Source organism: Erithacus rubecula (genome assembly GCF_903797595.1).
Source record: "Erithacus rubecula genome assembly, chromosome: 28".
In the NCBI taxonomy this organism is placed as follows: Eukaryota; Metazoa; Chordata; class Aves; order Passeriformes; family Muscicapidae; genus Erithacus; species Erithacus rubecula.
The window spans coordinates 3900197-4030403 of record NC_136680.1 but is presented as its reverse complement, the minus strand read 5'-3'; the positions used below and the strand labels follow the sequence as shown (position 1 = coordinate 4030403).

Below are 130207 nucleotides of genomic sequence, written 5' to 3'. Positions count from 1 at the left end.
TTTCCCGTTCCCGCTCCCATTCCCATTCCCGCTCCCGTTCCCGCTCCCATTCCCTTTCCCGCTCCCGCTCCCATTCCCGTTCCCGCTCCCATTCCCTTTCCCGTTCCCGCTCCCATTCCCGTTCCCGCTCCCGTTCCCGCTCCCATTCCCGTTCCCGCTCCCATTCCCGTTCCCGCTCCCATTCCTTTTCCCGTTCCCGCTCCCATTCCCATTCCCGCTCCCGTTCCCGCTCCCATTCCCTTTCCCGCTCCCGCTCCCATTCCGTTTCCCGTTCCCGCTCCCTTTCCCGTTCCCGCTCCCGTTCCCGCTCCCATTCCCTTTCCCGTTCCCGCTCCCATTCCCGTTCTCGCTCCCGCTCCCGTTCCCGTTCCCGCTCCCGTTCCCGCTCCCATTCCCTTTCCCGTTCCCGCTCCCATTCCCGTTCTCGCTCCCGCTCCCGTTCCCGTTCCCGCTCCCGTTCCCATTCCTTCTCCCGTTCCCGCTCCCATTCCCGTTCTCGCTCCTGTTCCCGTTCCCGCTCCCGTTCCCGCTCCCGTTCCAGTTCCCGCTCCCGTTGCCGCTCCCGTTCTCACTCCCGCTCCCGTTCCCGCTCCGTTTCCCATTCCCATTCCTGCTCCTGTTCCCCTTCCCGCTCCCGTTCCGTTCCCGCTCCCTCGGGGCACGGCTGGCTGCAGGAGCCGCCATCCAGAGCCGCCGCTCTCAGGGATGCTCAGGGTGGGATTTTTGGGGTGTCTGCAGGGCCGGGAGTTCCCTACGGGTCCCTGCCAGCTCAGGATGTTTATTCCGGGGTTCTGTAATCCAAGCTCGGCCGGGTTTGGCCCATCCCCACAGCGAGGGTAGAAACGGGCTGGGGCTGCAGGGCTGGACCCACCTCATCCTCCTGCCGAGCACCCCCAGAACTGGCTGTGGGCAGCGATGGGCACGGGATCTGTGGCACATCAGCCACAGACCATGGTGAGCACCATGGACACAGCAGCAGAACCTGCAGATCCCAGCATGGAGCACTGGCCCTGCTTGGAGAGCTGCCCCAGCATGGAGAACTAGCCCAGCATAGAGAACTAGCCCAGCATGGAGCACTGCCCCAGCATGGATCATCCCCAGCATGGAGCACTGGTCCTGCTTGGAGAACTGCCCCAGCATGGAGAACTGCCCAGCATAGAGAACTAGCCCAGCATGGAGCACTGCCCCAGCATGGAGAACTGCCCCAGCATGGATCATCCCCAGCATGGAGAACTGCCCAGCATAGAGAACTAGCCCAGCATGGATCATCCCCAGCATGGAGCACTGCCCCAGCATGGAGAACTAGCCCAGCATAGAGAACTAGCCCAGCATGGAGCACTGCTCCAGCATGGAGAACTGCCCCAGCATGGAGAACTGCCCCAGCATGGAGCACTGCCCCAGCATGGAGAACTGCCCCAGCATGGAGAACTGCCCAGCATGGAGCACTGCCCCAGCATGGAGAACTAGCCCAGCATGGAGCACTGCCCCAGCATGGAGAACTGCCCCAGCATGGATCATCCCTAGCATGGAGAACTGCCCCAGCATGGAGCACTGCCCCAGCATGGAGAACTGCCCCAGCATGGAGCACTGCCCCAGTATGGAGCACTGCCCCAGCATGGATCATCCCTAGCATGGAGCACTGCCCCAGCATGGAGAACTGCCCCAGCATGGATCATCCCTAGCATGGAGCACTGCCCCAGTATGGAGCACTGCCCCAGCATGGATCATCCCTAGCATGGAGCACTGCCCCAGCATGGAGAACTGCCCAGCACATTCCAGTATTCCCAGCCTGGATCACCATGGACCACAGGCCCCACAGTAGGTACTGCCATCAGTACCTACAATACAATAGATAATATTTCATAGGGTTTTTATGCAATGCTAAGTGTTGCTATAAGTGATACATGAGAAAAGTTATCAAATCTTTATTTATTGCCTATAAATGTTCAGAGAGAAAAATGACATCTTTGGTAATTTTTTTACTGCAGATCTAATTTTGCACAGTGCTAAAAATGTTCAGTTGGAAATTAATTAATTTATTTATACTTGCACAATTTTATTATATATAGCATGCATTATTTGCAATGCACTGTTTGGCACAATCATGGGTCATGCCTAGCATGGACCACCACACACCACTGCCCCAGCATGGACCACTGGCCCAGCACATTCCAGTATTCCCAGTATGGATCAGCATGGACCACTGCCCCAGCATGGACCACTGGCCCAGCACATTCCAGTATTCCCAGTATGGATCAGCATGGACCACTGCCCCAGCATGGACCACTGGCCCAGCACATTCCAGTATTCCCAGTATGGATCACCATGGACCACTGCCCCAGCATGGATCACTAGCCCAGCACATTCCAGTATTCCCAGCATGGACCACCATGGACCACTGGCCCCAGCAAGGACCACTGCCTCAGCATGGATCACTAGCCCAGCACATTCCAGTATTCCCAGCATGGACTACCAGCCCCAGCATGAACCACTGGCCCCAGAATGGATCATCCCTAGCATGGACCACCATGGACCACTGGCCCCAGCATGGACCAGTGCCTCCAGCATGGATCATCCCTAGCATGGACCACCAAGGACCACCTCAGCCCATCCACCCCAGCATGGATCACCTCAAACCAGCTCCCTGAGCCCCAGCACAGCTTGGAGAGCAGCAGGACACTGGGCAGGTTTGGGCCCTGGTTCCACATCCCTCCCTGCCCCAGGGATCACCACGCCTGCATTTTCCAGTGGGGAAACTGAGGCATGCAGTGACAGCACTTTGGCTGAGCTGAGCCTGTGCCCCAGCAGGGACCTGGAGCCAGCCCTGGGGGATCAGCCAGGTGAGGGCACCCACAGCTCCTGGGAATCACCTGGCTCCTGCCTTGGCTGTTCAGGGCAGGGAGGCTCCACCTCCTTCTCAGGCCGGCAAGGACCAAGCCCTGGGAGGAGAAATGCCATGGAGTGGAACCAGACAACCAGCCTGGAGAGACAGGATGATCCAGGAGCTTCACCACTTGTGCAAGGAGAGATGGGAAGCTCAAGGGCAATGCCAGGAGCAATTGGGTGATGCAGAGAAAGGTGCACAAGGAGGGGTTGACCTTGGCCAAAGGGAGGGACAAGGGAAAGATTGCAGAAGTTGTGTTTTGTAATAGTTTTAAGTGCGAAAAAAACCCACTGTGTTTTCCAAATTTGGCACATGCTGCTGCCTCCCCCCTGCCTGTTGTTCCCACAGCATCCCAGCAGAGTTCAGGAGAAGAGGATACCAAGAGAGGAACCCAACACTGAGCAGAACCAGCAGCTGCTGACCCTGGGGAACCTGAGTAATCCATAAGAAGCAGGAAACCCCAGGAGATAACTTGCCTTCCCTCCAGCAGAAACCTGGCCCTGGCACAGGCTGTACTGGGGAGGGCTGTGCTGATCCCCAGCCACACCTCCCCAGCCAGTTCCCCTCTCCCACCAGGCCTGGGAGGGCAAACTCATCTTTCCCCCACAAAGACAGAGTGGTTTTATTTTTATGGTATCATTAAATCTATTTTATAAAACTTCAGCTGTAACAGAGAAGCTTCAAGAAACACACACACATCTAAACAAAAGCTCAGACACGGGGTATTTTCCTGCTTTATAATTCTCATCCTGTGCTTCCTCAACTCACAAACCAGCAAAATTAAATTAAATAAAATAAGTAATAAAATAAAATACTTGTTTCTGCCCAGACCTGGAGGACCCCACATGGAAAACCTTCAATGCTGGTCTTGCTTTTGCCTCCCCACCTAAGCTCAGTTAACTGGGATGCGCACTCAGCTCCCAGTGAACACACTGGGAAAGTCCCCAGGGTCCCTGTGCACACTGAGGCAGCTCCTCTGGAAGCAGCAACCCCCAAATTCCCCCACCCTGCTCAGCACTCCACAGGAACCCCTCAGCACCTAAACCCCCTCCTTGGCTGATCATGGGACCCCCAAAACTCCCTCAGCACCTCAAAGCTCCTGACCCTCTGCAGGGAAGTGAGGGGTCCCCAACCCTCTGCCCCCATGTCCCACAGCCAGAGCACCTGATTTCAGTAAGGAGGGGCAGTCACTGGCCTCAGTCCCTGCAGGGACAAGGGGGACAGGGGTTTGGCCCAGGAGAGCCAGGCAGAGGGATGTCACTGCACAGGGGCCAGAGACACCCCTGCCACAGCCCTTCCTGCTGCTGGGGGACACAGGGACCTGTCCCCAGTGACAGGGGACACCCCACTGTGCTGGGGGACACAGAGTGACACAGGGGCCTGTCCCCAGTGACAGGGGACACCACACTGTGCTGGGGGACACAGGGACCTGTCCCCAGTGACAGGGGACACTGTGCTGGGGGACACAGGGACTGCCCTGGTGCCAGGGTGACCTCCCTGGGTGTCCCCCACATGAAGTGTGACCCAGGAACTGCTCCAGGGCTGCCTCAGGGGATGCTCCTGGTTCACTCCCCAGAGCAGAGCTCAGATTCAGCCCTGGGGCTTGGGGGTCTCCCTGGAATCTCACTCCCACCCTACAGCCCTTCCCCCCATGAACCCCCAGCTGGGTGAATGGGGTTGAGTTTTGGAAGAATAGCCCCAAAATAATGGAAACCATCTGGGGATGCTGGTGTGACCAGAGCCTCCCCCCACTCTGCTCCTTGCTCTGCATCACCCCATCTGAACACCCCAGGATGAGTTTCTGCTCCCCAAGGGGGAGATTTTCTCTGCATCCACATGGGAACTTGTCCATTGTCCCGGCCCAGCCTCAGTGTGAGGTGCCAGGTGGGGTTTGTGAAGCTGGAGACTGGAACAGATTTGGGAGAACTCCTTCCCTGGAGTTGCCAGAACATCCTCACATGAGTCACATCTTTGTAGGGTTGGGCTGACCAGCATGGTGACACTGCTCCCAGTACTCCCAGTACTCCCAGTACCACCCTACAGACAAAGCCCCATGGTCCATGGCCCCCATGGAAGGTCCTTCCCAGACAGGATTTCTCCATGACACCCCATAATCCCACCCACATCCTGGGGCTGCTGCAGCCCACCCTGCCCAGCCCCTGCCCACAGCCCACCCAGGGGGATGTTCCAGCTCCCCACGGTTCTCCTGGCAGCCCAAAGAGATGTTTTGCCCCAAGGGGATGCTCCAGGTCCCCACAGATGCTCCTGGTACATGATGCATCCCAGCCCCTCTCCAGGGTGTTCTGGTCCCTCTACAGGATTTTCATCTCCCCAGGATGTTCCTGGAGTTCTGAAGGGATGCTCTGGCCCCTACAAGACACTGCTTTTGTCACGAAGGGGCTGCTCCCAGCCCCCCACGGGGACATTTCATCCTGCAGGGTGTCCCAGCCCCCGAACCGTGTCCCACGGGTGCTGTCCCGGCGCTGTCACCGCGGGGCTGTGGCAGCCCGTGAGCCTCCCTTGGCCGTCCCAGCCTCCAGGCATCGCTCAGGCATAGGATGACAAAGGGAAGCTCACAGGGGGCAGCGGGCCCGGCCCCGCATCCTCCGAGCTCCTGCGGACAGAGGAGAGATGGGAGGGGAGAGCAGGGAGCCTGGGGAGCCGAGGGGTTTGGGGAGTTGGGAAATCCCGGGGATCTGGGGCAATCCCGGGAAGATGTGGGATCCTGTGATAGCTGGGGATCCTGGGGAATCCCATGGAGACAGGGGAGCTGGGGGATCAGAGGGAGCTGGAGATTGTCAGCCTGCCCCACACCGCCAGGAGGTGAGATCAGCCCGTGGGTCTCCCTGTGCCGGGCACAGCCCGGGCAGCGCTGCAGTCCCTGGGGTGGGCTGGGATGGGGGGGGTGCGAGGTGTCAGTGGGGCCAGGGGAACCTGAGGGTGAGGAGAGGGGCCAGAGGGGCTGTGGGGCTGCTCAGGGGGGTGTGCACATCTGTATGAGTGTGTGTGTGTGTACATCTGTATGTGTATGAGTGTACATCTGTATGTGAGTGAATGTGTGTGTGTGTGTGTGTGTGAGTGTGACTGCACATCTGTCTGTGTCTGTGCACACCTGTCTGTGTGTGCAGGTCTGTGTGTGTCTGTGCACATCTGTGTGTGTGTGTGCAGGTCTGTGTGTGTCTGTGCACACCTGTGTGTGTGTCTGTGCACACATCTGTGTGTGTGCAGGTCTGTGTGTCTGTGCAGGTCTGTGCACACCTGTGTGTGTGTGCGCAGGTCTGTGTGTGTCTGTGCACACCTGTGTGTGTGTGTGCAGGTCTGTGTGTCTGTGCACACCTGTGTGTGTTTGTGCAGGTCTGTGTGTGTGTGTGTGTGTGCAGGTCTGAGTGTGTCTGTGCACACCTGTATGTGTGTGTGTGTGTGTGTGTGTGTGTGCAGAGGTGCCTGTGTGCAGGGTACAGGTGCTCACCCATGTGTGCACACGTGTCTGCATGTACATGTATGTGCTGTGTGCACAGGCAGAGCAGGGTGGGGCCATCCCATAGTTTCCCACCCAGGCTCAGGGTACCAACCCAGCTTAGGGACCCTCAGGGAATGCCACCTGCCACCCCTGTCCCCAGCCCCAGCCACCAGTGCAGGGCTAGGTGTCCCCCTTGGTTCTGGGTGTCCCCCTTGGTTCTGGGTGTCCCCAAGGCTTTAGGAGTCCCCAGAGCTGTGGGTGTCCCCAGGGCTGTGGGTGTCCCCAGGGTTCTGGGTGTCCCCAGGGTTCTGGGTGTCCCAGGGCTCTGGGTGTCCCCAGGGTTCAGGGTGTCCCCAGGGCTGTGAGTGTCCCCAAGGCTCTGGGTTCCCCCAGGGCTCTGGTTGTCCCCCCAGGGCTGTGGTTGTCCCCCCAGGGTTGTGGGTGTCCCCCCAGGGCTCTGGTTGTTCCCCCAGGGCTCTGGTTGCCCCCCAGGGCTCTGGTTGTCCCCCCAGGGCTGTGGGTGCCCCTGCCCCCTGCCCCCTTTGCCGTGTCTCACCAGGGAGGTGTTGCAGATGTCACGGTGCGGCCGCGGGCGCGTCGGGCTCTCACAGCTCTGCACTGCTGGGGGAGTGGGGACACAGGCTCTGCTCCCCACACCTGTGCCATTCCTGTCCCCACTGTCCCTCTGCCTCACTCACCAGCCAGGGCAGAGCCGGTGCCTCCTCCCCTGTCCTGCTCCTTTCCCTGCCCTCACCCTGGCATCCATTCCCAGCGCCGTCCCCTCTCCCAGCCCGAGCACCGCTGGATGTTCCCCCTCTGCCCTTTTATACCGTCTTTGTTCATATGACCAGCACGTGGAAAACCAGAGCAGAGCTCGGAAAAAAGCTCCTTAAGATGCTTTAATTCAGTTTCCTGGATCCCATGACTGAGCTCGGCCTCTGAACCAGGTCTCATGACTGTGGCACGCAGGGCCCAGCCATCAAAAGCCTCATTTATGTCCCAAATGAGACTTAAATCCCTCTTGGCCCATCACCCCAGGTCCCCCATGCCCAGTCTGGGCCCATGTGCCCCCCTGGCTGGGGGCTTCAAACCAGCTGGAGGGACATCTGCCCTGACCCTGCTCTGCTCCAGCTGCAGGAGGGACTTTGGGGACACTCAAGGCCTTGACTCTGCCTGTCCCCTGGAGGGAAAGGACACTGCAGTCCTCCCCAGGTACCAAAACCATCCAGCCCTGTCCCCCACCCAGTGCCCCTCCTTCACCCCAAACCACAGCACCAGTGGAGGGAGGGGACAGAAGTGCCATCCTGAAGGGGACAGAAGAGCTGTCCCAGTGGCTCATGGCCCAGTCTGGTCCCAGGTGGGGGTTCTGTGCCCAGGACCCCCAGCCCACGCCCTCTGAGACCCCTGCAGCTCTTGTAGGGGTGAGTGCTCCTCTCCTCCTCATTCCAGCTGCTGAGCCTCCATCCTGGGCAGCCACAGATCCAGACCAAAGCCCTGATCCCAATCAGGGCCTCAGACCCAAAGCTCTGATCCCTGATCCCAGTCAGGACTCCCCACCATGGAAGTGGCACCCAGCAATGTCCATCTCCATGGACTTCCATATTCCTGACCTGCCTCTAGACTTTGGGGATCAGGCTGAACTTCACGGACCTTTTGCCTTTGTTTCAAACTGAGACACAGGAAACATAACCTTGAGCCACCTCAACATCCCCCCAAACCCAGCTCTGAGCCATCCTGCTGGAAAGGCAGAGCTGCCTGGAAGCTCAACAGGAAACAGGCAGCAGTAAGAGGATAAAAATACCCTGGGTGCACACAGAATGTCTCTGTGCCAGGATTAGGGAGCCCTGGGACAGTGGGGCCAGAGAAAACCAGGCTGGGCAGCTTTGGCTTCCCTCACTCATGTGAGCCCAAGGCTCCCAAACCACCTGGTCACTGCTGGCAGAGGAATGAGGAAGGAGGTACTGGGAGGATGTGCAGGGAGAAGCCAGACATCCCAGCTCCTGGACCCCAAAATCCCCTGGAAATGAATGAGCCTCCCTCCAGAGCCATCCACATCCTCCTCCAGCTCCTGCACAGCCCCAGCACCAAGGAAGGTTCATCCCTCCTCCTCTGGAGCACCCTGCTCTGTCCTGTGGGGACCAGGGGTCCTGTGCCCCCCTCCCTCAGCTCCCAGCCCCAAACAATAGGAGCATTGGAGTGCTCAGAGCATGGGGGTGCAGAGCCCCCCCGCCTGGCTCCTGAGCCCCTAAGGAGATTAAATCCCTCCTCACATGAGCCTGGCGGCCCCAGGGAGGGGAGGGGACACCGGGAGGACAGGGACAGGGAGGGGAAGGGCACAGCAGTGTTTTGCTGTTTGGGCTGGGGCCAGGGATGTCCCAGGGGCAGGAAAACACACAATGAGCTCTTCCCAGTGGTGTAAGAGCAGGCACTGTCCCAAAAATCACCAACCTGAGCCTCTGCCTTTCCCTGGGGCAAATTTCCCACGTGCTGGTGGGGAGGACTCTGTGGGCCACCCCTGCACCTGCCCCCACAGCCAGTGCACCCCCAGAATCACTGAGTTCTCCACACAGTTCTGCTCAGAACTGGACATGGAGCAAGTCAAAAGGTTTGCTCTTCCCAAGAACATCCCATGTACTCCAGGACTACTCTATGTCCCTCACTGTGCTGGCCCTGGCATAGAGCAGGCCATGGGGATGTCCCCCCTCCCCTGTGGCACACGTGGCCCCCCCACAACTCCTGGAAGGCTGAGGCCATCCTCCACCTCTGCACCCGTGATCCCATGGGATCCCCTAACAGGGGATAGAGGAATGGGTTCCTATAGTCCCCAGGTCCCACTGGACACACAGACCTTTGCTGCCTGGTGCCAGGGGCATCTTCCCCACTCCTGCTGGCACCTTGAGGAGGGTGACAAGCACAGGGGAACTGGCCAAGGGCAACCCAGGGAAGGTGCTGAACAGAGGGGGAAGGTTGAGGGGCCAGACACCCTGGAGCTGGGTGATGGGCAGGAGCCCCCAGGGGCACCCAGGGAAAGGGCACACACGGGTGAAACGTTAAACCTCTGCTCTTTATTTGCTGCCTGGTTTCCTCGCTCTGTTCCCCGGGCAAGTGGTCCAGAGGAGGTTTTCCAAGGGTGACCTGAACACCAGCAGTGCTCTGGGAAGGCTGAGCAGCGCCAGACTGGAGGAGGTGTGGGGCAGGAGGGCACCTCCTCCATGCATCCCCATAGTCCCCGTGGGGACACGGCCCTGCCCCAGCCGCAGGGTGAACACCCGGGAAAGCTCCATGGAGAGCGGGAGCTGTCACCTCCTCTGCCCCACCCACAGGGAGGAGCCGGGCCCAGCCCCTCTCAACTGCCTTATTGCTATGGGCAGAGCAGCAGAGCGGCCGGAAGGGACTCGGGGCGTTGCCGGTTTGGGAGAGGAGACGAGGACATGTCTGAAGCCAAGGATCCACCATGGAGGGTGGGCTCATGTCTCTGGGCAGGGGGAAGGAGGGAGCTGCCGTCTCTGGCCAGCCAGGCTGGTGATGCCAGCAGCGCCGGGGCTGGCACCAGCAGGGAGGAGAGCTGTGCCTGTGTCCAAGAGCAAACACTGTCCATTGCAGGGCCTCCCTCCCTCTCCTGAGCCTGCAGCTGACGCTGAACCAACTTGTCACAGCTCCAGCAGCAGGGACGAGGGAGAGCTACCGGGAGAACTGGAGAAACAAGCAGAACCCCCTGCCTGTCCCCCTGGCTAGTTGCGTTGGCTGGCCAGCTCCTGGGAGATGAATTTCCGAAGGCGCTCGAGGTACTGGCTGTAGAGTTCAATGTCATTGTGCCCGGCCCCGTCCACCCACAGCGGCTCCACGGCCTTGGGGCAGCGCTCAAACAGCGCCAGGCCGTGAGAGAAGTCGATGACTTCATCCTCCGTACCGTGGATGATGAGGACAGGAGAGGTGATTTTGGAGATCTTCTCAATGCTGCCAAGAGAGTGGATGGGGAAAAGAGGAGAGAGAGGGGTAAGCACAGGGAATGAGACATTTCCACCCCTCCTGCCCCCAAAACATCCCCCTGGGAGAGGGACCAGGAAATGCTCTTTGATCATGGCAGAGCACAGGGACAGGGAGGGACGCAGAGTTTCTGCCAAGGAAAAGATCTGCCCCGGTGTGACAGACAAGGAGCAGACAGCAGTGACAACATCCCCATGGGACCTCGGCAGGGCTGATGGGAACTGCTGCAGAACAGCCCTTCCCTATTGGGAACAGCCCTGCTGGGCTCTGAGGAAGGGAAGCATGGCTGGTCCCAGCCCAGTCCCAAAGGCCACGTGAGGCCAGCAGGATGCAGAGTGTGGGCTGCTGGCTCCCAGCCACAGCTTCCAGCTTGGGGACTGTCCCCAGGGCCCCACTGGCCTGGGGGAGAGGCAAAGGAAGAGCTTGTCCTCTCAGCACCACTCCTGCCATCAGAAGAGCAGGAAAATCCTCAAGGAATCACTCTTGGGGGACAAAGGGGTCCCAGGGACACCTGGCAAGGGGCCAGCAGCACAACCCTAAAGCTGGCAGACAAAGTCACTGGACAGGGTGGCCAGGAGGTGATGCCACAGGGGACTGGGGTACACACATGGCACAGCCCTCAGGAGGGGCAAAGGGACCCCAGGGAGGGCTGCAACTCCCAGAGGGCACCAAATACAGACGCCGAAGGGGACGTTTAAACCTATCACGGAAAACAGCCCACATGGCACATGTCCCCTGGCTGTGACCAGAGCTGCTGTGGGCACTGCCCCTCCACACTCCCATGCCCTCTGCCCAGGGCACTCACTTGGGGAAGGCATCGAACCAGTAGGTCTTCTTGGTGTCGGGGAAGGCGACGCGCATGCCGGAGGTGAGCGGGGAGTGCAGCACGATGGCCGCGCACTCGTAGCGGGAGGCCAGGTCAACCGTGGGCACCGTGCCGATGCTCTGTCCGTACAAAATGATGTTCTCCGGGCTGATCCCGTACCTGCAGAGGACAGGGCGGGTCAGGGTCCAGGCACATCAGGGGTTACTCTGCTCTGGTCACTGCACCCACAGGGCTCCCGGCAGGGTGTGGGGTCTGTCCCCCTGACCTGCCCCCACCCCCTCATGGCTGGGCCCAGGGCAGTTCCCTGCACTCCCAAAGGACCAGGGAACAGCTAAGGTGAGTTCTGGGTGGTGTCAAGGTTTTCCCATACCAGGTCACAGACCTTGGACTGCAGTTATGTAGGGAAGCCCCAGCTCTGGGTTACACTGTGAGTCAGGCCCAAGGAAGAGAAGGGGCTGCACCCCAAACCCAGCAGGGGAACCAGAGCTGAGCCTGGCAGTGAAACAAGAAGCACAGCTTGTGCCAAGGCCATGCCCCGCAGCATCCCTGTCCCTTAGATCCCCAGCTGCTCCCTCTACAGCTTTCCAACCACCCCTTCCTGTCTCAAGTGGTTCCCCTCCTGGGAGCTTTCCTGTTTGGCAGGCTGCTGGAGTGCAGGGTTTCCCAGGGCTGCAGCTCACCGTGTGCGCAGCGCCTGCCACGCAGCGTCGATGTCGGAGTAGAGGTTGCGCTCCGAGGGCTTGCCCGTGCTCACGCCGTAGCCCGAGTAGTCGTAGGAGAAGATGTTGCAGTTGATGCGGGTGCCCAGCCCGATGTAGAAGCTGCTCATCTGCCCCAGGTCCACGGCGTTGCCATGAGAGAAGAGCACCGTGTACCTGGGACACGGGTACAGAACATTAACCCCGGGCACAGACATCCCTGGATGTCTGCTCGGAGGCCAACAACCAAACTGTGGGACACTAAGGGCCAACACCCCTCTGGCCACCAAGGAAGGTCCTCATGACACCCTCAGGGACACCCAGACCCCTCTGCTGCTGGAGCCAGGGGCTCGCTCCCAACGGGAACAGGCAGCTTGAAGGCAGGATGATGATTCTGTTCAAGTTTTTGAGTCTATTTTTGGTAAAAAGCTCAGGATTTGGGGCCGTTTGCCCAATGGGGATTTCAAGTAAGAATTCTGACAGCATGTTTTTTCTCTCCTGAGCCTGGCAAGACACCAGATGCTGAGAGAGAAGTGAATTGTGGGAGTGACAAGGCACAAGAAATTTCCACCATAAGGGGAAAAACAATGCTAATCATAAAAATTAACACTAATAGCAGATTGATGGGAGCTTAGCTTCCTTCTGCCAGAGGGAGGGAGCAGGACTCACTCCCTGCTGAGCCCCTGCACCTGGTCCAAGGGGTCTGTGGCCAGGGTGAGCCTCCAGTCCTGGCCTGGATGCACAAGGAGCCCCAGCTGGAAGTCAGTGACAGGATGAGCTGTGGAAGGTCAGACAGCCAGCAACACCTGACAGTGTTTGGGAGGTCTGGTTCCCCCCAGCCCATGTTCTCCCCTCCAGCCCTGAAGCCTGGGATGCTGATCTTTGAGGACCTGTTGTTCCTGGGAGGATACAGGAAAGGGGTCAGCTGGGGTGACCTGGCCTCCCTCTGCACCTGAACCCCCCAAACTGTGCCACTGCTCAGGGAGCAGCTGCCAAGTCCCCTCTTGTCTCCTCCTGCCCAGGCACTGGCAGCAGGAAGGGTGCTCCACCTCACACTCCTGGGTGCCTCTTTCCAGCTTCCTAGTTCACAGACTCATGGGAGTGACCAAACCCCTCCTGGCTTTCAGTTCCATCATCCTTTTCCTTGAGGAATCAAATGTCCCTATGAATTTGACAAAACCAGGCTCTCCTGGTTGGCATGGGCAGTTGTCCATCCCCATGGTCACCACAGGGCTGGGGACAGGGACAAGCAGCTGCTGCAGGCACCCTGGTGCTCCCTGAAAACCAAGCTCTGTGCAAACAACCGGAGTGTTGCGTCACTGCCATGACTCTGGGGGATTGTGAGACAGCCTGGGGAATCCCCACATCCCTGCAGCCTCTGGCTTTGCCTCTGCTCCTGCCTTAACCCCACGCCCAGCATGGCCACAAGCCAGACCGGTCCTGGGAGCCCAGCTGGCCCATCCCACCAGATGCCTCCAGAGCCCTGCGGCAGGGCCAGCCCCTCCAGCCGGGCTCAGCCGAGGGACAGGAGGGGACAGGAGCCCCCAGCGCGGCCCCAGGCCGGCAGAGCCCCGGCTGGCACACCCACGGCTGACTCACCTGGCGCCGGGCACGCAGCGGACGTACATGCAGCCGACGCGGTTCCCCCGGCTGCTCTTGGTGACGAACACCTCGATGTTGTCCAGCTCCCGCTGGGAGTACTGGAAATCCGCCCGGTCCTTCAAGTGCAGCTTCCAGCGGCCCGCGGCGCCTCGCAGGGAGCCCGTGCTGCCCACGGGGTCCGGCTCGGGCACCATGGCGTAGGTGGGCTCCGGGGGCAGGAAGGCGAGCTTGGCCGCGATGCGGCTGGGGCAGGGCGGGCAGCAGAAGAGGCAGCAGAGTTGGCTGATCGACAGCCCGTTCATGACGGCGGCGAGGCGGGAGGGGCAGCGCCCGGAGCGAGGGAGGATCCCAACCGGACAGAGGCCGGGAAGGACGCCGGCCCGCAGACGGCCCGTCCTCAGCTGGCCCTGGGCACGGCTGGCGCCGGCCGTGCAGCGCGGGCCGGGGCGTGCGGCGGGGCTGCCGTGTCCATCTGTCCGTCCGGCGGCTGCGGGGGCCTGCGGGCAGGGCGGGGACTGAGGGCTCTGTCCCCTCTGTGACAAACGTGCTCCCTGCAGCGTTCCCCCCGCTCCCCGAGCACCTCTGCAGCCCCCCCCAAATCAAACCTCCTGCCACATTCGGCAGCCCCCGCGGGCAGCCCACGCGAAGGGGCGAGGACAAGCGCAGGATCTCACACACACCACCCCCACAGCAGCCACACGGCTGACGGGACAAAGGACACGGCTCCCCCGGGGCCACCTAGGTGCCGGCACAGGCGTGCGGGAGTGCAGAGCTCCCGAGGAAAAGGGAGAAAGGGGAGAGGAGGGAAAAAAAAAATAAAAAGGAAAAAAAAAAAAAGGCAACTATTTTCTGCAAGTTTGGGCACAGGCTTGAGCTGAGGAATGTCAAACCAGCCCACACCCCGAGGAATTCACTCCATCTGCTTCCGAAGGGCTGGGAAAGGGGAGGAAAGGGTGGAAGAGGAATATGGCACTGAAGCTGGGATATAGCACTGAAATATGCCGAAATACTGGGAGGGAAGGCACGCCCCGTACCCCGGTGGGAGCCAGGCTCCCTCAGGCCGGTGACCATTCAGGGTCAGGGCCGGTGTCACACCTGGCACGTGGCAGCCCGGTTCCTCCCAGGATTGGCACACCGCGTGCCACCGGGACGAGCCAGCGGATCCCCCGAGTGCCACCGGGACCAGCACTCCCGGGGCCGATCGGTGAGTCCAGCGGCCGCACACCCGCACGGCGAACACGCGGGGAGGTGACACTACTGGCCACTGCCATCGTGTGCCACACTCGTGTCCCATGTCTTGCACACGCTGGGACAAAGCCAGGCACCAGCTGGGGACACCCCGCCGTGGGCAGGCAGCCGCGCCCGGCCCCTGCCCTCGCCCCACGCCTGCTGTGGGGCACGACACACCGCACACCCACCCGACCGCACACCCACCCACATCCACAGAGGGGGATCCATGCTGGACCCGGACACTGACCTCTGTGGGGGCCCCCCACCACTGACTGCTGGGGCTGTGGGACCCCCACCCCGCACACACTGACTGCTGGGGCTGTGGGACCCCCACCCCACACACACTGACTGGGGTGGGGCTGTGGGACCCCCCACCCCGCACACACTGACTGGGGTGGGGCTGTGGGACCCTCACCCCGCACACACTGACTGCTGGGGCTGTGGGACCCCCACCCCACACACACTGACTGGGGTGGGGCTGTGGGACCCCCCACCCCGCACACACTGACTGCTGGGGCTGTGGGACCCCTGCTGGCCTCCCTCCCTCCACTGACTCTTCCCCGCAACTTACCCCTGTGGCACCCCCACTACTGAGCAGAGTTTGCCCCCTCTCTCTCCACTGTGGCCCTCTCACCTTGCTGACAAGCACGGAGACCACCCCCAACTCACTGCTCGCTGGGGGATCCTCCAAAACACACACTGAAGAGTGGGACCCCTCCCCGATCACCGTGTGCGTGTTCCCCACAGTTCCACAGAACCCCTGTAAGCCCCCTACCCCCCCACAGAGCTCCTGGAGACCCTCCCCCGACTATTGAGAGACCCCCATGAGCGCACACCGGCCCGCGCGGGTCTCCCTCTGTCCGCACCGCCTGCTGTGGGGCCGTGAGCCTCTGCCGCCTGCTGGAGCGGGGCCTCACACACACTGACCGCTCTCCCCCCTCCACTGACCGGCGTGAACCTCTCTCTGGGAGGGTCCCACACCCTCAGTGACCTGCGCGGGGCCCCTCACACACATCCCTGACCCCCGTGTCCCCACCGCACCGACCAGCGGGGCCTCCCCTCCCTCTGTGGGACCCCCCACCAACACACACTGACCGCCCCCCCGCCCGCCGCACCCCGATCCCTGCCGGCTCCCCCCGCCGCGGCGGTGTCCCTACACGCTCCCCGGTGCGTGTGCCGGTCCCTGCCCGGTACCTGCACATTCTCCCGGCCCCCGGCCCCGCTCGCCGCTGCCCGAGGCCCCGCGGCCGTTGCGGCCTCCCAAGCGGGGGCGGCGTTGGCCCCGCCTCGGCAGGAAGTGACGCAATCGCCCAGCGCCCGTTGCCATGGGAACAGCGCGGCCGCTCATGGCGGGGACGCGGCGCGGCCTGTCCCTCTTCAGGCCCCGGATCCCGAATGGAGCTGGAAGGGATCTCTGCAGATCACCCTGGGCAGGGTCACCTGCAGCAGGCGGGCTTGGGATGTCTCCAGAGAGGGAGACTCCACCGCCTTCTGGGCAGCTGCGCAGTGCTCTGCTACCCTCAGTATAAAAAAGTTACTCCTCATGTTGAGCTGCGACTTCTTGTGGTTCAGTTTATGGCCATTGCACCACTTAAAGGAGTCCAACAAGATACCCTGTGGTTGGAAAACATACCAAGTTTAAAATTCTTATTTTGTGACTTCAGTCACGTTTGTTCGGCTTTGCCCCGGGGGAAGGGAACCGAAGTTTCTCCCCAAAGCATTGTTCAGCATCCCGGCAGGCTGAGAGCAGCACGGGAGATAACGAGAGATAAGGGCCATCAAGGGCCATTGGCGAACCATCCGCGAACATCAGCGACCATCCCCTGCCCCCCGGCACGGCCGGAGACACCGGGAAAAGGCGGAGAAGAAATGAGTGAAGACCTCATTAACATCAGAAATGAGGAAATCCGTATCCAGCAGGGAAACAAGTACTGAGAGCTGCGCAACTCGTGACCAATAAATATTAAACCGCTGAATTTCTATGGGACTATATAAAATTTGAGAAAAATCTAGTGATTTGAGAAAAATCATGGAGCGTGGTTCCCTGCGGCCGAAGGGCAGCAGGGGGAAAAAGAAGGCGGCGAAAGACAAGGAACAGATCGTGAGCAGCGAGAAACAGGAGGAGAAGAAGCGCGGGCTGGACAAGAGCATCCCAGAGCATCCCGAGAAGATGCAGGAGAAGCGACAAGTTGAGTGGGTCCTGAAAAAAGCGCTGAAAACCCACAAGCAGTGAGTGGTGGAGATTAACAGGCACTTGGAAGCTCTGAGCATCCAACTGCTGCCTGAAGAAGCTGACATTCCCTACGGCATTCCCAAAGTCGGCTGGGCTAAATGACCGGGCTGCTTGTCACAGCGCTGGAGCCGGAGCTGTGTTTTGTTTGTGTGAAGCAGGGCTGCCATGTATGTCTGTCTATTCTGCATATTGTTGAATAGTCCTTCTGAGCTTTTATGACTTTATATTGTCTTGTTTTACAGTCTTTTTCTAAAAAAACAAATACCCAACACTCTGTCTTCTCTGGATTAACCAAGCCCAGCTCCCGTGGTCTCCTCATCCGGGAGATGCTCCAGACCCCAAATCATCTTTTGAACTCTGCTGGACCCTCTCCAGTGGCTCCTTGTCCTTGTCCCAGACCTGGACACAGCTGGACACAGCTGTGCCTCACTGTGGCTGAGTGAGGGGCAGGATCCTCCCTGCCCTGCTGGCCACACTGCCCAATGCCCCCAGGGTCCCATTGTCCCCCCAGCCCCAGGACACTCTGCTGCTCAGGGACAGTTTGTCATCCACCAGTCCTTCTCTGCAGAGCTGCTCTCAGGGTCACTCCCAGCCTGTGCTGGGATTGCTCCTCCCTGGGTACCTGACCCTGCCCTTGCCCCTGCTGAACCTCCTTAGGTTTAACCCCCCCAGCCCCTCAAGGTCGCTCTGAACGGCAGCCCAGCCTTCAGGTGAAGTAGTCACTGCCCCCAGTCTGAATCATCGTGAAACCTGATCAGGATCGTTGCTACTGAACAAGGCTGGACGATCCCTGGGGACAGTGCTGACCACAGCTGACCACCTCTGCTGTGCTTCTCAGGCCCCTCTGAGCTCTGCATTCAGCCAGCCCCCCCCACATTTCCTGTGTCTACCTACGAAGATGTCATGACAGACAGTGTCCAAAGCCTTGCTGCAGTCAATCCTGGTGCCAAACACTGCCAGAATGCCCCTACATGGATGTGGGGAAGAGGCTTTGGGGGCCTGTCCCAAAATCCCTTTCCTGCTCCAGCCCCATGGAGGTGACAGCAGACAAGAAGGAATGCTGGAGAATCTCAGAGCCCCTCAAACTCCAGCCAGAGCTTCTTACTCAGCCAGAAGGTAGAATTCCAGACTTGTCAGGGTTGAAGTGACTCTGGAGATCATCCAGCCCAACCCCTGGTGGATTTGAGATCCAGAGGGTGCAGGTCCAGGCTGCTTTCATCCCCAGCCAGCACCAGGTACTGTGAATGACCACCCACAGGGAAACTGAGGCACAGAGCCCCACAGCCACCCCAAAAAAGCCCAGAGCCAAGTGGTACCCCCACAGCCACCCCTGCCTGAAACAGAGCACTCACAGCATCCAAGCAAACTAGACTGTGTTGTATTTACACTCATGGACAGGGAGGAAGGAACAGGGAAAAGGGCAGTGCTGGAGAAGCAGGTGGCTCTGGGCTTTCCCAACGGATCCATGGGAGCTGCTGCACTTCCTCAGGGCTGGTGGCTGCAATTCCTGCTTCCCCTGAGAGTGAGGGATCATCCTCAGCCAAAAGCTCCATGGCAAACCCAGCCTGGCCCTGTACCAGCTCTGCACCTGGCCCAGGTGTGTCCAGGGGTAACACGTGCATGCTACAGCCAGAATGTCAATGTTATCCAGAAGGAAAAACCTGAGGAAAAGGCTGGCAGGAGGCAGCCTCCCTCCTCTCTGTGGTGAAGTGGGGATTTGCATCAGTTTGGGATGTTCAGATGCTACCAGTACCACCACAGGATGGCAGCTTGCACAGAGCACACACTGCTTTGGCTGGAGCAGACTGCAAAAATCAAACACTCAGAAGGATCTCCCTACCAGAACCTGGGCAGAACTGCCACAAGCAGGGCAGGAAAACAGCCCTTGGAAGGAAGGAGCTGCTGTGATTTCCCCAGCTGGGCCCTGCAGCTCTGCTCTCCAACAGCAAGGGAAACGCTTCCAAAGCGTGGGATGGCCAGCAGTGGGACAGAGGCTGCTGCTTGTCCCCTGGGACACATCTGGGTTTCTCTGCTTGTGAGAGCCAGAGCCCCATGGTCACAGCCCTGCTCTGGGTGTTCCCAGGAATCCCCCAGGCATGGAAGTGCCTGTGGCTGTGCCCCAGGAGCCTCTGCCTGCTTTGTCTGCATCCCTGAGCCCCAGGTCCTCCCAAGAGAGCCCTCTGGGTTCTGGAGTGGTACTGAGATGGCATTTGGCTTTTCCTACACCTCCTTTCCTGTGTGAGTGTGTGCACCCCCAGAGCCTTCCAAGGCCTTTTGGGGTGCTTGAGGCCTCTGAGCATGTTCACTGTACCCCAAAGTTCTCCTTCTGCCTTCCCTCGTGCCCCGGAGCCCTCCCTGGGCCTTCCAGCACCTCAGGGAATTCTGAGTCTCTCAGTGACCCCAGAGGCCTCCAAGCACCTCTCCCTGCTCCCTGGTATCTCCATGGGTGCTTCTGAGGCCCCACCTGGACTTCTGGGCACCCTGGGACCCTCCATGTGACTTTCCCTGTGCCCCAGTTCCTTCTGTCTGGCAGAGGAGTGCAGCTGGGTGGGCTCCCCGAGCTCTCACCAATACCAGCATGACCCACACAGGAGGAAGGGACCCCACTGTCACCTTGATGCAGGGACAGGGCCAGAAGCAGAGGTGTGGGGACCTGAGCTTTGTGCACAACCCTGATGAGAGTGACTCGTGTAAGGCAGAAGGCAGGGAAAGAGGAGAGAAGGGAGAGGAGAAAGGGGAGAGGAAAGACAGGAGAGAGGAGAGCAGGCACAGGCAGCGCTGAGGGACACACACCTTGCTGGGAAAGCAGCTGGGGTTACCAGGGGTGCTGAAGCAGGAGGCTGGAGCAGGGCTCCCTCCCTGCACAGAGAGGCACAAGGCAGTGAGCAGAACCTCCTGGAAGGTCCTGCCCAGCCCACATCACTTCAAGCCATAAAATAACTTCCCTGTGCCAGCATCACTGCTCAACCCCCTTGGTGCTTCTCCAACAGCATCAACAGAGGGTGGGGAGAGGGGACTGGGGTGTTGGAACTACAGAATCAACTTTTCTGCATGTGAGAGCAAACACCTCCCAGGGAGCAGACGGCAGCCTGGCTGCCAGGATCCCCCAGCTCCCGGGATTACAGGCAGAGGGAACAGAGTCCAGCAGCTGCTCAGGGACTGCAGCCACCAGTCCTGGGTGGTTTGCAGGACTCAGAGCTGCCGGGAAGGGAAAGGCTGCCCGGCAGAGCCCGGCCGCTCACACCTGCAAACCGCCCGGCAAGAGGCAAGTCTGAAGGTCTTAGTGCTGGAGCAGCGGGGCAGGACGGTCCCTTTCCTTTGGGAAGCTGGTTGAGAACACATCAGCTGAGCTGTGGCTGTCAGACAGGCAGGAGGGGAGAGGAGGAAACACCAACTGACTGCCAGAGGTGCGAGGAGTCCCCATGTCCAGGTGCCGGGTTGGTGTGCGCTGCTGGAGTCACCCTCGCACCGCCGCGGGGGCTGGGAGGAGGAGGAGGAAGGCTGGGAGGAAGGGGAGGAGCACCAGGCAGCCTGGCTGCAGTTCGATCTGCTCAGACCCCTTCACAACTTCTGGATCTTCTCGGCGATAACGATGGGGTTTTCCTTGCGGATCTTCTCGGCAGCTTCTGCCTTGTAGTCGTAGGGGCAGGCGTGCATGTCAGAGTACCGGTGAATGGCACAGAACAGGTTCCCACAGCGGCAGTCGAAGCCTGAGGGGAGGAAGAACAGGGACAAAGCCACATCAGACCTGGCTCCTTCCTGCCATGCCAGGAAATGCCACCAAGGCACAGAGGGAGGGGAGCTTGCTGTCCCCCACAGGCCAAAGGGACTCTTCATTTGGGGAAGCCCGTGGGTGGCTCTTTGCTTTCCTCTGGCTCAGGAGCCCTGCATGCTTTGGGCAGCCCCAGCTGTCACATGGTGGGAAATGCTCGCAGAGCAGCTGCTGTCCATGTTCCCTGGGGACAAGGGATGTGCCAGGCACTGCAGAGTGCCAGATTGCTAATCCAGACCAGGCTCCCCAGGCAGCCCGAGCTGGGGCTGAGCCCTCTGAGCCAGTCCAGCTCCCCAGGGTCACACAGCAGCAGCTGGACAGACCAGCAGCAAGCAGCAGAGCTGTCACCACGTTAGGATTATGTTTGAGCTACTTAGGCTTCAAAATTCCCAGTGTAGTCACTTCACTCAGGGGCAATGCTCAAGAGTGTTACCATTAACAAAGCACACTGGGAAAGCAAAGCAGGGAGCAAGCAGGACATGTCCTGCAGGAAATTTCACTGCTAGGGAATCAAGCTCTGTCCCTTCACGTTTTTCCAATTACAGGCAGTAAAGCCCACAAACATCTTGCTCCAAGGTGCCAGTTTACTCCTTGTTGAGAAAACTCATTTTATCCTAAATGCTCTGAATTCAAAGGAGTTCTCTGTAAGCTGAATCCTAGAGAGAACAGAGAACTTCTCATAGTTTAAAGCTCTTAAGGAAATACTCTTCCAGGAAAACAATTCTCTCTGCAACCTGAAGGATGGGCACACAGTACCCAGCCCAGCCCCAGCTTTATAAGCCCATCCCACATTCTAGGACAGTGCCTGCAGATTTCCAGGCAAGCTCAGGTTCAAACTTCCCAGTCTAGACTTTGCCAAAGTTTCTTATATGAAAACAGCCAGTCCCTGGCTCCTGGATGCACCAAGCAAGCTACAGAAGCAAGTGCTCTGCCAGAACAGCATAACCTGCACAGCTTCAGAGTTAACTTTTTTCCAGGGAAGCACTAAATGCCAGAGATAATTTAGGGAAATGATATTTTTATTAACAAACCACAGCCAACTTAATTGTTTCACTTTCCAGGAGCCATTTTCCCATTGATAGCAGTGCCCTGACACCATCCCAGCACTTCTCTCTCCAGCTTTACAGGCTGCATGCTGAGAGCCCTCCTGCTCTCAGGAAGCTAACAGTAGAAATCAGGCAGCATTAACAAATGGGATGAGTCTTGCAGAGGGATTTTCCATTTGGGTCTGGCTCAGTTCATGTCACTGTTACGAAAGCTTTACCACAGACCTGACCGGGAGCGGATTCTGATCCACAGTGAGCTCTGCCTTCCTCTACAGCAGCTTCTGCCAAGAAGCAGAAACTACCAAGAGGTGCTGCTGCATCCAATCCTGCTCCCAAGGGCTGCCAGGATGCTGGCAGTGAGTGGGATGTTTCCCAGGCTGCTGCCTCAGCCAGTGCTGTTGCAGGTCGGAGCTCTCCTCCCTCCTCTCCTGCAGCACCATGGCTCCAGGAGGGATTTGGGGAGAACCTCCAGCCTCTGGCCCTCCAAACCCAGCAGCACACCAGCACTGTGCTCACAGGGCTCTCACTCTGGACTGCTTAGGGCACAGGGAAGTTTTCCCAGAGCCAGGCACTCACCAGTCAGCCCAATCTTCTTCCGGCAGGTGAAGCAGCGATTCTTCTTCGGTTTCGGTTTTTCCGAAGCCGTCTTGCCCTCAGCCGTGTTCTGGGAGATCTCAAGCAGGGTACCTGACACAGAGGCAAGAGTTTTGCTGCCCTTCTGGATAAACCAAATGTTCATTTTATTACAGGAGCTACTTGAGGCTCTAGTGACTCTCCATGTGCACACTACCCTGGCTGATATACCCCAAACTGTGAGATCTGCCTTGTTCCTCGGAGATCTCCACGTCACAGCTTTCTCTCTGTTCCAAATGCCTTAAATCCAAAGCTGGAGTGGCCACTGGACAGTTACTGGATAGTCACTACAGCTCAGCTGCTGTACAGCAACACAGCTGTCAGCTGAGCCCACAGTTAATCTTCGCAGGAGAAAAAAAGTTAACCCCTTGTAAGTACTACTAATTATTTTTGCTGACTCTTATGTAAGTGTTCCCCATATGTAGGTCTTAGAATGCTTTACACAGATATCCATCACTGCCTCTAATCTACCAAAGGGAAAACTGAGCTCTCAAAGCCAGATTGTTAAAGGTCACTGATGCTTAGCAGGATTTCCTCCAGTACCTAAGCAGGTTAGAGAAGTCAACAGGAGGGAGGAGTTCCAACTGCTTGCTGGAGCACCTGCGGTGCAGGCTGCTCTGAGGAGACAAAACAGAGACAGCTTTGTGGAGCTGACCCTAAACAGCTTCCTAAAACTACACAACAAGGCAGATGAAAGGGACAGGCTCTCCCAAGCCTCTTTTTAACAACCTCTCACCTGCCTGTTGTAAATTGTCTCCTGGGCTTGTAGACAAAAGGATTACCAAGCCCAAAAATGCCCAGGCATGTGTGGTGACTAGAGCCTGGCTTTTTAGAAACCAATAGTTCCTGGATTTTTTTTAGCTTCCAATGCAAGCAAACTGTCAGCTGAGTAAAGGAGGGTGTCTGCATGCAGATCACCTGCTTATGGCATCAGCTGGAGGATGTGCCACACTGGGCAATGACTCTGCTGCTCCTCAGTCACATCAGGGCACCCACTGTGTAACACCCCCCGAGGGACAGGTGCCCCCATCACTCGGGGTGACAACAGCAGGCCTCCACTACCCCAGGCACTGTCACAGAGTCTCCTGTCTCCAAGCCTCCCATGGATCTCCCTCCCTCCCTCCCTCCCCCTGGGGAGCTGGCAGGGCAGTGCTGCCAGCAGAGCCGCGTCGGGCTGTGGGACGCTCCGGGCTCGCTGCCATTCGCTGCGAGAGGCGTCATGGAAGATTATCCTCCTGCCAGCCACTCCAGGGTTGGCAGCCACTCAGCTCTCAGCCCACAGAGCAATCTCTATTGGTCTGCCCTCAAGCACAGTATTTGCTCTCCTCCCTGTCACCAAAACAAGCGTTTCCTCCTCGGCTCCCAGGTGTGTCTTTACTGCTGGGAGGGGACACACCCCAGGGTCAGCAGCTGTCCCTGGTGCTCCAATGGACTCCTGAGCTCAGTGCCACTCAGAGCTGTGCAAAGAACAAATCAACCACCCTACCTGAAGAGGAAGAAGCTGATGAGGCTTCATCTGTCTTGCTGAATTCCTCTGTCTCGTTGCTAGTTTCCTCTCTGGATATGCTCATGGCTGTCATCTGATGGGTCACAGGAGTCTGAGCGCTGGGAGCATGTGCAGCAGACAAACAAAAAGAGAAAACACAACTGTTTTCATTTGATGGACGGTTATGTGGGAGAGACCTTCAGCCCATAAAGTTTATTTCCTTATATTCAAAAGTAGGTCAGGAGCACAGCAGGTCAATTCCCCTTGAGATCTGGGATCAAAGTTCTTTAGAGACATAAATGGAATGAATCTGTGATGATCTCAGTTTCCTTTTCCACCCAATTATATCTCAAAGCCAAAGCAAGAGCCCATACAAACAAGTCCAGGGGCAGAGAATCACAGTTATGAGTCAGGGCTGTAATGTGATGGTAGAGCTCAGTGCAGCTCTACCCTCCTTCCCATCAAACAGGCCCAAGGTCTCTAATCCTGCTGTCACAGCTTCCAGACTGGGTCAGCAGCAGTTGCTTTCACTTAGCATCACGGGACATTCTGAGTTGATGATCCTCGTGATCCTTCCAAGTCCAACTCTTGGCCCTGCACAGGAAAACCCCAAAAATCCCACTTCATGGGACTGAGCAGAAATGGAACAGTTGAACAGAGCCAGGAACAGACAAGGTGCACTGGCTCCAGGAGAACCAAGACGCCATTTAATTTACTACCAACCCTCCAGTACCTCACCCTACACAACAGGCATCAGGAACAGCAGGGACATCTTCCAAATAAACCAGAGTTTGACCCAGCCTGTTTACAGGCTGGCCATGTAAAGGATGACAGCCTGCCCCTTGTGTCCCAGGGCTGGATTTTAGCAGGGTTTAGATTCCCTCCAGACTCTGCCCCTACCTGGCCTTCACATCCTCAGCTGTGGAGTCTCCCTCGGCACGCTGCCCGGCGATCACCTCGGGAGCCATGGGGCTGCTGCTGGGACCACTGGGTGCTAGGAGACAACAGCAGGCTTGGTCAAGTCTCTGAGAACTATCAGCAAGGTCCTCAGGTGTTTGACAGCCAAGGAGAAAGCAGAACGAACACTTTCAGCAGGTTTTACATTCCTGTTCCCTACTGGAGCTGGGAGGGCACAATCCTGTTGGGATCACTCCCATATCCCTATTCCTACACTCTCCAAATTTGAGTATGGGGCTCTGTGGGACACCAGGGCTGTCTGGATCTTGAACCCAATGGCACTTTGTAACTTATTAAAGGTGTAAGAACCAGATCCTCATCTGCTGAAAGGAAATGGCTTCAACAGACACGTGTGGGTTTGTGTCAGCTGAGGATCTAAGCTGGGGTCTTAGGCAAACCCTTTGTCAGGAAAAGTCACGTTCCTGAGGAATTTTGTGTGGGTGACTCAAGGGAAGCCACGATTACCCTCAGAAATAAACCGTGGAAGAACTTTCAGAGGTATTTCTCACTCTGTACATGGGGCATCTGAACAAACCCCCAGCAAGAGAAATGCCTGCTCATGTTGCAGAAAGCATCCTTCCCCTGCTCCCATCCCAAGTGCAGGAAACAAACCTTGTAAGTTATGGCTTTTAGATATCACACTGTTAAGATAAGCATATTATACAGATAGGCCAAATAAAATTTCATTGTGGGGCTTTGTCATGGTTCCCAGCAGTCAGCAATCAGGGAGCAGGAAATAGCTGAAAGCTAGGATCACCATTAGCACAAGTGAAATTTTACAGTTTACTGGAAGGTACTGGTCGGGATGGGGCTTCACAAACTGGTGAGACTGGGAAGAACACAAATGCCCCTCCTGACAGGGAACAGAAGTACTTGAGGGCTTGGGTCCTTGATTTAGAGCCTTGGGTATCCATGGAAAGGAAAAGATGATTTTTCTAAGAGGGGGTAAATCTGCTGGTGGCCAGGTACCAGCACCATGCTCTATCACAGTTGCTGAACACAGTTTGTACCCAGACACCCATTTAAGACAGATTTCCAGGAAAAAAATCCTCTACCTGGAGGGCTTATCCGGTCACTGCTCTGCTGCCTCTGCAGGAACTCCTTGTAGCAGACGGAGCACATGCCGTTGGTGCGGGGGCTGCCATAGAAGCCGCAGCCCGTGGTACACAGCAGAGGCACCTGCGTCTGGTTGGTCTCCTGAGCCATCCTCGCTCCTCTCGGGCACCCAGCTACAGCCAGCAATCAAAAATAAACCCAGGACAGCTGTGAGGGCTGGAGCACTCGGGCATTGTGTGCTGCAGCTGATCAGGAAGGAGCACAAAGGATCCCAAGAGAGCCTGGTTCCTGTGCTGTGCACAACAACACAACCCCAGGCCCCCGAGCACTCGGGGCTCCTAAAATCCATGTCCTGGGGCCCTAAGCCACCCAGAGCTCAGCAGCCAGGAGCTGCCCAGAGCCAGACTGGAAGGCAACAGGAACTGGCTCCTGGCTCTCCCTCCTGCACCACGAGGCTCCCTGAACTCCCGGTGACACACGAGCACATCAGACCCGAACAATCCACTCTGCAGCAGTACAAAATGTGCCCCCACAGCACTAGTGATGGCCCCTGTGAACACCCACACCTCAAATGCCCAGTGCAGGCCCAGTCAGTCACATTCTGGTTTTCCTTTCGAGCCTGGTTTAGTTTTTTAATGCTCAGGAAGATGACGCAAGCAATGCAAAAAGAAGCCACTGACGCTCTGTTCTGACATACGTGGGTAAGGGGAATGCCAGCATGCTTAGGCTGGAAATAAGGTTTTCTTTCCTACAGTAAGATGAGATTCCAGAACACCTTCCCAGGGAAAACAGCTGACATGATGGAACCCAATTTTAAATTTAATCTTAATAACTTCTCTATGGATCACATGCAATTACCTCCAACCCCAGGAACTGGCCCCTTCCAGCCACACACGGTGTAGCATTTACAGGGCCAAACCCACCGCAGTGCTCCAAATGAGAACCATGAGGCACAAACAAAAACCACACACAATTCCAACGCGTGTGGACGTGGCTGCAGCCAGTCCAGTTCTGACACAGAACAAGGGGAGAGGATGTGTGCAGGACCATGGTGGGTGCGGGTGGCTCCAGCTCGGGCACAAAGCCACGGCGTTGGTAGCAGGGGCTGCCAGCAGTGCTGCCTTTGTGGGATGCACGAAGCACCCACCACCTCCCAGCCAGCTCTGCCGCTTCCCTTCCTGCTCCTACCAAACTTGCTTCACCGAGGGAATAAACAAGACAAACACGAAATCGTTACCCGGCCAGGAGCGCTCCCGTGGGACGGAACCGGAGCCCCTCTGGTTTATCCCTCCTCGTCCTCAGCGGGGGGATGCGGGTGTCGGCTCCGCACCCGGGGGTCCCTCGCAGAGCTCAGAGCAGCGCTCCCATGGCCACAGCGGGATCCTCCCGGCCCCAACCGGCCTCTCTCGGGCGCTCGCAGCCAGGGCAGCCCCGGAAAGCGGTGGATCCTCGGGGGTCCGGGCCGGCACCCGCTGCCACACGGCCGAGCCTTCGGCAGCTGCTGTGGATCGAGCGTCCCTGCAGGGAGAAGGGGCCGGGGCTCAGCCCTCCCCGAGCGCCGCACGGCCCGGCCGGACAGGCCGAGCCGCCGCCCCCGCCGTGCCCGGGCTGCCCGGGGCGGCCGGGACCCCCCTCCCGGCCGGGGAGAGACCCCCGCCCGCCCCTCCCGATGTGGGCCCGGCCCGCCGCTCCCGCCCCCCCGCCGCCGGGCCCCGCGCCCCGCTCCCCGCTCCCGGCCCGCGGCGCTAATCGAGGCCGAGGCTCCGCGGCCTGCGCGGAGCGGGAGCCCCGGGCCGGGCCCCGCTGGCCGGGCCCCACTCACCGGCGGCGGAGCAGCGCGGGCGGCCCCGGGCCGGGCCGGGCCGGCCCCGGGAGGCTCAGGCGGGCGGCGGGCACGGAGCGCTGCCGGGAAACATGGCGGGCGCGGGCCCCGAGCGCCTCCCCCGGGGAGGGCCCGGGACGGGGGGGACGGGACGGGGGGGACGCGGGGCCTGGGACGGGGCCGGGGGTGCGGAGGGAGCGGGGATAGGGCGGGGGGCTGCGACACCCCCGGTACGGGGCGGGGGCTGGGGGTGGGTGTGCTCCGGCAATGGGGAGGGGGCTGAGACCCCCCGGCTGTGAGAACAAGAGTGTAGGAGTGCTTAGGAATAGCGGGGAGGGCTGACACCTCCCTCCCTCCCCCGGCCATGGGACCGAGGCACAGGGAGGGGGCTGGGGTATTGGTGTGCCTCAGCAATACAGGCGAGGGTTGTGAGTCCCTGGTTATAGGGACTGCCATATACATATATATATGTCTTGACTGTACTGCCATATACATATATATATGTTTTGACTGTAGGGGAGGCAGCTCTGACCCCCTCGGCTGTGCGGGAGGGGTTAGAGATGTGCCCCGTCTACAGCTGAGGGGGCTGAGACCCTCATGCGAGTACATGGGGTGGGACACAGCCAGACTCCCCTATGGAGAAAGAGAGATCTGGAAGCCCCCACTGCAGGGGTCACAATCAGACCAGGCTGTAGGGAGGGGAGTGAGACCCCTGTGCCTTAAGCTATAGGGCATGAGAACAGGTATTGCATGGCTGGGACACTGCAGGGGCTTCAGCTGCCGGACATGGCTGTAAGTGCTGGGGGAGAGGGGGGACAGCACTCTGCTCACCCCATCCACAGGGGTGGGATGCAGCCAGCTCTGCCCCAGCGGATGGAGAGGGGCTGGGACCCCCGGCTTTGGGCTCTGGGGCTGTACATCATGCACAGGATGGGTGGGATGCTCCAGGGGCCTCCAGCTGGAAGGGGTTCCCAGCTACAAACTGTTCCTGCCGCTCTTCACCAAGCACTGCATGATGTGGGGGTTTATTCAACCAAAGCTTTGCTCGGCTGGCCCAGCTGAGTCATGGGGCCGATTCTCTTCTGAGCTCGTGTGTGCCCAGCCCTGCATCCAGGACTCCTCTCCGAGCCCGTGTGTCCGTGCCGGGGGTCCAGGACTCTCTCTCCTCCAAACCCATGCCGGGGGTCCAGGACTCTCTCTCTCTCCTCCAAATCCATGCCGGGGGTCCAGGACTCTCTCTCTCCTCCGAGCCCATGCCGGGGGTCCAGTCCTCCCCACTGCCATTGCCATGGTGCAGACCCCGCAGGAGAATACACCCACTCCCGGCTGTGCTGGGGCTGGGGAACACCGAGCAGCAAAACCCCCGGGAAGCCAAAGCCAAGCTCTCCCTGGGAATCTCCCCAACCACCCAGCCCAGGGGGGCACAGAGAGCTTTGCCCGGAGCTCCAGCGGGCTGGGGCGAGGTTCGGCCCGGTTCTGGTTTGAGGAGGGGCGCGGGCCGCACTCGGCTCTCGGGGTGCCCTTGGGGGAGCGCAAAGCTCCCAGCGGGGACAGGTTGGGACATTTCCCGTGGCAGCGACCCCGGGCACCTCGGGGCCGTGGCTGCGACCGCGCGGCCACCAGGTGGCACCAGGAACCCACGGACCGGGCGAGAGCACCCCGGGATGGAGGGGGATACAGGGATGGGGTGTACAGGTACCCCGGGATGGAGGGGGATACAGGGATGGGGTGTACAGGCACCCAGGGATGGAGGGGGATACAGGGATGGGGTGTACAGGCACTCAGGGATGGAGGGGGATACAGGGATGGGGTGTACAGGCACCCAAGGATGGAGGGGGATACAGGGATGGGGTGTACAGGTACCCAGGGATGGAGGGGGATACAGGGATGGGGTGTACAGGCACCCCGAGATGGAGGGGGATACAGGGATGGGGTGTACAGGCACTCAGGGATGGAGGGGGATACAGGGATGGGGTGTACAGGCACCCAAGGATGGAGGGGGATACAGGGATGGGGTGTACAGGTACCCAAGGATGGAGGGGGATACAGGGATGGGGTGTACAGGTACCTGGGGATGGGGGATACAGGGATGGGGTGTACAGGCACCCAGGGATGGGGGATACAGGGATGGGGTGTACAGGTACCCAGGGATGGGGGGATACAGGGATGGGGTGTACAGGTACTCAGGGATGGGGGGATATAGGGATGGGGTGTACAGGCACGCAGGGATGGAGGGGAATAAAGGGATGGGGTGTACAGGTACCCAGGGATCGGGGATGCACAGGTACCCAGTTATGGTGGGAGTACAAGGGCAGGGCGTACAGTGGGTGCAGGTACCTGGGTAAGGTGGATGCACAGGTACTCACAGGGAGTGGGCACACAAGTACCTGGGGAAGGTGAGAGCACAGGTACTCAGGAATGGTGAGCACACAGGTACTCAGGGACAGTGGGTGTGCAGGTATCCACAGAGGGGGATCATGCAGGTTCTTGTAGAGGACACACAGGTATTTGGGGATGGTGAATACACAGGTACCCTGGGAAGGTGTGTGCATGGGTAACCGAGGGTTGTGGGTGTAGAGGTGGAAGGTGAGGGCACACGTAACTCACACACCCACACCTGCAGCCTCTCAGGCTCACTCACTGCCTCCAGCCTCTCTCGCTGCCAGCCCCGTGCTCCAGCCAGCCCTGCAGGGGGGGTTCCTGGACCCTATTTTGTTAGTGAGGGTCCCTCAGCTAACAAGGCTCCCTTGGCTAAGGAGGGTCCCTTGGCTATTGCAGACCCCTGCCAGCTCCAGCCCAATGAGCCCCTGGCTCCTGGGGCTCCACCATGCACCCTCTGGTGCTGCTGTCCTGCTCCCCAGGCCTTTCAGCTTTGGGGATCAGGGCACGTTTTGGGGGGACAAAGCCCCAACAGCCTCGGCTGGGCAGGTGGAGCACGGGGGCTGCTCTCAGGGCAGTAGCAAGGGGACCGTGAGGTCCCTGACCCTGGGGGCTCTGAGATCCCACCTGTGGCTGGGGCAGGAGCTGGGGACACTGCTGGGGAGGCGGGGGCAGAGCCGGCAGGCCGGGCAGTGTGATATTAATACACATTTTCCCGTGATGCTCTGGCACAACTTTCAGAGCCAAAGCCGGAGGGAGTTTCTGGCTGACACAGCCTGGGTTTGTCCCTTCCCCACTCCACTCTCCCCCCAACCCCAAATCCACCGGCCCCCCACTCCCGTGATTCCCACAGCACCAGGACACGTTGCTGGAGCATCATTTCCATCTGTCCTTGAGCCGTGGGAGAGAAGAGCAGAGCTGCCTCCATCACCCCTGCCGGCATCAGCCCTCTCCACAGCATCTTCTCCGCCTGGGTTATCTAATGGCTGTGGCAGAGCCTTTAAATGTCACCCACTAAAGAGAGCACGACGGCGTCCGGGAAGGGAGGGGAGGCTGGGTGAGACAGGATGGCAGAAACAGGAGCAAAACAGTATCGATTTCCAGCCAATTATCACTGTTATCAAAGCAGAGCAATTAAAGGATGATGCCACATCGCCAATAGCCGGCTGGCCCTCCGAGGCGAGGCGCGGGTTCTCCGGCTCTGTCGAACATTCACAAATGCACAAACACATCCGAGCGCCTCGTTCCGTCTGTTCGTGTGTGTCCGTGCGTGCTCGGAGCACACGCGTGTGCTCACACACACACACAGGCACACACACACACGCAGGGGTCCTGAGCTCCGCGGCGGCTGCCGAGCTTGTTTTCCCCGTGGAGTTAATCTCCCCAGCCCGCTTCACTGCCTCGTTCTCCGTGCAGCCAAGATGTGTCTCCATCTGGCTCTCGCTGAGCCCGGGGAGCGTGCAGGGCGCTGGGGACGGCTGGCAAAGCGCTGCCCGGGGCTCTCGCCTGGCGAGCGGCTGGAGCTGCTGGAAGTCAGAGCATTTCTCCTCCCCAGGTCGTCTAAATGTTTTCTCTCCGTGTGCCCATCCCTCCTTCTCCCTCCTCCCCCAGGGCGCGGGGTCTGGCTCTGACCCTGCTGCACCCCAGGGATCCCCCAGGCTGCCAGCTGGGCACTCGCCCTACGCGTGTTCATGGCTTCATAGGCTTGTGCAGGATGGATGTTGAAGTCACACAACTACAAATTACACCGTCCCTGTCACTCGGTTTGTTCAGGGGAGACTCCTCGGGGGCTGCAGCTCCTGCCCAGGGGAGGCAGAGGGGCAGGGGCTGAGCTCTGCTCTGGGACAGGAACAGGAGCCCAGCAAGGGCTGGAGCTGTGTCAGGCCTTGGCATGGAGCTCAGGGAAAGGTTCTTCCCCCCGAGGGTGCTGGCACTGCCCAGGCTCCCCAGGGAATGGTCCCAAGGCTGCCAGAGCTGCAGGAGCCTTTGGACACTCTCAGGGATGCACAGAGGGGGGTTCTTGGGGGGCTGAGCAGGGACTGGAGTTGTACTGATGATCCTGGTTGGTCTTCTCTCACTCAGAATATTCCAGGATTTTATGATTCTGTGATTCCATCACTGATTGGTGGTGTTTGGGAGCAGCAAATATGCCAGCAGGGACAAGACCTCTGGTTCAAAATGCAGCCCAGAGCAGTAACAGGGGTTACACATGGACCACATGCTGTGTCACAGCACAGTGATCCAGCAGCACTGGCACAGGGTACCCCTGGATCCCTGGGAGTGTCTAAGGCAGGGCTGGACAAGGTTTGGAGGAACATGGGATAGAGGAAGGTGTCCCTGCCCATGGCAAGAGGTGGGACTGGATGATCTTTAATGTCCCTCCCAACCCAAGCCAGTCTGGGGTTACACAAACACCCACAGTGTCCAGCTTGAGACATGGCAGTGTGGTTCCAGTACTGGGGGTGGGGGGAGTCAAACCCACAGCTGGAGACAGTCCCTGGCTGGGCAGACCCCAAAGCCTCCCCTTCCAGCCTCCTTGTCCCCAAGGGCTGTGCTACCCACACCCAGTGGCACTGCTCGAGATCAGCATCTCCAGCAGCTACCCCAGCCACTTCCATCTCCCTCCAGATGCCTTCCTGAGCACCTGGGGAGGAAGGAAAACTGAGCTCTGGTCCTATTGCCTGGGAGGGAGTTTATATGGAAAACCACGGATGCTGACAATGGCAGGAGCCCTGTGCTCCTTGTCTGGCCTTGGCCACACTTCCCTGCAGCTCAGGAGCCCCATGCTGGCTCTCACCACTGAGAACTGCTGCTTCCCTGGGGAATGAGCAGGACCTGAGCCCTGAGCCCTGCCTGGTCTCTGGTCATCCACACTTCCCTGTCCCCTGGGTCCTGGCCGTGCACAGCTAACACATTAACCCAGTGCTGCACCAGCCCCCGGCCCCGCACTCCCTGCCTGTGTGACACATATCTGGGTGAGCAGAGAGGTGTAGGGGGGCATCAAATCCTTTTAAAAGGCTCAGTGGGTTAGAAACCCCCTTGCAATTACCACCTTCTCCTTGTCTGGCGCACACAAAGGACCCTCCAGGGCTCTGGGCATGTTCCTGACAAACCCGACACAGCCGCGGGGGCCGGGAGGAAGGGACACGCAGGAGCCTTTTCAGAATCTGCTATTTGGTTGCAAACTGCTTAATTTCCTGAACAAAATGATATTTTTGTTGTTGTTGTTGTTTTGATGGAAAGGACAGCACTTTTTTGGCATGGTACAATCCCAGGGCTATTCATCCGTCACCACAGCAACGAGCTCCATCAATGGCCATCCGAGATTGCGGATGATTAGAGACAACATGTAAAAGGTGGAAGATGCTGGGCACCTCGAAAACCTCATCTTCCCAAATGACTTGAATTATCCTCATTATTTCTCCCCGGCCAATTCTCTCCCCAGTCCGCAGGAGACGTCGCTGTTATATAAACACGGGAAGAGCCAAGTTATGAGAGCAGGTGGGTAAGAAGGGAATGGTCTCTTCTGGTGGGGGCTGACCTGGAAAGCTCATGACATGGATGAAACCCTCAGAGATGCTCAGGGAGTTATTCTGTGCCTGGGAGGGCCATGCAGGAGTGGGGCCACACTGCTGTCAGGGCAGTTGGGACATGGCTGAGCCTTTGGGAAGGGTGACCATGACCTCTGCTTTTCCCCAGTCCTGCAGGACCTCCTGCAACTCTTCCCTGAACTGAGAAATCCGTTCTGGGGACACAGTGAGGAGCTTTGTGTTGGTTTGCTCTTGCAGCACTTCAAGAACCCAGCCCATCACCACCACCAGTTTTTGGGGTAAACCAGAGAGAAAGAGGTCACTGGAGCCTGCAAAGGTGTGACATGTCCCAGCAGAGGGACTTCCTATGGTCACAGTGTCCTGAAACATGGCAGCCCTGAAACTTTAATGCCCACCTGCAATATTCATGGTGCTTTAGACAGCAACAAGGTGGGAATTGTGCAGAGCAGCCTGAATATTTCATGGGGGGCTCTGCACTGGGATTTTGGGCATGGTTTCCTCCACTGCCACCGCAGCCCCACCCTGCCATGGAGTCTGAGCTCTCCAGTGTGGAGGAAGAGTGATGACATGTGATTTGCAGCCAAAGAGTCCCTCAAAAATAATCAATGTATGTTTTGGCCCCTGCCCAGGGTGAGTGGAGAGATTGTGTCCTTTTGGACATCACTCTGCTCTGGGGTGATCAGGAGACCTTGGTGCCAGGTATTGGTCTCCAGAGTGACCTCCCAAACTGGTTTTGGTGGATGTCCCCCACTCTGAGTCCCAAAGCAACACAGAGGAGCCTCAAGTGCCCACCTTGGCTGGGCTGTCCTGGTGAGGGACAGGGACAGCAGTTGTCCCTTCTCTGGCTGTTGCAGGCTTGTTCCCTTGCTAGAGGTCCTTGTCCCTGGGCCGTGCAGAGGCGTGGGAGGTGATGGTCACACAGGTGGCTGGGATCCAGGTCAGCTCTCCATTGGGACATCCCCACTGTGAGCCAGGTGCTCACAGCCAGCATTACTCAGGATCCTGAACTGTATCGACCCAGGATGGCAAAAGGTCCCCAGAGCAGTGACACTGCAGTGGTGGGGGAGGTGATGGTGAGAACATCAGTGATCTCTGCAGATGGTGAGAACATCAGGGGAGAGCAGCCCCCCCAGCCCCTCTCTGGCCCCTTGGCTGGTGCCCTTGCTGAGCACTCCCTGCCCGCCCTGCAGCAGCTTTGGGGGGTCCTGGGCAGTGGCTGCCTCTGAGGTCCCCTTAGATGGAGCCCCAAGGACAGCAGAACCCACCACAGCAGGGACAGGGCTCAAGCACCCTCTTGGTTCCAGTGATGTCTCAGAGCCACCACCTCTGCAGAGCTCATCATGGTGCATGTCCCCTCCTCACTCTGTGCCTCAGTTTCCCCTCTGTATCCTGGCCACGAGTCTTCTGTTTGGGGTATTTTCCAGAACCTCAGGCAAGACAATGAGGTATCAGTGGGCTCCTGACTCCATCCAGGGACAGAGCCCAGCTCTGAGAACACCGATGGGAAGGGTGACCAGTGCCTATCCTTCTCTTCATCCAATGGAGCAGCACAAGGATGCAGAGTGTGGGGGCTTCCCCTGGGCTCAGCACTAGGCAGGATCAGTTTTGTTCCCCTTCTGGAAGGATGTTGGGGATCCTTGGAGCAGGGGACTAGGGACTGCTGTCACTGGTGCTGAATGGCTCCTGGGGTACAGGGACATGAGGGCCAGCTCTGCTCAGTGTGGGAAGGTGGCTGTCCTTAGGGCAGTGGTTGTTCCTGGAGAGCAAACCCTGCATGGTTTTGACCTCCTTTTCTGCAGGAGCCAGCTTGCTGTCCCCAAGTGTCATATGTAAGATGCTGGTACCTCTGTTCTGGGACATTTGTGCTGCTCAGGGGTTCCATGTGCTGGCTCCTGGTTTGGGTTCCTCCCTCCTTCAGTCCCTACCGTGTCCCAGGTCCCCCTGCTTAGGGAGCACCACTTGGCCAGGACATGCACCCCAAATCCCACCTGCCCCCAGCTCCCCATGTTCCCCTTTGGGTCCCATCTGCTCCCCAGCAACGCCAGCACCTCAGGGCAGGGGAGGAACGGGCAAAACCACAGCAGGGATTTTGCAGGAAGCCGTGGCTCTGACCAGGCTCGATTGGAGCCGATAATTAACAACAAGAGAAGGTCGATAAGGGAAGCGGCTGTGCTGCAGCCAGGGACAGGGGCTGGGCTGGGGCCCCTCCTGCCACTCAGGGGGCTCATGGAGCCCCTCTCTGGCACCCTCTGCCCCCTCAGTGCTGTGTCTGCTCACATCCCTCACTCTCACAGCAGGAGGATGGGAGATGCACACGTAAGGGCTTGGCCAGCTCCCCAGGGGAACCAGCTCCCCACCAGGCTGGGGGTGACAGCAGGAGGACCCCCCCCGCGACCCCGCAGACCCCGGGCCACACAGGCAACGGAGCCGGAGCGACGCTGCAGGTCAGGGAGCCGCGGGGTGGGAGAAGGAGTTAATTCCTACACCGAAAAGCTCTTTGCCGGCATCTCGTCTCTAATGGAAGAGTCATGTCGGATTAGCGGGCGGGCGCGAGGCGCCGAGCGAGGCCCGGGCTGCCGGGCCGGCCCCGGGGACAGCGGCGCAGCCATGCGGAATGGCAGATCTGGGCCACTGTGCCAGCGCCGCCGGGGCCCGCAGCCGCACGGCCAAGGACGGGCGCGGGAGCGGCCCGGCAGCTCCGCGCGGGTCCCGGCCCCGCTCAGCGCCCGCTCCTGCTGCCCGGGGATGCTTCTCCTCCCTTCCCAGCCGGCCCCGGGCCCCGGCGGCTCCGCGGCCGCTGCAATCCAATCGCCGAGGGCGAGCGGTGCCCGGGCGATGGAAAAGTGGGTCAGGCACATTGGACACCATGTGCTCCTCCTCTTCTTTCACACTCCTTATCGCAGAGCCGATGGTAAATAAACCAGCCCGTCTCCCCAGCAACCCAGGCGGGCGCTGGGCTGTGCCGGGAGCGGAGTCCAAGGTGAGCCACGGTGGCAGCCATGGCAGCCAGCTGGGAGCCAGCAGCGAGCAGGAACCCCCAGCCCACGGGCACAGAGCCAGGGCAGGGTCTGCCCGGCGGCCAGGGAGCACCATCCCGGGCTGGTGGGCTGGCAAAGGTGGGGAAGGCCCATTCTGGGTGTGATGCTGCCTCTGCAAAGGGCACTGAGTTCTCCTGAGCCGTTCATTGGTTCTGGCAGAGTCCAAGATGGAAAAAACTCTAGGAAATGGGAATAACTGTGACCAGGAAGCACAGTGAGGTATTTGACACACCTTGTCTCCCTTGAGATCTGTCAGCAGGAGCAATGGCTGAGAACATCAGAGCATCCCTGACCCACTGACCTGTAAAAACGAGGCATCTCAGAGGGGCCCCACCTGTATCATCCCACTGAGCATCCCCCTCCTCAGGTAACCCCAGTGGCTCCCCTGAGGCAGGGCTGGGTTGCTGCCATCCCCCTTTCATCTGCTTAAATGAAGCAGAGCCCTTTGTTTTCTCCTTTCATATTATTTAATTCTCCTCTCCTCACTTGCACTGCAGGGGCAGTGGCTAAGCCCAGGGCTTTGCTAAGCCGGGATCGTATTAAAAGAACAGAGAGGAAGAGAGTTTCTGGTGCTAAGCTGCTTGTGGTAACAAAGATGGATTTAAGGAAACTGCTCCCATAGCGATATTATTGCCCAAAAGCACCCAATCCCAAGGGAAAACAGCTGGGATACAGGGAAAGGCCCTGGGAGGTTCCTGCTGGGATGCACAGCAGCAGCACTGGCACTGCAGGGCTGGGGGTCTCGTGTGGGGCCATCAGGTGAAGCCCCCCGAGGCCACCCACAGCTGGAGCTGGGACCCATAACCAGCGGGAGCACCTCAGGCAGGGCTGGCCCTGCCCCTCGCTGCTGGGCAGCGGTGGGTGGCTCACCTGGGCTTTGCTGTATTAAAAGCTAAGCCCTCTGGCACGGCTTTTTCCAGAGCAGCAGCCAAAAAGGTGCTTACGGGGCCAAGGCGGGCGCCTGCCAAGCCCTAATTAGGGCCGCTCAGCGGAGCAGGCGCTAATGCGCCACCTTTCCCCTCTGGGAAGCGGGTTTAGCGCACCGTGATCGCCTCGGGGATGCGAGTGCTGGGCGGGGGGTGTTTGGTGAGAGGGAAAAAAAACCCCCTTCCTTCCCAAAATTGCACAAGACCGGGAGCTGCCAAGCCTTCCTGCGCTACCAGTGCTTGGCATCCCCGAAACAGCGGGATGAGAAGTGAGCAGAGCCCGGGCACGGGGCGGGCCAGCAGCAGATTTCTGAGCACTTTCCTCTTCCCTGCTCTTTACCTCGCCTTCTCTCTGCATTAACATGTTAACTTTGGCCAAGAGCTTTTCCCACTGACCTACTGATCTTTCCTATTTCGGTCCCTGGAATTAAGGGATTGCTGGGCTTAACTTGCACTAAAGCCTCCAGATCGGCTCTGGAACGGGACGCCCAGGTAGGGGCAGCACGGGCAGCCCGGAGCACCGGGGGCAGGAGGAGGGAGCCCAGCGGTGTCCAATGCTCCAGCCTGGATGGGACAGGGCAGCACCCCACTCCCGAGCAGCTCAGGTGCTGTCAGCTCTGCTCCTGCTCCTCCCGTTCTCCTTTGGACCCACTGTGGTCAGGGCTGGGCTCCCACACAGGTGATGGGGAGGGTGGGATGCCCAGAGCCCCCAGCAGGGATGAACTGGTGCTCTGGGGACCAGGCTCTGTCCTGGCAGCAGGGATACCGCCGAGGGGCTGTGCAGCTTCCAAGCCCCTTCCCCAGGGAGCAGCTGTTTCCATGGCAGAGCCCTGAGTGGGCAGCCAGGACAGGACCTTGACCAGCACCATTTTCCTGCCACCAGCCCCAGCCTGGGGTCCCCCAGCTGAGCCCTGGAGGGAGGATGCTGCCGGCACCCAATGAGCACCTGCCTGCACATCCTGCCACATCCTCTGCCTGCCCCACAGGGTGATGCCCCAGTGGCACCAGCCCCCAGAGTCTCACTGTTGATGGCAAAGACTGGGCCACCATCTTTGTGGCCCTGAGCCTATTTTTACATAATATATCTACAATATTCCAATTTGAGGGCAAAATAAAATTTCCAAATACACTCACCCCAGACTGGAGGTTTCCCTCAAAGGCAGGTGGCTTTTCCACCTGGAGGGACTATCCCACGCCCCTGCCCCAGCCCTAGGGGCCGTGTCACTGCCAAGTGCCCCCAGCTGCCCCAGGACCCCCGTGCTCGCTGCCGGGCGCAGGAGAAGCAGCATCACATGAAACTCAGCAATTTTGTGGCTGGGAAGTTCAAAAAGATGGAGGTGAAGGAGGGGCTGGGGGGGGGCAGGAACAACCCAGCTTTGAAGGTGCCTGGAGATTAACTCAAGGCCATGGTTGAGTCTCGGAGACTTTTACAGCAAAACCTCATTAAGGCAGGAGCGGGGGGAACGGGGGGAGTCAGGAAATCTTCTAAGCAGGAGGAAAAATGTTTGATTCAGCAGAAACAAGTGGGAAAAAAGCCCCCTTGAGTCCCCCCACTCCGCTTTTATCTCTCCCGGGGGGATCGGGGCGGAATATGAAATCTGCCCCTTTCCTCTTTCCTGTTTATCTCCTAATTATTACGCTGGAGATTCGGCAGCGCCGCGCGGTGCCCGGGACAGGCTGAGCGGAGGCTGCCCCGCCCGAGCCGGGGGCGAGGCCGGGGGGAGCTGCCCGGGGAGCCCCCTGCCCCCCACGCTGCCGGGCTGGGCCCCCGGGGCACCAGGGCCCCTTCAAGGGGCATCATTTGTGCAGCGAGGTGAGTCAGGGCTCTGCGGTCTGAGCCTTTGCTCCCTCCCCGGGGACCACAGAGCCCAGTGGGGCGAGCAGGGGGGTGGGCTCGGCCAAGGGCCAGGGTAACCAGGGAAAAAGGGAGCAAAGACCCCACAGGGCTGGTGCTGCAGCCACCCACAGTCACCCAACACTGCGGCCCACTGACCTACTTGGAGCATCACTGCAGCACGGGAGTGCGGGATGGGGATGGAGACAGGAACAGGGATGGGGATGGGGACAGGGATGGGGATGGAGACAGGGACAGGGATGGGGATGGGGACAGGGACAGGGATGGGGATGGGGACAGGGATGGGGATGGAGACAGGAACAGGGATGGGGATGGGGACAGGGACAGGGATGGGGATGGGGACAGGGACAGGGATGGGGATGGGGACAGGGATGGGGATGGAGACAGGAACAGGGATGGGGATGGGGACAGGGATGGGGATGGAGACAGGGACAGGGATGGGGATGGGGACAGGGACAGGGATGGGGATGGGGACAGGGACAGGAATGAGGGTGCAGATGGGCAGGGATGCAGGAAGAGACAGGGATGCAAACAGTAATGGGGATGCAGGCAGGGATGGGGATGTAGGAAATGATGGGGATGCAGGAAGTGGTGGGGGTGCAAAGAGGAAAGGAGATGCAGGCAGGGATGGGGATGAAGGCACGGACAGGGATGCAGGCAGGGATGGGGATTCAGGCACAGGCAGGGATGCAGGCACAGGCAGGGATGCAGGCACAGACAGGGATGTAGGCAGGGATGGGGATGCAGGCACAGACAGGGATGCAGGCAGGGATGGGGATGCAGGCACAGACAGGGATGGGGATGCAGGCACAGAAAGGGATGCAGGCACAGACAGGGATGCAGGCACAGACAGGGATGGGGATGCAGGCACAGAAAGGGATGCAGGCACAGACAGGGATGCCGTGCTCCACCACAGCTGACACCCACAGCCACTGCCCGGGGCACAGTGGGGTCCAGCCCGGCCATGGTTCCCCTCCCCCCAGCCCCTAACGAAGGCTCAGCAATCACTAATTGCTTGGGACACCCCTCAGGGTGCAGGAGGAGACAGAATGTTCCTCCCCGGCAGCTCTGCTAGCCACGGCTCCAATTAGCCTCGTTATCCTGCGTCGCTGCTGATTAGGGGCCAGGTAATTGCCGCGGCGTTGGGTGTCCCTTAGAGCCACATGGCAGCAGCTATTGCATAAGCACCGGGCAGGCGTTAAGCGAGCCGTGAGCGGGTCAGACATCCTGGGAGCTCCGGTTACACCCGGCCCTGCTGCCCCCCAGCCTCGGGCGGTGACAGGGACAGCCCCGCACGGGCTGTAGGACTCAGGGCTGCTCCCCACTGCTGCCTCAGTTTCCCTCTTCTCCGTGCTCTGCTTTGCACTCACAGTGTGCCCGAATGACACCCACCCTGCAGCCAAGGCCCCATGACCCCACAGCCCTTGAACACCACAGCCCCACGGCCCCACAGCCCCATGCCATGGCCCCTGAACACCACAGCCCCACACCACAGCCCTACAGCCCCATGGCCCCACACCACAGCCATTTTCCATGGCCCCATTACCCCTGGCCCCACAGCCCCATGCCCCAGCCCGTGCCAGCCTTTACCTAAGCAGCACCAAGGTACAGTGACTCACAGCTCTGCAGCAGGGCCACGTGCCCAGCACCATCCCTGATCCCACTGGCTGCCAGGACTGGCACAGCTGGCAAAGCCACATCTCATCCCGTGGTCTGAGGGCGCTGCCCTGTTTGGTTTGGCACAGCTCAGGGATCCTCATCCTGCACCACCGAGGCACTTCAGCAGTGGGGTTGGGAGGAAGGGTGACAGTGACACCGTGGAGGGGACACAGCAGTGGGACCCAGCCCCTGAGCAGGGAGTTCCCCCTTGTATCACCCCCACAGCCTGGGGGACATAATCAGGCTCAGAGGTTGCAGGTGCTGCTGAACCCCCCATCCAGCCCTAGGACTGGGGAACAGGATCCCCATCCAGCCCTAGGACTGGGGAACAGGATCCCCATCCAGCCCTAGGACTGGGGAATGGGATCCCCATCCAGCCCTGGGATGGGGGAACAGGGCCCCATCCAGCCCTAGGACTGGGGAACAGGATCCCCATCCAGCCCTAGGATGGGGGAACAGGATCCCCATCCAGCCCTGGGACTGGGGAACAGGGCCCCCATCCAGCAGGGGGCTGAGGGACAGGACTCCTGCCCAGTGCTGAGGCTGGGGGCTGCCATGGGGGCACATCCCCATGCCAGCACCTCAGGATGGGATGTGGGGACACCAACGCTGCGGCCCCTGGCAGTGGGTTCACCCTGTGACCCACTCCCTGCCAGGCAGACCAGCCATTCCGGACGGGAAACTGAGTCACGGCAGGAGTCTGGCAGTGCCCCGGCAGTGCCCCTGGCAGGGAGCCCGGGCACAGACACCGCGGGTCCGGCTGTGCCAGCCCGGGGCTCGCCGGGCTCGGGGCTGCTCTCACAGCCCTGGCGGTGGTCCCCAGCCGGGGCGAGGGGCTCTGGGTGTGGGACGGGCGATGCTGGCAGGAGGTTCCCCTCTGGCTGGGTGGGGCACGAGGGAGAGCAAACAGTGATTAAGGCGCGATGGTGTCATCCGGAATTCCTGCTCACCTCCGGGCCAGCCGGGGGCCGGCTGGGCTAATCCTGGCTCAGAGCCGTGCCAGCAGTGGCCACTTCAGTGCTGCCACAGGTTGGCAGGGCCCCACTGTCTGCGCTGGCCCTGATCACAAAGATTTGGCAGCAAGGCTGGGCCAGGAGGAGAAGTGGATGGCAGCAAGTGTCAGTTTTTGGTTATTTTATCTCTTCCTGGTGGCCTTTTCCTTCCTCTGCCACTGGTGCCACCCGTGCTGGGCTGGATCCAGCCCTGCTGGACCTGTCCCCCAGCATTGCCCCAGCAGGTGCAGCTCCTGGCACCCAGTCCAGGCCTGGCACCACCCAGGAACCAAGGGCAGCTCTGGCCCTCCTGCCCCACTGCTCCCCATCGCCAGGAGCAGCACTAGTGGACACTGGGGTGAGGGTCTGTGCACCAGCCAGCTGTGAACAGAGCTGCACCAGCTCCTGTCACAGCCTGGGGAGGGGGAGAGGATTTTTAGGGGATGTTTTGTGACCTCCATCACTGCCACAGCAGAAACAGCCTGGTCAAGGCCACTCCTCCCTTAGGAACAAGTATTCCAGAGGCTCAGCCATCAGTGAACTGGCTCCACCTCGCTCTGGCTTTCCTAGGACCAGGACCCCTATTTAAAACCAACCAAGTGGTGAGACCCCACTCACGAGGTAAAGGGGTAAAGAGGCTCTGATAGAGCCTCTCCACCTCCACCCTTGCAGCCCCAAAACCGTGGGGTTGAGTCCCAGACCTGCAGCACCCAGCACATGCCCAGGGAAGCCTGCAGCATCTCCTTCTCCCCCAGGCCTTTCCCCGGGCCGTTCCCGAACCCGCCGGTGCCGCACACGAAGGGTTAAGGGGACGGCGTCGGGAGCGGGTGCGTGGATGGGTGCGTGGGTCCCGCGTTGCTCACGGCAGGTGTGGTGCCGCTTATGTAACCTCATACTTCTGGGTTGCGCTGAGCACTCGGGGAGTATTTTCGCTCTCGCTCTGGCGCGATTCAGTCACGACTGTCCCAACAGCAGCAATCGGCGACCGCCTTTTGGGAGGGGCGATTTCGCCGGGGCCGGACCCTGCGTGCCACGAAGAGTCACTGCGCTGCTCCCGGTCTCAGTTTCCCCATCTGAAATGGGGCTAATGAGGGTGACCTGCTTCGGGCAGCTCCCGTGACCCCGGGGGACGGCAGCGGCACCGGGGCCGCTCGGGATGCGCACCGGGTGGGATCTCTGCCTCATCCGGGGCTGCGCTCGCACGAGCCGTGCTGGGAGCGCAGCCTGCGAACAGCGAGGGGAGACGTCGCCCCGCGACCCGTCTGCGTGCCCATCCATGCGGAGGAGGCAGGAAAGCCGCGAGGAAGGAGAGAATCCGACCGGCGAGAGCAGCGAACCCGTTCCCAATCGCCATCAGCCAAATCATGTCAGACAGCAGCACTGGAGCGCGCTGGGCTCGGCCCCTCCGCCCCCCGCACCTCCCGCCCCCCAGCCCGGGCCCCCTCCCCGCCGCAGCCGCTCCCGCGCCGGAGCACAGCACAAAGTGTCACCACGGCTCAGCCCCAGGTCCCTGTCCCACTGCCACCCGCCAGTGCCAGAGCAGGGGGACAGTTCCAGGAACAGCAGGGGAACCTGCCAGCGGCCCAGCAGCTTCTCTGCACCCCCAGCTCAGCGTTTGGGATGGATGTGGGTTGAAATTGCCCCCTTCAGCTGCGATTAAATTGGTTTGATTTGAGTGTTTGGGGGTCGAGGTGTCCCCTCAGGGCCCAGCTGCGAGGGCAGGAGGCCATCCAGGGAGGAGGCAGTGATGCCATGTGCAGTGATGGTGATGGTGGCTGCATCTGTGCCTCTGGTGGATGTTGTCTCCACATCCATGGCTGATGTGGCTGTGCCATGCTTGTGGCCAAGAGTGGATGCCATGCTCATGGCAGGTGCCACACTCATGCTCATGGCAGGTGCCACATCCATGCCTGTGGTGATGCCAGGTCCACACCCATGGTGGATGGCAGCTCCATGTCTACAGTGGGAGTGGTGCTCATGCCTATGGCAGATGCCTTCTCTACACCATGTCTCCAGGCCAGTGCCACTGTCCTCGGGCACCTCTGGGCACTGCTGAGCACTGACCTGAGCCCTGGCCCAGTGTTACCAGGACCAACTGCCTCCACCCCTGTGATGTGGCACCAGGGAGAACTCTGGTGACCTGGTGCACCTCAAACCCCAGCCAGGGGACTTTGCCCCATGCCACCTCGGGCTCTGCATGGCAAGGTCACGTTGTGTTGTCCAAAGCCACAACCTCTCTGCATGTCTTAGGCAGAGTGTTCAAGTGTCCCTTTATCCAGGGTACAACCCTGGGCCCCAAAACCACCTGTGTGTATCCCAGCATGAAGGACAGGCTGGCAATGCCTCCCTGCCACCTTCAAAGCTTCCTGCTATTTCCATTCCCGGCACCATTCCTGATCCGCAGGTCTCCCAGGTGGGATGTGCCCCCTCAGCATCTGCACCCTGGCACGGACACACCGGGCACGGGGGTCCCCGTGCTCCCCACACCCCCAGTGCCGGGTGCTGCCCCTTCGGCAGAGCCTCCCCGCCCTGTCCTGTCCTGACGGGGTTTTTTGGGGTCCCTGCGCCGAGCGGGGTCCCTGTCGGGGATAGCGGGGCTGCACGGGAGCGAAGTGAAGCAAGGGAGCAGTGATTCAGCGGGACACGCAGCCGGCCCCGTGCCTGGGCGAGCCGGGGCAGGACGGGCAGCGGCACGGCCCTCTCGGGGGCGGGCAGCCCCGGGGGCAGCTCCGAGCGCCCCGCGGCCACGGCCGGGCAGGGGGCGCGCAGACCCCGGCCCCGGGGAGGCGCTGGCAGCGCCCGCGCAGCGCCGAGCACCGGGCGGCGGAGCGGCGGGGATGGGGATGGAGCAGGAGGAGGAGGAGGACGAAGGGCAGGAGGTGGGGCTGGAAGTGAAACCGATTGGGGGGGGCGGGGCGGGCTCGTCATGTGAACGGCCGCATGCTCGGGCAGAAGTGGGTCACGGCGCGGCGGAGGGGCAGGTGCCAGAGCCGCCCGGTGCCGCCCGGTGCTTCCCGGTGCCGCCCGGTGCCTCCCGGTGCCGCCGCTCCCCGCCGCGCCCCGCGCCGCTCCGGACCCCCGCGCCGCCCCATGCGCCCCCCGGCGCCCTGACCGCGGCGGACACGATGCGAGGTGGGTCCGGGGGGCCGGGGGCTGCGGGGGGCAGCGGCAGAAGTTGGTCCCGGTGGGGATCGGGGGAGATCCGCATCAGCCTGGCGGAGGGGGACGGGGAGGACCCGACGTCAGCCAGGACGGGGATCGGGGGACCCGCATCTGCCCCGCCGGTGAAGGGACGGGGGGACTCGGTGTGAGCCCGGATAGTGACAAGGGGAACCCGCATCAGTTTTGTTGGAGGGGGACGAGGGGTTCTGTGTGAGCCCCGCGGAAGGGATGGGAAGGACCCCGCACCAGCCCCGCTGGGGACACGGGGAGACCCGCATCAGCCTCGCTGGAACGGGACGAGGGGGGCCCGCACCAGCCCCGCGGAGGGGAACAAGGGGGGAGCCCGCACCAGCCCCGCCGGGGCCGCTCCGCCTTCTCCAGCTCCCCCTTCGTTAGGAATAAAATTCTTGTTTATTTTGCTTTGCTTTCCGACGCCGGCTTAGACGCACTCTTAAGCTTTTCCCCGCACTAAACCCCTTAATCTCCTCTTCAATATGTTGCTCCCACCAGGGCTGGATTTATTGTAGTTTTTTCCTCCTTTTCCCCCTCCCCACGGCGTGGGGGGCAGTTTGGGAGGCTCCTGCAGGGACGGGCAAAGGATTAGGCGCAATTTTGGGTGCCCCCTGTCCAGGGCAGGGGTGAGTTGTGCCAGCACCTGCCCGGGTTTTTTACCCGTTACCAAAGGCAATTCCTACTTTTCACCCCTCTGCTTTGCCAAGCAGGCGGTGGGGAGGAGGAGGATGGAGGGAGGAAGGCTGCAGCGGGACAATCCAGCGGGGCCTGCTGATGGTGACGCAGCGGTGGCCGGACTCAGCTCTGTTCCCAGCACCGCTGCACCCTGGGCTGGGATTTTCATCCTCCTTTAAATTATTTTTCCATCATCCCCTGCCTTTCCCGAGCCCCTCGCCCTGCCAGGATTCCTTCGAGCCCCTCCATAGGTGTGTTTTGGGGGGTGCACGTCTTAGGTGCATTTTGGAGTGTGGGTACCAGGACGTTCATCTCGAGCTCCTCAAATCCTGCTTCCTCCCTGCGCCGCGGGTGCTGCGGCTCTGCCCCCGCCGCACTCTTGTGTAACGGTGGGGCCGGGGTGGGTGAGGAGGGCGAGGCAAGACCCTCACATCCCCTTCGTGCCCCTCGACATCCTACGTTTTCACCTTTATTGGGACGGAGGGAAGCATTAATGCCTGTCTAATTACGAACACGCCTGGCTCTTACGTAGCACTTACATAGCCAGCACCGGCTTAATTAGCAACTGGGCGAACTTTTCATTTTTTAAAAATATTTTTCCTTTTCCCCCTGAATTGCTGGAGTTGACCCTAATTTAGGGCCAAACCCTCCTGATATCCCACTATTCCCCCCAGTCGGGCGTTTGTTTCCCGCAGTCCTGCGTCCTCATCTCTCTCGAAGCCCAAATGCCGCATGGCGACGCCAAATTGATTCAATCTCCATTTTCCTTCCCAAAACCACCACCGCTCTGCCCCATTTCCCCGGGGGCCACAGCAGCTCCTCTCTCCTGTCCTTCCCTGCGCCGCGGCTGCGCCGGGGCCGGGGAAGAGGCTTTGCCTTGTATAATCCTATACGGTTTCCAGCCCTCCTGCTCACTTGTTTTGCAAGCAGCGTGGCGAGGAGCGTGCGGTGGCTCGGCAGCCTTTGCGACTTGTCCTAGTGACCTAGATCTGTCATTGGAAAAATCAGAGAGGGCGGAGGAGGAGCTTCCCTGCCCGTTTCGGCGGCGTGCACACGCTGGCGCGGCCGAGGGCGGACGGCACCCACCGGCCTCCCGCACGACGGCTGCGCCCGTCCCGGTCCCCAGCGCGGGGATACCCGTGCCTGGCTCTTCCCAAAAAACAACCCTGGAGGAGAAAGCTGTCTGCTGGTTTTATGGGATCTTGAGGGGTCCTGATGGGATTTGGGATCCCCCACCCTGATTACCCCAGGAACAGTCAGCACCTGGAGAGGATAGAGCAGTGGTGGGGGGCTGGTGGTCGCTGTCCCCAGCCCGACGTCCCTGTCCCTGCTCCCTGTCACGTTTAACTTTGAACTCGCAGCGGCTATTTAAGGAGCGGCTAATGTCTAAATCAGCCCGGTTTATCGGATGTGGTGAGCAGAGCTGCTCTCCTGCCTTTTTTTAGCCCCAGGGAGATAATTCCCCCCGGTTTAGCAGCAGTGCCGGAGGGGTTCTCCCACCGCAGCCCGATTTGTCCCCACCCCGGGCTGGCAGGTCCCCCTCCCCGCTGCCTCACCTTTGCCACCCTTCTGCAGCAGGCAAAGTGCAAAGGGCTGCGTCCTGCCGGCGGGGCTGGCCTTGGCACGGAGCTGCGTGGCACGGGAGCTGCGGAACCGGAGCTGCTGAACCGGAGCAGCCCGGGTGGGAGCCGGGCGGTCCCGGGGGAGCCACATCGCCCGTCCGGCGCTGCGATCCCCCTGTTGGGGGCACACACTGCACCACGGGACAGGGAAAAACAGCACTTTGCTGGGGACTGGGGAGAATGCAAAACCTCCGTTCGCGTGCCTGCAAGGGAAGGTGGCCAGGGGTTGCCCCAGGGCAGGGTAAGAGCAGCTCAGCGCTGTTTTGGCCCAAAGTTTCCAGGAAATATTTGCTAATCAATTAGGAAAGCAGTTCCCCCTCCAGCATCTCAGCCCGGCCACGGGGCCATGGTTGTGTCATCTAAATTTTCCCTACTGCCCACTTGGCGCCGGTGCTGGAGCCGGGGCTGTGAACACCCGGCATGGGGCTGGCTTTTTTGGGGTTCCCGGGGTGCATGGATGAGGATGGGATTTTTTGCCTGGGTGCTGGGAGACCCTGAGGCGCTGCAGCACTGGAGGCTGTTTAAAGCCAACAGCAGATGTAAAGGGGTGATAACTCCCTTTATTTCCTTATTATTCCTACCCCAGCAGCAAAACACAACTGTGGATGGTGCCTGCGGGAAAGCACAGCCACTCCCGGGTCTGGAGGTTGCTGCAGGGGATGCAAGAGTAGAGCCAGGGTTTAGGGCAGGAATGGGGGTCCCTGCATGTCCCTGTGGGTCCCTGCATGTCCCTGTGGGTCCTTGCATGTCCCTGTGCAGCCTGGACTCATCCTCCACTCCCTGCTCTGGGTGGACCAGGGGGATGCTGAGTCCCCCTGGAAGGGGAGATGTGATGGAGTGCCCTGGCTGGGGCGGGGGGGCCCGGGGGGGCTGCAGGGCTGCTGCAATTACCAGGGGTGCCTGTCCTGTGGCATCGATCAAGCCTGGTAGAGGGATGGGGCACGGACCTGCTTTCCCAGCAGGTTCACTGGGTAATGAGCCAGGGCACTGGGGAAGCACCAGGAGGTATTTGGGGCAGGGATGGCCCCAGAGGAGCCACCTCTGAAATATTCAGAGCTGAGATGTTCACCCCACTACCTCCGGCAAGGACAGCATCGCCTCACATGGACCCCCAGGGGAAGGGGTGGCCATACTCTGTCCCTGTGCGGTGACAGCTGTGCAGGCTTGTCCCGGGAAACTGTTCAGGGATCTGCCAGTGCACCCCAAAACACACAAATCCTCACCCCACAGCCAGTTATGCTGATGGGAGGGGAGCAGCTCCAAAAAGCCTCCAGCAGCAGTGGGGTCACAGCACGTCCCAAGGCTCAGTGGGGTGCTGAGGGTTTTGGGGTGATTCCCCAAAAGCAGTGAGATCATACGGCCGAGGGAAGGGATGGGGGGAGGAGAAGGAGGATGGGGCCACCATCCTCCCCCCACCACAGAGGGGGGGTCCGGCCCCCCGCGGCTGCACCCTGCAGGGCCTGCCTTGTTTTGTTTTGGGGTGCAAGAGATGCCCGCCCTTGGGGCGGAGGCGATGGAGAGGAGGGTGTGCCGGCGTGGCGTGGCACCGAGGCCGATTCCTGCTCCGGGGAGGGCGGATCTGCCTCTGCCGAAACCACCGGAGCCTCCAGCGTGGTCTGGGCTGGGGGGGACACACGGCTGGGTCTGGGGAGTGACCAGCGACCTGGGCACTGTGCAGAGACAGACCTATGTCCCTCACCTGCAGCTCAGGGTGCCAAATGCGTGTCCCCCGCTGGAGGCATCACCCCAAAACGCCCCCAAATCCCCGCTCCCGGTGGCGGGAGGTCGGGGTGCCTCCCTGAGCAGCAGCGCGGTGCCGGAGCGTTTGCGGGCCCGGAAGGGTTAACGTTACACAGGCCGTGGTTACACAAGCGCGCGTGGCCACGGGCAGAAAGTGTGTCAGTGGGACAGGATGGCTCCGAGCGCGGGGCCAGCGCAGCCGCCGCTCCGGGGGCCATCGCCCCGCACGGCCGGACCCGCGGCCGGACCGGCCCACAGGGCCGCTTACATAAGGGCCGAACGGTGGCAGCGGGCCGGGAGTTGGGTAAGAAGTGTTTACAGTGGGAGGAGAGCAAATACCACCGCCGGGACATTTTAATTGCCGGCTGGAGATCATTATTAATTATTTTTTTTAACCCTTTTGTTGTTTCTTTTATCCTGATCCCTATTTTAGTCCCATCAGCACCAGGGTGGAGTTTCACTGTTTCCTCCCCCACCAAGGTGCACCCCCTCCTAAATGCACCCCTCATTCGCAGTGTGGCTGATGATAGCACGGCTGTGGTGGGAGGAGATGCCAAATTCTCTGGTGGGGAAACTGAGGCACGGAGCGGGGGGGAGGGGCGTGGTTGAAGTGGAGGAATATCCAGATTTGGGGTCTACTGTGATGTTTTCTCTGATCACAGTGAGATTTGGGGGATGAGCTGCTGTGGCCACTCCACCCGCACCCACATTCCTTCCCATCCTTCTGGATTTGCCCCAGGAGTGTGTTTGGGGGTCGCAGGGGCGATGGGGACATGGTCCAGTCGCCTCGGGGGTCCAAGGCTGCGGCACGAGGGGACACTGAAGGAGCCGACTCGGTGATTCAGCCGGGTTTACAATCAGAGCAGCAATTAACCGTGCTGGGCTGTAATTGCCATCGCCAGGTTATGGCCGTATCTCCACGTCAGTTATTTGGGGCGAGCGTCTTACGAGCGGGTCAGGTGCCAGTGGCTGGCACGGCCGGTAATTAGCAGGATGGTAATTAGAGCCCCAAAAAGCTGCGGGAACACGGCGGGTGGTCGAGGTTTCTCCTTTACCAGGACAGCACCATCCCCATCACCCACAGCTCCAGCGGGCTCCTCTGTGCGCGGGGGCGGGATTTGGGATCCCAGCGGCATTACACGAAGCCCTGGGGATCGCTGGGGTTTGGGGGCACTGTGGGCTGGGCTCTGCTGGGGGGGTGCCGGCGGTCCCGGGCCGTGCCGAGCCCGGGCTTTGCCGGTGCCGGTAATTCCGGGTACCGGGTATCGGCCGCGGGCGTGAGGGCGCGGCGGCCGCGCTGCATCACCCGCGCTGCCGGCGGCTGCAATTAACGTTGCATAACGAGCCGACGCCGCTTCCTGCCGGGGGTGGCACCCCCTCCCTGTGCCCCCCGCCGTGCCACCACCTCGGTCCCGTCCCGGGACAGGGCTCGGGGCAGGGCGCTGGAGAAGGGAGCGGTCCCTGAGCTCTGGCAGCGGGATCCAGGGAATTGGGGGTGTCTTGGCCATCGGAGCTGGGTGGTGATTTGGGAATGGTCCTGCTGGTGCCTCCATCCATGCCTGTCAAAGGGGTGGCTCTGGGGCTGCGGTGTTGGTGCAGCTGCGGGGGATTTGAGGATGCCCTGGACATCCCTGCCCTGCCCACCGCTGGAAATCAGCTCTGCTTTCCCAGGCCCAGAACCTCGGAAGAGGTGTTGGCAGAAGATGTGGGGAGGAGCAGGGGTGGGATGTGACTCCTCTCGAGTCGGAGAACAAAACACAACCCTGGGAGAAGCCCAGGGGAAGGAAGGGTAAACCCCAGAATCACCTGGTGCATGTGGGGCATTGGGTTAACCAGTGAGTCAAAGGATGCAGGATTTGGAGTGAGTCCTTCCCCAGTGGCAAAAGCAAACCTGCCTCAGGGGATACAGTGATGGCATCCCTGGGGGTACCAATGGCATCTCTGAGGATACTGATTGCATCCCTGGGGGTACTGATGCCGTCCTTGAGGGACTGATGCCACCCCTGAGGGACTGAGCATCCCTAAGGGATTGATAACATCCCTGAGGGATTGATGCCATCCCTGGGGGATTGAGCATCCCTGGATGACCAATGGCACCTTGGCTGCCCCTCTGCCCAGTGAGGCTTCACTACTTCACTTCCCCAAGCAACAAGGGACCCCAGGACCCTGCCAGCTGCTGGGGTACAGGTGTCACTGGCCGAGCACTGGAACTGTCACTTGCAGAGGTGGCCCTACAAAACACATCCCTTGAGCTGAGCCGATGGCTCCCAGGGGAGAAGAGAGGCAGAAGGGAATTACCCAAGTGGGGATTTGCACAGGCCCAGGAGATTGGACATAACCATAATCTGGCCGTGGGGGTTATTTTGGCGCGGCGGTGGCTGCCCAGCACCCTCGAGAGCGACGCCAGGCTGAGCCTGGCCGGGGGGTGCGGGGGCTGGAGAGGGGATTAGAGGGTGCAGAGATGCTGGGAGGCACGTACGAGTCCGGGGGGTGCCGTGCATCCCCCCCCCCCCCGCGGGTCGGGAGGACAGAGCCAGCCCAGATCTGGGGCAGCTGGAAAATGAGGAGGACGAAGCCTATTAGCAGCTCAGTGCCAGCGAAGCAGAAGCGGGGAGGGAAGCGGATTTGTGGGGGGAAGGGGGCTGGGACCTTGAGCTGGGGATGGCTATATTGGTCCTGGGTTTCAGAGGAGCTGATGGGGGGGCCCAGACCCTCTGCTTGGGCCAGACCTCCAGCAGCAGAGCATCTGCAGCTGCAGGGGTGGGGATGGTCCCTGTGCCAAGGCTGCCCCTGTCCTGTTGCACACATCAGTTGAAAAATAAGGGGAGTGATTCCAAAATAGGGTTCTGGGCAGGCTGGGGCAGAAACATTCCGTGCTCTCCCAGATTCAAGGGCTTTCCTACCTTGTCTCTTGCTGCTGGGGGATGGAGGTACCCCACGCCCTGTGTGAACCTTATAGGAACCTCTCTGAGGTGCAAGAATCCTTGTGGAATCTGTGAGAAGAGCTGAGCTGCCGGTGGGTCCAGCTCTCGTGCCTCAGTTTCCCCAGGGGCTGAGCCAGCCCGCGGCTGTCATGGGCGGGGGGCCAATCTCCCACTTCCTCGTTCAGCAGTGACCATTATTAACCACCGTGGTTTCCCCTTTCCCCGTCTCTCACAGCCCAAATCGAGGTGATCCCGTGCAAGATCTGCGGAGACAAATCCTCAGGGATCCACTATGGTGTCATCACCTGCGAAGGCTGCAAGGTGAGCCCGGACATGCCGGGAGCGGGCAGGGGGCGGCCGAGGGGGCTGGCTTCCAGCCGGGCTCTCTCCTAACTCCGCCCGCCCCATCCCGGGCAGGGTTTCTTTCGGAGGAGCCAGCAGAACAACGCCAGCTACTCCTGCTCGCGGCAGAGGAACTGCCTGATCGACCGCACCAACCGCAACCGCTGCCAGCACTGCCGCCTGCAGAAATGCCTGGCGCTGGGCATGTCCCGCGACGGTGAGTCGTGCCCTGGAGGTGCCCGGGGTCCCCAGGGGCCGCCTGCTCCTCCGAGGAGGAGTCAGGCACTCCAAGAAGCTGCTTCCCCTGCAGGGTCAGCCCGGTGCGAGGAGGGTTTGGGAAGCAAGAAATGGTTTTGTGTTGTCCCTGGGAAAATCTAAACTGGTTCTCTTTGGTTTGACCCAGGGCTGGCCTGGGGCGGGGGGGGGGTGCTTTCAGTGGGGTCCCAGCCCCGCTTGGGGCTCTGCGACCCCCAAAGCAGGCACTCCCCGGAAGCCAGGGTGTTTCTCAGGGCAGTGGGCGGTCGTGGCTTTGCCCTGGGGGGTGAAGCCGCCCTGACACGGCGCCATCTCCCCCCGGGGCAGCGGTGAAGTTCGGCCGCATGTCCAAGAAGCAGCGGGACAGCCTCTATGCCGAGGTGCAGAAGCACCAGCAGAGCCAGGAGCAGAGCGGGGGCACCAAGGATGAGCCCGAGCCCCTGAGCCGCGTCTACACCACGAGCGTCAGCAGCGGCCTCTCGGACCTGGACGACATCTCCACGCTGTCGGACGGGCTCCTCTTCGACTTCCCCCTGACCCCCGATGGCAGCAGCACCTACTACAACCTGGACCTGCTGACCTCGGCACAGCCCTCGCCCGACCAGTCCAGCCTGGACGTGGCCGATGCCACGCTCATCAAGCAGGAGTCCATCTACGAGCTGATGCTGGAGCCGGCGCTGCTGGCACACGGGGCGCTGGAGGGTGCCCAGCTGCCCCCTGACATCTCTGTCCTGGAGATTGGTGAGCCCCCCAGCCGTGCCGGGCACCTGTGCAGTGTGTGTGGCCCCGAGGATGGTGCTTGGGGCCACCCCAGCAGCTTGCAGGACATACCCAGCTCTGGGGACACACAGCTGGTTTAGGGGAAGGTGTCCCTGCCCATGACAGAGGGTTGGAATGAGATTTAAGATGAATAAGTGGATGGGATTTAAGCTTCAAATTCAAATGGTTCTGGGATTCTGGGGTTCTAGATAGTGAGCCCAGCTTCAGCTCTTGGAGCAGCCCCAAGGCTCCCTGATGGAGCTCAGCACACCCAAAGTCAGGTGGCACATCCCTTGCTTGCTTTAGGCTCAGCCCCTGCTGCCCCATCTGTCCTCACACCCCCGTGACACCTTGTGAGGGCCCCATCACCCCTCCAGCTCTCAGCCCCAGCAGCCCCAGAGCAGAGGACGGGGTTGGGGTCCCCAGGTGTCACCACCCACTGTTCCCACCCTGCAGACCGGGTGGCCCAGAACGTGGTGAAGTCGCACCTGGAGACGTGCCAGTACACAACGGAGGAGCTGAAGCGCCTGGCGTGGAGCCTCTACTCCCCTGAGGAGGTCCGTGCCCTGCAGAGCAAGGTGAGTGCCACTGTCACAGCCACAGCCAGTGTCCCCTGGGGCTGTGCTGAGGTGGGGATGAAGGTGAGGAGGGTCTGGCAGCGCTTTGGGAGCTGCCCTGAGGAAGAGTTTGCAGTGGCAACTCACATCCCAGGTGTCCTAATGCCACCATCCCCCGTGGATGGCACAGCACTGGGGTCTCATTCCTGCCCTGGGGGTCACAGAGCTGGGGTGCCAGCACCCCTGAGAGTGTCCCTGTCCCCCACAGAGCTGCGAGGCCATGTGGCAGCAGTGCTCACTGCAGATCTCCAACGCCATCCAGTACGTGGTGGAGTTCGCCAAGCGCATCGACGGCTTCATGGAGCTCTGCCAGAATGACCAGATCATCCTCCTGAAAGCCGGTAAGAGGGGGGAGCCCCACCACCCCCCTTGTGCCCCTGCCACTCCCCTTGTGCCCCTGCCACCCCCCTGTGTCCCCGCTGTCACCCTCCCATCCCCAACACCTCTCCCAAGTGGCAGCTGTGGGGCCAGAAGCAAATCCCATCTTTTCTCTTGGCTGCTGCTTTCCTTTTGGGGATCCCCTCCCTCACTGCCCCAGTTCTCCCAGTGCTGGGGGAGCAGGTGCTGGGCTGCAAGGAGCTGAAAGTCACATTTAAAGGCGATGGTGAAGGGGGGCACGTGGAGAGTGGCTGCCTTGGGCAGAGGCTTTTCTCCATGGCCGCCCTCTTCCAAATGTCACCCAGAAACTGGGATGGAAATGAGAACAGAAGGTTTTCCTCTGGGAGAAGGGGTGCCAAACTCAAACAGGAGCAGGGAGGATTGAGAGAAAAGGATTGGCCTCTTCTCCCAGCAAGAGACTGGGAAGAGGAGGATGATGGCAGCGCACACCCACGTCTCCCACCCTTCCATCTGCCCAAGCTGGTGATGCCGTGCCCAGGCCAGGGAGCTGAATGTGCAAAATCCCCAAAACACTGGAAAAACCTCATGGTTTCTATTATGTCAGAGCTGGGGAGCTGAGATTAGCACCCAGCACTGGGGACACATGCCAGTGCCACTGTACCCTAAAGCCAGAGCTGGCCTGCCTGATGCACTGGAGTTTAACTCATTCTTTCATTTCTTCCTTCCATTTTCTTTTTATTTATTTTGTTTTCATCCTTTCCTCTCTCTTGGTGCTCCACCATGACCTCGGTCTCTTTGTGCCTGGCTGCGAATGACTGGATAATATTTCCCTTTGGTGAAATATTGTGGTCACAATTGGACTGCTAAAAAAAAACCTCAACCAATCCCAAAAAACCCAAACTGGATTTGTTGAAATACCCATTCTGCTCTTGGGAATGAACAATCTGGACTTCAAACGTGCACTGGGGGCTTTCCTCTTTCTTCCATTTGGTCCTGGGGTGATGAAAACGCCCCTGACCTTCCCCACCCTGCCCTGCCCTGCCCTGCCCTCGTCTGCGCTCTCTCTGCCTACATCAGGTTGCCTCGAGGTGCTCCTGATCCGCATGATCCGCGCCTTCAACCCGCTGAACAACACCGTCCTCTTCGAGGGCAAGTTCGGTGGCATGCAGATGTTCAAATCTCTCGGTAAGAGCTGCCCCTCCCTCGGGGCTCTCCCCTTTCTCCCCCTTTCTCCCCCCTTTCTCCTCCCCTTTCTCCTCCCCTTCTCCCCCTTTCTCCCCCCCTTTCTCCCCCCCTTCCTCCCCCCCTTTCTCCCCCCCTTTCTCCCCCCCTTTCTCCCCCCCCTTCTCCCCCCCCTTTCTCCCCCCTTCTCACCCCCTTCTCCCCCATCCTCTGTTTTCCCTGTCCCTCTCCTCTCCCTCTGAAACCCAGACAAGGAATTTGCAGCCAGGTGAGTGTCCAGGACCCCCCTCCACCCATCTCATCTCCCAAAACCTTTCCAAGCTCCGGGTGCCGCTGGGTTCTGCCGTTGGTTGGGCAGTGACAGTGACACTGAGGTGTCCCTGCTGTCCCCTGCTCAGGCTGTGACGACCTCATCGGTGCCATCTTCGAGCTGGGGAGGACCCTGTGCCGCCTGCAGCTGTCAGATGAGGAGCTCGCCCTCTTCACTGCTGCTGTCCTGCTGTCCCCAGGTACTGGGGGGGCCCTGGGGAGAGCTGACCCCATAAACCTCAGCACTGCTTCCTTGGTGGATGATTTCAGTTATTCCTTGGAAAGGAACTTGGGGGAAAAATGTATATAAAGATGCACAAAATGCATCTATCAAATCTCAGGTTAGAAATGTCACCCATAGTGGGGCGGGGAGCATAGAGAGGAGCCAAGTGTCCCGAAAACCATCCTGGAGAGCAGGAAGGGTTAAAAGTGCCAGAGGCCACTGCCCTGTGCCTGAGAGAGACCCTGTGGTGGCTCTGACCCTGTGGTGGCTCTGACCCCGTGGTGGCTCTGACCCTCCTCTCCCACAGACCGCCCGTGGCTGACCGAGTCCAAGAAGGTGCAGAAGCTCCAGGACAAGATCTACGTGGCCCTGCAGCACGAGATCCAGAAGAAACACTCCGCTGAGGACAAGCTCTCAAAGGTAGTGGCACAGGAAACCCAGCCAAGGCTGCAGGGGGTGTCTGAGCTGGGGGATGTGGCTGTGCCAGAGCTCGTGAGCCACATATGGGTGTTTTGGAGAGCAAGACCTCAAACCTGTCAGAGGAAAGAAGAATTTCTCCTTCTAAGGGTTGGGAATCACTGTTGTGGTGCAGGCAGAGCCAGTACTGTGCTGCTGAACCTGGCAGTGCATCAGGAAGTGGGGTTTTTTTAGGCAAAATTAGCTATTTTGGGAATGCTTTGACCTGTACAGAGCTGGGGTGGGGAGGAGCCCCTTCCCTGTGGAAAGATGTGGGTTTGGGGGTGAGGCCAGGTTGCTGCCAGGCTGTCCTAAGGTGGTGCCCCAGTGCCAGGCAAAGCCAGTGATCCCCAAACCTATGCCCAGGGAAGGGGGAACAGCAAGAAACAGCAATTGGGAACCCAGTGATCTCCAAACCCCCCTGTTTGTCCCCAAGGGAGGGGCAACAGTGGCACTACACTCAGTCCCAGTGGTCATCAGCTCCTTCTCTCCCTGCAGATGGTTTCCAAGCTGCCCTTGATGAAGACCATTTGCAACCTGCACTTGGACAAGCTGGAATTTTTCCGTCTCGTGCACCCTGAGACTGCCATGAACTTCCCCCCCCTCTATAAGGAGGTTTTCAACTCGGAGCTTCAGTACAGCGACCCCCGGGAGAGCTAAGGCCGGGAGCCAAGGGCCCCCTTCGAGCTCCCCAAAACTTGGAGACAAACTGCACTTCAGAGGTTTGGGACAATTAATTTAAATCAAATAATCAAACTCAAGAGAACCCCCCGGGGGGGCTGCGGTGCCTCCCTGGCCCCGTCTCCTCGCTGTGGATTGCAATAGCTCTTGAATGTAAAGCACCTTGAAGGAAAAAGCAAATGGACTTTGCCATACCAGTGAAATGAATGTGAAATCTCTGCTTGGGAGAGGAGATGCTCCTGGCAGTGGTGAGGGACAGGCTGCTCCCAGTGACATGGGAGGAGGGAGTGCCCTTCCTGCTGTCCCGGCTGCACTCCCCACCTCCCGTTTTTATTTCTTTATTTTTTAATTATTATTTTTATTTTATCGGGTTTTTTTAACCCAAACACCAGGCATGGGATAAAGAAGGGGCAATGCTGACTCGGCTGGGTCGGGTTGGGGCTGGAGCTGAGGAGAGGGAAAAGACAGAGCCTTTGCTTTATTTCATCTCCCATGGGTCTGGCTGTGGCTGGTGGGGGATTCAGCACAGGATTTTCCTGTGGACAAGGCTGGTTTGAGGGAAAAGATGTCCAGTGCAGCAGGGGGACAGTTTTGCAGGGTCTCCATGCCCTCCATCACAGCATTTTCCCCAATTCCCAGCCAGCTCCTCGTCCAGCTGGGTGACCACCTGACTTTGCAGAGCTGGTTCAGCAGGTTCACCTGCCTCGTGCCACGTTTGTGCATCCCAAAAGCTTTTCCAGGGCCATGGGACTGCAGCCAGAGCCCAAATCCCACCCCAGAGGCCCTTGGAGGGGCTCCAGGGCTGTCCCTGTCCCCATGGTGGCTGAGCAGTGGTGGCTCTCTGGGTGCTGCTCTTGTGTGGAGTTCTCTTATCAATCCCACTAAAACTGCCCCATGGTTCAGCACCTGGAGAAGGTTTGTAACCCTTCCTCCACCCAACCCACAGCTGGTCCCATTCCCATGTTCTCCCTTCCCACACCACACACAGGAGCAGCACGTGGCTGCCTGCTGCTGCAGGTTGAGTTGGATCCAGGCTTTCCCCTCAATGAGCTCCCTAGAACTGTTATTTAGGGGGTTGTTCTTGAGTTAGCAGGATTTAGGAGCTTTTTAGGGGGAGAAACTGCCTGTTTGAGTTAGGGGAAGTGAAAGGTCCTTATTCCTTCCCTTCAAGGAATAAGGGTGGTTGGAAGGAATGTGGTGTTTGGGACCCGCTGCTCCTTTTGGGAGACTCAAAAAGGGATGAAGAGAAGGATTTGTGGGGTGATGCTGTTCTAGGCCACAGCAGCAGGGGATGTGTGAGAGACTCTGTGGCTCTGCAGATGGATTTTTCCATCCCTGTTCCTGCTCCCGCTGCAGCAAATGCCAAAAAACTACAAGGGAAAATCTGCTCTGAGGCAGCCCCAGTTTCTGCTGACAAAGGGCTAAAATCCCAAGCCCCTTTCCTGCTCTGTGCTGATTCTTCGTGCACCCAACCCCATCCTCCAGCAGCTCGGATCATCCCCGAGCGTGAGCCAAAACCTTCGGATCCATAACTGCACCCTTTAAACGACGTGAGGGATATTCCTGCTTTTATAAAAACACCTCCTAGGGAAGCCCATGGACCAACCTTGATGAGGGAAGACTCCCCAGGAAGCTGATGGGATTTGTGCTCCATTTGAAGGCAGAGGGAAATGTGGGACCGCGTTCCTCCCCGGCAGCCGCGTGCAGTCCTGAGCTCCCTGGGTTTGCTGACCACATCCAAACTGCTTCTGGGAGCAGGTTGGAGCCTGCCAGCCTTGGCTGCCACTCTGCTGGAGCCAGCTCTCTGGGGAAAGGGGCCTTGGCTCCCTCTCTGCTGGAGCCAGCTCTCTGGGGAAAGGCTGCCAGCCCTCCCACGGCCCCACGCGACGTCCAGTGCCAATGCGCCGCTGCCCAGCGCGGCGCCCACGGCGTGGGGATGTGCCCAGCTCCTCTCCAAAGCTTGGACAGAACAAGAAGTCAGTACTGCCTTTGACATCCAGAGGGTTGTGCCTTTTTTTTTTTTTTTTTTAAATTTTTTTTGGAAGCATCATTTCTGCCAGCACCGCTCACTTCCCAGGAGAAGCACCCCCAGAACACGACTGCGCTTCTGCCGCGCTCGGAGGGAGCAGCCCGTGGGTGTTTGGAGACGTTTTGGGGAAAAACAGGAAAAAAAAAAAAAAAGAGCACACACCCTTCTTTACTCCCTCAGTATTCCTCACACCAATGGTCAACACCACCGACTTCATTTCATCCGGCAAAGAACCCAGGCAAGCACCTTAACCCGGGGACGGCGCTCCTCTGGCTCACACACCGCGCCCGCCCCGTGGGGAGAGATTCTGGATCCTCTGAGCAATAAGAGCCCCCCGTGGGAACCTAGGGAAGACTGGAAGTATTAAACACGTGTAACCTGACCTGCCAAACTGCAGGAACCTGCACTTTTCAGTTCTCTTTAAAGGAACCGACTTGATTTGATGATTTTTTTTTTTGTTTGTTTTGGGAGGGGATAAAGTGATTCGGTGTCGATTCGGTGATTCCTGGCCTGGGATGGGAGCCATGCATGGGAAGGGATGGCAGGGGATGGCAGCCCCTGCTCTGGGCTCACCAGGGCTGTGCCAAGGCTCCTCACCCCACCCTGGGCTGTGCAGAGCTCTGTGCTCACAGGGAAAGGGCAAAAACAAAACCTGGGCAGAAATGCCCGAAAAAGGGAGATTCCTGCTCTCCCCTGTGGCCAGTGGGGAGGGTGTGAGAGCCCTGAGCCCCCCTGGCTCTGGTGCTCTGTGCTAGGAGATGTTCCCATCCCAACATGGGATGTTCCTTTCCAACAGCCCTGGGCAGCTTTGGCTGCCGGCGATGGCTCTTTTCCAGACCAAGATAATTTAGTGTTTGTTTGTCTGCTCTGGCAGTTTAGCTGAGTGTCCATTTCCACCCACAGAACCCTCACACTGTGTATAAAGATGGATCAAAAATATATATAATATATATTCTTGTGAATGTTGGTGCAAAAGAGAAAAATATATAAAGTTTCAGTCGGTTTTATGTTATTTTTTATCTCTATGAATGAAAGGAAGAAATGGAAAACCTTTTATTTCCATTTACCACCCCTCCACACACACCTACCTGTAGATACCAACAGGTTTTATGGAAATGTTTTACTTTTTAGATTTAGGAAAATGCTTCTGTTCTCATTGAATGTTCTGTCTTGTAAGATTGTAATTTCTATTTTTTTAAAGAAAAGAAAATAACTAAATAAAATTTCCTCTTTCAGACCAGTCAGCTTAGGAAGGGAGGGCAGGGGAGGGAGAAACGTTTATTTAAGGACAAAAACTGTTGTTGGAATTTTTCATAACATTAAATAAAAAGTAATATAATGTATGGATGACAACCTTTTTACTGAGGTGTGTTCTATAGGTACATAGATGTATATTGCACAAAATTTACAGGAAGAAAAATAAAGTCTGTTTCACAAGGTAAAAAAAAACAACATTAAAATGTTGGAAATAGTGATTTTAGCAAAGAGTGAGAGTGGAAGTGATGGAAAAATCTTTAATTTCTTCCATGGATTCAGGACTGAGCTGTTTCAGAATCCCAGATTGGTTTGGGTTGGAAGGGACCCTAAAGCTCATCCAGTGTCACCTCTGCCATGGCAGGGACACCCCCACTGTCCCCAATGTCCAGCCTGGCCTGGGACACTGCCAGGGATCCAGGGGCAGCCACAGCTGCTCTGGGCACCCTGTGCCAGGGCTCCCTACCCTCCCAGGGAACAATTCCTGCCCAATATCCCATCTATCCTGTGCAGGATTTGGGCATAAGGGTAGATTTCAGACACTGGAGATGTTCTTGCTTCATTTCATGCTAAGAGCACCACAAAGTGAGCCAGGAGGAGGCTGGAGCAGTGCCCTGGGGTGTGTTTGGTTTCCCAGCCCTCTGCACCCTCCAGCCTGGGCACTCCAAGGAAGACCAGAGGTCTGGGAAGTTTCTTCATCTGGGAATCTTGTTTAACACCCCTTGAGCTGAGGGACAGGGACTGCACCTGGCAGTGCCAGGGGCACATTTGGGGACAGGAAAATGGAGACAGGTCTGAGGGGATGGTGCATCTGTGGAAGGAATCAGGGACAGCCATGGAGCATTTGGGAGTCATTTACAAACAATTCTCAGTCCTGGGAAGGAAAGAATTCCCCAAGTATACCAGGGCATTATACCTGGATCTTTACAGGTGCCCTGGATTTAACAAGGATGCAATGACTTGGATCCAGGCACCAATCTCTGCTCTGGGACAGGAACAGGAGCCCAGCAAGGGCTGGAGCTGTGTCAGGCCTTGGCATGGAGCTCAGGGAAAGGTTCTTCCCCCCGAGGGTGCTGGCACTGCCCAGGCTCCCCAGGGAATGGTCCCAAGGCTGCCAGAGCTGCAGGAGCGTTTGGACACTCTCAGGGATGCTCAGGGGGGGTTGTTGGGGGTCTGGGCAGGGCCAGGGGCTGCACTGATGATCCATGAGGGTCCCTTCCTGCTCAGGATATTCCAGGATTCTTTGAATCTCTGCTCTGGGTGCAGACAGGACAAAGGGATCACAGGGTGTGAAAGGTGTAAATCTCATCCTCGTTTCCTCCTGCTTCCCCTGGGAATCTCCCCTGGGTCTCCATTCCCTGGTGGCCGAGCAGAGCCAGAGCTGTGTCCCTCAGCAGCACAGCTGGGCTGTCCAGGAGCTGTGGAGCAGAGGGAAATAATGAAAAGGAATCCTTGGGGCAGCAGGGTCAGTCAATGCCAGCTCCCATTGCTGCCCCCGACCATTCCCAGGGGACAGCACAGCTGCTCCTCCACCCTCCAACCCAGTGCAGGATAAATCCTGGCTGCTCCCAAGACCTGGGAACAGCCTGAAACAGGGCACAGCGTGTGGAGATGTTGGGAAAGGCCGTCACCCACTGTGGGGGTGCAGGGAGGGGAGCTGGGGTGTCCCGGGAGCCGCTGGGTCCCATCTGGGGGCACCAGAGCCGATTGCTGCACATCGACATTTTGCCTTTCATTTTTAAAAAATGTGTCCTTTCCCCCCTCCCCGCAGAAATCCCGTTTCTTTGGTGTATTTCGAAAAAATGAAATAATAAATTTAAGCATGGCAAATCCATTTTAAAATTCCTTGTGAAAAGATCCTAAAAAAAAAAAAAAAAGTTCGGGGAAAATGGCTCCAAGGGAGAAGTTGAGGATTATCAAGGGGGTTTGAGGTGCGGGGTGAGGGTGGGCTCTGGAGGGATCCCAGGGGACAGGAGTTTGGGGTGTCCCGGCTCCGCGCCGCTGTCCCCCAGTATCGCGGCCTCTCTTACTGGCCCCGCAGCACTGGATTCACTGGGGCCGAGTGACCTCTGCTGGTTCGCACCCAAAATATTCCCTGCATGCCCGTGATGGGAACAGGAGACATGACCCTTCCTTCCCAAAAACTCCCGGGCAGCTGGAAAATCGCGGAGCCAGCGGCACCGCCCCGCCTTGGGGACAATCCCAAAAAACGGGGCAGCGCAGCCCGAGCAGGCACCGAACCCCAGCGCTGCCTCCGGCGAAGCCTGGTGGGGTTTGGGGAGTTTTAGGGGGAATTTTCAGAGAGGTCTCAGCATTTGCTCAGTTAAGAGGGATGAGCCTGACACACTCCCTAAAGCTGGGACTGGCAGAAGCCACAGCCCCAGCGCTTGGAAATGTCGTTTAAATTCGGGTTGGGGTTTTATATACCCGAATTAATAGGATTTACACAGCTTGGAGAGGGATCCCTACCTACATTAAGGGGTCTAATGTGGTGAAAATAAGAACTTAAAGGAGCTCCAGAACCGACCAAAAGTGAGCAGGCTGGAAGGGACCAGAAAAGAAAATAAATAAACTAAATCAAATTTTCTCTTTTAGACCAGTCAGCTTAGGAAGGGAAGGCAGGGGAGGAAGACATACTCATTTAAGGACAAAATTATTGTGAGAATTTTTCACAACATTAAATTAAAAGCAATGTAATATATGGATGACAGACTTTTTACTGAGGTGTTTTCTGTAGGTACATAGACGTATATTGCCCAAAAATTACAGGAAGAAAAATAAAATAAAACAAAAAAACAAGCGAATAATGTTGGAAATAGTGATTTTAAATTTTAGCAAAGAGTGAGACCAAAAATGAATCCTTCAAAGTCATTAACTGGAAAACCTTTAATTTCTCCTGTGCTCTTGGGAAGGAGCTGTACCAGAGTCCCAGAATGGTTTGGGTTGGAAAGGACCCTAAAGCTCATCCCACCCCTGCCATGGCAGGGACACATTCACTGTCCCCAGTGTCCAGCCTGGCCTGGGGCACTGCCCTGTGCCAGGGCTCCCCACCCTCCCAGGGAACAATTCCTGCCCAATATCCCATCCAGCCCTGCCCTCTGCCACTGGCAGCCATTCCCTGTGTCCTGTCCCTCCATGCCTTGTCCCCAGTCCCTCTCCAGCTCTCCTGGAGCCACTTTAGTCACTGGAGGGGGCTCTGAGGTGTCTCTGAGGTCTCTTCTCTTCCCGCACACCCCCAGCTCTCCCAGCCATGTCCCAGCCCCGGGAACATCTCCCGAGAACAGCCCCAGGCGGGGTCGGTCCCGGTGCTTCGGACCATTCTGGCCCTCCCGGCTGCCGTCCCGCGCCACCGCCCCTCCCCGCCGCCCTGCCCCTCACATGACAGCAGCGGGTGTGCTCCGCGAGGCCCGCTGGGAGTTGTAGTCCGTAGCGCGGGGCGTGCAGCGGCAGCGGCTATTGGCGGGACTCTGTTTCCCAGCCCACCCCGCGGCGGCCCGGGGGGAGCGGGACCGGGCGCTCGCTGAGGTGGGCGCGGGGGGATCGGGCCGGGGGCGAAACGGGGGGAGGGATGGAGGAGACGCGGGTCGGGGAGGGGGAGCGTGGCTGGGGGGAGCTGGGGACCGGGAGGGGGAGGTGAGGGTCGGGGGGTGCCGGGGAGGGGCACTGTGAGTGTGGGGGATGAGGGGGAGCAGGGGCACGGAGGAGGGGCGGGGGAGCCGGGAGTGGAGGCGCTGCGGGCCGGGAGGGGGCTCGGGGGGGCGATGACACTCCCTCAGCCCCGGGTGTAACGGGGGGAGCCCGGGAGGGGAGCGGGGCAGCTCCGGGGGCGATGGGGAGGCTGGGCCTGGGCAGGGATCGGGGACAGGTCTGGGGGGACGGGCCGTGTGTGGGGCAGGAATCGGGGACAGCCCGGGCGGGGCGGGATCGGGGATCGGGGGCGGCCCCGCTGGGAGCCGCTATCGGGGGCAGCGGGCGGGAGGAGCCGGGCCGGGCTGTCCCCTGGGCCCCCAGCCCCGGGGCTCTGCGGATTTGCCCCCCGCGGCTCCTGCTCGCCTTGGCCCGGGGGACACGGCAGGGACACGGCCCTGCCCCCGCCCGGCGTTCCCCAGGGTTTGGGGAGTGAACCTCTCTGATCTGTGTGCTTTGGGTACCCGAGATGTGTGTGTTGCCCTCGATAAACAGCACCTGGATGGTGTAGTTTTATTTCCCCTTCTAATTTCCCCTTCTTATTTCTGGTCTCTGCGTTTTGTAACTCTCTCAAGAAACTCTTTTGTGGAATCTGTGATGAAGAGAGCAGTGGGTTAGAAATGAAGCAGTTGGTGGATTGATTTATCTGCATTTCAGTGTTATTCTGGGCTAATTAATATTTTTGCTGCTGTCTGCAGTCCAGTTCTTCTGTGTAAGTCCAGTCTGAGCAGGTGACAAGGGGTGGAACAGGCTTGTATCTGAAGCACGGGTATTTCTGTGCTTTTTGTCTTCTTGAACTATGAGTTTCTGTTCATCAGTGGCCACACTTCACTTCTGGATGTGATTGTACCAGAATCAATATTTGTCTGCTGTGGTTTTGCATAGGAAAATTAAGGCTCCTGCTCACCTGCTGAGGCAGCAGGTATAGGGCAGTGTAAACAGGCTGGGGGAGCCCTGAGGGGAATTGCTTCCAGTTCTGCTGTCTCCCTAGCTCCAGGATGGGGGCAGGTGGGCAGCAGAAGCCTCTGTGTAACCAGGAATCCCCACAAAGCTCCTGGAATTTTGAGCTGAACTTGGAATGACATGGGAGAGGGATAACCCTTATAACTTCACTGTTTCGTGCTCCTTTTCTCAGGGCTCTGCTGCCACAGTTTCCCCTTTCTCCCTGATTGTGCTGGATGTATTTTGGAGTTATTTTTTGGCTGGTTGTGTCACTGCAGGGACAGTGTCCCACCCTGTGAGGGCTGCTGGTACGTCAGGGAGAGGAAACACACCAAAGCCAAGCTGTGTCAGTTCTGGTTTATAGTGCTGAGCTCATTGTTTTGGAGTGGCTGCTACTGCTGCCTTGGGCTCTCTGGGAAGTTCCTGGTATGATCTGGGCATCTGGAAGAGGACTCCAAACCTTCCTGGGCAGCCCCTGCCAATGGCTGAACACCCTTTCCATGGAGAAATTCCTTTTGATATCCAACCTGAACCTTCCCTGGGACAACTTGAGGCCATTTCCTCTTGTCCTGTCACTTGTTCTCTGGGAGCAGAGTTATCAAAACCAAATGAAATAGTAAAGGCAGTGCAGAAAATATCCTAAAGCAAGGACTCAGAAACTGAGGGATTTGTTGAATGGAAATCTTGGGATATTGGGTTCTTCTGAGGTTGGCTGGGACACCTGCAGGGCACAAGAGAAGCCCATGTCCAGTGAATCTGATCTTGAGGACATGCTCCAGGCCACTTGGTGGGTTTATGGCAAAGCAGGAATGAATTCAGCTCTCCCACCTCCCTGTCACTGCTCCTCTTTTGCCCTGGCCTTGTTCTCTGCCACCTTTCTGTGGTAGTAGAAAAAACAGTTGGGAGAAATAACAGACTTTTAGAACTATTTGATAAGGGCAGAATAAAGCAGGGGAGTTAGGAGGAGCATTTGCAGTAGCAGGAATGGAAAGGATAGTAAGTTTGCTGATAAACTAAATTGGGGAGAGCTGCTGACCCCCTGGAAGGCAGAGAGGCCCCACAGAGTCCCTGACAAACACTGGAGCTGAGCAACCCCCAACATGTGACAGGTGACAAGGGCAAGTGTCAGACCCTGCCCTGGGATGGGGCAGCCCTGTATGCAGGGACAGGCTGGCATGAGAGCTGGAGAGCATGCCCTGGGAAGGGACCTGGGGGTCCTGGTGGGTGCTAGGCTGGATCTGAGTCACCACTGGCAGCCCAAAGGGCCACCGTGTCCTGGGGCACCAGGCCAGGGAGGGATTGTCCCACCCTGCTCTGCACTGGGGCAGCCCCACCTCCAGTGCTGGGGCACCTCGGGCACCACAAGGTCAGAAGGAGCCAAAGCTGTTGGAGAGTGTCCAAAGGAGGGACAGGGAGCTGGGGAAGGGCTGAGGAGCAGCTGAGGGCACTGGGCTGGTTCAGCTGGAGCAGAGGAGACTGAGGGGAGACTCCTCGGGGGCTGCAGCTCTTGCCCAGGGGAGGCAGAGGGGCAGGGGCTGAGCTCTGCTCTGGGACAGGAACAGGAGCCCAGCAAGGGCTGGAGCTGTGTCAGGCCTTGGCATGGAGCTCAGGGAAAGGTTCTTCCCCCCGAGGGTGCTGGCACTGCCCAGGCTCCCCAGGGAATGGTCCCAAGGCTGCCAGAGCTGCAGGAGCGTTTGGACACTCTCAGGGATGCTCAGGGGGGGTTGTTGGGGGGCTGGGCAGGGCCAGGGGCTGCACTGATGATCCATGAGGGTTCTTTCCAGCTCAGGATATTTCAGTACTCTGTGATACTTAAAATGTGTCTCAAAGCAGATTCACACATGTATTCCTTCACAAAATTTTCCCTGGTCTGAGATGGTGCAGTTTCACACTGCAGTCAGATTCAAAGGAATTGTGTTGTTGTGTCTAGAAAAACAGCACTGCTTGTGTTCATGTCTTGGTTTGAGAGGGAAGTGGTGTCCCTGGAAATGACACAGGGCATTTTGTCTGCAAGATCCTGGTGAAGAAAAGCTCTGAGTGTCTCCAGTGGAGTCCTGAGTCATGTGCATTGGACTGTGAACTTCAGAGTTATTCATTGACCACAGATGAACACAGTGGAAAAAGGAAGTTCACTTCACACCAGAGTTTCCTTAGCATGTGTGGGATTTTCCTCCCTCCACAAGCAGTGGGTTATTGATGAAGAAAATTTCTGCAGTGGGTGTAGGGTGTTGAGTTCCACCTATTCCAAATTAAACTGAAAATATCCAGGTGGAGAGAGATCTGCTTTACATATTGGAGAGGGTGTAGTGATGGAGAAAGGGGGAATGGTTTCTAACTGATGGAGGGCGGGGTTAGATTGGCTGTTGGGAAGAAATTCTTGGGAAGAAGTTTCCTGTCTTTACCAGGAGCTGGGAAGGTCAGCACTTCTCAGGAAGTGATCATTCAGTGTAGAACATGGCCTTGTGTGCTTACCCTTGCTGAAAGAAGTGTTCTTGATGCTGCTCTGTGGATCCAGACCTCATCATTCTATGAAAGGGGGTGCATCACCAGAATGCTGCTTTGTCTGGGGGTTTTATTTATTTGAGTTAAAATCTCTGCAGAACCACAGGTGTCCTTGAGAGAGAAACCATTGTCTGGCTCTGTCAAGCCAGGAATGTTCCCCTCAGTCTTTTCTTCTGATCCCTTTTCCAGTGGACAGACACCTCTCTGCAGCTGGACACCAACACTGAAGTGCAGTAGCTAAATAATCCTCTTCTGAGCAAGGACCTTATTTGCAGGCTCATTCTTCAGTAAATGGTTCTTCTCTTGTAGTGCTTTAGTGTAGCTGGTGTCCATGGGCCATTTGTTTTCTACCCAAAATTCTCAACCTAGAGCAGCTGCAGAAGGGTGGGGTGAAGTTTTAATGAAGCTTTCTTAACTGTCTTCACGCTTTGTTTTCTATTCACACGTGAGAAAAATGCAAAGCAAAAGGTTCCCATTTCCAAACCATCAGTTACAGAGCTGATGGGATGGATCCCTTAGCAGCTCCCAGGGGACAGAACCTGCTGCCCACACTCTGGGGCTTCCTAGACACTGGTCCAGGAAAAGAATATGTTCTCCTCTGTGCTGACATATTTAAGCTTGTACATCTCTGCAGAGGAAGAACAGGCTGCTGGTGCAGTGCTGGGTGCTGTTGTCTCCATGGGCTGGGTTAGAGTAGCTCAAATGAAAAAAGCAAAAGGAACCCAACAAAACAGCTATGGCAGTGCAAAACTCTGCAGCCTCCAGACCTTACCTGGGGCACTCAGGAGGGCAGCAGGGAGGTGCAGCAAAGGGCAGCCAGCTGCTGGAAATCCTGAGGGGTTTGGGTACAGTGTGGCTGCTCTGACCCTGCTGCTGCAGCTGCTGTCTGTGTTTTTAGGGGCAGATTTTAGTCTAGACTGCATTAATTTCTGTCAGACTCCACAGTGCTGGTTTGCAGGGTTGGTTTGTGTGTTCTGTGTTTCCATTTTGGGATTTGCAGGTAGGGACACATGGTGTTTTTATCCTTAAGGAAGAAAGGGTGGAATTACAGTTCAGCAAAGACCTCTCTGTGTGTTTCATCTGTGGGATCAGCTCTGCCAAAATCAGCAGCACAGCTGATGCTGGGTAAACTTCCCAGGATTTGCTTCTGCCAGAGTTACAGCCACGCTCTGTGGTGGTAACAGGAAGAATGAATCTGCATTTGTGCAGAATTTCTAAAATAACAAGGGGTGTTGGGTTTGGTTCCAGCTGATTATTTTTTTGTTAATCAGGAGTTCAGTGCCCAGCTAACAGGGATTATCTGTTTGTTCCAGGAGTTGGGAAGCACCACAGAGAGCCAGGAGCCAACTAATCATCTCAACACCTAAATGAGGCATTAAGTTTGGTGAGCTCTACACATTCCTCTTCCAATGTATGAGCTCTGCTGGGTCCCACCCTGACCTGTGTGGCTGCCCCTGGGAGCTGCAGGTGTTCTGGCAGGGGCTCCTTGAGCATCCTCAGCCTTTGCCAGGGAGTACCAGGGGCAAATTTGTTTGCTGCTGGATGATACAAACCTTCCAAGTGGTTGAATGTTGCCAGAGCTTCCTCTGCACAAGGAGAAATCAGGATCCTTTCTGGGAGGCTCCAGCTCTCATGCTTTGTGTGATTGACACCAGTAGTTTGTAGTGGGAACCCCAGGCTCTTGTTTGTCACACACTGGGAACATTCCCAGTTCCAGGAGGTTCTCTGGGTGTGCTGTTAGTGGCATGTGCTGACCTGATTTTCTTTCTCCAACAGATCTGTTGCTGTGTCTGAAACCTCACCAGGGAACACAAGTATTAGAAATGGCAGGTAAGAGCAGCTCAGATAGGGCAAGTAGGTTTCAGAGAATGTTGTTCATGATGCTGTGGTGGCTGTAATGTGTCAGGAATGTGACCTGTGTCCCTTCCCAAGACCTTGGTGATCCCTAAAGCTCTTCAGCTACTTCTCTTGCTTTGGTCACATTCACTTTCCTGCTGTGTCCTGATCTTTCACCTGAGGTTTCTGCTCAAGTGATAAAGGTTCAGGTGTGACTTGCTTGAAAGTTTTGTGAGGGTGGAATTTATTCAGCATAAAAGTACATGAGAATAATTCCTTCTTTCCAGAGAATTTCCACAGTGTTCCTAGCCATTCTATTGACATTAATCCATCTGAATTTTATTTGCAGTGCAATTAGTAACAAAATTCCAACTTTTTTTTTAAATAAGAGAGAGTCTGGAATTTGCCTCTAGCTGCTTCTCATGTTGCAGTTTGGTTTTTGAAAGCATGGGGTGCATTTGCTGATCTGATGTGTTGATCCCAGCCTTGGTGGGAGAACTGTAGCACTCCAAGCTCTGCAGTCAGACATGAAAGGGAATATTTTGATGTAATTTATTTTGTCTAATCTCAGAAGTAACCCAGAACAGCTGGGAACTGCAGGGTCTCTGGGTGGGAGGAGGTGGGCAGCAGCTGGGCAGCAGCAAGGAAGAAGTGTAATCCCCAGCTTTGTGTACCTAGCAAACAATCCTGAGGGTGTTTGGACCATTTAATGAGCTTTAGAAATGACAAACTGCAGTGGCTTCTTGGTTTTGGCCCCACCACGTGGGAACTGTGCACTGGGAGCTGGCAGCAGCTCTGCTGCCCATGACAGAAAATGGGAGAGAGCAGAACCACAGGAACAATCTGCAGCTTCAGCTGTTGAAGACAGGGACAGAACATAAGTCTCCTCACCCCACAGGAAAATAAAAAAAAAAAAAATTGTTAGTGAATCTGCTTTTACTGCATTTGATTAATCTTGGTCTTACTGGATTCCCTAGAGACCTGTCCTTTCAGCTTTAAAATCTGTGTCCCCTCCCTTTCCCTTGATCCAGCATTGTTAAATCCCTTTCTAGGCTGCAGGGACACACTGTGCAGGAGAAATCCCATTAGGTGTTTACAGCAAACAAAAAATGGATGCAAAGGAGTCCAAATTCCTCTGGACTTTGAAAGCATCTGTGGCCATCAGCTCTCCATGGGATGGAGTCAGCAGTGGTATTAACCAGTAACTCAAATCAGCTTGGAGGGGCATCTAAATTAATATAAAATGGGTTTAAGGGAGGTGGGTGAGGAGGGGCACAAGCCTTGATGTTTGTTTTTATCAGGAGAACTCAAATTGGGCTGGTGACTTCAGACATTATTCCATAGCTACTTCTGATGTATTCCCAGTGGGTGTTCTCACCAGATTTTCTGTGTGAAAATATGCATGAGGGAAAGCCTTTTTCCTTCCTAAAGCCTGGCTGCAGCTCTAGGCTCTTCCCTGCCAACCTTCAAACAGAGCTGAGGAGCTGCTCCTGCAAAATGTCTCCTCAGCCAGAGATAATGGGAAGAGAAGGGGAGCTCTTGTGCTGACAGCTCTTGTTCAGACATTTCCTCCTGTCTCCTGTGCCATTTGGAGGTTTTCCCAGGACATTCTTCATCTCTTCCTCTGGTTGTTTTTAATTCTGTTTACTGGGGCTGAAGGAGGCTAGAGACAATTAGTCACAATGCCCTGGAATCAAACTTTAATCAGCTCTGGAAGGCAAGAGCAAACATTCCCAACATGTAGGAGCACACATCCAGGCACAAAGACAAATCTGGGAGCTGACAGCAGCAGAGGATTCAGGCATTTAATTACTTGATTTTGAAAGAGAAATTCTTCCCAAGGTAGGGTTTTCTTCACCATATAGCTTTTGGCAGCATTTGCTGATTTATTATCTATGAATGCAAAGTTTTTTCTTTATTTCTTTGCTTTTTTGTTGTTGGTTTTTTGGTTTTTTTCTTTTTCCTAGGGCTTAACCTTGCAGGAAAAACTTCAATGTACCCTTTCTCCATTAAAAATCTTGTGTGTTTTCAACACAAGATCATCCCTGACACAGAATCATGGAATCACAAAATCTTTTGGGTTGGAAGGGACCTTTAAGCTTGTCCAGTTCCAAACCCTTCCACTGTCCCAGGCTGCTCCAAGCCCTGTCCAGCCTGGCCTTGGGCATTGCCAGGGATCCAGGGGCAGCCACAGCTGCTCTGGGTACCCTGGTACAGCTGGTAGCTGAAGGTAAATCTGCTTGTCTGGACACTCCCCAGCCTTTATTTCCTCCTGCTGTGGATTTCTGAAGGGTTGTAACTGAACACCTCTGTGCAGCTGTTTCCCCCAGATGTTGCTGACACCTTCCCCTTCCTGAGGAAGCTCATCCTGGAGCTTATTTTAAGGTGGTTTTTTTTTTTCTTGTAGCACCTTTCACACAATTCACACTGATGTGTAAAGGTGTTAAATCCATGTGATGTTTATTAGCTTGTTCCTATTCCCCCTCTCTCAGCCCTGTGTGTAGTAGAATAAATGTCCTGTCCACTAGTGAGGAAGAAAACCAAAATATTTGTAGTCCAGGGAGAGGATGAACATGCAGCAGTGTTGGGAGGGTGTGGAGGATACAACACATTTCTGCTCCCAACTGAAATCTGTGTTCTGTGTTCCAGAAAAGGTGAATAACTTCCCACCACTTCCCAAGTTCATCCCACTGAAACCATGTTTCTACCAGAATTTTGCTGATGAAATTCCCATCGATTACCAGTTCCTGGTGAAGAGAATCTATCATGTGTGGATCTGTAAGTTGAATAAAAACACCTGTGCTGGGAAAAGGTATTTGTGTAACAAAACCTCATAGATCTCAATGACTAATGTGCTTTAAAGTTTTGATGAGGAGCAGTGAACCCCTTTAGAATACTCTAATTTTATGCCTGAATTTTAAGCTGCTGTGCCTTGAATCCTTGCAAGATTTTGGAGAAATCAGGGTGTCACTACTGGAAAAGTCTATTAGTAAATAGCAGACCAGTTTTGATACCTGGATTAATGTCGAATGATCATAGAATCCCAGACTGGTTTGGGTGGGAAGGGACCTGAAGGATCATCCCATTCCACCCCTTGCCATGGCAGGGACACCCCCCACTGTCCCCAATGTCCAGCCTGGCCTGGGACACTGCCAGGGATCCAGGGGCAGCCACAGCTGCTCTGGGCACCCTGTGCCAGGGCTCCCCACCCTCCCAGGGAACAATTCCTGCCCAATATCCCATCCAGCCCTGCCCTCTGCCACTGGCAGCCATTCCCCATGTCCCGTCCTTCTATTCCTTGTCCAAAGTCCCTCTCCAGCCTTTTTTAAAGCCCTATTTAACTCCCAAAAATAGCTACCTTAAGGAAGTTCCCAGTTCCCCCAAAGTAAGAGGAATAGGAGAATTTTAGACAAAATAATTGTGGCCCATTTGCTGCTACCTGGCTCCCCACCTCACTCTAGGAAAGCTAAAATTCCCTTTTATCCCCACATTTCCCTTCCCAATGGCAGCAGTGTCTTGTATCTGCATGCTGGCTCTTCCTTAGCTCTCCAGAGCCCCCCAGACATTCCCCATCCTGCTGGGGTTGGGAGCTGATCCTGTCACAGCTGCTGATGTGCTGATACTCTGTGTGAGCAGAGCTCCTGGCCCTGGGCTCCTCTTGTTTGCCTCAGAAACCAGAAATGAAAATTGACCATTCTTCTCCAAGGAATGAAATCAGTGTGGCAGGACTAGGAAACCACAGGGAAAGCTTTGGAAGATTAAGAATCTTTTTGCCTTGCTTATCTTTTTTTCTCCAAATACTTGTCATCCTCTTTACCCTTCTCACTGAAGGAAAGCTTGTTTTCTGCCAGCTCTGCATTTGATGGCAGGGCTTTTATTCCAGATGCACGGGATGTGTGTAGGAGAGAGATTTGTGTGCATAAATAATGGCATAATCCATGGCTCCATTGTTCTTTGGTTATGTGGAGCTGCTGCAATGAGCTCTGTAATTTTCTTGCCTGAAGAAGCTGCCTGTCCCTCCAGACTCACTGGTGCAATGTTGAAGCTGTAAAGCTTCCTTTGTCCTCCCCTCTCCCAAAACAAAGAGTCCCTCAGTCGAGTTAATGGCAGGCTGGAGGAGAGCCAGGGGTTTGGTCATGGCCAGGAGAACTGCCATTTGCACCAGGAGTTTCACATTTCCATCTCCTGCACTCTGGAGTTTCACATTTCCATCTGCAGCACACTTCCTTTGGGGGTCTCCCTGATTTTTTTGGCATCAATGGAGAGAGACATGTAAAGGGAAGAAGGTAAAGAAGAAAAAGGCAGTTTTGAAAAGAAGAAAGACAACAAGTTGTTGCTGGAAGGGTGATTGCTCATTACTTTAATTGGATGTGAGCACTGGATTAAGGTGGAGGGAGGTTTGGGGAAGGTTGTACCAGAGCTCCCACTGCTGGAGAACAAACTCCAACCTGAGGCACAGGGAGAGCCAAAAGTTCCTTGACACTTTGGAGATGCCCTTGGCTTGGTGTTGTTATGTTGGGTATTTTAAAATAAGTAACTTTTGGAGAGTAAATAGCTTCTGAAAATGAATATTTGGAGAAGTACAGCTAATTGGTGTGTAAATGAGATATCATAGATTCATAGAATCCTAGAATGGTTTGGGTTGGAAGGACCTGAAAGCCCATCCAGTGCCACCCCTGCCATGGCAGGGACACCTCCCACTGTCCCAGGCTGCTCCAAGCCCTGTCCAGCCTGGCCTTGGGCCCTTCCAGGGATAGGGTATCTACAAACTGTTTTTTTTTAATACCTAGAATTAATTAATTTAAATAACTGATATTCTTCCCCCCACCAATAATACACATCCAAACCATTGTGGACAAGCTTTGTTGGCTACTCAGAAGACATTTTCTTTGCAGTAAAACAATTTTTTATTTTACACTCAGGCCATGTCTAAGTCAGAAGTAGCAGCTAGGTATAGGTTTCATTCCCCTGACTTGTCAGTATTGTCCGTATATCATATATAATACTTGTCAGTATTATTTTGTGACCATAAAACCTTGCAGTTGTTTAGGACCCCCAGGCTGTGTGAAGGCAGGTGGGTCAGTGCCAGGAGGAGAGGGAAGAGTCAGAAGGACCAAGGCAGTGATGGGCAATGGGCTGCAGAGCCATGGCAGGGAGTGAAGTGAGCAATGGGCAGGACATGTTTCCTTGCACAGGTGCAGAGAAATTCAGGGATTTAATTTTGCCTGAATAACTGAGATCCAGAGTGTTACCACGAGCTCATCACCAGGCTGTGCTGGAGGGTCTTTGGTGTGTGGACCTTGCACATTCTCATTTTTCTGTGCTTGTTGATACAGATTACCAGAAAGAGTTTTAAGGGTCACCACCAGTTTTCCAAAATAGGAGCTTGTAAATTGGCCTCTTTGAGCATGGCAGAGCCTGGGGCATGCAGGGACAGCTGCAGGGAGCCCCTGGCTTGGGACTGAACCCCCTTTCCAGTGATGTGGGCCCAGGAAAATAGAGGAGCAGCATCCCTTCTTATATTACTATTTAGTGCTACTGAGCACTGCTGTGCTCTGGGGGCCTTTGTCAACTGTTCCTTTTTATCCAAGTGACAGGAACAGGGATGTGAAAAGGCCTCTAAGCCACCCCTGTGGTCCCGTGTTCTCAGCCTGATTGGAGTTTGTTTATCCCCTTGCTCAAGGCAGCACTGCCAAGCCCCCAAGCTGATATCCAGGCTTCCTCAGAGGCCCAGGGAAGCAGAGAGAGAGCCTGCAAGGCACTGAGCTGGCTCAGAGAGAGCTCCTGAGGCAGCTCCAGCAAGCACAGAGTCATTCAGAGGTGGGAGCAGGGCTACAGTCACCCCCCTCTCCTCTCACCAAGGGATTTTGGTATAAATGAAAATTAGACCTTGCTCATAATTTATAATAACACTGGCCTGAGTCTTGTATTGGTCACATCAGTTGCTACCTAAGCTCTCCATGCTTTGACAGGTTGTAAAAGAGTTCCCTCATCCCTGTGCTGCAGGATCCCTCTGGAGCTGGATGTTCTGTGCTCTCAGCTCCAGGTCACACAGGAGCCTTTGACTCACTCAGAGCAGCTGCACTGCTGCTCCAGGGACCCTTCCCATGGTAACCCTGGGGGCTTCATGGAGTCCTGGGATATCCTGAGTTAGCAGGGCCCCACAAGGACTGTCAGTCCAGACCCCCAACAACCCCCCCCTGAGCATCCCTGAGAGTGTCCAAACGCTCCTGCAGCTCTGGCAGCCTTGGGACCATTCCCTGGGGAGCCTGGGCAGTGCCAGCACCCTCGGGGGGAAGAACCTTTCCCTGAGCTCCATGCCAAGGCCTGACACAGCTCCAGCCCTTGCTGGGCTCCTGTTCCTGTCCCAGAGCAGAGCTCAGCCCCTGCCCCTCTGCCTCCCCTGGGCAGGAGCTGCAGCCCCCGAGGAGTCTCCCCTCAGTCTCCTCTGCTCCAGCTGAACCAGCCCAGTGCCCTCAGCTGCTCCTCAGCCCTTCCCCAGCTCCCTGTCCCTCCAAGCCCTCACACAGCCCCAGCCATTCTCTTTTGTTTCCTTTAATCACAAAATCCTGCAATTTCCCCATCCCACCTTCCTTCCTCTGCCCTCTCCCCAGTTTACTGCATCACTCTGGCTGTGAACCTCATTGCCTGCCTGGCCTGGTGGATTGGGGGTGGCTACGGGGTCAACTTTGGGCTGGCCATCCTCTGGCTGCTGCTCTTCAGCCCCTGTGGCTACGTCTGCTGGTTCCGCCCTGCCTACAAAGCCTTCCGGTGAGTAAAGCCAGGAGCTGCCTCTGCTCCAGCTCCTCTGCAGGTTTCCCCTGCTCTTACTGGGGGAGATCTCTCTGGCTGGGATGAGGTTTCAGCACCTGATGTCTTGTTTGCTTTCAAAATGAAGATGAATGTGGCTACTTTTAAATATTAGATACGGGATCGAGGGTCACGTAAGATTGGAGGTGAGAATTTTGCCACTTCTAAGAGGGTTAAATTCATATTTTACTTGAATATCTCAAATGTAGAAGCAGCCTCATTTCAGTGCAGCATTAGAATAGGTACTAATTTGGTAAGGCTTCATTGAGGCTTATTTTGATGGAAGACTATTATTAGTTTTTGAGAATGCTTCTGATTTCTGTCTCCAGCTACTTGAGAGCTTGTCTGCTTAGCTTTTTAGATAAAAGCAGTTCCCTGGAGTCAGTCCTTCTGAAACTCCACAAATATTTAAAGCCATCCTACATTTTTGCTTTAATTAATAATCATTTGCATTTGCTGTGGACCACGAGGCATCACTCAAACATTAATGTGTAAAGTGTGGCAGAGCTAGGAGGGTCTGAGCAGTTCCCAGCCTGACACAGAGAAAGGAGGGGCCTGCCCAGTGCCACCACCACACCCACACACCAGGCAGAGCTTTGCCCTCTGAAGGTGAAACTCTTCTGGTAGGATACTCTGGATTTTGGTTATTTACCTGTGATGAGCTGGTTTGGATAACAGCAAAAGCAGCTGATGGAAATGGGAGATGTCAGGTCCTGTCTAGCACATGACAAATTAGTTGTTTAAATGTGCTTCTGAACTGATGCTCTGTGTGTCCACAGCAATGGGCAGGTGCTGTTAAAGCATTGTGGCATTGTGGAATACAGGGAAGGGTCATTTCTGCTGAAAAGAGGAGATTGGATTTGTCTCAAAGTTCCAAATGACGTGAAAATCCCAGCTCTGAACTCTTGCCCTCTGGGGCTGGAGTTTGTCCCCATCCTGAGCCCAGAAGCCCCAGGGCCTCCAAGTGCTGGAGCTCTGTTCAAAGAAGAATTTCCATTCTAAAGTCTGGGAAAAATTACTCCTCCCTGCTGACCTCCCCCAGGCTCCACAAGGGCCGTTTCTCATTATTCCTTGAACGTTGTTTGGATGTGTTTATGCAAGTGAATGCTGAGAGGTCCCCGAGGTTACTCTGTGCAGAGACTTGTAGTTAAAAAAAGACTCAAGCCCAGGGACAGAGTGGGAGCCCAGGGATCATCCCCTGGGACAGCTGGGAAGAGGCAGAGGGGCAGCACTGCTGGGATCACAAGTGGTGATTGCAGAGGCACAGTCAGCCCTGGAGGATGCCACCCTTCAGTGCTGGCACCCTGAACTGGGAGAATGCTTCTGTCATCCCACTGCATCCCAAATTAAATTAGCTGCAGAGCTAGGGCAAAGCTGTAGCAAATCTGCACCAGAAAGCTGGATGAGAAATCACCTTTTCTCTGTATCCCCAGTAATTCCTGCAGATCCTTTCAAATGAAGACTCCTCCAGCCCCTTCAGGTCGGAGTTGGAAGAGTCTGTTTGAAGGCTCAGCCTCAAGCCTAATCCTTGTTAATTGGATTCTGACAGGCACCACAGTCAGCAGGCCCTGCCTAAAGTATTTCTTTCACTGCTGTACTCTGAGGTGGTATTTGAAGGGTGGGATTGTGAGGATATTCAAGGATGACAAATATTCCAGAGCCACCATCTGTGAGACACCCAGACCAACACGGGCAGCTCTGAGGAGCGTGGGTCTGACTGGAGGCTTCTCCACATGCTTCACCTCCCTCATCTCCTCCCAAGGCATCAGAAGCTAGAATTACAAAACTGACAACCATTAGCATAATAAAAATAATTAAAATAATAAACATTTAAATACTTTTGGGGTTTAAGCAGCAGCTGGCAGTGATTGGAGCTCTTTTCTAAACTCCCCTTTGTACCAAACTGCCTCACAAGCACCTGAAGTGCTTTTTGTAGGTCTGTAGATAAATCATTGAGTTCCTTAGAGTGTGGGAATCATTTGTATCATTAATAATGATAGTTTGAGGAGCTTCAGATGTGCCTGAGTGGCTGGTTTGGTGGGATGAGGATGTCTTGTGGCAGAGCCCAGAGTTGGGCAGGGCAGTGTCGGGCCCCCAGTGCACCCATGACAGTCTGTGAATATCCCTGCTCAGCATCTTGCTTAGGGTTATTTTCCTGCTAATTACTGTACCTGCATAAACTCAAGCACCTCACCTCTACATCCTGAGCATGGGGAGCCTGCAGAGATGGGAAGTGTGCCTCTGTTTTCAGGGTACCACCCACCTCTTGTGGCTATTTTCCTTTCCACGATGTCCCAGTGCTGGATGATTTACCATGGGCGTGGGAACATGATGACAAGCAGGCACTGAGACATTCCCAGCTGGAATTCTCGTGCTCAGTGATCATTTTTAGTGTATGGACCAGCTCTGCCTGCCAGCATCAGGGCCCTGCCTGCCTCCTTGCTGGGGTGGAGCTGGGCAGGTGTCAGGCTGGGCTGACATTCGGTCAGGGAATGATTCAGCCTCTCTGTGTAGGAGACTCGTGTTCCTCAGCCTCCCTTTGTGTGTCATCATATGTGCAATTCCTTGGGGAGAGCAACTGCAGGAGCCAGGTTATTGGGAGCCAGTCTGTGCTGCTGAGTCATGGAGCTGTGTGCTTTCACTGCCAGGCAAGGGGAGAAGCCTCCCAGCACACAGCATGGAGGGAACCCTCTGCAGTCACCACTGTGGAGGGTTTGAATGTGGTGGTGGCTGTGGAGCAGCACAAGGTGCCAGTGCCCCCCTGACCTGCTCTCTTCCTCCACAGGTCAGACAGTTCCTTTAATTTCATGGCCTTTTTCTTCATCTTCGGGGCACAGTTCCTCCTCACGGTGCTGCAGGCGATCGGCTTCTCTGGATGGGGAGCGTGGTGAGTGGGAATGCTCCAGCAGCTCATGGGCTTGGAGAGGCTGATGGGAGCCTGTACAAGGAGGAGAAGAAGAAGCTTTCTGATTTCCCCAGTGGCAGAGCTGTAGCTGCTCTTGGGGTGCACCATTTGGGTTTCATTGCTGCCTTGGGCAGAAATCAAGGTCAGGTTGGATGGGACTTGCAGCAACCTGGTCTGGTGGAAGGTGTCCCTGCCCATGTGCTCTGGCTGAGCTTTAAGATTCCTTCCAAACCAAACCATTCTGTGATCTTCACCTGGTTGCTCTTTTAGCCTCGTCCCTCAGTGTCCATTTCCTCTGGCACTGAAGCTGGCTGTGTCAGGCTCAGCATTGCCCTCAGTGCTGGCAGCACACGGTGAGCTGAGTGTGGTGACTCATTGTTGGCCTATGAGAAGTACTGTGAGAGTTCTCCTAAAATAAATGGGAGCTTGTTAGTGTCTGCCTCTGGTTGTGTTATAATTGTTTGGCATTTTAACTTCCTGTCTGTAGACACTTGAGAGCAATTCCTGCTGGAACTACAAGTAATGGAAAGTTTTAGTACTCCATTTAACACTCTGGTTTCAGAATTGCTGATGCCTCACCTGGTGTTTGCCAGCAAAGGAATGGAGATGGAGTGTAAGTCACAGGACCATGGTGTTCCCTGATCCCAGTTCTGGTCTCTAGATGCACAACCTAAAGCAGCTTGGGAATATGTTTTCCCTTCCCAAACTCCATGCAGCTGGCTGTCCCTTAAAGCTCTTGAGTTGGATTAGTGAGGGATGCTGGCAAGTGAGAGTTGAGATCCTACAGAAATACCTGCATTGAATTCTGTCAATTATCTTCACTGTTCATTTCATTTTCAAGAGCATAAAAGCTGCCTTTTAATTTCTGGGTTATCAATCACAGAAAGGGGGAATGGTTTGGGTTGAAAGGCACCTTAAAGCCCATCCCATTCCATCCCCTGCCATGAGCAGGGATACCCCCCCCACTATCCCAGGCTGCTCTAAGCCACATCCAACCTGGCCTTGGACACTTCCAGGGATCCAGGGGCAACCACAGCTGCTCTGGGCAACCTCTGACAGGGCTTTATTAGTGAGTTAAACAATTTTTCTGTTAACAAGGACACTTTGAAAAGCAGATGATGATGATATTGTGTCTCTTTTTTCTGTTTCTTGCAGTGGATGGTTGGCAGCCATCACCTTCTTCAGCACCAGTGTGGCAGCTGCTGTGTTCATGCTGTTCCCTGCCATCATGTTCACCATGTCAGCAGTTGCAATGCTCATCTGCATTGTAAGGGTAGGTTCTTCTAGTGGAAATGGCCCTGCCAATGGAAGGGGAGCACAATGAGATGAGTTTTAAGGTCCTTTCCAGCCCAAACCATTCTGGGATTCTTCAGATCTCTCTCTGCCTTGGAGAATCCCTGCTGTGTATCACAATAATGTGAAGAGGCAGCTCAGCAGCCACCACAAGCCATCACTGCTTTGAAATGTTGCTCAGTGCAGTCAGTTGATACCTCTCAGAGTTTCTGGAGGACAAATCTAGACAGCACGAGACAGCTCAGGCTGGAAATTGTCACAGTGTCATGTGGTGATGTTGCTTTATGTCATGCAAAGCAAGCTTCATGTGGAGCAACCTGAGGCTGTATGAAGTGGGGAGGTTTGGATTGGATATTAGGAAACATTTATTTTCACAGAAAAGATTGCAAAGCATTGGAACAGGCTGCCCAGGGTAGTGGTGGAATCATCATCCCTGGGAGTGTTCAAATAATATGTGGATGGAGCCCTGAGGACATGGGTTAGTGATGAACATGGAGGAGATGGGCTGATGGTTGGACTTGGTGGTCTTGGAGGTCTTTTCCAGCCTCAGCAATCCTGTGATTCCATGGTTTGCTGCTCTTTGGGATGGTCAGTGGTGAAGCATTGAGGATGCAGTGGGGACCAGGTGTCAGGGTGGGAATTGGGTCTCTACAGAAACAAGGATTTGCAGAAGGATTCTCTGGAAAGCTTTGGCAGACAGGGAAAACAGAAGCTCTGTGGTGCTGGACTTTGTGTTGGAGAGGTTTCAACCCCCTGGCCTGGGCTGGCTGCCTTGCTGTGGGATCCCCCACTTGAATTCTGGGCATGCAGCTGAAATGTGTTCAAGTATTGGGTTATATTTTCTATCTGCACCTCTGTTCACTGTATTACTGCATTTTTTGTGCTTTGTTCCTTAGAAATCCAGCTCTTCACAGAGAGAGGAACAAATCCATGATCCTGTTCCCAAGTGGCTCTGCAGGGGCACAGCTCTGGGCTCTTGGTGCTGACCCTCCTCTTGTCCTCCCTTTTATCCCTTAGGTACATAAAATCTACCGAGGGGCTGGTGGAAGCTTCCAGAAGGCTCAAGATGAGTGGAACAGTGGTGCATGGAGGAACCCTCCCAGCAGGGAGGCTCAGTACAGCAATTTTTCTGGGAATAGCCTGCCAGAGTATCCCACAGTGCCCAACTACCCCTCTGGAAACCAATGGCCTTAAGCAGCACCAGCTGCAAACTGCCTGGATTCTCTCCTTTTTGGTCTTTTTATTCTTGTTCTTGGAAAAGATCATTTGCATTCCCCCCCAAGCACCCCACTCATCTCGGGGACCTTTCTGGTTCTTGTCTCCTGATCCCTGCAGAATATCTGTGCTCTCAGCCCTTCCCACCTCCACTGCACTGCACGGCCATGGCAGAAAGCTTTTTGTTTGCCTTGAGTCACCAGTATTTGCCTCCTTGCAGACTGAGAACAAACCCTTCACTGTCCTTGCTTGAGGGAATCCTCTCCTGACCATCCCTGGAAAAGGCTCAGCTTCCCTGCAATGGAAACACTCCCACAGCTGCTCCTGCCCCTGCTCCTGCCCAGCTTCCACGGAATGCCCAGCACAGCACCACACTGTCTGTAGCAAAAGCAATCAGAGCATTAGTAGCAACTGATGTTTACTCTCCTGGATGAATAATGTGGAATTTTTCACTCTAAGGGAAATGCAGCACTTAAATTATTTGGTACTGGTGACACTGAAGTGATTTGTGCAAGCTCCACCCTCCGTGGGAGGATCCCTGCAGGTAACAGAGCGTGCCCTGGGTGAGTCCTCGGATGTGAAGTCCCCACAAGTCCTCATTTGCCTGCCTCAGACTGTTGTGATGCTACAGGTCTTGCTTTCCCTGCTGCCAAAACCTCTTGTTGGATCTGTGTGCTCCAATGGGGCAGATTCATCTCCTTAGGTTCATGATTGCTCACTGGAGCCTGAACCAAAGCCCAGTGGAAACCAGCAGAGCTGACACTGGGCCTTGGTGTTCACCCTGGTACAGGGGCTCAGCACGAGATCTCCCCACCATGGAACTTCAGCCAGGTTTTGTGCTGGCCCAAGAAATGCCCCACAGGACACACCTTGTCCTGTTGGAAGCTTTTTCCTGGGTTCCCAGCCAGGAGCTGGATGCAAGATAATGTCTGATCTCAGTGCTGGAGCCCCAGTGTGGTTTGGAAATGCTTCTGTTATAATGAAGAGTTTAATTCTGCCTTCTGCTGGTGTAGCTGAACTCCAAACATGACAATGGGGTCTGGGACACCAGGGGAAGTTTCTTAGTCCTCATGGCTGCTGTTGGTTCTGTCACTGGCAAGACTTCCATGAGGGAGAGACTCCTGCTTTTCTCCAAGGATCAGCTGAAGGGAGAATGAAGCTGGTGAGAGGGATTGTTTTCCCTGAGATTATCCTCCACCTTGTCATTCATCTTCATTCTGTGCCTGAGCCATCCAATTGCCCGTGCCCTACAGTGATCCAGGCAGCAAAGGCTGCAGTTTCCTCTTCCCCCCCAGCCTGCTGTGAATTTTTTCAAACCTGTCCAAACTGGGAGGTCAGTTTCCAATTTTTTTATAGGAAGTGAGTGTTCCAAGTCTTTGGCTCTCAAAGTTTTGGCCAATGATCTAGAGTGCTCCATTTGGGAGACCTAGGAGGGGTTGGGCACCCTGGGGATCAGACCCAGAGCCTGCTGTCTTGGCAGGCTGTTGATGGGGTTATTCCAAATTCCCAAATTCCCACTGAGCAACTGGAAAACAAAACTGGCTCCTGGAAAGGGACAGGAACATGGTCCTAGCTAGGTGGAATTGATTTGCAAGTGGTCTATTGAAAATTTTCCTCTACATGTGCCTTATCTAATGAGATTCACAGAGGAGAGCTCCCACATCCCCCTCACCCCTGCAGAATTCCCTGTGTCCCTATTAACTCGTCCTGTGTCACACTATAAATAATAAGGGAAGCACAGTCTGGAGTCTGCATGACCCCTGTGTTACCAGGGCCAAAGCAAAAGCAGCCCCAGGTGGGAGGGCAGAGCCTCCCCGAATTTCCGTTTACAGCCACACTGACCCCCTGCAGCCCTGCACTGGCTCTGGGACACGGAATGTGCTCCCAGCACCGGGGGGTTTTCCTGGAGAGTGTGCAAAGTGCTTGGGAGGAGCAGCTCTTGGAGCCTTCTTAACAAAACACGGCCTGAGGGCGTTGTGAAGCTTTTAGGTGCCTTTGTCTAGTGTCAAGTGTAATTTTAAGTGTTCTTTGTCGCTTGCCATCGGAGTGATGAAAGAACTGCCTGGCGTTGACTCCCTGGAAATACGATGGATGCACCATGGGGTGAGGTCAGTGGGGCTGAAGGTGGCATTGGCCACACTTGGGAGCCAGGCATGGTCCTGCCCCTTGCCATCCTCAGCCTCTTGCCAAAATTCTTCCAAACTGTTTGCTACCTGCCCCATTTCAATGTGTCACCTTGGAGGTTTTGAAGGAATCAAGAGGAGAAGCCTTGCTGGGGGCTCCACATCCTGCTCTCTTTGGGATTTTCCTCTTGGAGAATCTGGGGGCTGTGTTCAAGCACCCACCCTCAGTCCCACTGGAAATGCTTGCTGCAAGGGGAGGGGGTGCCTGGGAGCCTGCCCACCAGAATGGTTGGAGCTGGACACCAAAATCACCCCCTGTCAGCCTGCACTGCCTGAGATCCCTGTGGAGATCAAAGCACCTCCAGGTGGGAGCTGCCATCTCATCCCCCTCCCTCCTCTTCGATGCCAGAAACCGTAATTCCAGAAAGTTGACCCAACACGCTGCCTGAACAACCGTGGCTTAAATTTTTATTTTTATTTTCTTTTTGTTTTTGGACTCTTGTATGTTTTTAAATGTTTACATTAGATTTCTAAAAGTTCTTAACACCATTAACCCAGCCCTGGCTCCTGGTGTGGTCGGGCGTCACGTGGCGTGTCTGTGTGCGATGTTTCATGTCACCTGTGGAGCTCTGGGTTTTGTTTGTGTTTTTCTCCTGATCACAAGACAATAAATGCTCATCCTGTGCTTGATGAGGAGAACTGGCCTCATGGGAGAAGTGTCTGTTCCTAGGTAACCAGAGTTATCTGGCAGAGGGAAATGGCAAAATCTCTGTGTTCCTCCAAAGTCTCCCACTGCATGTTGTTTTCTCTGTAAAAGAACAGCACGTTGATGGATGAGGCTCATCCTCTGTGCTGGGGACTGGTGTCAGTGGCTTGTTGTGGTTTGTACTCTTAGAGATGCCCCATCAGCTTTGGCTAAAGGTGCTGCCATTGTTCCCATCTTCTAACAACATGACTGGAGAGCAGAGCTGTGGAGAAAGTCCCATCTCCCAAGTACTGGGGTCATTTTTGTGGCCTTTCCATAGTGCAGAGAGCCCCTGGCAGTGTCTGCTTTCCCCAGTTATTGCCTGGAAGGAGGAGACTGTTACCCCTGAAGTAAATGGGCTTGGACAGCAAAGGTGAGTTGAATCCATTTAGCATGTGGCTGAATTTATTGCTTAAAATGTTTTTTCAAAAACTATCACAGAATCCCAGAATACTTTGTGTTGGAGGGGACCCTAAAGCCTGAGTCCCACCCCTGCCATGGCAGGGACACCCCCCACTGTCCCAGGCTGCTCCAGCCCCAGTGTCCAGCCTGGCCTGGGACACTGCCAGGGATCCAGGGGCAGCCACAGCTGCTCTGGGCACCCTGTGCCAGGGCTCCCCACCCTCCCAGGGAACAATTCCTGCCCAATATCCCATCCAGCCCTGCCCTCTGCCACTGGCAGCCATTCCCTGTGTCCTGTCCCTCCATCCCTTGTCCCCAGTCCTCTCCAGCTCTCCTGGAGCCCCTTTAGGCTCTGCCAGGGGCTCTGAGCTCTCCCTGGAGCCTTCTCTTCTCCAGGTGAGCACCCCCAGCTCTGCCAGCCTGTCCCCAGAGCAGAGGGGCTCCAGCCCTTGCAGCATCTCCATGGCCTCCTCTGCACTCATTCCCACAGGTCCGTGTCTTTCTTGTGTTGGGACCCTGGAGTTGGTCACAACACTCCAGATGAGAATACAGAAATCACCATATTGTGGTGTCACACCCCTGTTCCACTCCATAGCAGATATTTAATCCTGGAAGAGCCATTTCCCTCACAGCTGTTGTTGTGACATCTGCTGATCTCCATGTCTTCCCTGGCTCCAAAACCCTGTGCCAGCTTCCCCCTGCCTGGCCCTCACCATCCTTCTCTCTGTGACAGTGGTGCCCTGATGTGTTGAGCATGAGGATGGATTGGATTTTTCTCCAGTTCTTGCTCCAGGGTCTCATTCTCTGAGCACAAGGCACATTTTAACTCCTGCTCCAGCTGCTGCTCAAGCAGGACCTTGGCATTTGGAATGAGGGTTTTTTGCCTCTGCTGCAGGAGGACTGGGCAGGGTTTATCAGGAACGTGCCCAGACTCAGGAAAGGGGATGGCTGTGCAGCCAAGCTCAGCCCCCCACCCTGAGGGGGGTGAAAAAAAAAGTGAAAAAAGCTCTGAATTGCCATCATCGGGGTGTGAGGGACACTGTGAGTGTGTGGCTTTTCCTATTCTCTGATTCTTGCTGTGTTTCTGTCCCTGCAGTTTCCAGGGTGTTCCAGCTGGGAAGGTGTTGCCCACCTGCCCCAGAGCAGCTCATTCTCCCATTCTCCTGTGCAATCACAGTGCTCCCTTTGTGTTGTCTGCTTGTCACTGAGCCGCAGCTGTCTCGTGCCCACAGGAGAGGGACAAGGGTTCCTGGCTGAATGTTTCCCAACAGAAATTCCCTGGCTTTTCTTGCTCCCCTTGCTGGTTCTGTGGCATGAGCTGCTCGTGTCTCTGCAGGCCTTTGGCACACCCTGCACTCACCACTGGAGATTTGCCTTTGAAATAAAATCAAAACTACTTTCTTCCCCACTCTCCTGTTCCAGAGGGTGGTTCAATTCTCCAGCCAAATGTCTGAACAACCTGTGAGTTCTCAAAGTGTGTGAAATCACCACAAAATTGCAGATGGGGGAGGTGGGATGGGGCAAATAGGAAAGGAAGGGTTCCAGGGTGATTTTATCTTCCTCAGGGGTGATATCCTCTCAAGGGGTGATTTTATCCTCTCCAGGGGTAGGACATGTGTCACAGCACCTCAACACCCTCCTGAGGCAGGTCACAGCACAGGAACAGGATGGGAGCAGCTGGAATTCACATCTTCAGAATTTTCCTGATGCTCTAAAATCAGTGGTTTTTGTAGGAGCAAACACCCATGGGGAAAAATCCTGCAGCCAAACATAGTGGGGAGAGCTTTTCCCTAGAACATTTCTGCAACAGGAGAGACAACCAACTCATGCAGCTGGAAATGGGTACTTGGGATGATGCTGGAGACCTGATTGTCCCCAAAAACCACCCAAACTCATTTACCCATTGCTTGAAAATATTTTTGGGGTGCATCTGCTCCATGCTGTGGTGAAGATGTGACAGCAGGGTTGTGCAGGGTGTCCCTTCCCTCCAGCCTTACCCTGAGAGCCTCAGGGTAAGGATTGAGAAAAGGATTTAGGTTGAGGATTGAGAAAAAAGGGGTGAGAAATGATCCTCTGGCTGTGCCCTCCTTTGCTGAGGGAGAACATGTAAATAAATATAAGGCTTTAGGAGGTGGCAGTGGGCTCTGTGTCCCTGCTCAGTTCCTGTCCCAGCAGATCCCACAGTCCTGGAGCTCTGTGCCCTGCAAGACAGTGGAATGACAGTGCCTGTGTTTCCCTCAGAATGGCTTTGCTCGGGGCTGATGTCCCAAAAAAGGTGACAGTCCCTGTAAAATCCCACCCCGACTTCCCTCTGTTCCCGTTGGATGGGGTGCCACAGCTGTGCCACCCCTGCAGGAGTGCCAGTCCCCATCCTGAGGATCCCCCAGAGGGCTGGAGTGTGGATGGATGTGGGGATGAGGGAACTGTGCCCCAAAAAGGGGCTGTACCCCAAAACGGGTCTGTACCCAAACATGGGGCTTAAACGCCAGAATGGGGCTGTACCCCAGAACAGGGGCTGTACCCCAAAACAGGGGCTGTACCTCAGAACAGGGGCTGTACCCCAGAATAAGGCTGTACCCCAAAACAGGGGCTGTACCCCAGAATGGGGCTGTACCCCAGAACAGGGGCTGTACCCCAGAGCAGGGGCTGTACTCCAGAACGGGGCTGTACCCCAGAACGGGACTGTACCCCAGAATGGGACTGTACCCCAGAATGGGGCTGTACCCCAAAACAGGGGCTGTACCCCAGAATGGGACTGTACCCCAGAATGGGGCTGTACCCCAGAACAGGGGCTGTACCCCAGAACAGGGCTGTACCCCAGAATGGGACTGTTCCCCAAAACAGGGACTGTACCCCAAAGCAGGGGCTGTACTCCAGAATGGGGCTCTACCCCGGTGCGGTGCTCACTCGCATATTAAGGCCTGTCCCCTATAACTGGGTCGATGCCCCCCCCCCCCCATGCTGTTCCCTACAACAGGCCCGCCCCCCACCGGAGGACGGTGGCATCCAAGTCGCGACAGCGGCGCGACAACCCACATCGGAGCCATAGCCATCAGCGGGCTGGGACCCCACAGGGCACTGTACAGCGCGGCCCGTTCCCTGTGTGAGAGCTACGCCCGCCAGCCCTGCAGGGCGCTGAGGCAGCGCGGGCCCTGTCGCGACAGAGCGCCCGTCCCGACAGCGGCGCCGGGCAGCGCGGGGTTAACCGGAGCTGCCGTAAAGCGCGCGGCGATGCCGCAAAGCCGCGCCGCCGCCTGCCGGCTGCTATTCCCGAACGCGCCCTACGCCAGCGCCGCTGCGCCGCCACCCTCGCGCCCGCTGCGCTTGCGCCGCGCTCCGCCCCGCGGCCCGTATTCACGAAGCACGGCTGCGCCGCTGGCGTGCCGGGCGCGCACGGACGCGGCGCGGCTCGTACGCCGTTGGCGCAGCGCGGGCCGTACGCCGTTGGCGCAGCGGCGGAGGGGAGGCGAGCGGGGCCGGGCCGGGGGCGCCGCCATGGGGGAGCGGCCGCGGGGCAGCGGCGCCGCCGCCCGGCGCTGAGGGACCGCCGAGGTAACGCCAGGGGAGCACCGGGGGATGGCGGGGGCCTCGCGGCCTCGGCTCCGCACGGCCGGCACCGGGGAGGGGCGGCCGGGCCGGGCGGCGCCGCGGGCGGGGGCGGCGGGGCCGGGGCGGTGGCGGGGGGGGCTGAGCGCCGGGAGGGGCCCGGAGAGAGGAAGGGGCCGTGGGGGACGCGGAGGTGCCGGGAGAGGCCCCGGCTCGGCCTGGGGAGGTGGCCGGGTGGCGGGGGGTCGGTGTGGGTCGGGAGGGAATGGGGGCTGTGGGGCTCAGGCTGGGATCGGGGGTGCCGCAGGCTGTGGGCTCAGGCCGGGCCGGGCTCTGAGGGCCCAGGGCCGCCTCGCCCCGTCCCCTCCCGGCCGCGGCTCTTTGTGGCCCCGGGAAGGGCTGCGAGCCCCCGGTGCCCCCAGGCCGGCGGCGGCAGCGATGGGCTCGGATCCTGCCGCGGGTCCCTCGGCCCGCGCCCTGCCCGGCCTGCGGAGCCCCGCAGGATGCTGGCTCCTTTGTATGTGCCTTTCCTCTCTCCAGAGGGCTTGGGAAGTGTTTATTTGGGGAAAGGACACTGCTGAACCTGGTATTTAAAACGGCTTTTTTTTTCCTTTAGCGAAGCGGGTTGAGGATGAATGTGAGAAAAGGGAAAAGTGCCCTCCCCCTCCTGCCCCCAGCAGACAGGAGCCCACTCGAGCTGTCCTGAGGTTTGGGAATGAGGAGCAGCCTGTGCCTCCTGTGGCTGCCTGGCAGGAGGGAGCTGAGCCAGGAGCTGGGTCAGGATCTCGGGGAACAAACAATGGGAAGTTGTAGGGATGGTCAGGAAGGTGCCTTTTGTTTTGTGCACTGGGCAACGTGAAGACTCGCTGTGTTTGGTGCGTTTTAAAAGTTAAAAAGCAAAGTTTCACAAACCCCTTTTGGGTTGCTGTGGTATCAGCCTGTTCCAAACAGTTTGTGTTAGCTTGGACCCGGGTTGAAAGGTGTGTAAAACCTTTGGAAGTTGCCTCCTTAACTATTCCATTCGTTTTCTTTCCACACAACAAGTGGTTGGAGGTGTGGAAGTGCATTCTGAGGAGTGTGTGAGTTCACCTGCCAGCCAGGCTGCCCTGTCACACACAGTGTGCCCCCATCTCCCCACAGGTTTAAAAATTGGGCCTTATGTAACCGATTGGAGCAAACGTTTGGTGTTTGCCAGTGGTCTGACAAAGAATTGCTGCAAATTAGGGCAGGAGGCCTCCATGGGGAGCCTTTGCCGTGGCAGGATAGGCTTGGCTGCTGTGAGGAACTTGCCAAAGATTTGTTGGTTTTGTTTTAATTTGGTACGTTGCAGATAGGGACGTTGTTTGGTCAGTGTGTTATCACTCCTGAGCAGCTCTGGGGTGCTGGGAGGGTTGTGGTGCTGGCTGGCCCAACACCAGCATGCTCAGGTCTGTGGGAACATGAGATCTGGGGAGCCCCCAGCCCTCTAGGGGCTGTCCCTCAGCCTGGAGAGGGGGCTGTCCTCTGGTGCCTTAGGGCCTGATCTCCACCTCGTTAGCTGACAGCTCTGTGAGGCCTTATAAATCACTTAAAAATCACTTGTGTAGTTCCTTTGCCTAAGCAGCAGCTGCTCTGCTTTGCCCCTGCATCCCTGGGGTGCAGCTGCTGGTGGTTTGCAGGGCAGACCTTGTGTCCAGCAGCTTCCCCGGGCACACTGGATGGAGCTGTGTGCTCTGCCCTTGCAGCGTGGTGTGTGCTGCTTGCTCTTGGTGCAGCTCCTGAGAGGAGGAAGGGAGCCCTGGCAGCTCAGCAGGTTCCTGGGTGCTGCTCTTCTCAGTGCCCCTTGTTTTGTATTCCGTGTGAGAGCTCCTGTGCAGCCCGGGTGTTGTCAAAACTGTTAATACGGGAGTGACTCAGCGGATCAATGGGAATGACATGAGGGCTGTGCTCATGGACAATCAGTATTTCCCACCCCCCTCCGGCCCCAGTGGGCTGGAAGACACAATGTCTGAGAGCAGCTGCCAATAAACATCTTTGCAGGGCCTGGCTGTGCTCTGGAGCTGTCTCCCCCTGCCCACCCCCCTCCCCGTGCTTTTCCTTTCCTCCTAGGAGGAGCTGGGATGAGCTGTGCTGGAGCAGCACTCCTGTGCTTGGCTGCTCCCTCCAGGTGTGTGCCTGGCCCTTGATCTGGAGCTCTGCTGCAAGGCCCAGGCACTGTGTGAGCCAGGGTGGGTAGGAAGCTGTTTATCTCTGCCTTCAGACAGGAACTGCAGCTCCACAGGCACTCAAGGCTCGGTGGGAGGGATGAGGGAAGCCTCGGGTGAGCAGCAGCCCCTGATGTGCTGTTGTGGGGTGTGCTGGAGAGCTGCAGCCCCTGGGCTGGGGAGGAGACCCTCCCCTGGCTGTGGGGCTTGCTACCAGAGGACAGTGGCCTGGTTTGCCCTGTGCTGCTCCTGTGACTTCCTGCTGCAGTTTGAGGAGTCAAACCCTCTTCCCTTGTAGTGCTGCTGAGCGGGGACAGACTAGTGTGCCAGCACAGGAGTCCTTCGTGTGTTTGCCACGGCTTTTTGCTGAGAGCCTGTGGGAACAGCTCTGCCCACAGCCCTGTAATTGGGCTCTGACTGGGCAGACGTGGCTCGTTGTGGGTGCAGTGAGAAGCTGTGAACCTGAGCCTCCTTCCTTGGCCCAGACATGGTGTGACCTGGAGCCTGCTTCAGTCCAGCTGTACCCTGTGAGCTGGGAGGGCAGGCAGGTCCCAGCAGCTCTGGGCTTCTACTGGAGAACAAGTCATCTTCCTGTTAGAAAAGCTGTGTGAATAGTTTTGGGGTTTCATGAGACAGTTTCTACTTCCTTCTGGCAGTTGGTGTCTCTGTAGAGGAGCAGCAGATTTGGTTGTGAGGGAGGTCAAAAGGTGATTTTCTGTGGGACAGCTGAGTGTGGAGCATCAGGGTCCTCTGTCAGGCTCCCTGATTCACACCAGCTGCCCTCCTCCTCCTCCTCCTGAAGAATTCGAAGTTCCTGCCCGGGCTGTAGCCACACAGCCCTTCCTGTGGGAAGCCCCTCCCTTGCATGTTACATTGATGCATTATTTCTAATAACTGGCTTTGAAAAAGCAGCCTGTGCAGCAGGAACTGCAGTGACAGGACAAGAGGAAAGGCTTCCTCCTGGCACAGGGCAGGGTTAGATGGATAGTGGGAAGAAATTCCTGGTTGTGACAGTGGCGAGGCCCTGGCACAGGTTGCCAGCTGTGGCTGCCCTGTCCCTGGGAGTTCCAAGGCCAGGTTGGATCAAAGGAGTGCCCTGGACTAGTGCAAAGCATCCCTGCCCATGGCTGGGGGTGCAACTGAATTAGCTCTAAGGTCTTTCCAACCCAAACCAAACCATTCTGTGATTCCATTCCAGGGTGATCCAGCACACCCCTGCCTAGTCTGTCATGCCCTGTCAGGTGCCTGGGTGCCACTTGTGGTGCTCAGAGCTGTGACCCCCAGTCACAGGCCCCCCCAGCCTGGTGGAGGCAGGAGGGAGGGTGTTGCAGTGGCTGTAAAACCACAGGATGTCTCTGCCTTCCGCTCACAGCACATCAGCACCCACAATGAGCCCTGTGTGATGTAGGAAACAGCTCTTCAGGTAGGCTGAAACTTCTAGGTAAGGCTTTGCAGGGTGTTTCAAAATGCTACGTGGAGCAAGAAGTCTCTGGTTTCATCCACCACCCACAGTAAGGAGAGTTTGCTCCTGCAGTAGAGGAATTAAATTTGTTCTATAAGGATTTCAAACTGGCTTCTTTGGCTCCAGTGAGATGGTGGATAGGAGTTTACTGTGTCTCCAGGAAGATCTCCCAGAGCCTTTGGAGTCTGTTCTGCTGGAGGTTGGTGGCAGTGGCCTTTCCAATCACTGCCCTGCTGACACTGCCTTCCCCCCTGCATCAGCCCCCAGCACTTGAAATGCCACAGCAGAAACATCCTCACTCACAGGAAACACAGGTCTTGAGCCTTGTGGTGACAAGGCTCTCACAGTCCCATCTGTGAAAGGTTTGCACTGAGATGGTGACATGGAGGAAGCCCAAAGTGCTGTCCAGTGAGGTCCAGCTGAGCTGACCCCAGGCTGGGGAGGGGTCTCTGTGCCACAGGCTGAGATCTCAGCTTCCCCCCAGTGTGAGCCATGAGGCAGCAGAAACACATGCACTGGTGTCTGGGGACTGTGCTCTGGAAGAGCTGGGCACTGCTGTGTGTTGTTTGGTGTCTGCAGGGCAGGGGTGGCAGTAAGCTGGATGTCAGAGTAGGATTTGGGATGAGCTGTGATGCTGTTGCCTTGGAAATAAGGTGCTCATTGGCCTCCCAGGGTGCTGCAGACACCAGAGTCTGGAGGAAAGGACTGTTAATTTTTGAGTCATTCGTTTTTACATGTCCACCAAGCAAAGAATGTCCAGTAGCCCTTTGTTACTTAAGGTTATGTAATGCTTTTTAATGAGGCAGGCCTGGCCTTTGCTTTCCCACTGGTGAATGAGACAGTTGGCAGGTGATGCACAGGCTTTGTCACCCTGAGAGGGACGTTCTTAAGTTAATAAACAGGGGTTAAGGTTGAGCTTGAACTTGGATTTTGTGCAGTTTTCCTTTGGAAGAGCTTTTCTACCCTGCAGCTGAGCAGTTCTGTGCAGCAGGAATGGTGCTGGGAGGGGTGTGGGGGTTCCCTGGGAGCACAGCCAAGTCTCTGGGGGTTTATTCCCAGTCTGGGGGCTGCAGAGTCTTTAAGAGGGGCTGCTTGAGTGTGGGTGGCTGAACGATGGGCTCAAAAAGGTCAGTGGAAAGCTAATTTAAACCCAAACAGAGCTGTGTTTGTGCTACAAAAGCTCCACTCTTGCAGACTCTGTCCTTGCCCAATGTTTTCAGGTAAAAAAAAATCTTGCTGCTTTTGAGGTAACACCAAGGTACAAACAACAAAGCAAAACACCCTTTCTCTTATCCTTTTTTTAGCAGGGACTGTTGGCAGTGATGAAGTTGATACTGTGCTTGGTTTCCCTGGTTTGATGCAGGGAGAGGATGGTGCTTTCCAGCAACTTCTGTGCTGTGTGTGTGGGCGAGGGGCAGGCTGAGGCTCTCCTGGAATCCCCTCGCCCCCAGCTCTGCCAGTTCCTCTCATCCTGGAATAGTGCTGGTTTGAGTTAAAGTCTGGCTTTGGTGTTGCCGAGTACAGGGATGTTGAGGCAGGACTCAGAGCTGGGAGCAGAGGTGGGATCCCTGTGCTGGAAGGGGCTGCTGGAGCTGGGAGCTGAAGAGCTGCAGTTGGCTCTGGGAGTGCAGGGTCAGTGTGTTTGTGCTGACAGGTACAGGCTGGTCTCTGTTTGAGCCTTGGGAATTCCTGCTCAAACTTGCTGGAGCTTGTAGCTCCATGGGCTTTGGTGGCTGGAAGGGAAGGGGAAGTGCTCAGAGCTTTAACATTTCCACCAGGGTGACTGGTTTTAAACCCACACTGTTTTCAGAGGGATGTCTGCCTCATCAGGGGAGCTCACTGAGAGGGCCCCCAGCAGATTCCCCAGTTTGAAGTAGCATCAGAAGTGTCTTGGGAAGGAATTAGAGAGGAATTCCAGCACAGCAGACCATCAGAGCTCTCCATCTCACACAGCAACAAGGGATGTTGCCAGGGAGCAGCTCTCCACTGCTCAGTCCCTCTCCTGCCTCCCAGGCCTGCTCAGAGTGGGCAGAGCTGAGCAAGGTGCTCCTGGGCTTACACAGGAGAGTGAAAGGGAAGCTCATTTAACACCCCCCATGCTGAATTTAGCAGGATATAGAGCAAACCCTGTGTGAGTTGGTGTGTAGCACATCTGTGCCATGTAACCTTTCTCAGGGTAACTGTTGAGGTGTTTTCTGGAGAAGCAGACCCTTGGTGTTGGAGCAGGCTCTGCTTTGGGGTGGTTTTGGCTGGGACTCTGGGACTCTGCCTCAGTGGGGATGATGGAGCAACCCCTCTGCTCAGGCTTGGATCAATAGCATCTGGACATCACAGAGCTGCTCTGGGGTGCAACAAACCTGGTTCTGCAGGGCTCTGGCTGCAGAGGCACAACAGCAGCTGCTCCCCTGATCCATGTGGAAAATGCCCATGACATCCCAGGACCTGAGTGCTGCCAGGCTTCAGGCATACTGACCTCAGTGCAGGTTTCTTTTCCCTTCTCTCTTTTATTGTACTGGCATCTCTCTGACTGCTCTCCTACTGTGCTGGGATGTTTTTTTCACAAGAGCCAGCACATCTGTTGGGAGCTGGGCTACCTTCAGAGCAGGAACAGCCTGGAGCATCTTCTGCACTGAAGAGCTGGGCATGGCAGGATGGAGAGGTGAGCACCTTTGGGAATGCAGTGGTGCAGCCAGAGGCAGGCAGGACAAAGGTATTCAAATGCCCTGGATGGCACCCACAGTTTCCAGCAGGTCTTCTCCTGTGTCTCTCTGAGGATATATAATCACAGACCTGGAAATGAGACTCAGACTGATCCTGTGCCCAGTGCAGAGGATGCACTGCAGCAGCCTTGGCTGGGTGACAGCAGACACCCGAGGTGTGAGAAAGCAGGAGCAGGGACAGTTCCTACTGCTGGTTGTGGTCCTGGCAGGGGACTTGCAGAGCCTGAAATCTGACTTCTCCCAGGAGAGGAGTGTAATAATGCTCAGTGCTTTGCTCCTATTTTTGTTCAGAGCCAGAAATCAAAGTCCAGAGCAGTGCTTCTCCAGCCAGAATCATTGAAAGGCACTGGCTGTTGTTTTAGGGCCAATATTTAACTTGTGCCTTCCATGAGGAATGCCTGCTAGATTCCAAATATTTGCCTTAAGGAAGAAATTTGAGGGAAGAATGTCCAGTGCTGGTGAGGAAGCAGGAGGGATTCAGGAAATGAGTTTAAGGCTGTGCACGTCCAGGTGTGTGTGGCACAGCCTGTGTTCCCTCTGGCACAGCTGTGGCAGGTCTGAGGCAGCTCTGGCTGAGCCTCGGTGTGGGAATGGCTGGGAGGAAATGTTTGTGTGCTCCAGTGCTGGAGCACAGGGTGTGTCTGCTCCCTCAGCCCCAGTCCTGCCCTGCCAAGGGGATTTAAAGGCATAGGCTGGGAGCTGCTCTCCAGCTGGGGCTGGTGTGGGCAGCCAGGCTGGAGTTCACTGTAAAAGCAGCTTATCAGAAAAGAAATACCCTGCTGCTTTTGCTCTTGCTGTGGGCTGTGGTGGCAGGGGTTCATTAGCTGAGAAATCCTCTGCAGTGGATCCTGCTAATGGCAGGATTTCCCATCCTCTGGGCTGACTTGATAAGGTGCTCATGGCTTCTTCTCACCTTTCTGTGTGATCCTTCACCTTTCTGTGTGATCCTTCTCACAGGGTGCCCCAAACAAGCAGGTAAAGCCTGCTGCTGGTTCAGTGCTGACCCTGTCCCACGTTTCTGGGAGAGCAGCTGAATGGGGCTGTGTGCTGGTGTGTGTCACAGTTTGGGTCAGGGTGTGGTGGCATCTCGGGCTGCATGGGCTGGTTGTGATGTGTGAGGACACAGCAATTGAGAGGAGCCTGATCCTCTTCCCATCCCCTCTTTGCAGGCAGGGCAGGTCAGGAATTCTGGGTCTGGCTGGCAAATCTGGGCTTCCTTAGCTCCATGGTAACCCTCTGCCCTGACTTGTCATGCTCTGTGCTGTTGATTGGATGATTTTGGCCGGGTTTGACTGTTTTATGCCTGGATACAGAGAAAACATGTTTCCTCTTGAAGCAAAACTGAAGGCATGTGGCTGTTTGCAAGGGGAAAGCTTTCCTGGGTCCTGTGGGCAGAGCACAGCTCTGAAAGGTTGGGAACTCCTTTGTGCCAGTGTGGCAAAGGGCTTGCAAGGAGCCCTTGGGCCCAGCCTGAAGCTGTGAGAGCATGGCTCTGGCTCTTAGTCACAGCTTTGGTGCTGGGGAAGCAAAGAGGAGTGAGAGCCCCATCCAGCTGGGAGGATAGTGGGATGCTGGGCAGCTGTGGGAAGTCTTGGTCCCTTTCCATAATGAGAGTTGATGGGTTTAGGCCCACAAATTGGCTGCCTAATGAATGAGGGAGCCAGGGGAGCTGTATCCTGTCTGCAGGGGTTGAAAGAGGTGATGTGAGCTAGAAACATAAGTAATTAACTAAAAAAAAAAAAAAAAAAAGGTTGGGGTTTTGGATGGAAGTGTGTACTAGAGAAGGGTGAACGTGTGCTGGCTGGGATTTCTGGGACAAACCAGAGAAGTGAGAGCCCAGAAGTGGGGGGAAAAGGACAATCTGTTCGTGCAAATAATGTTCCAGGTATTAATAGCAGCAAGATGAAATGGGTCCTCCTGGGGGTGTATCCTACATGTTCCTTCATTGGAAAGATCTCTCTGATTTTATAAATTGAGCCCTGTGTGTAGGGTTAAAAGAAGCAGGTAAGGGGAAGGGAGGAACCAGTGAGGTTCCTGCTTGAGAGAGTTTTTGGGATGACCCCATTGAAAGATTCCCAGTGCACAGCACCACCTCTTCAGCTGTAGCCAGTCCTGTGCTCTTCCTGTTTCTGTCCTGGCCTTCTCATCCCCTGCAAAATACACACAGATGGGGAACAAGGGAAAATGAGGAAAAAACCTTTGGAATGTACCTTTCTGATGTGGAGATTGGTGCAAACCAGACCGAATCCTTAATCCACAAAGCTGTCCCAGTGATTAATAAAGAGTTGTGAGGCTGATCCTCTGTGTGAGGGATGGAGGAGTGAAAAGATCCTGCATGGCTTGTGGTGGGACCAGGAATGGGATGTAGGTCTCTGGTGCCTCTGTTTTGAAACTTATCCATCCCTACAAGCCAGCAGGCTGGGGTGCTTGCTGGAATTTGTCCCAGTTAGTCTCCAGTTAGTTGGAAATTGCTGTTTTCTATCCTCTTTTTCTCTGAGATCACAGATCGTTCCATGCCCATCTGTGAAATAAGCAGGTCGCTTGCATACCTCTGAAAGGTTGCAGGGAAAGCTGTAATGGATTGAGCTGCTGATGGTCCTGGTAATAGAGGGGGTGGGAAGATGAACGAAGTGTGGATTGCTCTCTGTTCCCTGAAGATGCTGCTGGCTCTTGCACAGAAGCTGATGGATGTTGTCATGCCACAGAGCATCCCTCTGCCCCAGTTATTCTGCAGGAAAGATTAATTGCATAGTGCTACTCTTTCCTCCTCATGGTCTGGGCTGTGGGTCCTGCCTGTGGCCCTGCTGGGCAGGAGAGCTGGGAGCCAGGGCAGCAGGAGTCAGCTCCTGTGTGCCTCTGCAGCAGGGAAGTGGTTTTGACATCCCAGCACATGAATTTGACAGTTCTTTGGGGAGAGGTTTCCTGGTTAGCCCCCCTAGGTGCTTACCCTTCCCTCCCCCTCTTGTCCCCCCAAATCTATGTGGTTTGGCAGTCATTTGAGGGGAAACATGTGGGGCTTGGAGCAGCCTTGAGAAAAAGCAGAGGGGAAAACGTGGGACAGCTCACCTTGGCAGAGCTGCAGCTCTGCCACCCAGAAATGGAAACAGTCCTTGTCACCAGTGGGAATGACATCCCTTCTGTCCACCCTGCTCTGGGACTCTCCAGGACAAAGGGACTGGGCTAGGACAGAGCTGAGCTGGTGCTGCTCCCCATTTCCATGTGATTTTAGGAGAGGTAAGAAGTTGTGTTTAACAGTAGTTGTGTTGATTGAAGAGATAACTGGATCCAGGCCCCCTTTTTCCCCTAACTTGCCTCTCAAAAGGCCACCCCAGATCTGCCAGTGCAGCTGCTTCCTAACCTGGTTCTGTCAAGAGGATATGGGTTAAGGAAAAAAATAAAATCCTACAATTAAAAGTGTTTCTGCCAACCCAGATCCTGCTGACAGAAAAGGGGTTGAGAGTGCTACACATGACAGGAGGCCAAGCAGATCTGTGCAGAGTGACAGTCCCCAGATGGCTGAGGAGCAGGGAACCCTGCTGGCACACACAGCTCTCACCATTGCTGCACTCAGGCCTTTGGCAGCCAGGCTGGAATTGTTCTGAATCTGCTGAGCTGGAGTCTTTCTGGGTCTGTTTCCCCCTTTAAACTGTGGCTGGTTTGTGCATGGCTCATTAAAAACCCCTTCCAGAGTGTTCAGCTTGCCCCTTGCCCCCATTCCCTGTGGGATGAGTAGCTATCCCACATCTTGGAGGTGGGAGATGAAACTGTGGTTTTCATTCCTCCAGTGCTGCGTGTTGTCTCTGCCTCTTCCTCCCCTGGTCCCAGGCAGGGCTGGGAAGGAGCCCTGCTGCTTTGTACTGGGCTAATCTGTGTCACAGCTCTTGCCCAGGGGAAGTGATCACAGAATCCCAGAATCATTTAGGCTGGAAAAGACCCCCAGGATGGAGTCCAGCCTGTGACCCATCCCCATATTGTCACTCAGCCCAGAGTGCTGAGTGCCATGTCCAGTGTTCCCTTAAACACCTTCAGGAATGGTGACTTCACCATCTCCTGACAGCCCCTTTAATAACTCTTTTTAAGAAGAAATTCCTCCTGATATCCAGCCTGTGTTGATGAAGGTGACAGGTTCTCTGGTTTCTCAAAGTTACCCAGGTGAGCTTTGGCTGGTTGCTTTGCCACACAGAATTCCCAGCCCCTCACTGGGGCTGCTGGACTGATTGTTGGCACCTTCTTCTGGCTGAGCTTTGGATACTCTGCAAGTGCTCCCAATGCCTCCCTGGCTCTGCACTTGGTTCTCTGGGTGGTACAGAGCTGCTCCCCCTCCCAAGTTGTTGGATTGGGCATCCCTCCTTTCCCACACCTCTTTGGTGACATCCTGGAGTGGCACAGTTGGGTAGTGTGTGTCTATCCACTGGCAGAGGGCAGCAGCTCTTAAGAGGGGGTGGTTGCCTGGGGTGGCACAGGTCAGGAGGAGAGGAGGAGGGAATTGCTGGTTGCAGGCATCTACTGCATCCACCTCCTGGGAATGAGAACCAGGAAACAAATCTGAAACCAATCTGGCAATCTGCAGGTCAGGCCTCTGACCCGCTCCTGGGGCTGTGCCAGGTTAGTGCCCTGCCTGGAGAAGACACCTGTGCCATCCCTGCAGGTGACCATAGAGAGCACAGCAGCATTTGGAGACTGGGCTTTTCTGCCTCTTCTGCCACTGCTCTCTGTGTGACATGTGGCAGTGTTGTGCCTCAGTTCCCTCTTCTGTAATGACACTTCCTTTGTGACCTACTCTGAACCAGCTGCTACAAGAAGCAGTGTGAGAGCTGGGGGTGCATTGGTCTGGAAAGCCCCTGGAGCCTGTGACAAAGGACATTGGGAAGATAAGATAACTAATGCTGCTGCTTGGATTGTTTCCCAGCCTGCTGGGGGAGAAGGAGGTGTGTGTGTCCAGCCCTGGGAGCCATATGGTGTGGATGCCAGCCCAGGAGAGAGGATGGGGTTTCTTCTGGAGTGTTGTGTCAAGAGTTTGCAATGGCAGCATCTGCAGCTGAGTTCATGTTCTCTCCCTGCTGGCCTGGACTCTCCTGGAGCAGGGGGATTTTCTCATGCATGGCTGCTTGGAAAGATGTGCTTCAGATAAGTCACAGTCTGCTGTGGCCATGCAGCAGCTTGGGCAGTGGGGATGTCCTGCCCTCCAGAGATGGTGGTTTCCAGAAGAGTGAATGTCACCTGTGTCCCTGGCACAGAAATTGTCAGGAATGCCTCAGATTCTTGTCTGGCCTCCTGTGCTGGGATTCCCCTGCTTCCTGTGCCTTGCACGCGAGGAGGCCGTGCAGGCAGAGTGGAGGGAGTGGCTTTGCTCATTCTGTGCTCATTAGAGGCTGCAGGGGAGGGAAATGGAGCCAGTTCTAGTTCTCTGCTAAATTTTGATTTCTCACTCTCTGGAAGTTGGGAGTGAGCTGGGGTACCCTGGGTTGTTCAGTGATGTTCAGCCATTTGTGCTGTGGGCAGGCCCATAGTGTGAGTGAGGGCAGCAGTCTGTTCCAGTCTCCTGCTCCTGAGATTATCTGGGAGCTGGTCCAAGGGCTGTGGAGGGGGGAACAAGTCCTGAGTGTGTCACTGTGGTGTCCCACTCCACTGGGAGGAGAGTGCTGGGTTTGCCTGTGCTGCTTTTCAGTCAAATTCCTCTGTGGAGAGAAAAATCCCTTCCAGGTGGATAAAAGGTTTTCCAGCCCAGCTTGAGCTTGGAGGAGGAAGGGAAGGGAGACACATGCATCCAGGAATTTGCTTTTGTTATGTGAGAGGTGTTGGGAAATGTCTCTTGCCCTCTACAGAAGAAATGCTGATCCTGTCACCCTGCCTTTCACTGATCATTCTCAATGCCCGAAAGAGCACATATGGATTTGAGGCTGTGGGATCTCTGAGGACATCCTCGAATGGCTCATGTTGTTCCTCTGCTCTTGCACATCTCCCACCAGTTGCCAGCACTCCCTGTGAACCAGCTCTTGGGTGGCCCCATCATCCCTGTCCTCCCTGCTCTGCTCCTGGCCCGTGGGATGCTGCCACAGTTCACACTTTGGAAGCAGAGCTGTCCCACGAGGACATCCCACCCCACCATGTGCTCAGACCCTCTGACTCATGTGCACCAAAATGCCTTTGGGGGCTCCTCATCCTGCTGTGATGATGTTGGATCATCCTGTGGGCAGCATCCCCCTCCAGAGATGCCCACAGCACCAGTGGGGTGGCTCCCAGAGGAGAGGGAGGCAGGGCTGGCTGGGGAGAGCAGTGCTTCTCCAGGGAGTCCCATGGGACAGAGAGGGTAACTCAGGGTGTTGGGGGCTACAGGGTTCCCCTTCCTTGCTGAGAGCTGCTCTCAGCTTTCCCATGCATGGGAATTGATAAAGGAGCTGATAAAGCTGTGTCAGCAGGGAGCTGTTGTGTCATGCACTGGCTGCACTGATGGCTGAGGGTCCAGGGCTGCCTGCCACAGGTGAGGACTCACTTTGTAGCTTGTGGCAAGGGGTGACCATGGCACTGCAGCCCCTCCTGGGGAATTCTCTCCTGTGGGAGTAGCTGCTGACATGTCCTGCCTCAGTTTCTGTCCTCAGGGTCCCGTGGTTGCATAAAAGAGGAAGCTTTTGCTGTAGGGCCTTCTCAGTGGATTGTAGTGGAAAGTGTGGACTCTGCTCTGCTTTCAGTGCAGTGGAGAGAAGCAATAGCATTCTACACAGCACTGTGTGTGTGATGGGGCTTTGTGGTAGACTGGCCTTGTGGTGGTTGGACTGTCCCAGGGCAGGGAGAGCAGGACACCTTCCCATCCCCCTGCTTTAGTGGGAAGAACCAATTTTGTGAACTGGGATTCAGAGATCTCTGATAATTCACTGTTTAAACCATCTGACTTGGCACTAATGTTTAAATACGTGTGTGTGCTCGTGTGTATTACTGAAAATTCAGTGGAGGGAGGGAAGACCCTGAAGTTTGGCAAGCAGCAGTGCAGAGTGGCCTGGATACCAGGCTGGGAAATAACCCCCTCCCAGTGCTGGGAAGTGGATAGCTGTTTGCCAAGGCTGTTTGCCATGACAGCTGCCCCTTCTGCCCTGGTGAGGTGTGTCAGCAGTGCCAGTGCTGTGCTGTTCTCTGGGGGTCCTTGTGCCCACTGGCTCCAGAAGATGCTGAGCAGATGAGCTCAGGATCATCTCTTGGATGGGCACATTGTGGCCTCACAGCTGCTGCAGCATTCTCTCTGCTTTGCTGGGCCACTCTGAGCCAGAGGCATGTTCCCCTGATGCTCCCTCCTGCTGCTGCCTGTGTTGGTACCTGCTGTTCCTCCGGGCGTGCTGTCAAATCCTCTTGCAGCAGGTTGTCCCTAAGCCTTGTCCTTCAGCTGGGCACGTCCTGCAGCCCGTGCCTGGAGCTCTGGAGCAGGGCAGCTCTCAGCTGTGGCTGCACAGGGAAGGTGCAGCACATCTCTGGCTGCAGTGGAGGTGGGGAGAGAGCCTTCCCCTGCTCTCCCTGGGAAACTGATGGCAGCTCCTCTTCCACATCCATTCCCGGGCGTGCTGCCGGAAGTGCATTAAGATCCCTTATCGAGGGAAAGGGAGCAGCACTTCATCTTGTTTTTATGAAAAGTGTTGGCTTTTGAGGGCGTGGGAGTATTCAGGGACAGGGCTGGGGAAGTAGATGGTCTTAACCTTACTTCAGGCTACAGCAGCACAGGAGGAGGTGTTCCAGCCTCAGATGGAAATGGAAGCTGTTGTTCCCAGCTGATGAGTGAAAATTATTTATTTGTCTAGAAGCCTGCTTTTTCCCATTGCCTGGTGACTGCAAAGCAGGCTGCAAGCTCTGGGGAGGGGAGGAGGTGAAAGGGGAACTTGCCTGCTCAGAAACCTGACATCTGAAGGCAGAGCCTTCTTTCTGGTCCTTGTGGCCCAGCAGAGTGACTGTCATGGCCAGACTGGTAATATGGGTTATGGTGGTGATAAATTCATGTGTTTGTGGCACATGTAGGATTATACCTTTCACAGAAAGATTTTGCAGGGGAGTCTTAGAGCTGCTGCCTCTAAGTCTGAAGCTAAATCTGCTTTATAAACTTCTGTGGAGCTGGGGGTGGAGAGGGCTCAGTGATGCCTGTTCCAGCTGTGCTCATGCAGCTCCCATTCCTCATCAGCCAGCTGCCCTTGGGCTGGATCCCTATGTCCTGCAGGACAGGCAGGCACTTGAATCTGTCCTTGTTCAACCTCCTGGGGGAGTAGAAGGGTACCTGAGCTGTCAAGACTTTGTGTGTTTTTCCCACAGCATCCAGTGGCAGAGGTTGATGTACAGGATGGGGCTGCCTGCCCTGAAGGTGCTGTGGGCTCTGCAGTGTGTGAGCAGCAGCTCTCCTTGGGCTTCTCTGTTTCCCAGGGTGAACACACACAGATGTGACTCAGTGATTTGGGATACAGACAGTGCTTTGGACACCTGCTTGGAGGCAAAGCCTGTTTTGCAGAGAGTTACCAGGTGTGAACACAAAGCTCAAGTTTGCAGGAGGTGAGCACTGGAGACCTGCCCTTTCCCAGTGTGTCAGTCAGATTTGCCTGGGTTCTTCTGCTATGAAATATCTCAGATTTGGTATTGGTGAAGCAGCTGAGTCTTGAGCTTTATGCTCTGGGCATGAGTGGGTTAAAAGCAATATTGGATCTTCTTCTAGAAAGAAAACCTTTTCAAGCTCCTTCCCAAGATGAGCACACTTGTGATAATGAATCTGTGCAAGAACTGGGCAGGATGGGACTGCTTGGAAAATGTAAATGTATGGATGGAAGAGCAGGAGAAGTGGAATCCATGGGACTGGTAAACACCTTTTTGCTGGCCAAGTGCTGTGGACTTTTGGAAGGCAGCTGGTTCCTCTCTGCACTCGGTTTTCCAGCAGCAGCATGGATTTAATTAGGATCCAGTGTCTCCCTGGAGCTCGCTGCCTTGGGGGTGTATTGTCTCATTTAGATGGAAAACCCCGTGCAGAGCTGCCAAACCCAGCAGATGTGAGGGGCTGAGGGCAGAGACCACTGGGCTGAGTTAGTGAGTCAGTGGCTGTGTGAGAAGTGCCTGAGTGGGTGAGGAAAAGTCCCAAAATGCTGAGCAGAGGGGATGGGCTGGGCTCTGCTGGCCTCTCCCAGCCAGACACTCAGCTTTGTCCCTCCTGAACTTCCTTTCTTCCAGTGCCACAAACTCTGGCTTAGTAAAACCAAAACCAGTTTGATATCCTAACTGGCTTTTTCTGTTGAACTGGGGAGATAAATTCTGCAGAATTGCTGCACTGGCAGAAAGCAAACCCGTGCCTTTGTTATTCAAAAGGAGGTTTCCTGCTCTGGTTACCTGTGCCCTTCCTCTGAGAGTAAGATCAAAGCAAGTTGCAGTTCTCTAGACAGAAATTGTCCCGTGAGCAGGGACACCAGAGTGATGCTGGCACAAGCAGTGGGCTGGAGCTGGGTCATTTGCTCATCTTGGCATCTTCCAGCTCCAAGCCAGAACTTTTCCTGGCCCAGCAGCCCTGAGTGTGGCTGTGTGGTCATGGAGAAGGGATGCTGGAGTGGAAGGTGATGGTAACATCCCAGAGGCACCATGGCAGGGCTGGATGGGAAGATGGGGATTAGGTACCAATTGCTCCCTGACTCCCTCCTGCAACCAGGGGTTTTGCATTCCACCCACTCTGCTTTTGTGTTCTCCTGATCCCATGCAGTGCATCCTGCTTGGGGGACCATGGGAATGGGTCCCAAGATGGGCATGGCCAAGAACTGGGAAAGCCCTTGGGCTTCATTGGGCACAATCACAGCAGAAAAGGTTTGAATCAAAATGCATACCCTTTTGTGGGGTCTGTAAAGTCAACCAAAAAGCTGATTCCTTTAAAGTCATTTCTTGTAGAGCTGTGTTTTCTGGTTATGAATTCTGCAGCTGAAGTTTAAATTTGTGCCTGAGGAACCCAAAAAGGTGAATCAACTCTCTTGGGCACTTGCTTCATGAATGGGTTTGACTGACTTGGGCTGGGTTTGTTATTTCCAGACTAGTTTTTAGATCTGGTCTTATTTTAGCATGTGTGTATTTACTGTTATTATTTTTCCTAGAGAAGTTCTTTCAGCTTTTTGCTTGTTTTCTGTGCTGCTGCTGAAATTTCCATCGTGGTATTTCCAGCTCCTTGGTGGAACACAGTTTAATATTTTCCATCCAGGTGTAGCTGCTTTGGATGAGGATCCAAGGAAAGGAGTGATGTGCATTGGGCTGGGAGTGAATTGGCAGCTCACAGGAGTGGAGATGCTTTGTGAGGGTTTTTTGATTTTTTTTTTGTGGCTGCTTAGAGATTTAGAAGTGTCCTTACTCTGCAGGCTGCTTTCAAAAACAGATCTGGGTTGTTCTGAATTTGGGTGTTGAGGATCCAAGTTCTGCATTTTGATTGTCCAAAGCACATTGATTTCTTTCTGCTCATGTGTGCAGGGAGCAAATGTTCATCAAACAGCCCCACTCCTGTTGGTTGAAGGGGGGCCTGCTTCCTCCCCAGATATTTTTGGGTGCAAAATGACTCCTGCTGGCCTGCTGCTGGAAAGCTGACACTCTGCACACACATACTGCTGCCAGGCTGGGATTCTCCTCACCCACCCTGAGCTGTGCTGGCACAGTGAGAGTTTGGGCTGAGGTTCTCCAGCTGCTGCTCCAGGGGTGTTCTGGCACATGGCTTGTGCAGCCCTTTTGTGCTCATCTCAAGAGAAGGAAATTTTTTGAGTGCCTTGTGGTTCCACTGGAAACTGAAAACTGCTGCTGATGGTTTGCCCCCACCTTTAACTTCTTTTTTAATTCTGTTATTTGGAGAACAGTTTCAGTTTTGCTTCCACTCCTTTAGGAGCCCTTGCACAGAGGGATGCTTGGGCACACTGCAGCCTGCAGGAGCCTGGCAAGGTTGGGCTGCAGTTTGAGGAACAGCTGAGATTTTGCTTTTAAGGCAGCCTGGTGGGTTTGCCTGTCACCTGGTGCCCTTTGGAGATCTCTGAAACCACACACAATTACTGGGTGTGTTGTGAGAATTTGTTGTGGGTGAGGTGGGAAGCAGGACCTCCCTTCAGCAGGAACATTTCCCTGCTGCCTTGTTGAAACTCTGCTCCCCCCGTTCTTACAGAGGGAATGGTGTGGCACAAACGTTAAAAAAAACCATTAAAAATTCATAGCAATCCATTAAAAAGCCATATTTGGGTTCAGAGGCTGGGAGAAAATAACTTAGAAACAATTTGGAGCTTGATTTGTTGTAGGTTAAGGGCTGACCAGAGTTCACAGTGTCATAAAAGTCTCCTGGGGAAGGGAATATCCAGTAACAAGAGAACATTTCTAATTTAGAGAAAAGTTTAATGAGAGCTGGAAGAGGAAGTCAGAAAGAAAAATCTTCTTCACAGCACAGCTTAATTTTAAGGAAAAAAAATGTTTTATTATTTTTAAGTTTATTTTTCTTTTTTTTTTTTTTTTTTTTTTTATCCTGGTGATTTTGTGTGCCTTGGATGTTTTTATGGATGTGGCTGAGAGCCATGGGTGGATACCTGGGTGAAATCCTGGGATGTTGGGGCTGGGAGCAGGGCAGCACCTGCACGTGGTAACTTCTGTATTGTCTGACAGGTTGGCACGTTCCTGCCTCTTTGCCTTATTTTTGTTTGTTCTGTGTTACCTGTGCGGCTGGAGGTGATGGTGTGTCTGATTGTTTGCTCTGAGAGTGGATTTCTGTTTTTAATTGCAGTGCAGGGGGTGTTGTTGGCTGTGTCCATCCCTGGGACTGTGCAAGGGGAGGGTCAGGTCCTGGCTGGGGGTGCCAGGAGTGCCCTGTGCCCTCTGCTCTGGGAGCTGGCTGTGATCCTCTCTCCTCACGAGCTGGCAAGGCAGGAAGGGAGGAGATGTTTGGAACAAGGATGCTGGGATCATGTTGGATTAAAAGCTTTGCTGCCACAGTTCAGGGGTTTTGTGGGTTGGTTATTTCTGTTGGGTTTTTTTTCCTCTGAACGCTAGAAGGAATTCTGGTAGAAACGTTAGCCTCAGCTTTGTTCTTTTCTTTTCAAGAAAGAATTTGGATGGAAAAAAGCATGTTTTGGACAAACTGCCCATGCAGATTCCTTAATTGTAAATATTGGGGCACCAGAGTGAAACCCTGCTGGTTTTTTTCCTGAGTGGGAAACCAGCCCAGCACTGTCAGTGCTTCAGCCACTGCCATGGTGACAGAGCTGTGTCTGCCATGTCATCAGTGACTCAGCCTGGTGGCACTGCCTGGAGCCAGGGGTCTGTGTCTGGAGGATGAGGGGCACAGCAGACTCTGGATGATGTCAGGGAGGTGGGCTGAGAGCTGCTCTGTGGCACCAGCTGGCTGGGGGGATCCCAACAGTGCATTATGCCCTTTGGCTCTCCCCTGGCCTGTGTGCAGGCAGCAGCACAGGTGGGTGGGTGGGTGGGATTCACAGGATGCTGTTCCTGGCTGGTGGGGCAGTTCCTTCACTTCTGGGGTCTTGTCTCTGCAGATGCCTTGAAGCAGGCAGGGGGACTTGCTTGAAAAAGAGCTAAACATCTTTCCAGGGACCTCAGATGGAGGAGGCAGATGCAGGGAAGTTATCCTCGTGTAACAGGCAGGTTGTGAAGGGCCAGGGACTCAGTAGACACCCAGATCACCAGGGAAGGGGTGGCAGGAGCTGCTCAGTGCCTGAAGCTGAGCTGAGGCTGCCCCGGCTCTCGGAACGCGCTGCACGTTCCGCCCCGTTCCCCGGTGCCTCTGCATCAGCAGTTAAGTAACAAACTATTGAACAAGAGCTTCCTGTTGTGCTGACACCAACACCAGCCTACAAAGGAGTAAACAGAGCTGTGCTGGCTCCTGCCTCGCTGGAGGCTGGAAAAAGGGCTGGAGATTGAGAGGAGGCCATTGCTTCTGAGCCCAACCTGCTGGGCCAGGGCTGATGTTCTTGCACTTGGCAGAAACTGCTGGGGAAGGGACTGCTTTCAGGACTGCTTGGTTTTTAAGGGAATTTCTGGGATGGATAAAGGCCCCTTCACCCCTTGCCTTGCTGCTCCAACTCTTCCACAGGTGTTGTCCCCAGAGTGGTGCAGCCCATCCTCCATCCTGACAGGGTGGGCACCACTCTCACAGCTCTGGGTGTGAGCATCTCACATCTTCACCAGGTTCCTGGAGTTCCTCAGTCAGGGCATTGAAACTCCTGTTCTCTTGAGGGATCCAGAGGAAATGGGGCTGGGACAAACACGTTTTCCTTTGCCATAGGGAATATTCTGCTGTCCTGGTGGGTTTGCTTGAATCTCTGGTGACTGGAGCTGTTGCTGGTGGAGATCCAAGGTGGGGTAAGCTCCAGGGGCTGCACAGCCCATCTGCCTCTCAGCCCCATGGAGGAAACTTCCTTGTGGGGTCAGGATGAGTTTTCTCCAAACAGCACATGTCATGGAGCTGAGTTTCAGCCTGTTCAGCTGCTATGCCTAGCTCAGAGGAGATGTGCATGTCCAAGGGTGGAGGAAGCTCAGGGCATCACTCTGGAGCTGTTGGATGGTCACAAGCTAAGTGGAGATCAATGACAAGTGGTGTCCTCAGTGGCTGGTCTTGGGACCAGTGCTGTGACATGGACAGTGGGACTGAAGGCACCCTCAGCAAGTTTGCTGGTGACACAGAGCTCTGTGGAGAGTGTCATGCTGGAGGGAAGGGATGGAGCATCCATGGGACCTTCAGAGGTGGGATTGTGCCAGGCTCATGAAGGTCAGCAGGGCCAAGTGCAAGGTCCTACCATGGGCTGGGACAATCCAAAACACAAACACAGACTGGATAAAGGATGGATGGAGATATCCATCCTTAGAGAGAGGGATTTGGGAACTTTGATGGATGAGAAATCTGATGTGACCCAGCCCTGTGAGCTGGCAGCTGGCTTGGCTGTACCCATTGCAGGGCTCCTGTGGGAAGCCTGGTGAGGCTTTCCATGACCCCTGTTTTGGGAACCTCTGTGGGGTGGCACAGCTTTCCCTGCTCTGTCACCAGCAGGGCTGGCTGCAGCTCTGCAGGCTGCAACATGTGTTTAACAACAAACCCCTGCAGACATCATTTGGGACCGTCTGTAGCTGGATCTTGAAGATGTTTTAAGACTTTGCTTTGTTTTAAGACTTTTGATCCTTCTGTAAGCTCAGCCCCTTCAACTTCTAGAATTTATTGGGATTTGGTTTCAGCTGTGTAAGGCCACTGGTTGCTTTTTGGTCTGGATTTTTGTGCTGGGAGCCAGCTGATGGGTCATCCTTTGGGACATCGGGGTATTTGTGATTATTTTTAGCCTTTAATTGGCAGTGATCTGTACTTGGAGCTGCAGAGTGTCAAGGGCTTTTCTCTTTGTGCTCTCAAGAAGCTTTCCTTTCTCTTTCATCTGGATGCAGCTGTGTTTCTCTTCTGCTCACAGAGCACAGAGTACATGGAGAAACCAGCTCCAAGAACCTTCCCAAAGCCTGGTGGGGCTCAGGGAGCAGCACCCAGGGATGCCACCTGCTCCAGGACACCTGGCCCTGTTCTGAGCAGCACCATGGCCCTGCTCCCTGACCTTCACCAGCCACTTCCCTGCTCCAGGCTGCTATTTTTTCCTCCTCTTCCCCTGTTTTGTCTTGCCCCGTTTAAGTGTAACCTCTTTGGGGTGGGAACACGGTGTGTGTGTTCATACAAAGGGCTGAGAACAATGTGCCCCAGATGGTTTGTACAAGTGCCTTCTGCAGCCACAGGGTTTCATTCTACAGGAAAGAAATTCTTAAAAATACAACTCCTCAGCATCTTATACTTGCAAATGTGAGCAGGAACTTCCCGAGCCGTGATATTTTGGTCCAAGGCACAGAGACAAGGGGTAGCACTAGAAGTGCAGCTTTTCTTCTTTTAAGGAAAAAAAAAAAAAAAACTCCCCCCAACCCCAATTCCCTTTTTCTCACCCTTACATCTGCAGGGAAAAGCTTGTAAATGTGACTGGAGCAGCTCTGACCTGCTTTAAAACCAGATGGCAAACAATATTTCAACAAAAGCACTGTGAACTCCCTCTTTGGGAATCAGAGGGTGTGTGGGCTTGCCCTGGTTTTATGGCACTTCCAGTGCTTCTGAGGTTCTGTTTTGGGGGTGCTGAGGCACTTGCTTGCAGTTTGTCCCCCTTCCAGGATCCTGGGCTCAGAGCACTGGCACTGCAAACACCACAGGGCACTGCTTATTTGCTTTAAGACCACAGCTTGCTTTGGAATTTCTTCTGCCAAACTTCAGGCCAATTCATTTTTTTTTTTTATTTATCCCACTCCCTCCTAAAGAGAGGAACAAGTTTTCTTAGTCTCATCTTGCATCAGATTTGATTCCAGGCCAACAAATGAGCCTAGAAGGTGCTTTCCTGAGGCTGCTTGCCTCGCTGTGACCTTTTGGGAGAGGATTCCTGTGCAAAATGGAACAATGTGATACCAGTTTTATTCAGGGAATCTTCCCCCATGGTGCTGCTGCCTGGGGAGGATGGGTCAGGTCTGGGTCCCTGTTGCCTGTCAAAAGGCTGCTGTGTTTTAACAAACACAGGGGTTTTTTGCTCCAGAGCAGTGGGAGTCCTGGGATTTTACCAAAAGTTTCTGTTTCTAATTAGGTTGTTCTCAATTTTAAAGGCCAGTGATCCCGTTATGGCACAGGGTGGAAAACCTGAGCAGTCACTGACCCTGCACAGAGGTGGGTCCTGCTTTTGTCCTGAAGTCCAGGGAGTCACTGTGTCTCCTTGACACTCCTGGGACGAGACAATAAATACCTCCCAGCCCTTGGCACATCCAGGGGGAGGCTGGTGGGCAGAGTGGGAGGGAGCATCCCTTGCCCTGGCCAGACTCACATGGATGCAGTTCCTGCTGCTCTGACTGCCCAGCTTGGGAAAGGAGCAGTTGCAGCATGGCAGTCCCAGCATGGGGGCTGGGCTGTGGCCTTGCTGGGTGTGAATCTGGCCCAGATGTCTGAAATTGGGGTTTGGAGCTGGGCCCCTCTTGCAGGGCTCCTCCCAAGGCTCTGCAGGCAGGAGCAGAGTTGTGCTGTGCTGCTCCCTGTGTTTGTCTGAGCTGGGAGAGGGCAGCACAGTCTCCCTGTACTCACAGGAAACAGGATTTAATTTTTCCCTTCTGTCTCACTTCATTGTCTGAAATTCCCATGCAGAGGCTGGCCCATAACTCTTCAAAGAAAATAATCCCAAGTGCTGGGGCTGGAGCTCCCTGGGCTCTGGCTGGCGGCCGCCTGCCTCTGTGCAAACAGTCTGGGCCTGGAATCCCCTGGGACTGAGCATAAAGGTCTGATTCAGAAGGAAAACAGGTTATGGAGCAGCAGGGCTGTGCATCACTCACTGCTCCCCTTTCCCAGCCTGTGCTGGAGCTACCCAGAGAAAGCAGCTCCCAAAACACCCGTGAGAGCTGCCTGCTCTGGGAGCCCAGGGGGAATGGCTGCCAGTGCCCTGTGGAGGTGGGAGAGGCATGAGGAGGTCGGGAGGGCAGCACCATGTGCTGAACCCAGAGAGGAAATTATTGGGGGAGCAAAGAATGAGCAGGATGTCACGTGTGGGCCGTGTGTGCTCGGGGCTGGGGCAGAACAAAGCACAGGGAAGCCCTGCTCCTGCCACTCCCACCCTGCTTCCTGCTGGCACGGACACTGCTGGGGGAAGGGAGCACCAGGCAGCAGCCAGCCCCTGGCTGCCCACCTTTGGGACAGCTGGGAGGCTCCCTGGGACTCAGTTTCCCTCATCTGGGCTGTGCTGGCTGCAGCAGGATGTCCCCAGTTGTTGGTGTGCTGGGGCTGTGCTCTAGGGATGCTCCAGAGGTGTTGGATGGAGCCTGTGGGGGCAGGAGGGGCTCCTGTGATGCATGAAAGCCTTATTCTCCTGTGCTTGAACAGGCAGGTTCCACAAGTGGGACCCCAGCACTCTGTGCCTTTGGAGCAGCTCTGATCCTTCCTGGAGAGCAGTGGCAGTGTGCCAGGATGCTGTGGAGAGTGAGGATTGGGTGTCAGGAGGGGGCTGGGAGCAGGACAGCCTTAGGGGCCTGCCTCAGGAGCTGTGCTGCCCCTGGACCCTTACACAGCCAGTTGTTCCCCCTGCTGAGCTCTGCCTTTGGTGTCTTTTTCCCAGGTTACTCTTACAGCTCCCACATTTCCCTCTGTGCACCCTTGAGCACGAGAAGCTCTTTTTTTATTTTTGTTGTTATTATTAGCTATTGAGAGCTAATAAGAAGTTTTATGGGGTTTGGCCAAGCATCAGAGCTCGCAGTGTGTTCATTTCCTGGAGCTGGAGGGGGGGGGTTTGCTTGGATAACCCACAGAGTCAGCTGGAGTCTGCAGTGCTGGGGGCTCTTGGGGAGCTTTCAGTGGTGCCACAGGGGCCTGGAGAGGAGCAGAGCAAGGTGGGGAGGGGGAGAGTGGGGCTGGAGGGAGGTTAAAGGAGGGGTGGAGGTTGGCAAGGGTGAAGCTGGGAGCAAAACCAAGGAATGGAGGTGTGTGTCTCCCATGTGCCCTCTCAGTGTGCACCCAGATCCTGCCTGACCCCCTCTGTCCATGTTCAGCTTCCTGATTGTCCTTCCTGCCTCCCACATGGGCATCTCTGCAAGGAGGGACCCAGCCTGAGCTTCCCCAGTGCAGGAGAGTCCCACTCTGCTGGAATGCTGGAGGGAGGGAGGGAGCAGTTCCTTCTTGGGCACCTGGTTCCTTGAGCACAGAGCAGGGCAATGGCTCTTTTCATCCCAGTCTTGTGTCCAGAAGGAAGCAAGGGCTTGCTTTGTCCTTGGTGTTGGTCTGTTGTACCCACATGAGGACAGACAGCTGCACAGGGATGTGTGTGGAGCCAGTGTCATGGAATCATGGAGTGGTTTGTGTTGGAGGGACCTTCAAAGGTCACCTCATCCAGCCCCTGCCATTGAGCAGGACTGTGCACATGGAAAGGAGCTCCCTGGTTGGGGGGGCTGAGCTGATTGCTGCCTGTCTGTGGGAGCTGAGGGGAACCCCCAGCAGCCCAGGGCTTTCCAGCAGCCTCACTGGGAGCACGGGAGGCAGGCAAGGTGCTCCACCCCTGAGCAAACAAGCTCCCACAAGCATCCTTTGCTCTGGCAAGTGGCACAGCATTGGCCCAGGCTGCAGCCATGGGGCCTCGCTCCCAGCTTTGCAATTAAAATCAAGGTTGGTTGATAAGAGCAAAGGAAAAGGCAGTGGGATGTTAGTAAGTTCCTGTTTGCCAAGTGGGTGTTTCCCCCAGCCCAGGTGGGCTGTGGTGGGTGCCCTGAGTGTGGCTGTTCCCCAGGAGCTGTCCTGGGCAGGGCTGCTGGCACAGGACCCTGGCCCACCACAGCAGAGGCTGCTGCTGGGCTGGGAAGTGCTCCAACTGCACTGGCCCCTGCCCCTGGGTCCACAGGGACCCTCCCAGCCAGGTGAAATCAGTTTCACTCCATGGGCAGCCCCATGCCTGGCCTGGCACACATAGTTCACGTGTGTCCTCTGCTCTTGGGGGCTCTGAATGCCTCCAGAAGCTGCCAGCAGCCCTTCCCCATGGGGACAGTTCTGTCCCCACATCACTCTTAACTAGCTCCAACATGGAGACACTCATCAACCATTTCACCTCTGGCTGACCAAGCTTTTAAAAAATTCTTAATTTAAAATTATTTAAAATAAGCAAATTTAAATTTTGTTTATTTAAACTAACATCTCAGGCATGGGGCTTTATCCCAGCTTCTCCCACCCCTCAGCTGCAGCACTGTCATTGCTGTAGGAATTATCTGTCTGCAGGGAAGGTGCTTCAGGGGCTCTGCAGAGCCCACTGTTATCCTCTACCTCCTCATACTGATTTTTTCCCTCTCCTTTTCCACAGCTGGGAGCCCGAGGAGCTGCTGTTTTGGGAGGGCCCTGTCTGCAGGATGTTCTCTCCACCAAAGACCTCCCTGTGAGCGGCGATGATGACAGTGCCGGCGGAGCCTTGGCAAGCTCTGACCTTGCAGTAGCCCCGCACCCGGGGACGGCCTCTGACCCCTCCTTGTGGAGACCCTGCCCTCGCAGCCCTCTCCGGGATGGTGTATTAACCAAGAGGAACCCTGCTCCTTTCCTCCTCACCCTTCCATTTTCGGCAGCTCTGGGATTTGTATGGCAGCAGCGTAACCGTGGAGAGGCCGGGGTATCACAAACTTATGGATTTTGATAAGAGAGGAGGGAAAGGGGAGCTGGAGGAAGGTAAAAGGATGTCCAAGACAGGTGGAGGAAGGAGTGGTCATGGAGGACGGGGTGCTGGAACCAACTCGGGAGTCTTAATGGTGGGTCCCAACTTCCGCGTCGGCAAGAAGATCGGATGCGGCAATTTCGGGGAGCTCCGACTAGGTGAGAAGGGTCCTGTCTGTCCTCACTGTACCCACTGGTGCCAGGCTTGCCCTGGCATCCTCCTCCTGCAGCTGGCACAGGCTGTGGCCATGGGCACTGGGGTGCTGACTGGCCACACACAGTTGAAGCATTGCCCCTTGCAGGTAGCCCTTGTTCTTGCACAGAGCTTCCCCTTCCTTCATCCTTTCACACTCTGCTGAATCCACCAGGGCCCGGCCCAGCCCAAAGAGTGTTTCCCATCTCCTCCCCATGCCTGTTGCTCTCTGGGAGAGTGCCTGTCTGTTCTAACTGGTGGTGGCCATGGAGAGCTGGGTGTCCCCCAAATCCACAAACACTGGGTGAGGGTTTGCTCACCAAATCTCACCCCATTTGTGCTCTGGGTGCTGCTCTCCTGCTGTGCCTCAGGACAGGGGATGGAGCATGAGGGCCTGAGGGATGTTCAGTCTGCTGGGACAAATAGCTAGGTAGGAGAAGCAATGTTTTATCCTGGGTAAATTCTTCAGCCTGTTGAAACGGGCTCAATGAGAGACTCCTGAAATTCTGTGCAGGGCAGAGAGAAGGAGGAATAAAACCCAAGAATCTTCCATGGTCACTTCCCATTTTGAACCTAGTCTATCAGGAAACTCCTCAAGCAAACTCCTGTTTGGAGGGTGGAGAGGTTGCTCATCTGCCAGGACTGGGAATGTCCCTGGAGACTTTCAGCAACCCTTTGCTTGGCATCAGGCAGCTGGGAGTGGTCTGGCAGGGCCAGGCACTTCTGTGCCAGGATGTCACCAAAAATGCATACTGGATGTGTGGGTGGAGTCCCTGTAGCACTGTCTTGGCTGTGAGTGCTTTGGGAAGGGGCTTGTGCTCTGGGAAGAAGGAAGAGAGGCAGTCCCCAGAGCCTGTGACAGCCACAGACCTTGTTGTTCCATGATATTTCAGGCAGCACCTTCTCAAACTGAGCTCTGAGCTAAACCTGTGCTGACCATGGGTCCAGGGAGGAGCTGCAGCAGCCCAGGCTGGGGTGGGGTCAGTCCCCACCTCCCTGTGAGGGGAGTGAATGCCAGCCCAGTGTGACAGACTGGCTGGTGCCAGGCTCACCCCTCCACCTCTGCACTGCCCAGCAGGATCACCACATCATTGCAGAGCTGGGGAAATGCTCTGCTTAAAATCCAGCCAAGCAGTTCCATGTTCAGCTGTCTCCCTGTGTCATGAAAAGCTCTGAGCCTTCCTCCAGACCCAGGAGGGAGAGGTACTGGGGGATTTTGCTGCACCAGCTGCTCCTTTCAGTTCCCCTGGTGGGTCTGGACACTCCTGCCAGTGCCTCCCTGTTTGGCCAGTGGACAAAGAACCCTGTGCTATGCAGGCTCCACCTGTGTCCTTGCACCTCCTTTTCCTTGCTTGCCACCGAGCATTCTGCAGTGGGTCCCTGTTTCTGGGTGAGCTGGATCCCAGGATCCTGCTCTAGGCAGGAGCTGGGGCTGTGTTGCTTTGCCATGCTCAGTGCTGAGGGTCAGTGTGCACCCCCTGCCTCAGCCTCCCCCTCATTTTCCAGGGGCAGCAGCAAGGGGACACGAGTCTCACATGGATCTGAGGAATGTCTGTCAAACTGGCAGTGGGTTTGCTGCAGGAGCTGGGAGCAGTTGTGCTCAGTGTGCTGGTGGCTGCAGGGACAAGCAATGAGCTGCAGGGCTCCACAGCAGTCGATTCTCACAGTGAGGGTTTGTCCTTGCCACCAGCAAGAGAAGCTTCCAGTCCCTTCACATGGCTTTTTTGCTCTGTCACACCCTGCAGTGCCTGGCCATAACATGAAAGAGGCCTGAGCACAAGATCTCATCACAGCAGTGGAAGCCACAGCTATGTGGCTTCTCTCCTAAAATCACATTTCTCTTCCTTAGGTGTGCCTTCGAACTGCATCAGGGCTCAGGAATGCTTTCAGGATTTAGGGATTCCTCCAGCTGCAGATGAATGGCAAGGGACCAGAGGGCTCCTGCTGTGAAGTGGTGGCATGAGCAGGGATGCTGCCCAGCTCTTGCTGGGCACTCAGCTTTCCCCTGGAAATAAAGAATCCAGTCATCAAGGCTTTAGAGGTCAAACTGCAGCTCAGTATATAAAAGCTCCCAGATCTTCTTTGGCCTTTTTTCTTTCATAACAAATGCCACAAGATCTTGAAAAAATGTACCTGGAGGTGACTCCTCCAGCTTCCAGTGGTGGGGTTAGAGGAGGGGGAACACTGTCTTCCTCTAAAAAGTACCACTTTGCCCTATTTCTCCACCACACCAGGAGGCACGTGGTCATCTGTCCTTAGGGTGCTTCAGCTCAGCTGCCCCAGGTAGAGACAAATATCCACCCATGTAGGAGGTGTCCAAAATAAAGTGATCTGTTTGAAGATGAAATATAAAAAAAACCAATTGGCATAAGGCACTTGTGGGAAGCCAGAAGGGGAATGACGTGGGCAGGAGTTGTGGCTGCCAGGGCTGTGCCTTTGGATCCCGCTTCTCCTTGTCCCTGCTGGCCTTGGCATCCTGGGCACTGCAGGGCTGTGGTGCCACTCCCAGTCTGGCAGTGCTGCCAGCCACTTCTGCACTGGACCAGTGTGACCAGAGAGCTGGGCTGGGAGCTGGGGTGGGGTGGCTGCCCCAGCCCTCTGGCACAGAGGGGCAGCTTTATGTTGTGCAGGTACTGGGTCCTGTTACCTTCTTATGTGCTGGAGCTTCACCCTGAGCTGGTGAGTTCCCATGTGGTCCTGCACCAGCCCAGCTCCTCCTGGAGCTTCCAACAGCATCCACTGGCTCCCCCTGGCCATGTGCTGCCCCCAGCCAGCCCCACTCCATGCCAGCGTGGGTCACTGCCCTCTGAAACACAAGGCAGCAGGACACTGGTGGCAGTGGGTGACTGGAGTGTGGCTGGTGGCTTGTGTGCCCTGGCACTGGGCACAGCCAAGCTGCAGCCCTGCCAGCTCCTGTGCCCTGGGAGCAGGGCCAGCACACTCCCAGAGAGGGTTTGTTGGAGCTACTCAGGAGTGCTTGGGATGGGCTGGGGTAGGGGGAGAGGAGCAAAACCCAGACATTAAGCAGAAAAGTCAAAACTGAGCCTAAAGCACCTTGGTGCTGTGCAGTTCTTTCCCTATTCAGGGCTGCCTCAGAGGCAGGAATTGCCCTTAGTCCTGGCACACTCCCTGAGGGCCCCTTCCTGAGCCTGGCTCAAGGCTGGTGCTCCTGCCAGGCTCTGGAGCATGGCCATGGAGCTGTCCCAGGGTGCAGGGAAGGATGGGGGACCTGGCAGCAGCTGCTCCTTCTGTTCTTCCATCAGTAAACTTCTGTAAATGTGCATTTTGCAGCTTCTCAGTGCCTCCTCCTCTGCCCCAGCCTGCTGCATGCATTGCTGCTGGCAGCTTAGGGCCATAGCAGCAGTTTTCCTTTAATATTAAAAGCTGGAAATTAATTATCTTTTAAAGTAAACTTGGGATTTTAGAGGGAAGAACACAAGGGGTGAGTCTGTGTGCACTGTGTGAGCCAGGAGCAGGTCACTACCAGGGTCATGTGCAGGTGCTGGGGACATTCCCAAACTCTCCTGAGCTGTGGCTCTTGGACCTGCCCTGCAGCTTCCCAGGAGCTCACAGGGAGTTACTTGGGGCCACAAAAGGTGCCTTCTGAAAATATGTCTGGGCTCAGTGCACTGCTCGTGGCACCCTTCTTGTGCTGGGCTCTGCAGAGAGCTCCCTGTGACCTGCAGTGTGCCCAGGGGCTCAGCCACCTCCCAGAGTCAGAGCCACAGACCCACCGTGTGCCAGAGATAGCACTTGGGTGGTTTTGGAGGCTTTGGGAGAGAGGAACCCACACAATTCCTGCTGCTCCTGCCCCTCTTGCTGAAGGCTCAGGCTTGCTTTTCCTTCTGGTTGGTCAGAGCCTCCTCTGAAGGAAGGTCAAGTTCTAAAATAATATTTTTCTTCTGATGCTGTTAAACCCCAGTGCTCCACAGAGCTTGGCCTGGTGCAGCCACTGGCACTGGAGCTGCAGGGCTGGCAGGGTTGGGCCTTGGTGCCCCATCCTCTGTTCCTCCACTGCATTCCTAGGTCTGGGAAGCCAAATTCCCATGCTGGTGCCCGGGCACAGCTGTGTGCTGCTGCTGCACAAAGGTTCCTGGTGTCAGCACAGTGCTCAGTGCTCAGCCTCAGTGCTCACTTTTCCCCTGGCTGGAGCATGGCCAGGGAAGGGGCTGGAGCCTCAGGAGTGGCTGGGGAAGGGGCTCAGCCTGGAGAAAAGGAGGCTCAGGGGGCCCTTGTGGCTCTGCACAACTCCCTGACAGGAGGAGACAGCCAGGGGGGTCGGGCTGTGCTCCAGGGAACAGGGACAGGAGGAGAGGGAACAGCCTCAGCCTGGGCCAGGGGAGGTTTACATTGGATGTTGGGAAAATTGCTTCACTGAAAAGGTTATGAAGCACTGGCACCGACTGCCCAGGGTAGGAGTTGAGTCCCCACCCCTGGAAGCTTTCAAAGACGTGTGAATGTGGCACTTGAGGACATGGGCTAATGTGCAGAGGGTGGTGCTGCTGGTTGATGACTGGAAGGGTGATCTGAAAGCTCTTTTCCCACCATAATGATTCTGTGATCCGTGGTTCTGGGCTGTTGGATGGGACCCAGCTGGGAGAGCCGGGCTCCTCCTGGGCTGCTGTGATGTGCAGGAGCAGGTGCTGGTGCTGCTGCCAAAGCCCTGGGGAGGGGACAGCAGAGAAAGCAGGTCTGGCTGTGTTAGTCCAGCTTTAACACAGCCAGCCCCAGGCCTGGCTCTGCTCCTGCCTTTGGCCCATCTGATCCCACTCTGCTTCCTGCAGCTGCTGGCAGCTGGATTTGGAGACACTCTGGCACCGAGCTGGGCAAAGGCCCCTGCAATGCAAATATTTGCTTTCTGCCGCCCATCTCACCGCTTTTCTCCTTTATTTCCTTTCAAAAGCACCTTTTGTGCTGCAAGTCCTGCCTGCTCTAGTCCTCCCAGGCACTCCCTGGCACATTCTGGGAGTCAAAGTTGCCCCCTTGTGAGCACTGAGGCAGAGCAGGTGGCTCCAGGAGCTGGAGCAGGGAGTTCCCTGGCATGGAAAGAATCCTCCCTCCTTGCTCTTTTGCTTTTTCTTCTCTATTGGTTTATTAATCTCATGACAGACCAGTTCTGCTATTTGCAACTTTTTTAATTCGAAAGGGGAAGCAGCTGGTGGTGATTTGACCAGTCCATACCCCATCTTCCCATCAGCTGTATCCAAGTCCCCCAAGAAAGGGCTGAACCAGGGGAGTACCAAATTATTTTTGGACTGGGAGAATTCTGCCAGCTCCAGAGCCTTTTTGCTGGTAGATTTCTGTGCCACTGAGTCACAGGGGTCCTGTATGGTGGGGACAGGACAGATGTCACTGCTGGGGATTCTCCTGCCTCCATCCTTCTCCCTTCCAGCCCTGCTGCCTCTGTCCTTGCTGCCTCCCTGCTGGGCTGAGTCCCTTTTGCAGTGTCCCTCTGGCAGTTTTCCTGTCATGTTCTATTTTCCCCCCTTCCGATCCTGCCTGACCTCAGGGAAAATCCAGCTGGGAGTTTTCTGATCGCATGTTGCTGCCCTGAAGGCAGCAGTAATTGTTTTGGACTGAAATGTAGGGCCCTGTGGAGCCATGCACAGGTCTGGGGGTGTCCCAGCTGCTCCCCAGGAATTGTCAGTGCGTGATGGGACAAACCCCCTGGATCTGGCACATGCTGTGTTCGCCAGACGTTCCTCCCTCCCTCCCAAATCCCCTCCTCCCTAATCGCTGTGAAGGGATTTGCTTTATGCAGAGGCAGCAGACAGAGTGGCTTGGCAGAGCTCCCCTGGGATGGGAGAGGGTCAGGGAGGCAGCAGGACTGAGCCCCTGCTTGGCTGCAGAGCCGTCCCTGGGAGGAGCCGCGCCGTTCATATCTCCCATTCATCCCCCTTCCCGGAATGCTGCGGCCGCGGCACTCAGCAGCTGGCTCTGATGTCACCCGGCCGGGATTTATTGCTGCTTCAGGTGGAGAGCAGCACTGGGAGCAGATGAAATCTTACGCCAGGAGGAGCCTGTTCCCTTAGCAAATTGCTTGGAGAAAATCCGAGGAGACAGATGCAGCTCCATGGGATACCCACACGCCAGGCGGTGGGATCGCTGGGACCGGGACTCTGCTGGCTCTGGAGGGACCCTGCTGCCCTTAACTCCTGCCTGCCCGGGCTCCTCTGGGCTCTTGGAACGCTCCAAGCTGTTCCTGCAAACCTGTAATCTTTGCTTTTGCAGGCCTGGGTTGTGCTGTTGTTTCCTGGGTATGTTCCCTTTTCCTCAGCCCCCTGATTTTGGGGGATGTGGAGGCACCCAGAGCTCAACCTTCCTGTGGTTATGGTGTTTGAAGTCCTGTGCAGGTGTGGAGCCCTATGACTGCCCCTTCTCTGCCCTGGGCTCTCCCTGCATCCCTCAGCTCCTCGTGCAGTCTGGCCCATGCTGTGGATCTGCTCTTGGCTTCCCCTGTGCCCATGAGTGACCCTGGCTGTGGGGGAGGGATTTCCACCTGCCTGTGGTGCCCTCAGAGCACTGCCAGCTGCCCCAGTGCTCCCGGGTGTCCTTCCCTTTCACCCTTTGCAGGCTCCCACTGGCCATAACTCAGTCCCCCAATTCTGGCCATCCTCTGGAGCCCCCTCCCTGTGGGGCTGGGAGAAGCACCAAGTCTCAGCCTTGTCCCAGCCTTGCCCAGTCCCATCCCTGCTGCTGCCCCCTCCCATCAGCCTTGGCTGCAGCCCCCAGGAGCCTCCCCATCCCGGAGGAATCCAGTACCCAACCTGGGGATAATTAGCAGGCATGTTGCAACTCCCCACAGAGGGTTCTGCTCCCTCTCGTGCCTTGAGGCCCCTTCAGGTGTTGTGGGAGCAGCAGAACCTGTTTAGGATGTTTTTAAGCCCAGGAGCCCTCGGGGCCAGCAGCGGGTGTGTGGTGGGGGTGATGCAGGGACTGCTTTTCATCACCTTTTTGTGTCTCTCCCTGCAGGGAAGAATCTCTACACAAACGAATACGTAGCTATCAAATTGGTGAGTAGCTGTCAAACCAGGGAGTTCCTCCATGGTTGGGGTGGGGGATGTTTTAGCCATTGGGAAGGAATCTCTCCCCTCCCCGGGTGCTGGGGTGGGTGGGGTGGGTTGGGATGTGATGGATGTGGTGGCTGGGTGGCTGCAGGGAGCTCCATTCCCGCTCGGAATCGAGAGCACTCTGGGAACACACATCACTGCAGGTGGGGTGATCCCTGGGCAGGGAGGGGGTGAGTCTTGCTTCTCCCAGCCCTCACCATGGCCTGAGCTGTGCACAGCCAGTGCCAGCACAGACACGGTGGCCCCACTGGTACCTGATTCCATTAATATTTCCCTTCCCTGGATGAAATTATCTGGCTCCCATATGGGCTGATTTTTCTCATCATCCCCTGAGGCTTCATCTCCATTTTATATCAGTTGCTCCCAACCCCAAATGCTCTCAGTCCAGCTGCTGCCAGCATGTGAAGGAGGTGTCTGACACCCAGACCCTCCAGCTTCCTATGTAACTGTTCTCCTTTCTCTCTGCCCAGGAACCCATAAAATCCCGGGCCCCCCAGCTGCACCTGGAGTATCGGTTCTACAAACAGCTCGGCAATGCAGGTACGGGGCTGGGCTGAGCTGCCTGCAGGGGCCCTGCTGGGAGAGAGGTTTTCCCTAAATGTGACTCTGCACCTTGACTCCCAGCTTGAGCTCCTGCCCATCTGCAGGGAGAGGCTGGTTTTACACAGACGCCTTGTCTCATCTTTGATCTTTTTTGATTTAGTTCTTTCCCCCCCACTGCCCCTGCAGCAGAGTCAGTTGCAGATGGAGCTGCCTCCCTCCCCCTGCTGCCAAGAGCAGAGCCAGGCTGGCTGTGCAGGGAGGGCAGTGCAGGACATCCCCCCCTCTGCAGCCCCTGTCCCTTCCAGCAGTGGCCTGGCTGTGACTGCATGGCCCTGCTGCAGCCCTGCACAGCCCCTGCTCCATCTCTTGCAGAAGGAATTCCTCAGGTTTACTACTTTGGCCCCTGTGGGAAGTACAATGCCATGGTGTTGGAGCTGCTCGGACCCAGCCTGGAAGATCTCTTTGATCTGTGTGATCGAACCTTCACGCTCAAAACCGTCCTGATGATCGCGATCCAACTGGTGAGTGCAGCCCTGCACAGCTGCCCTGGCTGCCCCAGAGCAGGGCATGTGGGCACCATGGGCAGGCAGCATGGGCATCCCACAGGGAATGGGGGGAAGATGCTGGCACATCCAGCCTGGCTCAGCCATACCTCACCCCCTCCCTGCTGAGGGAAGGCTCTCCACCCGTTCACAGCCCCTCTCTGAGCCCACACCAGTGTCTGACTGTGCCCAGAGCATCTCACTGTGTGCCCAAGGTGCCTGGAGCTGTCTCCCATGGTGGGAAGGAGCCAATGTGCCCATCCTTGGGGCTGGGGCTAGACTGAGGGGAGCAGAGCTCAGGGCAGGAGCGTGCAGGACACAGGGTGGGTGTCTGCCCTGGCACTGACATCTCCTCCTGCCCCAGATCACACGGATGGAGTACGTCCACACCAAAAGCCTGATCTACAGAGACGTCAAGCCAGAGAACTTCCTGGTGGGGCGGCCGGGCAGCAAGCGGCAGCACACCATCCACATCATCGATTTTGGCCTGGCCAAAGAGTACATTGACCCCGAGACCAAAAAACACATCCCCTACCGAGAGCACAAGAGCCTGACAGGGACAGCGCGTTACATGAGCATCAACACCCACCTGGGGAAAGGTGTGTGGGCACTGCAGCCAGCCCTGCCTCCTGCCTGAGGGGAGGCACTGCAGGGCAGGGGTGCCACAGGTGGGGCTGGGGACAGGCTGCCTCTCCTGCTCCTCAGGGTGCTGGTGGGACACATGGGGTGCTGCAGGATCTGGGGAGGGGGCAGGGTCAGTGGCTGTAGTGGGAACTGAGCCATGTTTCCTTTTCTCCATGCAGAACAAAGCCGCAGGGACGACCTGGAAGCATTAGGGCACATGTTTATGTACTTCCTCCGTGGGAGCCTTCCTTGGCAAGGCCTCAAGGTAACTGCCAGCTCCTGCTGCCCCTGAGCATGGCTTCCTTTGGGTCTGGCTTTGCCCTGGCATGGGGAGGGGGAAGGCTTGGCCCCTGGGGTGTTGGAAGGTTTGCACCCCACCACTCTGAGCTGCATGCCAGGTCCTTGCAGTGCTGAACAGCTGTAGGTTTCCCTGTGTCCTCCCAGCTGTTCTCTCAGTGGCTGTCCTGGAAATCCCAGGGTTTGTCCTCCAGACCTGCCCAGAGAGGGAGTTACCTGGGAAAAGGGGTCCAAGAACTTATTCACAGTGTGACAGCACCCAGTGCCTTCCCCTGTGCTGACCCCCCTTGTCCCCACCAGGCTGACACACTAAAGGAGAGGTACCAGAAGATTGGTGACACCAAAAGAGCCACCCCAGTGGAGGTGCTCTGTGAGAACTTCCCAGGTGAGAGCCTTGCCCAGCCCAGCCCCCAGCCCCGAGCCCCCCGTGCTGTGCCCTGAGCCCCCTGTCCCCGCAGAGGAGATGGCCACCTACCTGCGCTACGTGAGGCGCCTGGATTTCTTCGAGAAGCCTGACTACGACTACCTGAGGAAGCTCTTCACAGACTTGTTCGAGAGGAACGGTTACGTGTTCGACTACGAATACGACTGGGCAGGGAAACCCCTGGTGAGTGCAGAGGGGCTGGGGGCACCCCAGGGAGCAGGGGCACTGGGGGCAGGATGTGGCTCTCAGCCAGGGCATCAGCTCCACCCTCCTCACCAGTTCCAGGGCTGTGACACGGGAATTGGAGGCTCCTGGAGCCACAGCCAAGCTGGCACCTCACTTCATGGCATGGGCACATTCCTTGGGCTGGCTGCAGCCAGATAACAAGCATGGCACTGCTGGGGTGGGGGTAGGGGCAGTGATCAGGCCCTGGTTCTCAGGGGTTTTGCACGTTTGGCCAGAGGTTGGGTCTGGCTGTGGGGTGTTGGGAGGGCTCTGTGTCAGTCAAAGGACTGACATTGTCCTTTGTGTCCCCAGCCCACTCCCATTGGCACGATGCACAGCGAGGTGCAGGTGCAGCCCCCGAACAGAGACAAAGCACAGCCACACACCAAACACCAGGTGAGCAACAGCACAGCCTGGCTGGGCATGGGGCCACAGGCATGGGCAAGCTTGGGTTGCAGCTCCAGGGACATGGAGCCCAGCAGGGATGGTGGCAGGGGCTGGAGCACCATTTTTCCTCAGTGCTGTCTGTGGGGAGAGTTCTCTCCCACAGCTCTGGGTCTGTGGCTCGCCAGGGCCCCAGGGCAATGTCCTTGTGACCTGGCAGAAGAGAGAGGAAGCACTGTGGGGGCTGCAGCTGACTGGGGGCTGCCAGGCCTGGACATCAGCTGATATGGGGCAGGGTCCAGCCTGCAGTATGGGGGGGCTTGGTGCAGGCTGAGCCACCCCTGCTAAGAACAGTGTCCCTGTAGGGTGACTCACTGCTCTGCTTGTGATGCCCTTCCATCGATGGGATGGTGACATAGGACAAGGGAGGGCAGGATTGGTGGGGCAGCTTGGCAGCATTTTGCCCCATGCTGGGGCTGCCTTTGCTCTGGGAGCGTGCAGGGCATAGGGAGCCAAGCCTGGGGCAAGGATTGGGCAGAGTTGTGGGGGAAAGGGGCCAGGCTGCTCAGAACTGCTCCAGTGCTGTGGCCTGTTCTGCCCTCGTGCAGGACACGTGTCTCTGGCACTGCTGCCACTGAGAGCAAATCTCGTGTGTTTCCCAGCTGTCCTGTACAAACCCTCATCTTCCCAAACCTCCTTGGGGGCAGAGCACCTGCAAAGGGCCTGTCCTCCCCAGGCTGCTCCTGCCCAGCACAGGGAGCCTGGCACAGCCCTGGCTCTCACTGGCAGCACTTCTTAGGGAGAGGGAAACATCTTCAAATCACCTCTGGCTCATTTCTGGGAACTCGTTCCCAGTAAGGTTCTGCTCTCTGTCCCCAGCAGGGGAAATACCATGTTGGACATCCCACAGAGCTCCCAGAGCATGGGAGCAGGGTCCAGCCTGGGGACACAGGATGTCCCCAGCTGTGGGGCCGTGCTGTGCTCACCAGGGGAGGGCTTGGCTGTGGGGCAGCCGAGCCCTGGAGGAGCACCCAGCTGGTACCACAGGGTGCAGCATCATCCTGGGGATACAGCAGCACCTGGGCCTGGCTGCAGCCCTGCTGGAGCTGGCCCTGCTCCATGGGTGGCCCTGCTGGAGCTGCCCGTGGGGGTGTGTGTGGAGGTGGCAGGGGACACAGAGCCCTGCTGTCAGCACAGGGGTCGCTCTGGGAGCCGCCGGGACGGTGCTGCACGGGTCCCTCTGCAATCACCAACTTGAGCTGCTCCGCTCATGGTTTTGCTTTTGCATGTCTTATTTTCTCGACTCCCTTTGCCACTTCTCCTGCCCCTTCCCTCCACTTCTCCCTTCTTTTCCCCATTCTCCCTCTTTTCTTTTGTTTTTTTTCATTCTGTTCCTCCTGCCTGTCGCGAGCAGCCGCCCGAGGGGACGGAGTTGTGGGATCCTCAGGCCGGTGGGCAGCCTGCCGAGGAGCCTTTGGGAGCTCACCTGGCAGCCGGCAGGCTCGGGGGGTCCGTCCAGGTACATGAAACCAGGGGCAGGGGCGGGCACGGGAGGGGGCGGAGCCACCCGGGATCAGCCCCGCTCCCCCGCCCCGCGGCCGCACAGCCCGGGCCCTGCCCCGGCTGCAGCACGGGCTGCCTGTCCCTGACGCTCACGGCTCGCAGATGAGGCTGGTGCTGCTTCCCAGGGGCTGCTGGGCTCCCTTGGTGCTGCCAGGGGGAGTTAGAGGGCAGTTGGAGATGGTGGATGGATGATGGATGGATGATGGATGGATGGATGGATGGATGGATGGATGGATGGATGGATGGATGGATGGATGGATGATGGATGCCAAGCTGCAGCACAGCAGCTGTGTGGGCATCGCTCTGTCCCCAGTGCCGCTCGTCTGAGCAGGGGTTTCCCTGTGCCTCCTTGACTGGAGCCCTGGCTCCCAGCCCTGCTTCTCCTCCCTTCCCGGGCACTCCTTGGCCGTGTCTCCCTGCCTCGTTCTGTGCTGGCGCCGTCAGCCCCGCGCTCCTGCCCTGCCCTGCCCTGCCCTGCCCTGCCCTGGGGGTTCCTCCCCATGGATGGTGGGACTCCATCCTGCGCTGCTTCCTCCGTCTCTGCTTCCGTCCCCGCCGCTCTTGCTCGTTTCTGCTGCTCCTCGGTGACGCTGCTGTTGCTCGGCCCCAGGCTCGGGCACAGCTCCTGCTGGTGCCATCATGGGGATGGGCACTCCGAGGGCCAAGCTCTGCCTCGCTGCCCCTCAGCCCCTTCCTCGTCCCCAGTGCTGCTCTGCAGACCCTCCTGCCGCGCTCTGCCTGCACCCAGCACTGCGGGTGCTGTGCAGGGGTCTCTGTGCTGGTGCCAGCAGCTGGAGCCTGACTGGCCCTGCTGGCTGGGCACTGCTGTCGGGTGGCAGCTCCTCAGAGGGGCTGGGAAAGGCCAAGGCTCCTCGCTGGGGCTGAGCAGCTTGGAGAGTGTTTGGCCTGTGCATCCCCAGGGAGCTCCTGGCTTTGCCTGTGGGCAGCAGGCACAGGATGGCGGTTCAGACAACTCCCAGTCACCTTGGTGGCTTGGTGCCCTCCTGGCCCTGGCACTGTGGCTGACCCTGCTGCTCTGGTGAGGGGCAGCAGCTCAGGGATGCCTGAGCCTGCAGGGTGGGCACTGGGCTGAGTCTTGGTGCTGGGAAGCAGAAGTTGTGTCCAGATGCTCAGCTGTGAGAAGGGCTCCGTGGAACTGTCAGCTTTCCCAGGCCCTGTCTCGCCCACGCAGGAGCTGGCTGCCAGCAAGCCCCTCTCTCTCCTGGTGCAAGGGCTCCCAGGAGCTGGGATCCTTCCAGGGGATTTTGCTAAGGGGCTCAGACCTCTCTGTTCAGTGGAGCTCTTGGGGAGAGCTCAGCACTGAGACTGAACACGCGGTCTGGGCGAGAGCTCTGTCCTGCCACCGAGGGCACTTCGGTGCTCCTGGGCAAAGCTGGGTGGTCTCCTGGGTGGCTCCTGTGCCCTGCAGGGAGGGGAAGGCTGCAGACCCCCGGGCTGCTCCCACTGACACTTTTCTCTCCCCAGGTGATGAGCTCCACCAACGGAGAGCTGAACACAGATGACCCGACGGCAGGACATTCGAACGCCCCCATCACAGCCCCCACCGAGGTGGAGGTGACAGACGATACAAAGTAAGGCTCCAGCCCTGCTGCCCCCTCGCAGTGCTGGGCTGCAGGAGGGCTCAGCTGCTGCTCAGGGATGTGCACTGTCCTCTGGGGAAAAACAGCCCAGCTGTCCCCTGGCACCCCTGAGGGGTGTCCCTGCAGGGCCACCACCACACCAGCCCTTCCCACCACACCCTGCCCAAGGCTCTTGCACAGAGGGGCCTGGATGCATCTGGGACTGCTCCTTGTCTGGAGTCCCTGCCTGGCCCTGGCTCTGGCCATGTGTGCCATGGTCGGTGTCACTCCCCTGCTCGGTACCATTTGCTGTGGCAGGTGTCACTTTTGGTGGCCGTTGTGGTGCTCCCAGTCCCGTCCCTGCCATGTACCAGGGGCACTTGGTGGAGCAGCTCTGCCCACATGGGGGGTTTCTGTCCTCCCTGGCCCCGGCACTGACGCGTCCCCTCTGTCCCCAGGTGCTGCTGTTTCTTCAAGAGAAGGAAGAGGAAAACCACCAAGCGTCGCAAGTGAGCTGCCGGGGCCGGGCGGAGCGGCGAGCGCTGCCTCCTCTCCCTCTGGCCGTGGCTGATGGTGACCCGGAGCCGCGGCCCCTCGGGCTGGGCGGGGCGGGGGCCGGGCCGGACGGGCTCCCCCAGGCGCAGTGGGGAGCGGGGCCTCCCCAAACTGCTTCTCCTTTCCTCCGCCACTCGTGGCCGTTTACTCGAACCAAGCCCAACTTCGCTGAAGTTCCTGCGTCCGTCAAACAGAAAAAAAAGAAAAAGAGAAAAACCCACGGCGTCACTTGCTTTGAGTTTATAACCAGTCTGAAATGGGGATCAACTACAGACTCTGACCCGTCGCTGTCAGAAGAAGACGAAGACAATTTCAAGAGCAGTGGGCTAAGGAGGAATATTTTTTTTTTCTGTTGCTTCTTTGTCTCTTAAGTTAATTTAAAGTGAGTCTCGGTGCAGAGTGCTGAGTCGTCAGTCTTTGACCGTCATCTTCAGTGTTACCGAATTCTGCTCTTCCTCCCGGCCCCGCCCCGCGTCCCCGCCGGGTCCCCCTCGCTCAGGCCTTTGGTGACAGAGTTGGGCTCCGGTCCGGCCCCGCTCGGGCGGGGAGAGCCGGGGGCGCGCGGGGCGGGGAGAGGAAACGCGTTTACAGTTCATTTACGATGCACTTTTGCGAGCAATACAGGCGCCGTCCGGTCCCGCCGAGAGCAGGTCCGAGACTCCCAGGGGTGGGGGACACAGGGACGGCCGAGACCAAAGGGACCCATGAATGGCGGTGGCAAAGCAGGGAGGGGAAGCAAAGCAGCCTCGTCTCTGGTGCTGCCGTGTCTTGGGGCTGGATGTTTCCGCGACAGCCGTAGGTGTGAGCAGGGCTTGGTTTTACAGCCGGAGCCCCCCGAGGCCCCGCGGCTGCTCCCGGGGGCTGCGGGCGGTGAAGGGCGCCGGGGTGGAGGGGTTCTGCCAGCGTGGAATCCCCCACCAGGCATCCCCCCACTGCGGGATCCTCCCGGGGCTGGGGAATGGAGGTTTTGGAACTGACACACAGACACCCCCGCACCCCCGTGTTCCTCGCCACCCCCAGGGCACTGCAGCTCCCCACGTGTCTGACCCCGTGCGCTGTCGTGTGTATTGATCGTGACACATTGGGGGGGGACACACACTTATCTTTACCAAAACCCTGTTGTTCTGCCCCAGAGAAGGGGCTGAGGCTGTGCTGGGGGGGCGGGGGAGGGATGGGACCATCTGTGGCTGCTTTGAAACATTTGTCCAAACTGACCATCTCGGGGTGGGGGGCTGGAGACCCCGGATTGTGGAGGGGCTGGGGGGGCATGGGGGGTCCCATGGGGCCGTGCCCCCCCCAGGGCCCCTCTTCATCCTAATTACGGGATTGACCCCGGCTTTGGCTTGTCCGGGCTGCAGCAGCCCCGGCTGCTGCTGCGTCCCTGGCCACAGCCGGGAGGGGACGTGCAACGTTTGACCTCGTGTCCCCAGCGAGGCGAACAAACGAATTTTAAAAATCGCCTTAAAATTTTCACTGGAAGTGGTCCCTTGTCAGCGCATCGGCTCAGAGCAGCCCCGGCAGAGGCCGAAGAGGAGCCGCGGAGGGGAAGGGAGAGCGGCCGCGGGGCTGTCCGGAGTGCCCGGCTCTGTCCCGCACCCTCGGGGCGCGGCCCGAGCCCGGGACTCTGTCCTTCCAGCGAGGAGTCCAAATACTGCGATTGTACGTGAGAGCGTTTGTTCCATTGCGAGTTTAGTTACTGCTTTAAAACCAAGTGTACAGAAATGGCATTTCAATTTCTCTGATGCTTCCTGGAAGCCATAGAATTTAGGGGCTTTTTTTTAATAAAAACGAAAAAAATAATAAAAAAAAATCTTTAAAACCCAACACATTCTTGTGTGCTTCACTGTGTGGCTCCCAAAGGTGAGGATATTGCCCGAGCACGCTCTTTTTGCTGGAGGCTCCCTCAGCAACGGGTGGGAGCAGCCCCAGCCCCTCGCAGGGGCTCCCTGCCCAGGAATCTTTCCTGGAGCA

At 56.6% G+C, this 130207-nt stretch overlaps 5 protein-coding genes across 7 annotated transcripts; 3 read left to right on the top strand and 2 right to left on the bottom strand.

Moving 5' to 3' along the window:
* Positions 1-9387: 9387 nt before the first annotated feature.
* Positions 9388-16023, bottom strand: ABHD17A (abhydrolase domain containing 17A, depalmitoylase). The gene is made up of 5 exons (XM_079328593.1): positions 15882-16023; positions 13455-13954; positions 11838-12032; positions 11137-11316; positions 9388-10301 (listed from the first exon to the last, which is right to left on the bottom strand). Exons 2-5 carry the CDS (start codon positions 13757-13759, stop codon positions 10076-10078), a joined length of 906 nt encoding a protein of 301 aa, XP_079184719.1. The 5' UTR covers positions 13760-13954; positions 15882-16023; the 3' UTR covers positions 9388-10075.
* A 2253-nt stretch (positions 16024-18276) lies between these two features.
* Positions 18277-27850, bottom strand: LOC306813083 (AN1-type zinc finger protein 5-like). Its single transcript, XM_079328135.1, has 7 exons — positions 27693-27850; positions 27108-27388; positions 25870-26043; positions 24758-24851; positions 23858-23976; positions 22315-22425; positions 18277-20630 (listed from the first exon to the last, which is right to left on the bottom strand). Exons 3-7 carry the CDS (start codon positions 26018-26020, stop codon positions 20482-20484), a joined length of 624 nt encoding a protein of 207 aa, XP_079184261.1. The 5' UTR covers positions 26021-26043; positions 27108-27388; positions 27693-27850; the 3' UTR covers positions 18277-20481.
* Positions 27851-45020: 17170 nt separating this feature from the next.
* LOC306813068 (nuclear receptor ROR-beta-like) lies at positions 45021-59162 on the top strand. 2 transcript variants are annotated; one of them, XM_079328107.1, is made up of 10 exons: positions 45021-45224; positions 52463-52548; positions 52645-52786; positions 53152-53565; positions 54040-54161; positions 54409-54541; positions 55617-55724; positions 56120-56230; positions 56561-56673; positions 57208-59162. In XM_079328107.1, exons 1-10 carry the CDS (start codon positions 45218-45220, stop codon positions 57367-57369), a joined length of 1398 nt encoding a protein of 465 aa, XP_079184233.1. In that variant the 5' UTR covers positions 45021-45217; the 3' UTR covers positions 57370-59162. The 2 variants fall into 2 exon arrangements, with proteins under 2 accessions (XP_079184233.1, XP_079184232.1); XM_079328106.1 differs by lacking the exon at positions 45021-45224 and adding an exon at positions 47586-47804 and having other exon boundaries at positions 57208-57508.
* A 4925-nt stretch (positions 59163-64087) lies between these two features.
* SCAMP4 (secretory carrier membrane protein 4) lies at positions 64088-84690 on the top strand. The gene is made up of 8 exons (XM_079328629.1): positions 64088-64198; positions 69118-69188; positions 69581-69634; positions 72290-72418; positions 76255-76411; positions 79236-79337; positions 80511-80628; positions 81666-84690. Exons 3-8 carry the CDS (start codon positions 69628-69630, stop codon positions 81840-81842), a joined length of 690 nt encoding a protein of 229 aa, XP_079184755.1. The 5' UTR covers positions 64088-64198; positions 69118-69188; positions 69581-69627; the 3' UTR covers positions 81843-84690.
* A 3831-nt stretch (positions 84691-88521) lies between these two features.
* On the top strand, positions 88522-128633 carry CSNK1G2 (casein kinase 1 gamma 2). 2 transcript variants are annotated; one of them, XM_079328582.1, is made up of 13 exons: positions 88522-88685; positions 113896-114395; positions 121402-121442; positions 121970-122039; positions 122415-122563; positions 122949-123183; positions 123388-123473; positions 123806-123890; positions 123964-124112; positions 124467-124550; positions 125953-126057; positions 127587-127693; positions 128140-128633. In XM_079328582.1, the coding sequence occupies exons 2-13, from the start codon at positions 114209-114211 to the stop codon at positions 128192-128194; spliced, it is 1353 nt and encodes a 450-aa protein (XP_079184708.1). In that variant the 5' UTR covers positions 88522-88685; positions 113896-114208; the 3' UTR covers positions 128195-128633. The 2 variants fall into 2 exon arrangements, with proteins under 2 accessions (XP_079184708.1, XP_079184709.1); XM_079328583.1 differs by lacking the exon at positions 125953-126057 and having other exon boundaries at positions 88529-88685.
* Positions 128634-130207: the final 1574 nt, after the last annotated feature.

Bases quoted from the DNA above. Each gene is read 5' to 3' on its own strand.
- ABHD17A (XM_079328593.1), bottom strand. From the start codon at position 13,759: ATGAACGGGCTGTCGATCAGCCAACTCTGCTGCCTCTTCTGCTGCCCG. The intron at 12,033-13,454 runs GTGAGTCAGCCG...CCCGTGTCCCAG, and splicing joins CGCTGCGTGCCCGGCGCCAG to GTACACGGTGCTCTTCTCTC. The intron at 10,302-11,136 runs GTGAGTGCCCTG...CTCTCTTGGCAG, and splicing joins TGGTTCGATGCCTTCCCCAA to CATTGAGAAGATCTCCAAAA.
- LOC306813083 (XM_079328135.1), bottom strand. From the start codon at position 26,020: ATGGCTCAGGAGACCAACCAGACGCAGGTGCCTCTGCTGTGTACCACG. The intron at 24,852-25,869 runs GTAGAGGATTTT...GTTGTCTCCTAG, and splicing joins TGACCGGATAAGCCCTCCAG to CACCCAGTGGTCCCAGCAGC. The intron at 20,631-22,314 runs GTGAGTGCCTGG...TCCTCCCCTCAG, and splicing joins GAAGAAGATTGGGCTGACTG to GCTTCGACTGCCGCTGTGGG.
- LOC306813068 (XM_079328106.1), top strand. From the start codon at position 47,744: ATGCAAAACCTCCGTTCGCGTGCCTGCAAGGGAAGGTGGCCAGGGGTT. The intron at 56,231-56,560 runs GTACTGGGGGGG...CCTCTCCCACAG, and splicing joins TGCTGTCCTGCTGTCCCCAG to ACCGCCCGTGGCTGACCGAG. The intron at 56,674-57,207 runs GTAGTGGCACAG...CTCTCCCTGCAG, and splicing joins CTGAGGACAAGCTCTCAAAG to ATGGTTTCCAAGCTGCCCTT.
- SCAMP4 (XM_079328629.1), top strand. The intron at 76,412-79,235 runs GTGAGTAAAGCC...CTTCCTCCACAG, and splicing joins CCTGCCTACAAAGCCTTCCG to GTCAGACAGTTCCTTTAATT. The intron at 79,338-80,510 runs GTGAGTGGGAAT...TGTTTCTTGCAG, and splicing joins TTCTCTGGATGGGGAGCGTG to TGGATGGTTGGCAGCCATCA.
- CSNK1G2 (XM_079328582.1), top strand. From the start codon at position 114,209: ATGGATTTTGATAAGAGAGGAGGGAAAGGGGAGCTGGAGGAAGGTAAA. The intron at 122,040-122,414 runs GTACGGGGCTGG...CATCTCTTGCAG, and splicing joins CAAACAGCTCGGCAATGCAG to AAGGAATTCCTCAGGTTTAC. The intron at 124,113-124,466 runs GTGAGTGCAGAG...TTGTGTCCCCAG, and splicing joins ACTGGGCAGGGAAACCCCTG to CCCACTCCCATTGGCACGAT.